Source organism: Pseudorca crassidens, chromosome 19, assembly GCF_039906515.1.
Source record: "Pseudorca crassidens isolate mPseCra1 chromosome 19, mPseCra1.hap1, whole genome shotgun sequence".
NCBI classification, from domain to species: domain Eukaryota; kingdom Metazoa; phylum Chordata; class Mammalia; order Artiodactyla; family Delphinidae; genus Pseudorca; species Pseudorca crassidens.
In genome coordinates, this window is record NC_090314.1 from 43088756 (window position 1) to 43227991 (window position 139236).

The 139236-nt window shown below is 52.4% G+C and overlaps 5 protein-coding genes, 1 long non-coding RNA gene and 2 other non-coding genes across 15 annotated transcripts; 2 read left to right on the forward strand and 6 right to left on the reverse strand.

The window, feature by feature from the left end:
* Positions 1–14026: 14026 nt before the first annotated feature.
* On the reverse strand, positions 14027–79374 carry PLXDC1 (plexin domain containing 1). Of its 2 annotated transcripts, XM_067714008.1 has the most exons (14): positions 79201–79374; positions 69996–70177; positions 48895–49038; positions 48534–48603; positions 47807–47929; positions 47072–47190; positions 46040–46139; positions 36849–36944; positions 32654–32735; positions 29320–29380; positions 28008–28143; positions 21786–21821; positions 19485–19645; positions 14027–17942 (listed from the first exon to the last, which is right to left on the reverse strand). In XM_067714008.1, the coding sequence occupies exons 1-14, from the start codon at positions 79274–79276 to the stop codon at positions 17823–17825; spliced, it is 1506 nt and encodes a 501-aa protein (XP_067570109.1). In that variant the 5' UTR covers positions 79277–79374; the 3' UTR covers positions 14027–17822. The 2 variants fall into 2 exon arrangements, with proteins under 2 accessions (XP_067570109.1, XP_067570110.1); XM_067714009.1 differs by lacking the exon at positions 48895–49038.
* A 1897-nt stretch (positions 79375–81271) lies between these two features.
* On the reverse strand, positions 81272–81343 carry TRNAC-GCA (transfer RNA cysteine (anticodon GCA)). The gene has a single exon. It is a non-coding gene; the product is annotated as a tRNA-Cys (tRNA).
* Positions 81344–82001: 658 nt separating this feature from the next.
* On the reverse strand, positions 82002–82073 carry TRNAC-GCA (transfer RNA cysteine (anticodon GCA)). The gene has a single exon. It is a non-coding gene; the product is annotated as a tRNA-Cys (tRNA).
* A 711-nt stretch (positions 82074–82784) lies between these two features.
* On the reverse strand, positions 82785–89107 carry ARL5C (ADP ribosylation factor like GTPase 5C). The gene is given in 7 exon segments (XM_067715256.1): positions 82785–83569; positions 85567–85595; positions 85597–85725; positions 86251–86334; positions 87044–87191; positions 88383–88443; positions 89062–89107. Coding segments are annotated over 7 exon segments (546 nt in total). The 3' UTR covers positions 82785–83520.
* Positions 89108–94158: 5051 nt separating this feature from the next.
* On the reverse strand, positions 94159–112951 carry CACNB1 (calcium voltage-gated channel auxiliary subunit beta 1). 4 transcript variants are annotated; one of them, XM_067716097.1, is made up of 14 exons: positions 112677–112951; positions 110158–110244; positions 107041–107160; positions 105792–105914; positions 105087–105223; positions 104784–104860; positions 103471–103490; positions 103134–103214; positions 102634–102692; positions 102338–102447; positions 102038–102189; positions 98363–98458; positions 97765–97950; positions 94159–96013 (listed from the first exon to the last, which is right to left on the reverse strand). In XM_067716097.1, exons 1-14 carry the CDS (start codon positions 112758–112760, stop codon positions 95552–95554), a joined length of 1794 nt encoding a protein of 597 aa, XP_067572198.1. In that variant the 5' UTR covers positions 112761–112951; the 3' UTR covers positions 94159–95551. The 4 variants fall into 4 exon arrangements, with proteins under 4 accessions (XP_067572198.1, XP_067572197.1, XP_067572199.1 ...); XM_067716096.1 differs by lacking the exon at positions 103471–103490 and adding an exon at positions 104221–104375 and having other exon boundaries at positions 112677–112950; XM_067716098.1 differs by lacking the exons at positions 103471–103490; positions 110158–110244; positions 112677–112951 and adding exons at positions 104221–104375; positions 108751–108882.
* Positions 112952–113025: 74 nt separating this feature from the next.
* Positions 113026–115550, forward strand: LOC137212601 (uncharacterized). The gene is made up of 3 exons (XR_010937556.1): positions 113026–113152; positions 114206–114271; positions 115451–115550. It is a non-coding gene; the product is annotated as an uncharacterized lncRNA (long non-coding RNA).
* A 145-nt stretch (positions 115551–115695) lies between these two features.
* Positions 115696–120006, forward strand: RPL19 (ribosomal protein L19). The gene is made up of 6 exons (XM_067716100.1): positions 115696–115839; positions 116717–116823; positions 118171–118293; positions 118932–119052; positions 119432–119542; positions 119802–120006. The coding sequence occupies exons 1-6, from the start codon at positions 115835–115837 to the stop codon at positions 119923–119925; spliced, it is 591 nt and encodes a 196-aa protein (XP_067572201.1). The 5' UTR covers positions 115696–115834; the 3' UTR covers positions 119926–120006.
* A 4594-nt stretch (positions 120007–124600) lies between these two features.
* Positions 124601–138832, reverse strand: STAC2 (SH3 and cysteine rich domain 2). 4 transcript variants are annotated; one of them, XM_067714300.1, is made up of 12 exons: positions 138773–138832; positions 138061–138200; positions 130922–131228; positions 130486–130583; positions 130213–130303; positions 128695–128810; positions 128527–128599; positions 128373–128434; positions 127808–127905; positions 127367–127418; positions 126883–127020; positions 124601–126182 (listed from the first exon to the last, which is right to left on the reverse strand). In XM_067714300.1, exons 2-12 carry the CDS (start codon positions 138148–138150, stop codon positions 126078–126080), a joined length of 1230 nt encoding a protein of 409 aa, XP_067570401.1. In that variant the 5' UTR covers positions 138151–138200; positions 138773–138832; the 3' UTR covers positions 124601–126077. The 4 variants fall into 4 exon arrangements, with proteins under 4 accessions (XP_067570401.1, XP_067570400.1, XP_067570402.1 ...); XM_067714299.1 differs by lacking the exon at positions 138773–138832 and adding an exon at positions 138360–138533; XM_067714301.1 differs by lacking the exon at positions 138773–138832 and having other exon boundaries at positions 128695–128807; positions 138061–138533.
* Between the last annotated feature and the right edge of the window lie 404 nt (positions 138833–139236).

Here is a 139236-nt window from a genome sequence, read left to right on the forward strand (position 1 = left end):
GGGAACCATTGTCTTGAATTGGTGTTTATAAATTCCCTTGCTTTTCATTACAGGTTTACCACATACATTTATTTTCCTCATATTTATATGTATATATGTGCTTCAAATTTTAAGAGAAATATGGCATGCATACAAAATCAGGTGTGAAAATATATATGTTTAGTTTAAACAACAACAATGAATACCTGTGAATCTATTAGCAGGCCAAGATAGAACACTGTCAAGACCCATGCCTACTTCTCTCCAACTGCATCTCCTCTCTTCCTCCCAGAGATGAATATTATCTGGAATTTTAGATTAACCATTTTTTGTTGTGGTAAAATACACACGATATGTACCATTTTAACTATCTTTATGTGTACGGTGCAGTGGCATCAAGTGCGTTAATGTTGTTGTGCAACATCACCACCATCCATCACCAGAACTTTTTTATCTTCCAACTGAAACTCTGTACTCATTAATACTAACTCTTCATTCCCTCCTCCCCCGCAGATCCTGGAAGCCATGATTCAACTTCCTCTGAGAATTTTACTACTCTAGTGCCTTATGTAAGTGGAATCATACATTATTTGTCCTTTTGTGTCTGGCTTATTTAATTGAACATAAAGTCTTTGAGCTTCATCCATGTTGTAACATATGTTACAATTTCCTTCCTCTTAAAAAAAGGTTTAAATTCATCTGTGGAATGGGATTGCATTGAATCTATAGATCTATTTGAGGACATCTGACATTTTTATTAATGCAAATCTTACAGTCTATGAACATAGCAAAGCCCTCTGTTTATTTTGGTATTCTTTAATATCTCTTAATAAAGCTTTATAATTTTTCCCGATAGAGATCTGGTGCACCTTTTGCTAGATTTATTCCTGGGTATTTCATATTTTTAATCTATTAGTAGCTGGTGTATAGAAATGCGCTTGATTTTCATTTATTGATTTTGTTTCTAATACACTTGCTTGCTAAATTCTCTCTTTTTAAAATATAAATTTATTGATTTTTGGCTGCGTTGGGTCTTCATTGCTGCACACAGGCTTTCTCTAGTTGCGGCAAGCTAGGGCTACTCTTCGTTGCGGTATCCGGGCTTTGCATTGTGGTAGCTTCTCTTGTTGCGGAGCATGGGCTCTAGGTGTGCGGGCTTCAGTAGTTGTGGCACGTGGGCTCAGTAGTTGTGGCTCGCAGCCTTAGTTGCTCCGTGGCATGTGGGATCTTCCTAAGGGCTTGAACACGTGTATCCTGAATTGGCAGGAGGATTTTTTTTTTTTTTTTTGCGGTATGCAGGCCTCTCACTGTTGTGGCCTCTCCCGTTGCGGAGCACAGGCTCTGGACGCGCAGGCTCAGCGGCCATGGCTCACGGGCCCAGCTGCTCCGTGGCATGTGGGATCTTCCCGGACCGGGGCACGAACCCGTGTCCCCTGCATCGGCAGGCAGACTCTCAACCACTGCGCCACCAGGGAAGCCCTGTCCTGCCCTTTTATATGTTTGTAGGCAGCCAGCATTTCACAGGCTGTCCTGGGACTTGGGGTTCTGTCTACCTGGGCACATTTTCAGGCTCTGACTGGCAAAGCAGCCCCATCAATTTTTGCAGAGGGACCTGCGCTGGAAGAAGAAAAGTGAGATCACAAGGAATTCATTAGCATCCCAAATTCTTCTTCTTCTTCTTCCCTCTCTGTGCCTACTCCCACCCCCAACAACCCCAGCAATTTCTTTTCTTCCCTTTAGAGTAGCTGAGGGAAGCTGCCAAAGCCAGGACAGGAGCTTGCCGTTTCTTGTGTCTTTTCTAAAGACCCAGCATTCAGCCCTCACCCGATGAGAAGCTGTCAGAGCAGCAGGCAGATGATTGTCCTTTCAGCGGATGGAGGCTCTACCGTGAATGGACATTCAGGTGTTCGCTGCATCTGTGGTCCCACATCAGGGAGGCGGTGCACACCAACAGGCAAGTTTTACCTGGGTCAGTCTGCAGGAAGTGCTGGGCCTCGGAGGTGCGAGGAGGGGTGTAGCCAGGTTTGGGCTCCCTTCCCTGTGAAGCAGTGGGTAACCTGCTGGACCCTTTCCTGAGGTCTCTCCTTAGAGACCAGTGCAAACCAGCCCATCCTTTCAGCCTAGCTCAAGGAGGCCACCTCCACTAAGAGGACCCCAAACTCAGGGACAGAACTTAGGATGAACAGATTCCTCCTCATTTAATGGAGGAAAATCTTAATAACCATGTAGCCAACAATGGGGCATGCTGCCTAGCAAGGTAATGAACTCCCCATTACTATAGGTATTCAAGCAGGCGCTACTTAGCTGCTTTCCAGGAATATTACAGAGAGAAGACCTGTCATGGGTGGGAGTTTAGCTACTCTGCCCTCCAAAGCCTTTTTACCTCTATGAGTTCTCATGGGGATAAGAGCATGAACTTGGAGTCATCCCAGGCCCAGGATTCAAGTCCTGGCCCTGCAATTAGGTGGCCATGGGCAAGTCACTTAATGTCTTATTTAAAATAAATGATATAAGCAAATTTTATTTTTCTGATCATGGTTGATCACTGTTTAAAAAAAAAACAAACACAATTTATTGTGGACACTTTCCATTGAAATACATTTAGTTTTTTTGTTTTGTTGTTTTTAATATTTATTTATTTAATTTATTTATTTGGCTGCACTGGGTCTTCGTTGCGGCATGTGGGATCTTTAGTTGCAGCAGTTGCAGCATGCGGGATCTAATTTCTTTTTTTTTTTTCGGGATCTAATTTCTTGACCAGGGATCGAAGTTGGGCCCCCTGCTTTGGGAGCACAGAGTCTTAGCCACTGGACCAGCAGGGAAGTCCCACATTTAGTTTTAACTTACCCTTTTTCATAGTTATATACTTAACTCCTTTAAGCCATGGCTTCCTCATCTGTAAAATATTCAATAGAATAACAATGAAATTGTGGAGATGATGAAAAGATTAAATAAGGAATGCACATAAAGTGCTTAGCATTTAGTTAGGCATCTAAAACATGAGGACTAATCATTATTTGAAACCAGCACTGTCCCATAGAATATAATGTGAAGCTCCACACAAAAACTAGTAGAACTGATAAACGAATTCAGTAAGGTAGCAGAATACAAGATTAGCATACAGAAATCTGTTGCATTTCTTTACACTAACAATGAAATATCAGAAACGGAAAGTATAAAAACAATCCTTTTTTAAATCGCATCAAAAAGAATACAATACTTAGGAATAAGCCTGACCAAGGAGGTGAAAGACTTATATGCTGAGAACTATAAAACATTGATAACGGAAATTGAAGATGATTTAAAGAAATGGAAAGATATACCATGCTCTTGGATTGGAAGAATTAATATCGTTAAAATGGCCATACTACCCAAAGCAATCTACAGATTTAATGTGATCCCTATCAAATTACCCATGACATTTTCAACAGAACTAGAACAAATAATCCTAAAGTGTATATGGAACCAAAAAAGACCTAGAATTGCCAAAGCAATCCTGAGGAAAAAAACCCAAAGCTGGAGGCATAACACTCCCAGACTTCAGACAATACTACAAAACTACAGTAATCAAATCAGTGTGGTATTGGCACAAAAACAGACATATGGATCAGAAGAGAGAGTTTGGAAGTAAACCCACACACCTACAGTCAATTAACTTTCAACAAAGGAGGCAAGAATATATTCAATACAATGGAGAAAAAACAGTCTCTTTGGCAAGCGGTGTTGGGAAATCTGGACAGCCTCATGTAAACCAATGAAGTTAAAACACTCCCTCACACCATACACAAAAATAAACTCAAAATGGCTTAAAGACTTAAATATAGACAGAACACCATAAAACTCCTGGAAGAGAACATAGGCAAAACACTCTCTGACATAAATTGCAGCAATGTTTTCTTAGGTCAGTCTCCCAAGGCAATAGAAATAAAAGCAAAAATAAACAAATGGGACCTGGGCATATATCCAGAGAAAACTCTAATTCAAAAAGATACAGGCAGGGGCTTCCCTGGTGGCGCAGTGGCTGAGAATCTGCCTGCCAATGCAGGGGACACGGGTTCGAGCCCTGGTCTGGGAAGGTCCCACATGCTACGGAGCAACTAGGCCCGTGAGCCACAACTACTGAGCCTGCACGTCAGGAGCTTGTGCTCCGCAACAAGAGAGGCCGCATCAGTGAGAGGCCCGCGCACCACAATGAAGAGTGGCTCCCGCTCGCCACAACTAGAGAAAGCCCTCGCACAGAAACGAAGACCCAACACAGCCAAAAATAAATAAATAAATTAATTAATTAAAAAAAAAAAGATACAGGCAGGACTTCCGTGGTGGCACAGTGGTTAAGGATCCACCTGCCAATGTAAGGGACGCGGGTTTGATCCCTAGTCCGGGAAGATCCCACATGCTGCGGAGCAACTAAGTCCATGCGCCACAACTACTGAGCCTGCACTAGAGCCTGTGAGCCACAACTACTGAGCCCACGTGCCACAACTACTGAAGCCCAAGTGCCTAGAACCCGTGCTCTGCAACAAGAGAAGCTACCTCAATGAGAAGCACACGCACCACAATGAAGAGTAGCCCCTGCTAGCTGCAACTAGAGAAAGCCCACACACAGCAACGAAGACCCAATGCAGCCAAAAATAAATAAATAAAAGATAAATAAATTAATTTTAAAAAAAGATACAGGCACCTCAATGTTTATAGCAGCACTGTTTACAATAGCCAAGACACGGAACCTAAGTGTCATTGACATTTAGATAAGTGGATAAAGAAGATGTGGTATATATATATATATATATATTCCATCGTGTGTGTGTGTGTGTGTGTGTGTGTATGTATATAGATATACACACACAATGGAATACTACTCAGCCATAAAAAGAATAAAATAATGCCGTTTGCAGCAACATGGATAGATCTAGAGATGATCATACTAAGTGAAGTAAGTCAGAGAGAAAGACAAATATCATATGATATCTCTTATATATGGAATCTAAAATATGACACAATGTTACAGAACAGAAACAGACTCACAGACTAGAAAACAAACTTATGGGAGGGATAAATTTGGAGTTTGGGATTAGCAGATACAAACTACTATATATAAAATAGATAAACAGGGCCTTACTATACAGCATTATATTCAATATCTTGTAATAACCTATAATGGAAAAGAATATGTATATATAATGTATAACTGAATCACTTTGCTGTACACCAGAAACTAACAGAATGTTGTAAATCAACTATACTTGAATTAAAAAAAGAGAATATAATGCATGTCCCATATGTAATTTAAAATTTTCTAGTACTCACATTTAAAAAGTGAAATTAATTTTACTAATTTATTTAACCCAACATACACAAAACATTATAATGTTAATGTGTAATCCTAAAAATTATTAATGTGCTATATTTACAATAATTTTTTTGGTACTAAATTTTTAAAATCCAGAGTGCAGATTGAATTTATAGTATCTAGCAGTTTGAATTTATAGTATCTCAATTATCTCAGTTTGGACCAGCTACATTTTAAGTGCTCAATAGTAGCATGTAGCTAGTGGCTACCAGACTGAATAGTGCAGCTCTAAATCTTCCATCTTAGTTCTCCTTTGAGCTACTGTAGCTTTGAGAGTTTAGTCAGCTTACCAATTTAGGCCATAAATATGGATTAGATTGTATTGTTTTCTGTCTGGAAGGAGCTTATCTTGTCTCACTGACTCTACCATGAGTACCATAAAGGCAACTATCTCCTATGTTCTGTTTTTTTTTGTGGCTGCACCACACAGCTTGTGGGATCTTAGCTCCCTGACTAGGTATTGAACCCCGGCCCCTGGCAGTGAGAGCACCGAGTCCTAACAACTGGACCTCCAGGGAATTCCCTATATTCTGTATTTCTAAAGCTCCTGCTTTGCTGGGCCCAGGTTGATGCCTAAAAAGTGCATTTTGATTGATGTCCTTGGGAATCCAGCAGTGAGTGAAGGTCACTGCCTTCCTTTCCACTCTCTGGCTGAAATGCCTATGAGATGCTTAGTACTGCTTGGACTACGAAAGATGCTCCATAAACTTTAGCTGTCACTGGTATATTATTAGTGGTGGGTGGAGTTGAAGTTCTGATGTGATCTCCTGGTCCGAGGCAGTGGGGCCTGGGAAGATCATTCAGGGCTCTGAGTTTCAGTTTCCTTTATCCTTAGTATGAGATGTAGGTTTCCACCCTGTTAATCTCAAAGGAGAACTACTATGCTCAGATGATATACCATATTGAGAAAATGTTTTGAACACTAAGAAGATCTATCAATATAAAGTATGGTTATTCTGGTACTGAACTCGGGGGGAGGAATGGCATCAGGAGGCATCAGGAGGTCCCGACGCCCCCCGTGGCATGACTTGAACAAGTGAAAGTGTTTTGAGAGCTGTAAAGCCCTAAAGGAGCGATCCTTTCATTACGAGTGAGAGTGGAGGCGGGAGAGGGAGCCCCTTGTATGTCAAACTGGTGAGGAACTTTGTTTTATTAGAGCATAGGGAAATACAAGTGCTGTGAGAGCTGTACTCATTTAGGTTCTTGTAATTACTGGTTGTCAAATCTACAGCCTGAAAAGAAGGAACTCATGGAACTAACAGAAATCACTGTGGTGGATATATCTTCAACCATCACTTCCAAGTAGAAGAACTAGGAGAAAACTTATAGAAGGCCCATGGGAGCTTTTCTGCTTCTCTGAGCTCTGAGAGGCAGAATGACTTCCTCAAAGGGACTTTTCAGTAAATCTTCATAAACACAGAAAAGGGGATATTCCTTTGTAGCCCTTTGGTACTTGATTCTGACCCGCCCGGGGCCATGAACCCTTCCATGCCTCCCACTCTGCTAGGGGGTTTCCACTGCAGAAAGCGATTTTCCCAGAAATTGAAAATCTGGATTAGGAAGACCTGGGCAGGAAGGAGTTTGTTCCAGAAACGTCTCTGACACTTTGCATTTCCTCATTTTGTGTCCTTTCTTTATGCAGCAGGCTGCCTATGAGTCATATATTTGGGTGCTGAGGTCTGAGAGTTAATGTGTGCCTTTTCCCCCCAAATAACCAGAAACTGGCAGACCCAGCCCTGGGGCCTGTGTGAGTGGGAAATGCTTCCATGTCCAATGACCCATTGTCCTGCTTCTGGGGTTGCCGGGAACTTCAACAGTCTCCCCTCGTGAAGGAGAGGAAGCAAGCAAGAGGAGAAATGAGAAATGTGGGTTTTCTGGTTGTTCCGTGGGCCTAGAGATTAAAGGCTCCCTCTTCAGCCAGGCATGGGGATTCATCCCGCCCTTCCTCAGGCCTGTTACCCATCCGCACGCACAAGCCTGCAGGAGAGCCACATCTGGGCTTGTCTTGGCCTCGTGTGACAAGGCTTTGAAATAATGTGAAAGTCTTTTCCCCTTTTTCCTTTCCATCAAAATATCCCTGAGAGGGATTTCTCAGGTGAGGAAAAGAAGAGTTTCCAGATAAGAGCCATGCGTCTTGTTCTACATGTATCTTTTCTACAAATATGCAAAGTACCTGTTAGTACTCATTGTAGGTGCTCTATTAATCTGTTTTTAAAAAGGAATTGCAACAATTAATCTAATTTAGGTTTAAAAGGAAATAGAAAAGTTAAAAAAAAAAAAGGAAATGGAAAAGTCAGCCCAGTGCCTCATCTGGTCTACTTAAAAAAACAGTCAGCCTTGAGTACTGAGAACTTCCTTCAAAATTAATCGCTGAGGGAAGTTTCCAGGGTTTGTTTGTTTTTTTTCAACTTAAAGATGTATGTCTTCTTTGTTTTCTTTTTTTAAATTTTTATTTATTTATTTTTGGCTGTGTTCGGTCTTCATTTCTGTACGAGGGTTTTCTCTAGTTGCGGCAAGCGGGGGCCACTCTTCATTGCGGTGCGTGGGCCTCTCACTGTCACGGCCTCTCGTAGCGGAGCACAGGCTCCAGACATGCAGGCTCAGTAGTTGTGGCTCACGGGCCTAGTTGCTCCGCAGCATGTGAGATCTTCCCAGACCAGGGCTCGAACCCGTGTCCCCTGCATTGGCAGGCAGATTCTCAATCACTGCGCCACCAGGGAAGCCTGAGCTAGTGTTTTGAAGATAATTATAGAAAGCTAAGAATGCAATGCAATCCCTATCAAACTGCCAATGGCATTTTTCACAGAACTAGAACAAAAACATTTCACAATTTGTATGGAAACACAAAAGACCCTGAATAGCCAAAGCAATCTTGAGAAAGAAAAATGGAGCTGGAGGAATCAGGCTCCCTGACTTCAGACTATACTATGAAGCTACAGTAATCAAGACAGTATGGTACTGGCACAAAAACAGAAATATAGCTCAATGGAATAGGATAGAAAGCCCAGAGATAAACCCACGCACGTATGGTCACCTTATCTTTGATAAAGGAGGCAAGAATATACAATGGAGAAAGACATCCTCTTCAATAAGTGGTGCTGGGAAAACTGGACAGCTACATGTAAAAGAATGAAATTAGAACACTTCCTAAAACCATACACAAAAATAAACTCAAAATGGATTAAAGACCTAAGTGTAGGGCAAGACACTATAAAACTCTTAGACGAAAACATAGGCAGAACACTTTATGACATAAATCACAGCAAGATCCTTTTTGACCCATCTCCTAGAGAAATGGAAATAAAAACAAAAATAAACAAATACGACCTAATGAAACTTAAAAGCTTTTGCACAGCAAAGGAAACCATAAACAAGATGAAAAGGCAGCCTTCAGAACAGGAGAAAATATTTGCAAATGAAGCAACTGACAAAGGATTAATCTCCAAAATATACAAGCAGCTCATGCAGCTCAATATCAAAAAAACAAACAACCCAATCCCAAAATGGGCAGAAGACCTAAATAGACATTTCTCCAAAGAAGATATACAGATTGCTAACAAACACATGAAAGGATGCTCAACATCACTAATCATTAGAGAAATGCAAGTCAAAACCACAATGAGGTATCACTTCACACTGGTCAGAATGTCCATCATCAAAAAATCTACAAACAATAATTGCTGGAGAGGGTGTGGAGAAAAGGGAACCCTCTTGCACTGTTGGTGGGAATGTAAATTGATACAGCCACTATGGAGAACAGTATGGAGGTTCCTTAAAAAACTAAAAATAGAACTACCATATGACCCAGCAATACTACTCCTGGGCATATACCCTGAGAAAACCATAATACCACATATATAACATATACCACAATGTTCATAGCAGTACTATTTACAATAGCCAGGACATGGAAGCAACCTAAGTGTCCATCGACAGATGAATGGATAGAGAAGATGTGGCACATATATACAATGGAATATTACTCAGCCATAAAAAGAAACAAAATTGAGTTATTTATAGTGAGGTGGATGGACCTAGAGTCTGTCAAACAGAATGAAGTAAGTCAGAAAGAGAAAAACAAATACCATATGCTAACACATATATATGGAATCTAAAAAAAAAGATGGTTCTGATGAACCTAGGGGCAGGACAGGAATAAAGACGCAGATGTAGAGAATGGACTTGAGGACATGGGGAGGGGGAAGCGTAAGCTGGGACGAAGTGAGAGAGCAGCATGGACATATATACACTACCAAATGTAAAACAGATAGCTAGTGGGAAGCAGCCGCATAGCACAGGGGGATCAGCTCAATGCTTTGTGTCCACCTAGAGGGGTGGGATAGGGAGGGTGGGAGGGAGATGCAAGAAGGAGGGGATATGGGGATATATGTGTACGTATAGCTGATTCACTTTGTTATACAACAGAAACTAACACATTGTAAAGCAATTATACTCCAATAAAGATGTTAAAAAAAAAAGAAAGCTAAGAATGAAGAATTTCAGTGCCTTTCTGTTTCCTTCAGAGTACCGAGAGCCACCCCGTTGCAGGGATGTCTGTCGGTGTCTGTCCCCATCCCGGGGAAAGTGGGAGGCATTCTGAGAGGGATGCTTTCTGAGCAGGTCACTCAGCAGAGTGTCTCCTTCTGGTAGATGTGATGCTCAAACATAAAGACAGCAGGAAGCACCAGAAGAGCCGTTCACTGCCCTGGGTAATAGGTGGTGTTGCATTCAGTAACTAACAAGTAAAGAAGAAGCCAAGACTTCCGGAGCACTTAGTGCTATGCTTGGCTAAACACTGGAATATTTCATCCTCATGAAGCTTGAGGAGGCAGGTGCTATTCCTTTCATCACTTCCATTTAACTGAAGTGGAAAGTACATAGGGACATTGAGTAATTTTGTAAGGTCACAGAGGTGGTGTGTGGCATCACCAGGAATCAACTCAGGCCTGGTGGCATCAGAGCCCATGCACTTACCCACTACACATGCTGGAGAAACAGCAGGGGCGGCTCTCTCACTTCCTGTGTGGTCTTGGGCGTGGTTCTTGGCTTTCCTGGGGCTTCCGTTTCCTATCTGTAAAACTAAGGGATTGGGGACTGGACAAGAGACCGCTTCTTTTTTCTTTAATTAATTAATTTATTTTGGCTGTGCCGGGTCTTAGTTGCGGCACACTGGATCTTCATTGCGGCATGCGGGATCTTTTTTTTTTCACTTGTGACATGCGGGCTTCTTAGTTGCAGCATGTGGACTCTTAGTTGCAGCATGTATGCGGGATCTAGCTTTCCGATCAGGGATCAAACTTGGGCTGTCTACATTGGGAGCGTGGAGTCTTACCCACTGACCACCAGGGAAGTCCCAAGAGAGCCATTCTGGTAAACTGGGCTCTTACAGATGAGAAAACATCCGGTAAGAGTCTCTTAAGATGTGTGGCCCAAAGGATGGGAGGAGCACCCCCAAGAAGGTTCATTCCTACAGGGCTAAAGCCTAGTGAACTGGAGGTCACCCCATCTGTGGGGCCTCAGAGATTTAAAACTTCTACTTGAAACTAGGTCAGTGATGCCTCTTCCCACCCAATTTCACTTCCTGGCTGGGAAGTGAGTCTTCCACGGAGGACAGGGTCCATAGTGCCTTTGACAGAAGACGGGTCGAGGTGTTGAGGGTAGGAGAGTGGGCACGCTTTGGCCTCAGGAACCAAAGCTGAGGGCCAAAGTCCATCTGACTTCTAGTTACCTTTGCCGAGTTCTAGTTACATTTCCTGAGTGACCTTGCTGGTGACCTTGAGCAAATTCCCTCTCGCTCTGAGCCTCAGCGGCCTCCTCTGTAAAGTAGAGATAGCAGTAGCATCTGCCCCATAGGTGATAATACAAATAACTCTCATAAAACAGTGCCTGGAACACAGTCAGCACTTAGCAAATGTGAGCTGCCACGCCCCCATCATCATCATGTCAGAGGACAAAAATAAGTAGATCGGGGCCTTTGTAAGTAAGCATTGCTAATGCCCAAAGTTGTGAGCACAGAGGCCTTGGGGGAGAAGGGCCCTGTATGGTTGGACCACTTAAGATGGCTGTTCTTTTGCTCTCTGTACATCCCCAGCCCGACCAGTGCCTATGCTTCGCCTATATCTTACACGCATGACTGACCTTCCTAGGTACTTGGCCCAGGCCCCAGCTAGTGATTGTTCTAGTTAAAGGGGTAGTGAGGGGCGTGCCCTTCTACTGGTTTCCCTGGTGACTAATGAGCCCACCTGATGTCAATTTCCTTGTAACTGGCAACTCCTTCCCCCTGGGAGCAAAGACTGCCACCATGGCCTGCCCGTCTGCTGCACATGGTGGGGTGTCGCTCCAGGACCCTGCTTCAGACGTGTAAGCTCCCCCATCCATTAAACCATCGATGTCTCTGTTGCTGACTCCGGGCTCTTTCTTTGGTCTTGAATCTGGGCAAGCACAGGCCTTGTAGGCCTGTGGGGTGCAACCCAAGCAAACCCAAGGAACAGAGAGGGGTGTCTGCAGCTCTGGCCACTGGAGACTGTGGGCCCTGGAGCAGGCTGCCCTTTTGACCTTGAGGGAGGCTCTTGGAATTACTTACTGCTCCTTGGGAGAGGGGAGTAAAGGCAAAACAATCACCATTAGGCACTGGACCCACTGCGTCCAAGTTTGTTGAGAGCAGCAAAACTGTGTATTCAAAATGGGGTCTAAACTGAGGGGAATGTAAGGCGGATCCGTGGAGGAGAGATGGGATCTGTTATTTTTATTTATTTATTTATTTATTTTGGGGGGATCTGTTATTTTTTGAGGCTTTTCAGACTTTCTCAGCTGGACACGATGAGACATACATTTTGGCTACTCCATCTGAACCCCCAGTGGTGATAGTCAGTTTCTGAATAGAAAAATTTGAAGAGGAAACACTGAAGCTGGAAGGAAAGGTTCTCACCCAAGCCTGGGAGTGTATGATGAGATTTTATTGGCTTATATTTAGATGTTTCTTTTTTCCATGCTTTTAGCTTTGTGGAAAACTGTGGGTATGATTTAGCTATCTCTGGGGACCAAATGTAAAAATGTTTTATGAACATCAGAAAAATCGTCCCCAGAAGAATTTCTCTTTGGTGTTAGCAGTTCAAGTAAGGATTCTCCCTCCCCTCCCCATCTCCCTTCTCTCCAGCCCCATGGGAAAAATGAAGTAATCAGTTGCCGTCCATTCAAGAAAATAAGCACCGAGGGCTGCCTTGGTGTTCTGTAAAGCCTTACGGAGAGTGCTTCCAAATCTTCACGTCGGAGGGTCATTGGAGTGGGGGATCCGGGTGAGAAGGAAGCAGTAAAAATGAGGATATTTTTAAGCTCTTGGGCTGTGTAAATAAATAGATGATAAGCTCATGGTTTCAGGACCCAAAAGTACATACTGTGCCGCATGGCACGCAGGATCTTAATTCCCCAACCAGGGATCGAACCTGTGTCCACTGCTTTGGAAGCGCCAAGTCTTAACCACTTGACCGCCAAGAAAGTCCCTAGAGTATGTATTTGACGTCGTTGTTCTACATCTTCTTGAGACTCTCTACAGGCCTGGAAGATCAGCTTCCCTGTTACACTGTGGCCACGTGGTTCTGGCGTCACCCCACAGTACCCGGGGAACAACCCCGGATGGGAATCCAAAGTCCTGGGTTTGGGGACTGTCTCAGCTACTCACTAGCCGTGTGACCTTGGGCAAGTCACTTAATGATGCCTGGCACACAGTGTGTGCTTAATGAGTATTGATCAAATGAATAAATAAATAAGTAAACCACCTGAGCCTCAGTTTCCTCATCTGAGAAATGGGGGAATAATTCTGCCTCCCCCCCCTCCACACCTGACAGGCTGTGATCATGTCAGTACAATTGTTGCCTAGAAATGCTTCTCAAATGTTCATGCGTTTCACTTCAGTCACCTGGGGAGTTGCTCAAATGCAGATTCTGACTCAGTAGGTCTGGGTTGGGTGGGCCTGAGTTCTGCATTTCCAGCTGACCCCCAGGGGATTCCTGTGTGGACCACACTTTGAATAGGTAAGTCCAAGACTCTGATGCTCTACAAGTACTTGAGCTTGTTAACATCTCTTCAGCCAATGGGGTCGGGATAGACTCCAAGGATAGACTAACCAATTGTCCCAGCGGGCTCTCGACTAAGGGGTTTCCTGGGACACAGGGCTCTCAGTGTTAGAGCCAGGGAAGTCCCGGGCAAACAAAGTTGATCACTTCACCAAGATAATGGAAGCGAAAGGGATGCTTCCATTTGAGCTGCTTGTGAACTAGAAAAAACCAAACAAAACAGAAACAGATGAGCGTATTTGCTAAGGAGAGGAAAACATCCCCTCCTTAGATCAATAAGTCCTCCACCCCCTGATTTCACAGAGGCTCAGAGAAGTGGGGTGACTTGGCCGACAACACACAGCTCCTCAGGGGCAGGGCTGGGGCTGCAGCTCCGCCTCCTGACGCACTGTGGAGCAGCTGGGGGGCTTTCTCACCAATCCACATGGCCTTCTCCAACACATTCCTCTTTCTTTGGCAAACACAGCATGTTTATTTATAAATTGGCTTGTTTTTGGAGCCTGAAATTTGGCATAGCTGATTTTGGCTGTAAGAAGTTCAAATTTTTCCTCTTTTTGTTTTGGTTTGCTTAACCATGTTTTGTGAGCAAAATATGCAAAGTAATAAAAACGACGAGGCTACTAAAGTGGTTCAAAGGCAAAGCCTCCAGAAATGTGGCAGTGTCAGCTTAGCACATTTATTCTGTATTTCTAGATAGTAGATTAGAAACCCATGAGGTTTACTTCCGGGGACTTACAAACCACGAATAAATAGCTGGAGTCTCTTTCCAGGCTGTTTCTCTTGAGGTGGGACAGGAGTTTGGGAAGAGCACCCCTGGTGGGCAGATTGCTGGAGGCTGTTCCTCTGCTCCTTAGCTCAGTCCTTAGAGAAGCTGGCAGTCATCAGGACTAAAGTCTGTGCGAGGATTTGTAGAATGTCACACAAAATCCTTTGCATTTAATTTTGCACACGGCAGAAGTCGTAAATGAACGTTGCCTTTTATTAACACTGAAATCCGTGCAAGGAATTTTCACGCTGAATATGGAAATACATTGCATTTAGAACAGCTAGTGTGCCCTCAGGTCCCAGATCCTTCGAATTGTGCTGTAAGTTCCGGTGACTTTTCGTTGGGGGTGGGGTAGGGTGGAGATGGTGAGAGAGAGAGGCTGGTTTTATTTGTGACTCCACCTGGTGTAGGGAGTCTGGGTGTGGCCCCTGATCAGGGCTTCATGCAAATCTCTTATCTGTTCCTGTACCCAGAGAACAGAGTCTTAGCTCTGCCCACAACGAAATAAGTGATCAGCTCTGGTGGTGAACACTCTTCTTTTCCCATAGTGTGGTTGGCTGGCAGCTTCTGCCACTGTCTTAATATAATACAACAAGCTACAGGCTGAGCGCAGCTACAAGCTTCATCCGATGTTCTTAGCAATAATCTATCTATCTATCTATAAATACAGATAGACACCGAAATATATACATACAAGAACACGTGACACAGGCAAGCCCTGGCAAAACACACACATTTTAAAGATTGTTTCCATAGGCCCACCGAGAACCTCTAACAGGGACAAAAGGACATTTTCAACCTCAGGCTCCAGGCTGAGACCTGAAGACCTGAAGAGGCAGTTTCCAGAGTCAGGGGCCAGCTGGGGTGAGTGGCTGGTGATACCTAATTATGGCGGAAGGGAGACGGCCAGTTAGTCAAGCTTGAAAAACCCCATCTGCTCTTCCCGGGGCATTTCTGGGTACTGGGGTTGGTGGCTGGGCTTATAGGCACCCATGTTCTAGAATCAGAAACCCCAGGGGCCTGACTGGACAGATCCACAAATCTAGGGGCAGCTGATTAAAGGGGAACTAAGTTGTGCTCACAGCCTGATCCAGGGGTCTCCTCTCACACTTGGCCTCTGCATTCTTCTTCTTCTTCTCATTTTCTTGTTGGCTCTCTTAAGAGTTCTGGTGTAAAACAGAGCCTCCCTGAGAGCTTCTGAGTTCTGGGTACAACACAGACAGCTGTTTCAAGGGGTTGAAGCTTCCTGTCACAGTCATTGTATCTGCCTGTGGGGTGGAGGGGACCGGAAGTTTGCAAGCTCTCTGTGGTTGTGCACAGCACAGCACAGAAGTACCACTTCGCTGGTTGACCATGAAACCCCTGTCTCCTTCTGGTCACTCACTGTGCAGGTGAGTCACTCTCTATAGTTACCCAAAGAACCCGCTCTAAACCTTGGAGTAAAACTCCTGGGTCTAAGAGATGCTTGATCTTGTGAGAGATCCTAAGGATATCTGGGAAACAGTGTTAACTCTGCGAGTTGCTGGCTGTTTCCTAGGAGCACTTTGTTGTGGCTTGAGGGACTCTTAGTGTCCAGGGGCCTCTCTTAGGGACACATCTTTAGTTCTTTGTTGCTGTTAACAAACCAGGCTACCTGCTACCAAACAGCTCCACTGCCCTCACCACTGTCATCCCAGGCGCCAGCTAGGCTTGCTGTGACTGGTCCGAGCTATCTCATGCTTTCTCTCTCTACCTGCAGTGTTACCGGCAGAGACCTCAGGACATCACCGCCCGTTTCTTCACTCTTGTGTTCTTCCCGTCCAGGAATCAGAACAATCGGAAGGGCTCCCATTGGGAAGAAGTGTGCTGGAGTTTGGGAGTGGGACCCGTGGAGCTGTGCACTGCGTTTGGCCACAGTGGGGACTGCCCCACTGGCCATTTTAGACACACAAAAGTCATAGATGCTCTGCTGGTCCGGCAAGGGCAAAAATCACCCTCCTGCCAGCCAGCAGTGCTGGGAGCCTGGAGTATTTCAGCGCCTGGCTGCAATTTTCCCGTTAAGAGAGCTCTGTTTCAGACCTTTCTGTCCTTCAGAAGCTTGAAAAGAATCCTATTCTCTTTGCTGCATTACCTTTTTACTTTCGCAAATTCTGCTACGATTTCTCAAAACCATAGCTATTCCTTTGCCTGGTTTATGAAGAATACATATAGATAGCCGAGGTCCAGCATGTTTCCCACTCTGATTGTTACCATCCTCACCAAGGATAAACCATGAAACATCTGGAAAACCTTCAGCCCAGTGTTTGGATGTGCCTGGTTATTGGCAGACTCCCTACCCCCGCCTCAGGAGGCCTTGTATTTAAACTAACTTCTTTCTTTGGCAGCATCCCGGTGACATGCATAAAAGGATGTGACTAAGTGGAGACTGTGATTTAATATTTATTTGCTGATGATGTTTTTTTACTTTGAATGAGGGTGAACTATAGGTTTTCACTTGAAATGCTCTTCAGAAGCAACCCCAACTCATCCCTGGGACAGAACTCCCTTAAAAGCAGGTTAAGTTTAGGAGCCTAAACTCTCTGCCCCAAGAACTTCCGGCAGAGCTGGGGAGATGCAAGCAACATTCCAGGTCAAGGTCTTACGTATAAAGTTCCTCTTTCCCACACCAGCTTCCTCTATCCCAATCCCTCTGGAGGCTTTGCTTTTCAACTGAAGTTCCCTGCTGGGTATGTTTCAAGAAGCCCTCTCTCCACCTTGTTTCTCTTTAATGGCTATAAAATTCCAGCTCAGAGGAGGAAAAATATTAATCAGGCAGGCCCTGCCTTTGGAGGTACTTACTGGCACTGACAGAAGACCAGGCCAGTGAATACAGTGGACACCAAACGTGCCATTGGAATGAAGAGCCCGCAGGGTAGACGCGGCCATGCACAGCACGGCTTGCCAGGCCCGGGCTGGGCTGCAGTTGGATAAAGCCCGCAACACAGGCAACACACATGTTTGTTGCAGAAGTACTGGTTCTCAGCAGAAACGTCAAGCTGGGGTAGTGAAGCCTAAAAATACAATCTTCCCACGAGTTCTTTCTTCTCTCCTTTGGCTTTCTTCTGATGCCAGCATGCCGGTCAGTGGCTTGCCAAAAGGGCTGGGAGCAGCCATACCTGTGATTTAACAGATGGAGAGAACTCCTTCTTCAGACTTCCAGAGCACAGAAGCTGGGGCAAATTATGCTGCATCCATAGCCTTGAGGACCAGCTCTTGAGTCTATGGACCCTGGAATACAGCGGCCCCAGTCTAGAGCTGGGTTCTCTCGTGTCATATGCGGGGGCGTTAGGTGACCGGAGCAGGGCATCTGGCCGTCTCCAGGTGGGAGGGGACCTCTGAGGCAGCTACAGAGTAGACCATTGAGAGACTCAGAAGGGGAGACCCCTGGCATCAAAGCAGGCTGAAATTAGGTTACTGTTCCTTCAAAGTTCAATGTGGTGGCTTTTCTGCCTCCTGCTTCAATAGTTGGGGTGTGATGGCCAAACTATAGCTCTGGCGCCACAGACCATGGGCTCATCTTCCCAGCCAGGGTGTGTTCAGAGGAGGCCAAGGAAGGTCACTTCTCTGCTTTGCTTTGACTCGTTTGCTGAGGTCCCCGGGTCTTCCTTCCTACCCTTCCAAGGGAGACCTGGCGCTCTCAGCACTGCTCGGCCTCCACGAAGCCCTCCTTCTCGTGGCCTGAGGGCTCAACTTCTGTGTAGGTGGAGTGGTTAAGGTGGCTGCGGAACTTCATGGCCGGCCAGCGGCGAGGTCTCCGCTGCGGGGACACAGGCGCAGAGTCAGTGGGCGCGATCCCTCCCCTGGGACCCTCCCCTCCCTCCCCCTTCCCCCGGGGGACGGCTCTGAGAACTTCTCAAAGGTGCTGGTGGAGGGTGAAGTTTAGGGCCCTCTCCCCCAGAAGGCTCCCGGCTGTGATCCTTCGCCCCCCTGGGAAACCTGCTGGGAGCCCCAGGAGTTGGGAAGGAAGAGGTCATTTTATTCCTCGCCGTGTGGACTGCAGGACGCAAGGTGAAAAGCGCAGTGGCACACTGAGTGGAGTCCTGAGACTGTGGAAAGTGAGGGAGTGGGTAAGAGATGGAATGATCTGGGAGGCTCTGGAAACACTAAGATAACCCTCCAGACAGTACAGGTCCTGCATCAGAGCTGGGGAGCTGAAGGGAATGCAGATTCCCAGGCCTCCATCAGACCTCTGGTCAGCATCCCTGTGGCTGGGGATCTGCAGGTTCCCCAGGAGAAACAAGGTTGGCCTTAGCCTCAGTAGGTCTTAATCTTAAGCTCAGAATGACTGGTTAGAATTCATAAGAAACAGGGGGCATCTAAACAGAGAGGAGGGGGCTTCCCTGGCGGCGCAGTGGTTGGGAGTCCGCCTGCCGATGCAGGGGACGCGGGTTCGTGCCCCGGTCCGGGAGGATCCTGCGTGCCGTGCAGCGGCTGGGCCCATGGGCCGTGGCCGCTGGGCCTGTGTGTCCGGAGCCTGTGCTCCGCAGCGGGAGAGGCCACAGCAATGAGACGCCCGCGTGCCGCAAAAAAAAAAAAAAAAAAAAAGAGAGGAGGGAACGACCTAGGCCTCTGGGTGATGAGGTTGGGGCTTGTGACCCATGTGGAGGATTGCAGTCCCAGAGGCCCCATCACTGTAGGAGTCAGAGAGCTGGCCAGATGCCGAGAGTGGGGGGCTGGGGCAGGGGCTGCTGAGCTCTGTGGCCCAGACTGAAGGGGCGCAGGCCTTACTTCCCATGCTGCACCTCAGGCTGACTCTTCTGAATCCTGAGATGTTGCAAACTGCAGCATCCTCAACAAAAGCTCCCAGACAGAGCAACTCTTATGATTACTATGGCCTGTCAAATCAAATCGAAAATCGCACACAGCAGGCCAAGAGGCAGAGACCTCAGTTCCATTACGGCTTTGAATAAGCACTAGGCCTGGAAGTTGGGTGTGAGAGACCATAAATCATTAGGGATGGTTGCACAACACTCAAGGGGCATGTGAGGCGTTTTTGGCCTCTTTCTTTCTTCTGGGGACTGTTCTGATTTCACAAATGGGAGCGCAAAAGCAGAGGCTGTTCAACAGGACAAGAGGGCCGGAGGAGTCCTGAGGGGTCAAGCCCTGGGGGGTTAGGGACTCAGAGGGTGCCCGCCAGTGCAAGATGTGCCTGGATGGAGTCAATGAAGTCCCTCAGGTGGAAACAGGAGGCTGGCACGTGGCGGGTGAGGGATGAGATGGGGAGAGGCAGGTACTGAAAGGCTGGGGAAACACTGATGCAGATGCAGACGCCAGAGCGGTGGCCCAATCCTGCACTGACCTCGATGAAGAAGAGCGCAGTGTTGGAGGTGGGGTGGCCATTGATATAGATCCCGGCCAGGATGATGGCCGCCAAAAGGAGGACGGCCAGCACGATGCCCACGATGGTGCCCAGGTGCAAGGGGGGGCCCTTTGTCTTGGGGGACAGGTTGTTCTGAAGGCCTGTGGAGAGACCATTAGGTCAGGGGAACAAGGAAGGTGGGGTCATGGGGTCCTGGGTTCTGACAAAGTCCCAGAGATGAAAGCCGACAGACCCTTCAGGTCTACTTATCAAATACATGAAAAGGTGGAGTCGGTGGAACCATTATGAGTATGACATGAACTTTGTTCTTAGCACGGTTCAGGTGGTTTTCCAAAATCGCTTAAAAGTTGCCCAAATGTCTACTAAGGATCATAACATTTCTCTCCAGTACCCATCCCATATAAGTTCTTTGAAGGAATTCACAAAGGGCATGTGATGGTTAAGACTTGGGATCTGGAGCCTGGCTGCCTGGATTCAAATCCAGGCTCTGCTACTTACGAGCTGTGTGACCTTGGGCAAATTATTTAACTTCTCTGTGTCTCGGTTATCGTTTCTGTAGCACAAGGATAATAATGTTAAGTACCCGGTAGGGTTATTGAGAGGGTGAAAATGAGATAATTCATGTCAACGGCTGAGGATCATGGCAGGTATCTTGGACAACTTTAAAAAGTGTTAGCTATCATGATAGCAAAATGACCACATCTTTACCTGTCACTGTCCACTACCAGATTGTGACCTCCTGTAGGGCAAGGACAGTGTCTTAGTCATCTCTGTGTTTTCAACTCTTAGAAAAACCGGCAGACCCATCAGAGGAACTCAATAAAAGAAATGAACTAGACACTCGGAGGGCTGAGAAGCCAGCAGACACTCTTTGTGAACATTCCAAGCATTTGAAATACATTCCCCAGGAGAAGACTGGGTATTTTCCATAGACTATCGAACTGGAAGCTCATCCAGTCCACCCCCTTTCTCGTACGGCTGAAGGAATGGAAATACAGAGAGATGAAGGGATTTGTCCAAGGACACAGTTAGTGCCAGCCTCCAAGAAACCTAGTTCCCTGATATTACCTAGGGTGGGCTTTTGCTCCTTCTCCCTGCCCTAAAAGGATGTGGAGATAACGACACAGAGAAGACAGATGAGCATGTAAGCAACACAAATGTTGAATCCACTTTACATCGCTGGTGGGTGGAATGGGAGTCAACAGTGGGTAGAGATTTTTAATAAGATGTTGTGTGCATCCAAAATCATTATGTTCCCCATCCCCGTTTCTCTGTCAGCAGAAAAAAAAACCAGGAGAGAAACTATCCTGGGGCACTCCTGTGCGTGGTTCATGCCTCCATCTGCCAAGAGCTGGGGGAGCTGTGATGACACGCCCCAAGCTGGCCTCTCCTGAGCTGGCCGTCAGACCTCAGCCTTCAGTGACCCTATGATCTGAGGGGCAGAGCTTGGGCTGATGAGCACATGGTGCAGAGTAAGGGGAACGTGGCCCAGGGCCCCCTGCTTCCCCACAGCCCAACAGACACACGTGTACACTCACACCCACAGCCCACAGAGCAGCAATGGCTCCGTCTCCCGTGGGAGACCCCATTAAGATGTGCTGCGTTAATAGCCCCTCCTCTCCTGCTGGAGCCCAGGTAACAGTCTCCCAGCCCCTGGGGCCGGAAGGCTCTTCCATCTCCCCTTTGTGGTAGTTGCAGCAAGGGCTTGAGCTGGCTCTGGGCAAAGGGCAGGGGAGGTGGGGTCACCCCATGTCCCCAGAGAGGAGGTTATCCCCCAGGCAGTCCTGGGGAAAGGGGACCCCACCTTCTGGCACCCTGTAAAAATTGTGGTGGGCAACGTTTATGTACTCTCTGGCAAGCCACTTGAGTGAGAGAAGCTGCTCTCCACCCCTCATTGGCTGGGAGGCCCCTGGGGACAGAAGCCAGGGCCACAGGCCACACAGCCATGCCTGCCCTAGCTTAGCCCTCACTTCCTCCTCTCACTCCTATCAGGGAAGCAGATACTCAAGGGCACAGAGGCCGGGAGAAGAACCACAGGAGGTTCCTGGCTGAGATGAGAAATGTCTAGATGTAGATTTGCTCCTTCAGTCTAGGGGGTCTGTTCCCAGAAGCCCCCTGCCTTCCCACCCAGCAGGAAGTCTGGGAAGCGCAGGCTGCTGTTGTTTCCCCCTCCCCCACTCAGAGTAAAAGCAAAGAGGCCAGGTGACGGCTGCACCCTCTTCCAGGGTGGGTCCAAGAGGCAGTGGTGTGTTGAAGAAGGGCAGGCAGTTCTGTACTCACCCTCTCCTTCTGCATAGGGATTCAACTTGGTGTCATCTTCAAAGGGAAAGGAGAGAAGGCACAAGATTAGTGGAATCATGATGGCCTCTGTCACTAGGTCTGGATGAGACTTTAGGGAGGTTCAAGTCCAACCCTTCATTCTGAAGGCTGGGAAACTGAAGCACAGAGAGGGGAGGTGACTTGCTCAAAGTCACACAGCAGTGTAAAGGTAGAAGGCCAAGACAGACAAGCCAACTTTTCGTAGTGTTCATACATTCAACAAATATTTACTGAGTGTTTACTAGGAGTTGACTCCGACTGGGGGCCTCGCCCAGACAAAGGGAGTCAAGAAGGAGGGATGAGCTATGGGGCTGGGAGAAAGGGTCCCAGACAGAGGAGAGAGCGGGGGCAAAGGCTGGAGTCAGCAAGAACTTGGCCATTTGAGACAAAAAAAGCAGTTCAGTGCAGCTGGAGGGTAGCGAGGATGTGAATGAAGGGTGGTGAGAGTGAAGCGGGGGCGTGGGGGGATCAGCTGTCTGGAAAGCTAAGTTGAGGGCCTAAGGGGCAGCGGGAAGCTGAGGAAGGATTTGAGGAGAGGTGTGTGTGTCACAAGATCGAATCTGCTTGGAGACTTCCCAGGGTACAACACACTCCCTCTACACCTCAAGGAGTGTATCTTGCAGCCTCCTAAACAAGTTCCAGTGGGTGACCCTTCCTGTGGCTCTTCCCCACAGATTCCTATGGGGAAAGGACAGTGAGAATTCCACGTCAGGAGAATGTTCTAGATGACTGGAGCTTACTGCTTCAAGCGTCAAAACGTTAAACCAGCGGAACCTTCCACGATGTAGGGCCTGCAACATGCGCTTCGTTCCTCCTTCCCCTCCAGCACCTCCACCGTCCTCCTCATTTTAAAGGCTTCCACTGGCTCCCCTTTGTTCCCAGATGTTCAAGGCCCTTCTCAGTCCCAATCTTCTCTTCTCCTACCACTGGCCACAACTCAACAGCATGTCAGCGTCTGTGACAAGCTACCCAAGGCTCTCCAGACCTTGGAGCCCTTCCAGATCTCTGAGCCGCTGTATGTACTGTTCCTCCTGCAGGGGATGCCCTTCCTCCACTTCTCTTTCAAAAGTCCCAATCCTGAAATGCCCCCTGCAGGGCTGGGGCTAGGCTGATACATGTGACACAGGGTCTGATCCTGTCTTTTTAGAATTTTTTGAAATTTTGTTTATTATGGAATTTTTGGCATTAATTTTGATTTTTACAAATATTGCAAGAAAAGATTATTATCTTATTTATTGTTTTTTTTTTTTTTTTGGTGCCTCCTTAAACTTGATACCTGCACTGAGTGCCTCACTTGCCTCACCCTAGTCCTGGTCCAGGCCCGTCACTTCCTGGAGGACAGATGGGTGTGTCCTCCCCTGTGTCCCATTGCATTTGGTATCTGTTTCTGTGGCATCTTGGGTCCCATTGATTCCATAGACTGTGAGCCTCTCAATACCCAGCTATTTACACTCCCAGTGCCTGGACGTGGCATACTGCCCTGCTCTACATTTCCAATAAATCTTCAAATATCAAAAAATCACATTAGATAATAAAAGAATAAACCATAAGAAAAATTTTAAATGGTCCCTTATAGAGGAAAGAGGGAATAGGGCGGAGGGGAGAAAACTAGAAACTAAACTTCTTTGAATATAGCTACTTTTGTAGATTTGACTTTGGAACCATGTTAATTATCATTTAACTGTTACATAATTTATAAAAAAGTTAAATTTAAAAAGCACCCCTCGGGACTTCCCTGGTGGCTCAGTGGTTAAGAATCCGCCTGCCAATTCAGGGGACATGGGTTCAAGCCCTGGTCTGGGAAGATCCCACATGCTGCGGAGCAACTAACCCCGTGAGCCACAACTACTGAGCCTGCGCTCTAGAGCCCACGAGCCCGCGTGCCACAACTACTGAAGACGGCGCGCCTAGGGCCCATGCTCTGCAACAAGAGAAGCCACCACAATGAGAAGCCCACGCACCGCAACGAAGAGTAGCCCCTGCTCACTGCAACTAGACAAAGCCTGCACACAGCAGTGAAGACCCAGCGCCGCCAAAAATAAATAAATAAATAAAAAATAATAATAAAATAAAATGATGAAAAGCACCCCTAAAAATTCAAAGTAAAACAAAACGAATAGAGAGTTGTAGGCATATAATAGAAAGATACGTTTTCTTCAGGAATTTCAATACACGAGGTATTTATGTATGCCTCTGAGTCTATTTTGTTACTACAAGTTGAAATGATGAATTGGTTACTCAACACTAACCAACGTAACCCTAAACATCATTGGACAAATTAACTTGATTGGAATCGACTTGTTTTGAATCTAGACCATTGGAAATCCATTGTAACCCAGTCCACATCTGCCCTTGGCAGACAAGAGGACACCTACAGCCAGTCCCTCCCACAAGGTGACTGAAGGTGACCACCCTGTGCTCACAGCAGCTTTTCTCCCACTCACTGAGGGCTGGTTGGGGTCCACAGAACGCAAACGGATTCCCTCATTAAGGGACTGTGGCCCAGGCCCATGAAAACTCACAGAGAGAAGAAATGTGTGTGATGTCTCGTGAGTGAGTGGTCATGTTCTGTAGTTAGTGGTCGCTTCTGGCTGCTACCAACATGTTCTGTTCAGCTGCTCATCAGATGAGCCCTTACGTTGCACACAGTTATTCCGGGTCAGTGCCTGTCTGTCCTTATAATAAAATGCATGGGCTTTGTGGCAGCTGCTCGCCACTCTGAGGTCATTCTGGTTCACTTAAGTGGGCAGCATTTAAGCAAGTGAACAACTCTTAAAATCCAGCCCTCATACCTCCTGCTCCCCTGGTCCTCTCCATTCCTCTGGATGGCTGGTGACAGAAGGGCTCCACACGCCCTCCAGCAGCTGCTCTCACTAACTTCTCTGCTCTCCAACTCTGCTCTGACCAGGTGGGTCCCCCTGGCTGAAGTGCTGTATCCCCTTCATTCACAATATCTTCCTGGACCCCGAGATATACTCTGCCTCTAGTAAGTCTCCCTGTGTGGGTTATAATTGCACAGGCAGGGGGTGACCCAAACCTGTCCCTCCAGACACCTTGAGAGTTTGGGGTGGGGGGAAGTCTTTATCAATTTTTCTTTTCTTTCTTTTTTTTTTTGGCTGCACCACACGGCTTGCAGGATCTTAGTTCCCTGATAGGGATCGAACCTGTGCCCCCTGCAGTGGAAGCGTGGAGTCCTAACCACTGGACCACCAGGGAAGTCCCCCCAGTCTTTTTCTTATAGAGGTAACCTAACAATCTCTACCACCCGCTCCAGGACTGGAAGGACATATGTTTTTCTTTTGGGGACTATTACACAGCAAACAGAAATGACACATTCCTGGGCTGATAGAAGACACACGCATGATAAAACTGATAAACAGAACACGCTGCCTCTATGTAGGGACAGCTCATCAGGGCAATAACCCGGGAGAAATGGAGAATACTTCCAAGTCAGAATTTGAATCCAGCCCCCAGATGCCGTGCGCTGGGCTCTCCACGCCCACACAGCCACCCTTCTGGCCTCAGGCACTGTGCCCCATGCAGACGTAAACCTCTGAGGGAAAGGCTGCGTTCGGATCTGGAGGATGGGGTGTGTAGCCCCCAGCCCAGCTCTGGGCTCAGACCGTGCCCTCAGTAGCACATAGGGTTAACTCAGGAGTGACTGGCCAGGGGTTCTTCTTTTTAAGTAGAGTGTCCTTTAACTGGAAGGTCACCCCTGGACTCAGTTATTAACTCCCTGAGGGCAAGATCTCCTCCTGTGTCATTTTTCATTTGGTTTGTTGAATCCCTCACAGCACTAGCACAGTCTCTGCTCTCAATACCTGAGCTTTAACCAGCTACTTGTTATTCCTGGGCAAGTTCAGAGTGTTGGGACCTGTCTGAATCTGCCCACTTGTTCACCCTTCCCTATTTTTCCACCCATTGAATCCATGAAGACCCTTTTCTATTTTTTTTTTCAGCACTGAGAAAGGCAGTGGGGTCGAGGGGCAAGATTGCTGCTTTTGGAGCTAGATGAGACCTGACTCCACCTCTTCCTGGCTGTGTGACCTTGGGCAAGCCATCAACCTCTCTGAGCCATACTGTCTCCTCTGTAAAATGGGGATCAAACAGCATCAACGTACAGGATTGTTAGGAAGACTAAGTGAATATTAATGGGTGCACAATGTTACCACCCTACGTGGCACATGGTCAGTCCCCTTAAATATTTGCTCTTTCTATCAACTGTTCACTTCCCTCCAGCCAGATCCATGGGTTCCTGCTCTCCAGTCCTCTAGGCTGCATTTAAAAAGTCAGGAGGGGGGCTTCCCTGGTGGCGCAGTGGTTGAGAGTCCGCCTGCCGATGCAGGGGACATGGGTTCGTGCCCTGGTCCGGGAAGATCCCACATGCCGCAGAGTGGCTGGGCCTGTGAGCTATGGCCACTGAGCCTGTGCATCCGGAGCCTGTGCTCCACAGTGGGAGAGACCACAACAGTGAGAGGCCCGTATACCACAAAAAAAAAAAAAGAAAGAAAGAAAGAAAAAGGATAAGGGAGGAATTTCTCAGAGATAGCCAAAGAATCTGAGGAGCCTGCACGGGGTTCCCCACAGGGTGGCTGGACCTCTAGCAGTTTCAATAAGACCTCAGTCCTGGGTGAAACGGAGCAGGACCCTATGGTCCTTGCCCCCCATGTCCTCAGCCTACCTTTTGTCTGTGGAAAAACTTTAGCCAAAGAGTAAGTTTAATCAGAGATGTGAGAAGATGCAGAAACAAGGGAAAATAGTCCAATAAGACTGAATAATAATAGTCTAGGCATTAAGCATAGTCAAGGACCTTAGTTCCTCTTCAAGGGCTATAGATAATATTCTGAGCCATATCATTTGAGCTGTCTTATAGATACTGAAACCCCCATCAGGTGGAAGAAGTTAACTACATGATGACCAGACTGTAGCCATGACATAAGCTGCCACAATTCTGAGAACTGGCCTCAAAGAAATGGGAAGAAACGGACCGTGGAACTAAAGACCATGTTAGGTAGCTAGTCAGACGTGAGTGGGTCCCGCCCCATCCTGGATGGGGTCATCTTTCCCTCCCCACCTGGACACTGGTGACCAGAACATGCCCAGAGATCCTCCCTTTTTGTGGTTAAGGACCGCTAAGTTTCCAGCCTATGAGGACCAAGCAAGATATTGAAAACCCAACAGGGTTTTCCGAACCATCAGCACCGGTTGGTGCAGGTGCACCCAGACCTAAGAGGTGACTCAGACTAACCTGGGGTTCATTATGCGGTATTTATAATAAGTTACCATTGTGGTTCCCCACCCCCACCCCCATTTCCGATTGGGTGCTTATGGGTAAGTGTCTGCATACAAGGAGAAAAGTTATATAACCTAAAGCTGTCAATCAACTTGTCAATCCAATGATGCAAGACACAGGGAGGGACTTGCCACGATTTTGAAAAACCCAGCCCTACCCTCACTGCGGGGCTGATTCTGGTACCTAGACAGCTCACTGTCCTCCCTTCTTGAGGGTGTACTTTTGCTTTGCTTAATAAAACTCCTGCTGCTTAAAACCACTCTACGTCTCTCAGTTGAATTCTTTCCCTCCAGAGGACCAGAACCCAGGAGTCACCGTTCCACCGGTAACAGGTGCGTGGCAGAGGAGGCCCAGGGACAACCAGGCCTGAAGAAGCAGAGATGGATCAGCAGCAACCCAAGGTGGTCAGAGCTGCCCACCTACCCTCCGCCCACTGGACACCACAGGACTGTGTAGCCAAGCCCCAGGACGGCAGGGGTGGAACTCCCCACCAGGCCAGCTCGGCGAGGGCTGGGAGCCAGAAGGGAAGTCAGAAAAATCAGGCAACCTTTCCCTGACGTCTGAGTGTGTGGACTGAGTTCATACCTGCTACCGGGATGCTAAGACCTCACAGGTTCTCTAAGGATCGCTATTAAGATGAACTGCGATATTATATAAAATACCTGGCAGTGTGCTGGGACAGTAGTTTTTCCCCTCGCCACAGTGAATTCCGTCCCACAGCCCTGATATGGGCGTGGAGTCTACTCGCTCTGAACCTGGCTTCTGCCTTTCACCAGCAAGTGTCCCCACTCTTGGAGCCTCAGGTGTGAAAGGATGGAGCAACCCTCCCCTGAGATAATTCCCATCAGGGACAGTGAGGCTCCAGGGCGGTGGCTCCGCCCCACTCTTACCTTCCGTGGTGAGGCTGTCGACGAAGACAGAAGAGGAGGTGGTGGTGAGGTCTCCGTCAAAGGGGCTGAAGGAGCTGTCGGGCGAGGACGAGAAGGAGTCCTCGTCCTGGAAGTCCTCACACGTCCTGCCGTCTGCCTGCAAGAGAGATCCAGTGCTGCCCTGGACAGAGGCCTCGCCGGCGGCCATGCTGCACACAGGAGGATGGTGGGGCGCTCGCATCCCTCAGCGGCCAGAAGATTTAAGATTCCAGTGCGTGGCCCAAGCACGGTGATTTAACCAAAGCTGGGCTCTGAGTACATTTAAGCTTTCTACTTTATCCTGAAAGCGTCTTATCTTACAGGGCAATTTATCTGTCAGCTGCCTCGAAGCCCTCCTGAAAGAAGGAGCTGAGATGCCAATCTTAAATAAAGCGAATCTGTACGTTCACCAACAGCCAGCGTGAGCAGTAGGCTTCTGGATGGACAAAGTTTGTTTTTTTTCTAAGGCCAGAAACGGCTCACTCAGCCTTACTGATAAAACAGATGGTGGTGAGCACAGAGCAGTAATCCTGGGGGTTCACATTTAAATGCTGGGCCTGGCACCTTCACCACCTCGCCGGCTGCGAGCTGCAGGCCAAATCACTAAACCTCTCTGAGCCTCAGTTTCCCGCTCCGGTAAGTGGGGGCACTGGCCCCCAGCTCCCAGGGACCGTGTTAGGATTAAATCAGGGCAAGTGCAGGGCAGCACGCGGTGAAGTGCTGGGCGCATGCGCTGTGCTTGCACTGCAATGGAGGGAGGAAGGGAGGGGGAAAGGATGCGTGGATGAAAGGGTCTGTGTCAGTATAAGGTGTGAGAAGTGGAGGCTCCCCACCCAAAGTGTTGAGCATTCATGGAAAATTCCAGCAGTGAGAAGGAACCTGCATGGGATTCTAAACGGGAGGTGCCAGGAACAACCCTCCTCGTTCCCAGAACCACTGCCTTCCTCAAATGCCGGAGGGCTGGAGCCGGGTAGTCGCTTTTTGAACATCACCAGGTGCACAGCCTCCCGGAGGATCCCGCTGTGGCCAAGGCCACGCCCAACGTACCCTCTGTAAGGACCAAAAGAGCCCCTGGAGAGCTGCCACTCCAGGCCAAGTCACCAGAAGTGCTTGTCTCAGGGGCCCATCAAGCCCTCGGAAACCTCCCATGTGGGTCTAATTGGCTCAGAGCAGACAGGGAGACAAGCCCCAGGTGGAGGGGAGAATTTCACCAAGAGCCAGAGATGCCTTGAGAAGAGCTACCCGAGCTAGTAGCCCTGTTCCTCCCCACACCTGGCTCACTTAAGCCTCTCACCTCCTGGGCACAGCCATAGGACAGCCACTCCTGGCGGTAGCGGTCAAAGCCACTGGAGCATCTGCAGGGGAAACCAAAAGGCCAGAGGTGTGATGGGATTGACAGAGAAGCCCTCCCCTTCACCTCCCCCTAGGCGGTAACAGCTCTCCAATGATAGCAAGGAGGGGGCGAACCTCCCCAAGACCACCGGGCAGGTGCCGTGGGAGCGAGAGTCAGACCCTCCTGTCCCTCTACTCCTTTCCCCAAAGGAGGGGAAGCTATTTGTGGCAGCTTCTCCCTCCTCCTGACCAAGCTCCCCAGGACCAAGGCCACATCTGCCCAGATGTGGTGTGTGTAGGGAGCTGATTGCATGACCTCTAATGACCTTTAAGGCCCTCCTGACTCTGGGCGGCCACGAAATTGCTGAGAATCCAGGGAACTCACACACATGTTCTCATCTGGGGAAAGTCTTACTCATTCCCCAAGCCCCACTTCTTCGTGGAGGAGCCTAAACTTGTCAAGGAGGGGCAGGGCTGAGGGTGGCCGTCAGCCAATCTGGCCAACACCCACTGTGTGATCACTGAAGGGCAGAAGTCAGGGTCCTGCCAGAGTCTGGGAGAGAGTAAACACCGGTTGACAAGGGTTCCTGGAGGACAATGAGAGCTCAGCTGGGCTGGAAGTTGTCAAGTGCTTCCCTAGGGAAGGGGTGTGGTGTGAGGATGAACCAGAGAATGTCCTCCATGGCATCAGTTCCGCTCTTCACTCTTCGGTGCCAGGAGACTCCACCAAGCCCTACTTAAGCTCAGGAACCGCCGCATGGGAAGATAATATCCCGAGCCACCAGCGCTGCGAAAGGATTCGTGGCTGGTTAACTGCACCGGCAACTGCCTGCCCATCGATCCGAGACCCGGTGAGGCTGAGGCTTCCAGGCGCTGTCAGCCTTTCCTTCTGAAGATGCCTCTGAGCTGCTCCTCCTGCAGCAGCGGCAGCTGAGCTGAGCCATTCACACCCCCTCTGTCAGGTCCTCCGTGCCCCCTCCCTTGAGGGATGGAAGATTAAGGGCATTGTTGGGGACTGGGGACTAAAGTTTCTTTTCAGCCGAACGAACTGGTTCTTTCAAGGACTGAGCCTTTGATAAATGTCTAAGAGCACCCCTTTCCAAGCTCGGGCCAACCAACCCAGATGCAGAGAAGGGCATGAGAAAGGGCCACTGTTCGAGTGCCTCCTGAATGCCAGGTGCTGCCCCAGTCCCATGCTCCTCCGGCACTACCTCGTGGGACCCTCGTGACAACGCTGTAAGACAAGGGTTATGTGTGACCCTCATTTTCAGAGCCAAATCCTGGAGTCAAAGTCACCCATAGACTTCAGAGTGGGTCACTGGGGGGCAAGAGGAATGAAAGGAAAATACCTGCATGATAAGTGAAATAATCTAAATCAGATCTGGCCCCAGCACGGGGAGGGGACGCTCTGGGAGGCTGCAGAGGGCAGAGTAGGCGGAGGGGAAGCCGAGAACCCATGTGGTGGTTTCAAGCAGCTGTTGGTGGGAGAGACCATGGTGGCCGGCCCCCTGCACCAGCTCTGACCTCTGGCTTTTTAGGAACCTGGAGTCAGCTCTCAGTTGAAGCTGAGGCTCCAGAGATCTGTCAAGAAGGGGCCCGTGCTCGGTGAGCCCAGGCTCACGGACATCCGGGGACAGGATCCCTGATGGAGCTCCTTTGTCCCGTAGTTGACATAACCCAGCAAAAGCAGTATCCACACCCAAGGCCCTGCCCTCCCCCTGACCAACCCTCATTAAACTGTCATAGTTTTCTGGGTTTGGGCGTATGCATTAAGTGGGGGTGTATCAAGCCAGGGTTTTGCTTTCATGTGAGCCATTTTGCAGTTCTCATGGCTCAGCTGCTGGTGGACACTGAGTCATGCGGTGGCAGCCAGCCCCGGCGTTCCAGCCTCCTCTGCAGTCATCTGGATGATCTCCCTGTGCTCAGACAGTGACTCTCAAACTTGAAAGTGCACAAGATGGACCACACTGCAAAGCTCCACGCCAGGAAGAACCAACCTGAGGTGTGCCCTGTGTACTCTCTCTGAGGCTCTGTGCCTTTCATGTGAAGGGCCCTGAACACTTTGCAAAAATACTATCTGGTATTTGAGGAGTTAAAATAACAGGCATGTTCCTCACCCACATCTCCCCGAATCACATAACCCCAGCCCATTTTACAGGGAAAACAAACTGAGGCCCCAAGAGAGTGAATAAGAGCACAGCTGTTGGGAAGAACACCTGGGAGGCCAGATGAGCACCCCTTTCTCCTCCCGGCCCAGAGCTGTGTCTTGTGTGCTAGGCCGGCGGCCTATAAAGGCAGTGGCTTCTATTTCTGCACCAGGATACTGGAAAGGAGCAAAGGAAACACTGACAGATTCAGGACAGCTGCAAAGAACTCAGAGCCTCTATAATTTGCACTTTTTCAAGATTGCCTTAAAGGCTCTTGTAGTTCATAGCTTTTCCCACTCTCATGGGAGCCCTAGTCCCCAAAGAAATTCTCCCCCCCCCCCACCCGCCATTTATTTCTCTTGGACGGGAGAACAGGGCTCAGATTCTGAGTCTAATCCGTGAGGGAATGATTTCAGAACAAGGAGAGGAAGATGACTTGGATTTAAGAACTTTATGCCTGAGCCTGGATCTCATCCAGAATTTTCCCTGCTTCCAAAACCAAGCAAACACAGCTTTGTCACTTGCTCCAGCTTTCCACAGACGCCTGCGATTTCCACACCCATGGTTTTTAGGCAACCCTTCTGCAGCCTGAGAAAGATCTTGAGGTGCCGATTTGGGGTCATGGGGCTCTCCTCCAATGGCGATGGGTCTTAAGCTCATCCCGTCCCTGAGCCGGCGGATCTCACGCTTGTCTGCAGATGAGGTACCGTGTTAAAATGCAGGTTCTTGGGCTTCTCTCCCAGAGACCTGATGCAGGGGGCCAGGGGTGGGCCCCGAGAATCTGCATGTTTAGCGCAAGCCCTAGGTGATTCTGGGATGCTCACAGCTGTGGACCACTCTTTGAGAAGGCCTGCCAGAGGATGAACCAACCCTCCCAGGTGCGAGGAGGGAGCTGCAGTAGCTGGAATCTCTGAATGGTCTTCCAGAAGTCTGGTGTCACCACAAGGTGACATGTCGTCACCTTGATGGGTCACAAGCCTCAGGGAGACACTCACTTTCATGATATTCTTGTCCTAAGTGTCACAGTAGCGCTGGCCAGAGATACCCTCATGTTGGTAATGAGGCCCGAGGCAGGGAGTGGGGCCGTGCCACCAGCTGCCCCCCTGCACAGTCTGCCTGTGGGAATAAGAGGGTGAGCCTGGTACGAACCTCTGGAGGACATGGCACCAGCTGCAGTTGAAGATCAGGTCTGAGGACATGCAGGTGTCGCAGCTCCGATGCTGCAGGCAGGCTGCAAGAGAGAAGGCAGCGGCCCCTCAGTACCAGCACCTCCACAGGCCTCCAAAAGGTGCAACTTTCCTGAATGCAACTTTCCTTACACAACTCTGGAGGTTCTGACTAGCAGGGACCCTAGAAGTTTTTAATGCCACCCTCACTTGAGTCCAGCCTTGATTCTCTAATTCTCCCTCTCTACCCTCCCTCCCTCCCACCCTTCTTTCCTCCCTCCCTCCCTCCCTCCCTCCGTCCCTCCCTCCCTCCCTTCCTTCCTTCCTTCCTTCCTTCCCTCCTTCCTTCCTTCCTTCCTTCCCTCCATCCTTCCTTCCTTTTGTCACCAGGGGGTCAGGCCCTGAGCTGGTGCTGGTGATTCAGCAGTAAGACCTGGTACTTTCTTGGGCCTTACAGTCATATGGAAAGACAGACCCTAAGCAGATCATCAAACAAAAATAACTACATAATTATCATTGTGATGAGGTTTACATAGGAAAATTACAGGGCGCCATAAGCACGTACAAAGGGATTGCACCCAGTCTGGAAAGTTATACTTCTGGCCTATTGCCTACAATTACAGGGTTGCAAAGGATTTTTTTAAATCGACATATATTGGACATATAACGTCATGTAAGTTTAAGGTGTACAACATATGGATTTGATCCATTTATATCGCTGTATGATCGCCACTGTAGCATTTGCTAACGCCACCATCACTTCACATCAGTATCATTTCTTCCAGTGCTGGGAACAATTAAGATCGAGTCTCTCGGCAAATTTAGTGTTTACAGTTGTGTTGCCTACAATCCCTGGAAAGGATTTAAGATGTCCTGGTTTGACCAGCTAGCACTCCCTGCTCCTAGGGACTGTTTGTGTGGCTGGACTGCCGTCAGAGGCCCGCTCCTGGCCTCTCCAGCTCCTCCCAGGGAAGTCTGGGGGCTGACTTATTGAGAGTAAACCAGGCCAGGCATATGGAATTCCATTCCTTTCCTCTCCCTCTCCTCTTGGAAGTGAGCTATTCCCAGGGGGTATGCTGACCTCTGCTCATCCAAGCTTAAATCTTCCCTGGAGAGTTACCTGACCTGTTGGTGCCTTGGTATCTCACTTGTAAAAGAGGGATCAGGATGCTGTCTGTGTGGGAGGCCAGCTGTGAGAGGGTTTATAACAGAGCTGGCCACACAGTGAGCCAGTGAATGCATTTGTTATCGACTCTGGTCCTTCATTCCCCTCAATATACCTATCAGGTGCTCATTCACTCATGTATTCTTTCAACAAATATTTATTGAGCGTCTACCCCAGGCCCGGCACTGTCCCAATGCTGGAGATGCAGCGTGAACAGGAAAAGACAGAAGCACTGCCCACATGGAACCTGCAGTCCAGTGGAGGAGACAGCCAACAAATACACAGACAAACAGACCCACCCTAGGGTTGCCAGTGGCGAGAAGGGCTGGGAGAAAAGCGGATCAGAACAGGGAGGTGGAATGACGGTGGGGGATGTGTTTTACTCAGGGAGGTTGGGGAAGGCCTCTGAGGAGACTGAGAGAGCGAGGAAGCCAGCCTGGCAGCTCTCCTGGGAGAGAAGTCCAAGCAGAGGGGCCTCTGTGTGCAGAGGCCCTGGAGGAACACATCCCAGGGATGCTCCCAACAGCTGTCAGCACGCTGGCCGGCTCAGCAGAGTGGAGAGCTGGAGGGTGGTAGGAATGGGGAGGAGGGGCAGCTGGGGCCTAGCCGGGCAGGGCAAGGGTGGAGAGCAGGCAAGTTAGTGGGAGCAGCTGCTGGAGGGTGCGTGGACCCCCAGCAGAGAGGGCCCGGGGAGCAGGAGGTATGGGGGCTGGATTTTAAGAGTTGTTCACTTGCTTAAATGCTGCCCACTTAAGTGAACCAGAATGACCTCAGAGTGGCGAGCAGCTGCCACAAAGCCCATGCATTTTATTATAAGGACAGACAGGCACTGACCCGGAATAGCTGTGTGCAACGTAAGGGCTCATCTGATGAGCAGCTGAACAGAACATGTTGGTAGCAGCCAGAAGTGACCACTAACTACAGAAAATGACCACTCACTCACGAGACATCACATACATTTCTTCTCTCTGTGTTTTCATGGGCCTGGGCCACAGTCCATTAATGAGGGAATCAGTTTGTGTTCTGTGGACCCCCAACCAGCCCTCAGTGAGTGGGAGAAAAGCTGCTGTGGGCACAGTGTGGTCACCTTCAGTCACCTTGCGGGAGGGACGAGCTGTAGGTGGCACTGTGTCCATTTGTCTACCAGGGCTCTGCAGGCTTTGGAAGGGTGGAGGAAAAGCCATTAGCAGAAAATAAGCAGGGACCGACTTGGCCCAAGAACAAGAGCGCTCTGGCGCGTCCAGAGGGTCTAGAACAGCGCCCAGCACGTGGTAGGCAGTTAACAAAAGTTTATGGACTCGATGAATAGTTGCTTTTGTTATCCCCATTTTACAGAGGAGGAAACTGAGGCTTGGAGAGTCACAGAGCTAAGAGTGGCAGGTCTGGGTTTGAACGAAGGTCTGTCTGAGCCGAGAGCCTGAGCTCCTAGTCTCGAGGTCCCGCTGTGGGAATCCCCCTCCCCAGCTCCCACCTTCACCCCAGGCCACCTTTTCATGAGTCTCTTCTAGAAGAGGGACCAGCCATGGAGTGCTATGGCTTGAAAACAGTCCAGCCACACCTCTGGAAGAATTTTGGCTAAAAGTCCTCCCCTACCCAAAGGTAAGGGAGAAAGCCTGGGGCTGTGGAGTGCAGAGTTTTCTGAGGACAAAGCAAACCTGCCTCCCAGGGGTTCAAATCACAGCCCTGGTAGCACTGTCCCTTCCCCTACATGGGAGCCCATGATCATTCCCAAGGACTCTGGAGACCCCTTAAATGGCTCCAGTCAAACTGAGAAAAAACCCTGGGAGCCTTGTGGGATATTCATAAAACCCACTGACCTTTATTTCTCATCTGCATTTCAGATGTCCTGTGTGCTATTAAATGCTCACAGAATTCACTGGAGGGGTGGGAAGTGGCTTCAATGTACAGACAGTGTCCCAGAAACGCGTTCCCAGGACGTTTCACGTCTTCCGCCCCAGCAGTTAGCCCTGCCCTTGGATGTCCTTGTTCCCAAATGCAGTGTATTCATTCCTGGGTTTGCTCTCACCAGTCCTCGAGGAAGCCCTGCCTAGGGGGAGGGCCACTAGGGTGGGGGCGGGGCTGGAACCGCAGGTGTCCTTGTCCTGTGACTAGGGGTCAGGGACCGGCCTCTTTTCCAGGGGAGGACACCTGCTGGGACGTGGCCTGGCATTCTAGAAGACCCTTCCTCCTCCTCTTCTTTCTTCAACCCCTGCTCCCAGAACCTCCAGGGAAAAGGAAGAGGGGGAAAGAGAGGTAAGAAATGCCCCAGAAGGCAGGGAGAAGGCCGCGGCTTCAGAGGGAAGCTGGGAGGTACCATGAAATGGGAGAAGAGATGAAAACTTTCTTTAAAACTAGAACGAGAGCGCTGTCCTTCCCTCACTCTCCCCAGACGCCCTGACCACATCCTGAAGAACATCCCACCCGATCCTGCGGGGTCCGCAGCAGCAGCTGGGGCCCCAGCCATGGTGTGCCTTCAACGGCAGGTGAGTGGGGTACAGAAGAGGGACAGGACCAGGCCCCCTGGATCTTGGAGGGCTACTGGCTAAATCCCTCTACTGCCTCCTGCCTGTGGATGCCAGCATCGTGCCTCCTCTAAGGAAAATACAATGATAAACTTATGGACCCATTCAGTTCCTGGATCATCTTTTCTGGGAGCTCAGTCTAAGTTCTCAGAGGTACCTCTTTCCTGGGTTTCAATTATGTGTTAATAACAATAGCTGTCATGTATCAAGCACAAGCCACGCCCTGGGCCTGGGATGTGCCAGTTAATGTCTGAGCTTTCACTTACACCCTCAGCTCTACCTACTGTAGTTCTAACCCTTACTGTAGCCCTGGGAGGGAGGTGGTGTCAGGCCCATGTTACAAATGAGAAATGGAGGCCCAGAGAAGTTAGGTGGTGGTACCCAGACAGGGGACAGTGGTGGGCCTGGGATGGAACTCAGTCTGACTCCAAAGCTCCTTCCAAGATGGTGGAATGCCTCCCCCCTCATCAGTGGGAACAACCCCTAATTACTTGGTAATGGGGTGAACTCCACAGCAGATGTGCTGGTGACCTTGCTGGGGTCCAGCTCCACACGGTGGTATTCGAAGATGGTCCTTCGCCGAGATTCTGAAACATAGGCAGAGCCTGTCATCAGGAGCAGCTCATGGCCAGAGGGCTTCAGGGCCTGGACCTGGAGCCTGACAGGTGGGTAAGAGATTGTAGTGAGTGGAACCGGGAGTTAGTATGCAGCCACTGAGGGCAGGAAGTAAACCCGTCATCCTGGGATAATGGTGTTGAAACTGTGGGGAGACAGGAGAACAGGAGTTGGCCTTGAGGGGAGAGCTTTGTGTTATAAGCAGATTAATAACGCAGAGGCCCGGCTGTTCCTGGGGTCAGGACACAGGGGGTCCACACTTTCCCATGCCTCTGTGACTTTACAGCTGCTGTTCCCTTGATCCATAATGCTCTTCCACCCTTTCTCTTCTTCTCCAGCTCACCCTTCCAGATCCAGCTCAGGACCACTTCCTCTGAGCACCCACTCTAGACCAGCTGCCTCTTATCACCCCCTCTGTCCTGTGCCCTCCTCTCACTGCACTTACATTGTGTGGTCATTAGGGTTGATTTGGAGGGTGGGGACCATTCGACTATGGTCACCTGGTCCCGAACTTGACCCACAGTGAGCACTCTGCAAATGTCTGCAGATGGACAGGCTGGCCTTGGAGAACCTCTCCCCTCCTTGATGCAGGGGAGAGCAAGTTTCAGGGCCTGGAGCCAGGCTTATGTCCTGCCTCGCTCCCTGCAGAAACTTCCTACAGGACCTCAGAGTCAAGAGCCCTGAGTTCTGAGTCAAGTTCTGCTCCTGACAAGCAGGATAACCTTAGGGCCTCGGTTTTTTGTCTGTGAAGTGCATCTTCTTTCATGACCCTGCCTCCCTGGCCACACAGTGATTGGTCCAGGGCTGGGCATCTGATGAAGTCAGACCAATCAGAGACCTTCCCTGGGACTTTTAAACTATAACCAGAAGGCCCTTTGCTCTCCAGTAATACTGCTAAGAAGATGCAAGCTCGGCGTCCATGAATGGCCATGGTTCCAGTCTCAAGGGGAAAGCTAGAGGATGAAGCCACCTCGTGGAGAGAAACTGGTGGCATTCCAGGCTCTGGAGTCCCCACACCTGCCCTGGTCCTATCTTCCCAGTTGTTGGCTCTTCCTTTGGTTCTTTGGGCTACTTCAGTATCCCCAGTGCACTCCTTTTCTCACTCAGCTGAAGGTGATTTGGAGAAAAGTTTCCCGAGGTGGTAGCAACACTCAGTGGGGGCATCCATGAAAAGGAGGGTGTCCTGTGCAACTGCTGGGTGGCCCATCCTGAATGAAGGATCGAGGGGAGAATCCACTGCTCAAAAGAACATCTCAGCTACGTTTCTGTAATTTATTTATCCTCAATTTTGGAAACGTTCCCTCCTACTTAACCCAGGATTGAACCCCAGGTGGTCTGACCCAAAGCGTGCTCTCTTCGCACCACACCCCACTGTCCTGCCGCAGAGCCTGGAGACACCTCAGCCCCTGAAGCATCCGCGACCACAAAATACCCTTGAAACATTCTGTGCGATGAAAAGGAAACTGCTCCGGCGCTGGTGGCCGCAGCACTACCCCGGAACTAAACAGGAATCTGCAGTCCACCTCAGAGGCCTGTGCTTGAAATGCAAGCACTACCCACTCACAGGTGTGCGCATGTGCGTGCGCGTGCGCGCGCGCGCGCACACACACACACACACACACACACACAGATTTTTTCTAATACAAGAAAGGTCCTTTGCCAAGCAGGGGTGGGTCTGAAGGAGACTGGGGTGAGGAAGGGCACTTTTCCGTAATTCAGCTGCCCAGAAGAGGCACCAATTTTCAATTCACCAAAGGCCCACATGTGCTGCAGGGCCCTCCCTGTGTGACACCAACTGCTCTGCGAAGGTGGACTGGGCTTTGGGTGAGCCTGCAGGATGTGAGACATTGGGTGGAGGATGGGGAAGTTCCAGGCAGCCTTTCCCAGCTCCATCCCACCCACTACCCCCAGAAGCCATCTCTCCTAAAGAATTACCCCTTTTAACACTGAAATGGAATAGGATACAAAATAAAGGTGAAATTTCAGGTCTTCCGAGGTGCCTGAGGCCATGGGGTCTGGACTCTGCGTAAACATTTCTTTCTTAATCTGCCTCGTCTTTCCAGGTTGAGTTCAAATGACAGGCCCCCCTTGAAGACATCCCCCACCCTTGGGTGCAGTTAGTGGCCCCTCCACAGCCTCCTGTGCACTGTCCAGTGTCACCTGTTTCACAAACATTTACTTTGCTGGCCACCTCCCCCAAGGCTATGAGCTCCCCAAGAGCAGAGCCTACAAGTTATATGTCTCTGTCCCCCAGCCCCTCGCACCAGGCCCTGCACAGAACAGGGTCTCAAGAGACGACTGTGAATGAATGAATGGCTTACAAATAGTCAGGAAAACCCCAGCAACTTATTATAACTTCAGCCCGCAGCACAAAGGAAGAATGCTCTTCTTCCTCAGCCCACCTCAGATTATGGCCTTTCTCAAAAGGGCAGCCGCCAATGGGCCACAAAAAGTCAGACCCTCCCGAAGTTAGAGTTCAAAGGAGGAGGAGAATTGGCTTTCAGGATTTCTCCACCTGCAAGGATACAGGAGAGAGCCTGCCCTTGGTCAGAAGGCAGGTGAAATAGGAGGACAAAGGGGGTCAGGGTTGGGGCATGATAGAGACACGGACTTGTCAAGGGAGTCGAATTCACGGATAGAGACACACGAACAGCAGCTGGGGAAGGCGGGGCTCCCAGCAAACCCCACACCAGAATCTCGGAATGAGTCTCCCCACCAGCCTACTGGGGAGCAGAGGTGGGGACGTGCCTCAAGTGAGGGTACGGCCAGAGATGATCAGATATCCTCCAAAAAGCAACACAGCCCTACCAGCAAGGGTGGAGGAGATGTGTGTGGTAGGAAGTGGGAGGAGGGTGGGCGGGCCGAAACATATCTCTGATTAAAAATAGCTGCTCACGGGCTCCCCTGGTGGTGCAGTGGTTAAGAATCTGCCTGCCAATGCAGGGGACATGGGTTCAAGCCCTGGGCCGGGAAGATTCCCACATGCCGTGGAGCAACTAAGCCCGTGTGCCACAACTACTGAGCCTGTGCTCTAGAGCCTGAGTGCCACAACTACTGAGCCCATGTGCCACAACTACTGAAGCCTGCTCGCCTAGAGCCCGTGCTCTGCAACAAGAGAAGCCACCACAATGAGAAGCCTGCGCGCTGCAACGAAGAGTAGCCCCGGCTCGCTACCACTAAAAAGAAAGCCCGCATACAGCAACAAAGACCCAAGGCAGCCAAAAAGAAATAAATAGATAAATAAATTTATTTTAAAAAAATAGTTGCTCATTTCAACTGCCAACTTGTACTTTTTTAAGTGTCTGGTTTGGCAATACTTTTATTTCTTGATAAACAGATCCCTTAATATCCCTGCCTGTGTTATTTGTTTTTGGATTATCTCGCCAACATCTGGGGCTTGCCCAAGGACGATGACGTCCATCTGCCTGACCAACAGATCCCTGCTGGAACCAAGACAGTGGCCACCCCAGCGCCACATTTCTGGCAGTTTCAGACGTTTCTGTTTTATCTCTGCTTCCATTCATCAAAGATTCAAAAAACACTAAGGTCCAGACATGGAAAGCCCTGTCATGCAAGCAAGAGATGTTCATGGCTCAAAAGCGAGGTTGGCATGTCCTGTTCTGTTTCCACACCAGACACCAGCAGGGAGAGGGTTGGTTTGGTCAGAAGAAATCAGACTGACAGGTCCAGCCACAAACTTCCCTCCAAAACAGTGGTTACGATATAAAAAAATCTAAGATGGTGGCTCAGGAAAAAGTTTTCGTCTGCTCATTCACATCTTCCTTTGTTCATTTGGTTATTCTTTTACTAATCATGAATTGAGCCCCATCAGGGGACCCCAGAGATAAACACAATGAGGGTCCTGTATCCCAAGGAGCTTTCAGCCCAGGAGGGGAGGGAGGAGAGACCTCCTCGGCACAGATGCAACGTAGAAAAGGTCAGAGGGAGGAGAGGAGGTGAGAAACGGCAAGGCTCAGGGAGCAGAGTAGAGGGAAAAACAGAAAAGAAAAAAAAAAAAAAAGTGAAAAACGGGGCGGGGGGGATGGGGAGGGGGGAGGGGAGGGGAGGGGGAGGGGAGGGGAGGGGAGGGGAGGGGAGGGGGAGGGGAGGGGGAGGGCCCCAGGATGGATAAAAAGCTACAGTGAAGAGCACTGTAAAGGATCCTTTATCAGGAGCAGGGAGAAGACAAACTGGGCCAGATCTGGTGATGACACCCACCACCACCACCGCTTGGCTTTTCCTTCTCACTCCTCTGCAGCCAGTTCTGGGGCCTCCCCGTTCCCCACCCAGCTGCCCAGCACCAAGGTACAGCACAGGCCTCTGCCACATTTCTCAAGCCTGCTTTTGAAAGGAAAGGAAAGTTCTGGTAAAGGAGAAGGCCCAAGTGTTCAGGCCGTCCAAGGCCATTCTGGGGTCAGCCAAGGGGCGGGCTACAATAAATTAATGAATTAATACAATTCCATTAATTCAGAATCTCTGTCAGTTTTGACGCTGGCTACCCTAAAGTTGCTTTTATACTGCCCATGAAAGAAAGGGTTTCTTAAACAAACGAATAGAGGAAATTGTATTGACTTCTGGGGGCCCCTCCAGTCAAATAGTGTATCAGCTACCCTCTATGTTTTGCATGCTTCTTCAAACAGACGCTGCTAATCTGAATCTTTTCTCTGCATCAAAGCGTGCTCTGCAGACTCTGCTCCAAAGTCTGTGGAGCAGTTTCTGCGAGGAAGTAATGGTAAGAGAAACTCTGGCTGTTTTCAGCATTTCTTCCCTCACCCGCAGGAATGAGACTGTGCAGAATTCCCTCCACCCTCAGACAGGGGTGGGAGGAAAGTGTTTGGAGACTGGGGGGAGGAGAGAGTCCCCCAGACAGGGTTCAGGGACTGGGGGATTCTTGAATAGTGGGGAGTAAATTCCACTCCTCACAGGGCCCCAGGCAGGGAGGAACCAAGCTTGGGTACAAGGGCGGTGACATCACTCATTCTGTAGGACAGGTGGGTTGGGACAACGGGAATATTCGAGGTGAATATCCCGGTGATAGGGTCTGTGGACCAGAGGCCTCTACCTGAACTTCTATCATGGTTTTTTGGGATTTACTGTTATTTGCAGCTCAACCAAATTCAAACGAATTCCCTGCTTGCTGGGTTGAATATCAGACCCAGAGGAATCTGATCTCTCAGCCACATAAAAGCCATCACTCCGAAAAGCAGAGGTTGTAGCCCTTTTTTTTTTTTTTTTTTTTTGCGGTACGCGGGCCTCTCACCGCTGCGGCCTCTCCTGCCACGGAGCACAGGCTCCGGGCGCGCAGGCCCAGCGGCCACGGCCCACAGGCCCAGCCGCTCCGCGGCACGCGAGACCCTCCCGGATCGCGGCACGAACCCGCGCCCTCTGCATCAGCAGGCGGACCCCCAACCACTGCGCCACCAGGGAAGCCCTGTAGCCCATTTTAAAACCCAATGAAGGCCATGGATACTGCCCCAGAAAATGCATGCACGTGATATGCTCCACCCGTACCTCCATGTTCCTTCTAAAGTCCCTGCCTGCACCCCCAAGCTAAAAAATATCTGACAAAAAGAGATGCGATTATCAAAGCACTCACCCCCCAAACTCAGATGTCAGGTCCTGTTCTCACTTAGTGTCACCACAGGGCAGGGGACAGGGTCTCTGCTCCACCCATTCCCGTCAGCGCTCACTCTCGAGCTGCTACTCGTGTTTTGAGCACCTGCCCTGCTGCAGGCACTGGGCTAAGTGCTGGGGCCACGGCCAGCCCCCAAGGAGCTCACAGCCAGTTGGGGAGAATATGGATGAGCCAGACAGTGTCATGAGTTCTATATTAAAGCTTTTAACAAAGTGCCGGGGGGATGGAGGAGGAAGCCGTGAATTCTGCTGCATGGAGGAGGCAACATCTGAGCTGGACCAGTGAATGAGTAGGATTTGCCAAGTGGTAAAAGGACTTCGGGCGGGGGGCATTTCATACGAGGAACTGCATCAGAAAGATGCAGATAGCCCTTGGCATGTTTGGGGAACCCAGGGCATGCAGACCAGTGCTGCGTGGACAGAGTAGTAGGTGACAGGAGGGTCTGGAGATGAGCCTATAAAGGTGCGCTGTGACCATAACATACATGAGAAATATAATGAACACTTGTCTGTTACATACGGAGGTCGTTAAGAGAGTAAATCCTAAGAGTTTTCATCACGAAGGAAAAAATCTATTTTTTTCTGTCTTTAATTTTGCATCTATATGAGGTGGTGGATGTTCCCTAAGCTTATTGTAATCATTTCGTGACGTATGTAAGTCAAATCATTATGCTGGACACCTGAAAGTTACACAGTGCTGTATGTCAATTACATCTCAATAAAACTGAAAGAAAAAAAAAAAAGTGGGCTGTGCCCAGAATCAAAGGACTTTGAACTGATGCTTTGGGCAACAAGGAGCCAGAGAATGACGTGACCAGATCTGTCTGGCAGTGACAAGAAGGAATGGGGGACAGAGGGCAGGGAGACTGGAGCCCGGGAGCCTCTGGGCAGAGTGTGGGAGTCAGGCGTGGGTTTCGCTTGGCGGGTGGACCCAGCACCTCCGAGAGTCACTGAATCCAGCAGCTCCCACAACAGAGCCCTTGCGTCTCCTTCTGGTCTCACAGGACAGGTGCAGCTGCCCTCCTGTTATTTCAGGTGGGCTCTGCTTCCTCCTCCGCCCCTCCTTACCCCACCTCCTCACATCTCCCTGGCTTGCTCTAAAACAGCCTTTCATTCCAGAATCACAGAGGAGCCTCAGATGCACACACTCCTGGGGGATCTGACTTCCTCTAATCCACCCTCATTTAACAGCTGGATCCAACACAGATTTCCTGAGACTCTCCCACTGGGCACAGAGAGAGCCCTGTGAGCTGTGAGGGAGGCACAGACCCCGCCCCGATGATGCATTAATGAATGGGGAGGAGGGTGGCATGGACACCAAGAATGGTCCTTCCTGCAAAGCAGCCTGGGTGTGTGCACAGCCTGGGTGTGTGTGGGCGTTTGGGGAACTGAGGAGGAAAGGAGTCACCCCTCTGGGTGGAATGGGAGTGGGTCAGATTTACAAAGTTTCAATAGTGGACCCCAGAGTTTAAAAAACAGAAGATTTGGGTTTCAGTTCTACCTTTCATAGCTGTGTGAAAGCAAGTCATGCCACCTCTCTTAGCCTCCGTGTCCTCATTTAGAAAGAAACAAACGCACAGACTTCATTTACAATGCTGCGAGGATGGTCCAATAAGATGCTGTAAAGCTCAGTGTCTAGGGATGGGATTGTAATCGTGTGGTAAGCAGCCTCTAAAATGGCCCCCAGGGCTTCCCTGGTGGCGCAGTGGTTAAGAAACCGCCTGCCAATGCAGGAGACACAGGTTCAAGCCCCAGTCCGGGAAGATCCCACATGCCGCAGAGCAACTAAGCCCGTGCGCCACAACCACTGAGCCTGCGCTCTAGAGCCCGTGAGCCACAACTACTGAAGCCCAGGCGCCTAGAGCCCGTGCTCCACAAGAAGAGAAGCCACCGCAATGAGAAGCCCACGCACCGCAGCAAAGAGTAGCCCCCGCTCGCCGCAACTAGAGAAAGCCCGTGTGCAGCAACGAAGACCCAACACAGCCAAAAATAAATAAATAAATAATTTTTAAAAAAATAATAATAAAATAAAATGGCCCCCAATGATCCCTGCCTCCTGGTGTTCACACCCTGTGTAATCCTATCCTGGGTGTGGGTTGGACGTAGTGACTTGCTTCCAACCAGCGGAATATGGCAAAAGCGATAGGACCGCACTTCTAAGATGAGGTTACAAAAAGACTCTGGCTTCCATCTTGCTCACACTCTACCGCTGTCTTCCTTGCCTGCTCTGATGGAAGCCAGTTGCCACGTTGTGAGCCATCCTATGCGGAGGTCCACGTGGCAGGAACTGAAGGGGGACACTGAATCTTGCCACAACCACATGAAAGCTCTTAAAAATGGATCTCCCCCCAGCAGTGGCTGAGGTAACCCTGGGAAACACCTTGAGAACAGCCTGTGAAAGACTCTGAACCAGAGGACCCAGTTAAGTCATGCTTTGCTTCCTGATCCACAGAAACCCTGAGATAATGTGTTTGCTGTTTTAAGCCTCTAAGTTTTGGCATAATTTGTTATGCAGCAGTAGCTAACTAATACAATCAGGGTGATACTGAAACTGTTTAGTAACCAGCTCAGTACAGGCATTAACCAATCAGAGCAGATGCTGACTGCAGCAACGGAGCAGGGTCTGAGCCACTCGCTAGAGCACTGGGAGTTCAGGGTGGGGACAGTGGAGGGGCAAGTGAAGTGGTGGGAATTAATCTTATGGAAATACACAAGGGCATAAAAGTAGCTATTTGCAAGAATATTCACTGCAGTTGTTGTAGTGAAAGATTGAAACAACTGAAGTCTATGCACAGGGGACTGGTTCAATTAAGGTACATCCACACAATGGGCTATCACACAGCCATGGTGATGCAGAACGATGGGCAAGATATACTTTGTTCAGGAGCAGAACAGAGGACATCATATGACATCTTTGGTGTTAAATATACGTACGTATACTTACCTGAAGGCTTGTAGCCCTAGAAACACCCTGGTAGCCCTGGTTGCCTCCAGGAAGGGGAATTGGAAGATGGGATCAGGGACAGGAGAGAAACCTAATTTTCCTGTCTCCTGAAACCCCCTGGGATGCCCCTTGTATCAACTGGGGGTGGGGAAGCAATTATGGTTATGTTCTGGGAGGACTCATAAACCCTAATTTGGTGTCTTTGGAGATTTTCTAAATAGAGGGTGTGCTGAGTGGAAGGGCCCTGGCTCTCCTCCCCCTCCGCCACCAGAGCAGTCCCTCCCCCTGGAGATTTTATTGGAAAAACCGGTTCCTCTGCTTGAACGAAGAAAAGTTGGAACTCATTCTGCCCCTTTTCTTCCCTCAGTTCCCACTCAACTCTCCACCACCCCTCCACTCCCTGTCACTGCCATTGCCCCTGACAACCTGGCTCAGTCTGAGCTGAGTCCAGCCCCATCCAGGGATCTCTGTGGATCCCTGGGGACTCACCTGGTACATCCGGGGATGGATTGAGAATCATGAAGGCATCTGACAGGCCTGCTTTGACGGGGTGCTGGGACGAGCTGATTTCCAGGACGGGCATAGGGATCTGCAGTGGGAAGAAGAGGCTCTGTCTACCCCCCAAACGCTCTTGGGCCAGCCTAGACTTCCCCTCCGAGCTCCAGACCCATCTGCCTGCTGGGCCTTGCCTCTTGGAGGACTCAGACATCTCAAACCCAATGGGGCCCCATCCAAATTCCAAGTCTTCCCCACACTATCTCCAAACACATTTCCTTTATCTTTTCTCCCTCTCTGTGAATGGTGCCTCCATGCAGGCCAGAGACCTGGGAGTCACCCTCAGTTCGCACCCCCCTTCATTTCCCTCCTCCTCCGTCTAATACATCTCTAATACATTAGCTTGCTAACTGGCTCTCAAATCTATCCAGTTCTCTCCATCGCCCCCTCCCTACCCCAGGCTGGCATCACCTGTCTCCCATATCATCTCCCAGCATCCCCTCTGAGCCCCAGCCCTCTGCTCTCCACTCTGAAACCAGAGCGTCCTTTTCAAAGGCAAATCCGGTTGTCCCCCTGCGCCCCCCTTCTTGCCCTCACTCTCTCCCCTCCGGCCAGGCTGCCTTCCTGCAGAGGTTTCTAACGGCCATGCTCTGTCCTGCCACAGAGCATGTGTTTTCTCGCTCCTGGAGCACACTTCATTTCTTTGCTTCCTTAGCTCCTACACATTCTGCAGATTTCAATTCTTTTCCTCGGGAGAGCCTTCCCTGACCCCTGTTCAGGTAAAGAGCCCCGTGAAAGGCTTTCCTGGCATCTCCATTTAGGAGCACTTGTCACAGTGGCAATTCTATACTTGTCCCCACAATCTATCCCTCCAGCCAGACTCTCAGCTCCACAAAGGTAGGGCCGTCAGCCATCTTATTAACTGCCGCATCCCCGGCACCACGCCCTATGTCTGGCACATTGGAGGATCTCGACAGATAACTGCTGAATGAAAGAAAGGCCGTCTCTGCAGCTGGGCCCACTCACCTCTTTGTAGCCGAATACAATGCGGCCATCTTGGTGCAGAGCTGCCTGGAAGGTGAAGCTGCCCCTGTCCTCCCGGTCCTGGAGGTAGACGTGGTCCCACTGAACAACAAAGACTGTCCCTGGTGAGGAGAGCAGAGACCTGGCTGGACAGGGAGACAGTGAGGGGAGCAGGGCCCTGCGGAAACGGTGGCCAATGTGGATGGGCCACAGCTTGGCTTCCTTAGGGATGATGGGGCAGGAGGCAGGAGCTGGGCAGCCCACAGACAGCCTGACTTCCAAGCTGAAGAGGAACCAGAAAACCCTTCTTCAGCTTCCCCACCCCCAACCAGGTACTGTGATTGACCATCTCCAACCCCAAGCACGCCCTTTCCTTCTTGCCTATCCTGACCCCTTGGGATGAAAAGGAGGAGAAATAGGAGAAACAACTGTTCTCCCGGGGTGGAAGGTAGGTGTTCAAGGGACAACCTGGTGAGAATAAGAAACAGTAAAGGTCTCTGATATTTATTTCACCTCTACTAAGAGCCAAGCGCTTTCATTTCATTATCTCATCAGGTAGCAGGCATTTTTGTCCCCATCTTACAGGTGAGGAAAATGAACACAGAAAGTTAGGGTGGCTGTCCTGCTGTGTGACTGTGGGCAAGTCCCTTGCCCTCTCTGGGACTTGGGCTCCTCTAAACGGGCTGGACCAAGGGATCCCTGGAGCTGGGTGACTTAAACTCTGAGCTCTGATCTCACCATTGTCAAAGTAAGCAACTGTGGAGTTGTCGGAGCGGCCAGGGTTGAAGTTGGCCATCAGAGGAGCCACGTACTGAGTAGCCGTGAGCATCCGATGGACCACATCACCCATGAAGATGAAGCCTGGGGTGGGAAGAAGTGTAGACAAATCATCAGAGATGGCCCAGAGGGGTTGCTTCCTCGTGCAGGAAAGAGCAGTGTAGACGGGGCTGGAAGTGAGTCTTGGACCTCCGTCCACCAGCCTCACATAGTGGGCACGGGTCTGGCATGTATGGAGCTAAAGGGCCCCAGACCAGAAGGTTCTCTCTGCCCCTCCCACCTCTCTCTGTCCCTTGGAAAGCGCACAGGAATCAAAGACAGGCTCCTCATATCAACTGGAAGCCTGGTCCCAGGAAGCAGGCTCTCAGTGCAGTCTCCTCTCTCTCATTTACAGACTCAGAAGCACAGGGGCCAAGGGACTGCCCACAGTGGCCTGCACAGACCCAGAGGGAGAGAAAAACACACACACACAGACATACACACACACACAAGCAAGTCAGTTGATGTGAGGAAGCTGGGCTGAAACACTGATGACCTCTCTCCTGAGAGTGGGGTCCCAAGAGAGCCACATGTGGGACCCTCCCCAGTCCATCTGTAAAACCCGGTCTCCAGGGAACCTTCCCAGATAGGTCCCAAGTTCTGGCTGAAATCTCCACACCCTCTCCCAGTCCCACAGACAAGGCCTTACCTCCGGTTGCTATGGTGATCTGCCGCAGAGGATGCCCGTAGAAAGGGAAATCAAAGGACAAGACCACTCTCTGCAGGGGATGGGAGAGAATCAGCATGGGCTAACCTGCAGGCCAGAGGGCTGGGCATCCACACTGCCCCATGCTTATCTGGATGGGACTGGTTGGGGGGTGGGCACAGGCATGTCCAGGGCAGTACCACAGGAGGGCGCTCCAACTCTGGCAAAGCCCCCCAGGGTCCCCTGGAAAGCACTTCCCAGACCACAGACCTCAGGCCACAAGCCATGCCCACTGACCAGGTGTGGCGGGCTGGCCCCCAGCCTCCCAGCCCAGGGCAGCGTTGCCAGGGACTGGGGCACTCACCGAAGCCTGCCGGTGGGTGTTGGAGAGGATTCGGTGAACTTTCACTTGGCTCTGGTTGGCCTTGGCCACGTCCACCCACAACTCCCGGCTGCGGGGCTCGCTGGGACCATAGAGACGGGACACATAGTAGCTGTGGTTGTCCTCCTGTCGTTATCCAAGACAGAGCCCACAGGAGGCATGAGGAATCAGGATGCCAAGAACCACAGAGTCTGGATACAAGAATCCATGGCCCTCCCAGGGGGGCAGACCGTGGCCCAGAGCTGGTTCAGGCCTGGGAGCCCTTTGGCCCCGGAGAGCTCAGTACCTGCTCCCTAGCCACGCCCCCAACAGCTCTGGCCCCAGCTAAATCCATACCTGCTGTAGCCATGCTCCACCCTGCCATCCCCAAGACAGGCCAGGAGGCTTCTCCTACAGCCCCTGAGTCCCCCGCAGAACACACCCAAGGCACAGCTCAACTTGGGAGGTGAGGGAGCAACAGGCAAGGCAGCCCCAAACAGAGCCCTTGTCTTCAGGGAGCTCCCAGACTGAGGGGGAGACATAGCCCCCTTCCCTGGGAGCACCCAGTTTAGGGGAGAAGAAAAAACTGGATTCAGAAGCCACCGGTCTAAAGATGTTGACCTTGGGGCGTTGCTTGGGGCATTGCTAGTCTGATGGAGCAGGTGGGACTTATACAAACAGAATACACAGACACAGACCCTCCAGCAGAGAGATAAGACAGGGCCCATGTCAGTCACTAAAGGCTTGAGAGACGGGAGAGAAGTGGCAATGATGCCTTCGGGACGTATTTTTAAGCTTTACTATGTGCCTGATGGGGACAAAATAAAAGAACAAGCCAGAACCCAGAGGGCTGGGGGTTAACTCTGTAAAGCCTCCCCTGTACAGGAGCATTTAGGGGCAGGATTTAAAGGAGGCTGGACATGGTCAGCAGAAGGTATGGAAGAACCCAGGGAGGAGGCAATGTCAAAGCATTTCAGCCCATCCGGGAGTACCAGCCACCAGCCGTAGGAGGAGAAGAGGCAGAGTGGGCAGGTCCACTCGGCCGCTGCCACAGAAGTGGAGCTGCTGACTCGTGCGGAGCCCTGGCGGGTCATTAATCAGGCTGTCAGGCTGCAGTGGCCGCAGACACAGCAGAGCCGACCATGTTCTCCCTGCCAAGCTGCCAGCTGCCCAGCCAGCCCTTGCCCTGGGCCCAGCACGAGCAGGGCCGAGGGATGCCTGCTCTCTCCACCCGCCCGGAGACAGACTCTGCTCTTCTGACGAGTGACACACTCTGAGGACCTGGGGTCGGGGCAGGGCTGGGGGAAGACGAGCAGGAGAAACATGGGGCTGGGGGTAGATTTCCCACTGCCACTGCCTGGTGCCTCCCCTCCAGCCTCTAGACTGCCGGCCCCTCCACCCATCCTTAGCACGGACATCAAACAAATCTAAACAAACCTAAAACACATACGAGGCCACAGCCCGCTGCTCACAAGCCATCGGGGGCTCCCACTGCCCTCGAGACAAAATCCAAACCGCAGCCTCACATACGAGGTCTCACCGTGAGCCAGCCCCACCTTCTCTCTAGCTTCACTTCTCTCTCCCTCTCCTTCGCCTGTGCCTCCTTGTACACCCACTCACCAGACTGACCCCCCGACAGTCTGAGGCCACCAGTGGTCACTCATGCCTTTGCACACGCTGGTCCTCCTGCCTAGAATGACCTTGCTTTCTCCCCATGGCAGATTCCTACTTCTTCAATGCACAGCTTAAACATCACCTTCTTATTGATCTCCTCCCCCAACTTGCCCAGTGAGGACCTCCACCGTCCACAGGAGTCCTCCAGGGCTGACTCATGGGTACAGTTTGTGAGAGTCACATGGGCCCATGCTTGCTGGCTTTCTGATTTGACTCATGAAGCCACCTGAGGGGGTCACCCTGATGCCACCACCTCTGGGGTGCCCATGCCAAGGATGCTGCCTCCCATTGCTGTCACAGTCACTTACCCTGGGGTCCCAGAAGATGCCCAGAGGAGGAACCGCTGCCCCCCAGTTTGCCCGTGGGCACCGGGGCAACTGTGCTTATGCCCTGAGCTCACAGCTTCCCTCAGGAAAGCGGCCCCTTCACCTTCTGCTTCTCCCCTGCCCCACAAGAGACCAGATGCCACGTCTTTTCTCCCTGGGTCTCCATCTCTCCTATCTCCATCCATCTCTGCTGGGGTCCCCACCTTGACCAAAAAAAAAAAACAACCAAAAAAATTACCTGCCACCACTATTGAAAACAGTATGGAGGTCCCTCAGAAAACTAAAAACAGAATTACCATATGATCCAGCAATCCCATTCCTGGGCATATATCCAGACGAAACTATACTTCAAAAAGATACACGCACCCCTATGTTCATAGCAGCACTATTTACAACAGCCAAGACATGGAAACAACCTAAATGTCCATCTACCGATGAATGGATAAAGATGTGGTACATATATACAATGGAATACTACTCAGCCATAAAAAAGCATGAAATAATGCCATTTGTAGCAACATGGATGCAACTAGAGATTATCATGCCAAGTGAAGTAGGTCAGAAAGAGAAAGACAGGGCTTCCCGGGTGGCGCAGTGGTTAAAAATCTGCCTGCCAATGCAGGGGACACGGGTTCGAGCCCTGGTCCGGGAAGATCCCACATGACGCAGAGCAACAAAGCCCGCGCACCACAACTACTGAAGCCCACGCGCCTAGAGTCCGTGCTCTGCAACAAGGGAAGCCACTGCAATGAGAAGCCCGCGCACCGCGACGAAGAGTAGCCCCCGCTCGTCACAACTAGAGAAAGCCAGTGCACAGCAGGGAAGACCCAACACAGCCAAAAATAAGTAAATATATTTTTAAAAAAGAGAAAGACAAATACCACATGATATCACTAATATATGGAATCTAAAATATGACACAAATGAACCTGTCTACAAAACAGAAACAGACTCACAGACATAGAGAACAGACTTGTGGTTGCCAAGGGTGAGGGGAGGTGTGGGAGGGATGTGGGAGTTTGGGATTAGCAGATACAAACTATTATATATAGAATGGATACACAACAAGGTCCTACTGTATAGCACAGGAAACTCTATTCAATATCCTGAGATAAACCGTAATGGAAAAGAATATAAAAAAAGAATGTACATGTATGTATAACTGAATCACTTTGCTGCACAGCAGAAATTAACACAACATTGTAAATCAACTTTACTTCAATTAAAAAAAAAAAAAAATCACTGGCCAAGGAAAAAAGCCCCTTGCACACAAACTCATGCAAAGACATGTGAACAAAGGTGCCCAAGAGAAGAGTCTGAGGGCCCACAGCCTGCTTCCTGGGAGTCACATGGTGAGCAGTTTTTAATCCACCTCAAAGCAAAAACAACAGGGGGCCCTGACCAACACTGTGCATCTGACAGTCTGCAGGACTCCAGCGCCGAAGCCAGTTTAGGTTCAGCTGCATGGCTACAGCTCAACTCTTCTCTCCACTAGCTCCAACCAAGGAGTGGTTTATTAAAGGGCATCCATCAGCCTAAACTTTTGCCTGAAGAAAGGAAACCAAGTTTAGATGCTATTCAGCCCATCCTTTAAATGTCTACTCCCACCGCCACCGCCACCCCCAACCCCCAACTCTGAGCCCCTGACACATAGGGACAGGCAAGATCACCTCTGCACCCATGCCTGAGTAGTGTTTGCCAAGGTGAGGCGAGGCCTGTTCTGGGAGTCCAGAACCTTCCTTTTGCCCTTTTATAGGAGAAGAAAGAGGGACCGGTGCCTGGCACAGTCAAAATTTTGGAAGTAAACCTGCCTCTCTAATTCCTAGGCTGTCTTATTATGACCTGTCGGGGAGGGGGACGTGAGTGACCAACAGAGCAAAGTAGCGTCTAGGTGGCACTCTAGTCCTTTTGAACTCACAGAAGGTTTAACTGTGTCCTGCAAAAAGCTTTGTTCAAGTCCTAACCCCCGTACCTTGAATGTGACCTTATATGGAAAGAGAGTCTTTGCAAATGTAATTAAGATGAGGTCATACTGGATGAGGGTGGGCCCGACTACAGGTGTTCCAGTAAAAGAAAGGAGAGGGAGATTTAGGGACACAGAGGGGACACAGGGAAGAAGGCCATGTGACAACAGAGGCAGCGATTGGAGTGATGCAGTTTACAAACCATGAAATGCCAAGGATGACCAGGGACCACCAGAAACTAGGGATAGTCAAGGAAGGATTCTTCCCTAGCCTTCAGAGTGAGCGTGGCCTTGCTGACACCTCGATTCAGACTTCTGGCCTCCAAAACTGTGAGACAATAAATTTCTATTGTCTTAAGCCGCCAAGTTTGTGATATTTTGTCATGGCAGCCCTAGGAGGCTAATACACAGGTGTGTGTTGCTCTGCCTCAAGTGGGGCAACACTGAATGTTTCCCCTTTCACGTCACCACCATGTTTAGAACATTCTGCGGCTTCCCAGCTGTACTCAGAGTGAAGGCCATGCTCCTCACCATGACCTACAAGGCTCTGTGGGGCCAACTCTAGACACTGCTTACCCAATATTCATTACCCCTCTTTTTTATTAATAGCACATTGATTTTGTAGCAAGCAAATTTGACTGCTTGTCCCTCTTGCCCTTGCCCTTCTCCTTATTCCTGCCTGGAATGCAGATGTGATGACTGCAGCTTCAACAGCCATCTTGTGAGCATAAGGACAAGAGCCACCTCCTAACGCTAGTGGAGTGGAGAGTTAGACAGAACCTAGGTCCCTGGAGGGATGCTCGTTAAGTCCTCGGATTCAGCACTCTGTTATACGCAAACCTGAGTTCTTCCTGATGCATAGCAGTCTGGCCCCAACCCCCCACCTCTACCTTCCCCCTTGCTCTCCATGCTCCAGCCCTGTTGGGCTTCTCTCAATTCCTGAAATCACCAAGTGCTTGTCTGTCTCAGGACCTTGGTACTTCCTGTATCTCCAAACCTCTTTCTCATGCAGTTCAGAAGCTGACTCTTCTCTGTCCTTCAGACCTCAGCTCAGTGGTCCTTCCTGATGCTCCCGTTACACTCTCGTTGCACCTCAGCCTTCTCCCTCTCAATGTGTTGTACACTTGTGGTGACTGACTTGACTTTTTTTTTTTTGGCTGTGCTGTGCAGCGTGTAGGACCTTAGTTCCCCCACCAGGAATTGAACCCAGGCCCTCGGCAGTGAAAGCGCAGAGTCCTAACCACTGGACCGCCGGGGAATTCCCTTGACTTGACTTTTAGATTTGTTTTCTCCACACTTGCCTTTCCTGTAAGACCATAACTTCCCCACGGGTAAGGTCAGCTTTTTCCTATGGTGTTTAAATGATAATAAATGAATGACCATTCATAGTTTCAGAGCAGGACCATTCAAAGCACAGTTCGTTGAAAGCCTTCTCATCCTTTGTTTTATTGCTACCACCATGCATTCTAGCGACCAGGATGGGATGGTATTACCAAACAAAGCAGGACAGCAGCTCATGGGGAACAGGTACTGTCAGGTACAGTGGGAGTCAATACAGCTCCCACCTAGGAACCTGAGAGGAGGCCAATGTTTAAAACTGCTGCTTGGAGGCTTGGAAAGGGGTCCTGTTTCCATCACCTGATGCCTGGGACTCGCCTGGTCAGAGCGTCCACCAAACCTCCAAGCACCGGAAATGAGGGTCCCTGCACAGAAGCCGCGCTCTGCAGCTGTGAAACCCAAACAGACGTTAACACGTCTCTTGCTGCCTCATCTAAGAGGCAAAGGGTGGGGTGGCTGGGGACGTTTAGCCCATTGCTCTGAGTCCTTGGTCCATGAAGGACAAACGGTCCACAGCCCCAGCCGGTGCCGCTCCGCTGCGGAGCCAGGCTGTGTGCTGTTGGGGGATCCTGGGACAGACCTGTCTCATTCTTTGAGTTCCCAAGGAGCCCTCCAACGGCACCTCTTAACTGACAAAAAGTCTTCAACCGTGCTGACTCTAGGAGAGTCAGAAGCTAAACGAGTTGCTGCCTCTAACTCCCAGGCACACACTCTCTCCAATGTGTCAGCAGATCCCCGGGTGAGCACGGGCCTCCGTACCTATGGGTCCCCTGCTCAGGCCAGGTGGGTGAGGCTGAGGCTCTGCTTCTGGCCTCAGAAGTGCCAGGTGCAGCTGGCCTGCCAGGGGAAGGACTGCCTCAGGGGGCAGCGCCAGGCAGGTCCCCAACAGGCCCCAACAGACCACCTCTCCTGGCACGGGGTGACTGATTAATCCTAGGACAGTGAAGCCGGGAGCGGTATCTATTCCAAGCCCCGGCCTAGGGAGGCTCCATGGTGATGGGTGAGGCCAAACTGCAGCTTAGAGAGGAGGGGACAACTTGGACCTGGGGTCACTCCTGGGCAGGGCGAAGAACGAAGCCCTCAGGGGTTGGGGGGGGGCGGTGAGGTGCTTGGGAAAATGGGAGGAAAGAGAAGGGAAGTTGGCCTTTGCAGATCTGCGACAGTTGTGCGTGACAACCCTGGGAGATGAGTGCTACAATGAGTCCCGTTTTATAAGTGGGGAAACCGAGGCCCACGTAACTCTCTGAAACCAGGTCAGTCTCACTCAAAGGCAGTGACTTTTCCTCTGTCCACTGTTTCTCGGGTCTTTAAGTGACCGCCCCACTGGAAGGCACTTGGGCTGCTTATTAGTGATTGGTTAAAACGTCTCACATCAGAAGAACCAGAGTGGATCCTTTCTGGAGCACAGAGTTCAGGGACCGTGTCCCAATCCCTCCTCACCCCTAGCACCTTCCCAGCACAGGGCTGGCACCTGGCACATGGTAGGTATTAGGGACCTGCTTGTTGAATGAGTGCAATCACCAGGACCCCACAGCTGATGGTGCCGGAGACTGTGCTGAGAATGTGCTGTGTGACGCCAATAAGGACAGCATCCTCCCCCAGCACTGATAGCAGGTGACACAAAAGCCACGTGTGAAGGAAGCAGCTGCCTCCTCTGGGAATCCAAGTCCGTGGAAATCATTCCCATAGCTGGGACATCCTGTCCAAAGGAATGCACCTCCAACTCCCCGACTTCTTTTCCTGAAATGCCCGTATCATCACCTTAGGAGGTCCTTCCAGTCAGAAGACCTGAATTGCTGCACTTGAGGCTTGAAGCATGTCAGTTGGGCTGTATTCCTGTCCCAAGTGGGGCAGAGTAGGAGGAGTTTGGGATGCAGGGAAGGGGAAAGAAAAACAGTTCTCTGTCAAAGGAGGAAGGAAGGGAGGAGGGAGGGAGGGAAGGAGGAGGAAGTGTTAGCTTCATTTCTCCGAGGAAGCGAAGTTAACGCGGGAGATGCTCTCAGGCCATGGAAGGAAACCCTGGCTCCACCTCCTCAAACTCGGAGGAAGAGTACTCGATCATGTGACTGAGAGTCCAGCAGGGCAGCAAGTGTGGAACATGGGGCCTCTGGTGTCATCAGGACCTTGTCCTGAGTGTGACTGCTGGGCCACAGAAACGAGAAGGAAGCCAGCCCTCACATCCGCCTTCAATAAATATATGCTGGGGTCTTCCCTGGTGGCACAGTGGTTAAAAATCTGCCTGCCAAAAAAAAAAAAAAAATCTGCCTGCAAATACAGGGGACACGGGTTCGAGCCCTGGTCCGGGAAGATCCCACATACCACGGAGCAACTAAGCCCATGCGCTACATCTAATGAGCCTGCACTCTAGAGCCCACAAGCCACAACTACTGAAGCCTGCATGCCTAGAGCCTGTGCTCCACAACAAGAGAAGCCCCCACAACGAGAAGCCCATGCATCCCATCGAAGAGCAGCCCCACCCCCGCTTGCTGCAACTAGAGAAAGCCCACGCGCAGCAACGAAGACCCAATGCAGCTAAAAATAAATAAGTTAATAAATCATTTTTAAAAAGACCCAACGCAGCCAAAAATAAATAAATAAATTTATAATAAATAAATAAATAAATGCTGGGTGAGTAATAAAGAGACAGAATTGAGGAGGGTGTCGAAAGACAGAGAAAGCAGCCCTGGTTCCTGACAGCTTTCCAGGTCCCTGAGGTCAGGCTGTCCTTCATCTCCAGCCCTTCGATCCCGTGACAGGTCTCTGCACCGTCTCTATAAACCTGTCCCCTGAGACAGCTGGAATGGCTCCTTGGACCCAAAAGAGCCCTAATGAGTCTTTCTCACGGGGTGATCAGGGGAAGTACCTCCAGGGATACCACAGATAGTCCTTCACCAGCACAGACAGTGAGAATCTGCATGGGAAGAGAGAAATGAGAAACCAAATTTCTGGGAGAATTTTTTTCCTGGCAACACACTAACCACCATGTTTTTTCTTCTACAAAGTCAATCACCACTGGCTTCTTGACTTGGCGGTGGCTTGGAAGTCAACAACCTTGGGGGTGCTTCCCGTCTGCCACTGCAGGTCCCTGATCATGCTGCCACCGGCACCCGCAGTTTTGAAGGCGAAGTCCACACACAGCAGAGACTGATAACTGTCTCCCAATAACCACTCTCCTCTTCTTCCTTTAGTAGCAGAATCTTCCAGCTTTAGTTAGGCACGTGGGCACCGAGCTAGACTACGTTTCCCAGCCCTCCTTACAGCTAGGAGACATGACTATGCCTGGCCAGTGGAAGATGAGCAGAATGACTGTCCTCAGTAGGAACTGGGGGACTCTCACCTTGCCCAGTTCTCATTGTTTGGGACGCAGATGTGATGGTGGGAGCAGAAGCAGCCATTTTGGACCACAACATGCGAGGCACATGTTGTAGAGGGGAGCTGGCTCCCTAACACCATAGAGACACTACATCAACTCCTGCTTACTTATGCTCACACTATTACATGTGAGAGAGGAATAAACCTCCTTCACGACTAAGTACCTTGTCAGTTGGCCATTTTTTACAACAGCTGAAACTGTCTCCTAAGCCCAGTCAATCCGAAGCCTTCTTCACATATTCCATATAGATACGTCTCTTGAAAAGAATTTCGAGGCCGCACCCGGCAGTGAACTTGCCTGAGGAATTCACCCAATTCACAGATGTCACCGCATCTGACCTGCTGTCTGTGGGGCAGTCCTGATAACCCAGAGGGCAGCCCTCCAGGCACTGTGGACTGGAGGCTAGAAGCTGAGATGGGGTGACCTGACATTACAGAGGGTCAGGGAGCTTAGCACGAGCCAGACCATTTTGCAAGTCCGCCAAAGGGAACTATGTTTCCTTGAAATGCCTGCAAGAAACCCCAGTGGATAAACCACATTCATTTTGGTAGGCAGCATGATGTGGCTTTCAAACGTTTTTGACCGTGAAATCCTTTCTTCCAATTAAACTTCCATGGAGGCGCGATACATAAATCACATCAAAGTAAGGCCACTCGGGGGGAAGGAAAGAGAAGGGCCTGGAGCCCAGCCTGCTGTGCTCCTTCCTTCCCCACCACCCTCCATCCTACAGCAGCCCGTGAAGCACCTCTGGGAACCCTTAGGGTTCCGTGGAGTGCAACTTGAAAACCACTGCTTTAGGATCAAGGGCAGGGGCTGTGGAGTTAGCAGACCCAAGTTCAAAAACTAGCTCCACTACATAATAGTTGGTGCAAAACATCCCTCTCCTCTCTGAGCATCAGTTCCCTCATCAGTAACCTTTCTTGCAGAGCTCTTGAAAGGATTAGACAAAACATAGCAACGTAAAGCTCTTAGCCCAGTGCCTGGTCCGCAGTAGGTGTTTGAAACGTGGGAGCTATTAGCATGATTCTGTTGGACCTTTCCAGGAAAGGTCTTGATTGTGGAGGCTGCCTCCTCAAAACCATCCCCAGCCCCCTCTTCAGCACCTGCTGTTACAACGTCTCTTCTGCCTCAATTATTCATGCCCAGAGCCTGCCAGGCACTCCATTTCTGACAGCAGGGCAGCATTTACCTTGGCTGGGCTCAAGACGTTTCTGGACAGGAACTCTGGCTAAGCTGTCACCGTCAGCCCATCACCTGCCAGCCAACTGGCAAGTGGAAATGCCGGGGCGAGCAACCAAGGGCATCCTGCAGGGCCTATTGGAGAGGTCTGGCCAGCCGTGCTGGTTAGAATGGCACGCCGGGAAGCTGAATCCTACCCAGGACATGCTGAGGGGAATGCTGGGGGAACGGGCATCCTACTCCCCGCCTCCACTGTTCTAGGAGGCGTTACAAGGCCAGTAGGAATGTTTCCTAGATCCCTGCTACTCAGAGTCTGGCCCAGAGACCAGCAGCATCAGCATCACCTGGGAGCTCAGCAGAAATGCAGAGTCCAGGGCCCAACCCGAAACCTGCTGGATCAAAATTCGCATCTGAACAAGCTTCGTAGGGGATTATTTTGCACAGTAAAGCTTGAAGAGCGCTGGTTAAGAAGCACCCTCTGTCTGGACCAACGCATCACTCATTTATGTTTCTGAAGACTCCAAGGACAGAAAGACCTGGGTTCTTGTCCTGGCTCTGCCACTCACTAGCTGTGCAACCTTGGGCAAGCACTTCACCTCTCTGTTCCCAGATAGTATTAGAAACACCTGCCTCCTGGGGTAGTTGGGTGGATGAAATATAAGGCCACAGAGTGAGGCCAGCGCTCAGGGAGGGCTCCTTTAGTTCCCTTACCTCATTCATCCACATGATGACCTCCATCTACCCTCTGGAGGTATTTACGCCTCAGGCTGAAATAAACCACCTGGAACACTTGTCATCACAGAAGTGCGGAAAACAGGTCCCCTGGACTAACCCGGGAAGGGAGGGACCCAGCCTAGACAAAGGGGTATTTGCATGGTGCTGAGGGCCTGGGGTAAAGAGGTGCCAGGGTGGGTGAGGCTGACCTGAGGAGGTCCTGGAAGTGGGGATTTGCACCAGGCTTGGAAAGAGCGTGTGAGCTGGCTCTCTAGACAAAGCATTTTTTAATACCCCTCACGCTTCATGGAAAGGAAAGAAGCATCTTATCCTGACACTGATTCTACATGTGGGCTTTTGGAGGATATCAGTCAACCAGAGATTTTGATAGCATCAATATATATCATATAACCACAAAGAATTAGGAAATAAGGAAAGACAAAAACAGGCCACCCCATCTCTCACCTCGTCCTGTTCTGCCATATTTCCTTCTAGTCTTTTTCCTATGAATGTAATTTCACGCGGTTATAATCCTGCCGACTATCCAGTTGTGTGGACGGCTTCTGTCATGTTTCATGATATCTGAAGCAGTTTTTGATGTTGAACACGGTCCTTTAACCATCATCTGTAAAGGCGTCATGGCCATCTACTCAGAAGAAAACCCACAATTTTATTAACTTTTTCCTTACTGTTGGGCACTTAGGTAGTTTCCAGCTTTTATGCTCTATTTTTCTATTTTTAAATACTACTGTGATAAATTTGTTGATACACTTTCCATGTCCCGGATTATTGCCCCTGCTTCAAAGCCTTGGCTATAAAGCAGAACTTCTCAATCTTTAATGTGCATACAAATCACCTGGGAATTAGATCCTGATACTGCAGGTCTGAGGGGCCTGACCTGCATTTCTAACAAGCTCCCACCATACGTTGAGGAGTCGTGAGGATATGAAGGGTAGCCCCTGAAGTTTCAAGGCCAGGAAATCCTCTTTTGTTGCTGGGATCCCATTTTTGTACTTCCAGCTAAGATCTGGGGGAAAAAGCACTACCCTTTTTTTCCGAGACCTTTCTGGTTAACTTTTCAACCAATTAGTTCAACCGATTTTTATAACAACTCTATGAGGCATTCTCAGTCCCACCTTACAGATGAGGAAACTGAGGTTTAGAGTGATGACATGGCAAAGATACACACTATCTTCCATATTGGGACCAGAGTAAGATGACCAACTGTCCCGATGTACCTGAGACTGAGGGGTTCAATGCCAAAATCAGGACCATCCTGGGAAAACCGAGATGGTTGGTCACCTTGACCACAGCCTAATTCAGAGTCAGCTAATGTTTATCATTTCCAACCCTGGGCGCCTTTATGTAGATTACTGTATGACACCTTTGCAAGTACACTTAGGCAATATAGCATCGCCATTTGACAATGAAGAAATGAGCTCAGAGGGGTTAAGAAATTTTCCCAAGACAAGGGAATTCCCTGGCGGTCTAGTAGTTAGGACTCCATGCTTCCACTGCAAGGAGGCACGTGTTTGACACCCGGTCGGGGAACTAAGATCCTGCAAGCAGCGTGGTGTGGGCAAAAAATTTAAAAAAAAAAAAAGAAAGAAAAGAAAATTTCCCGGGACGGGAACTAAGATCCCACATGCTGCGGGGCAACTAACCCATGCACCACAACTAGGGAGAAGCCCGAGCGCCGCAACGAAGATCCCGCATGCCTCAACGAAGGAAGATCCCGTGTGCTGCAACTAAGACCCGACGCAGGCAAAAAAATAAGGGAAAAAAATTATAAAAAAAAAGAAAGAAAGAAATTTTCCCAAGACAAACAGCCCAATTTTTTAAATGGGCAAAGGACTTAAGTAGACATTTCTCCAAAGAAGATATACAAATGGCCGACAAGCACATGAAAAGATGCTCAACATCATTAGTGATTAGGGAAACTACAAAGCAAAACCACAATGAGATACCAGCTCACATCCACCAGGATGCTATAATTAAAAAAAAAAAAAAAAAAAAAAGGAAAATAACAAGTGTTGGCAAAGATGCAGCAAAATGGGAACCCTCATACATTGCTGGTGGGAATGTAATATGTTTCAGTCACTGTGGAAAACAGTTTGAAAGTTCCTCCGAGTTAAACATAGACTTACCCTATGACTCAGCAATTCCACTCCTAGGTATACCCCCAAAGAGCTGAAAATAGGTACTCAAACACATACACATACACATGTTCACAGTAGCACTATTCACAAGAACCAAAAGGAAGAAACTCAGATGTCTATCAACAAATGAATAGATGAACATAGCTGTGGATATCCGTATAATGGAAAATATTATTCAGCCATAAAATGGATGAGTCTTGAAAACATTATGCCAGGTGAAAGAAACCAGACACAAAAGGTCATATATGATATTTCATTCATATATGAACTATCCAGAACAGGTAAATTCATAGAAATAGAACACAGATTGGTGATAACCGGGGACTGAAGGGGGTGAGGGATGGGGTGCAACAGCCTGAAAGGTCCAAGACTTCCTTTTGAGGTGGTGAAAATGTTTTGGAACTCGATAGAGGTGATGGTTGCACAACATTGTGGGTATATTAAATACACTTCACTTTAAAATGGTTAATTTTTTGTTACGTGACTCTCACCTCAACAAGAAAGAAAATCAACCAACCAACCAACCAAACAACCAGCCTGCAGAAGGAAAAGGAAAAGGTCAACCAAAGGGACCTGCGTGGGAGACAGACCGCCTGGGCCTGAGCAGCCAGCAGAGGGCGCTGTGGCACGCTCACCGAGCCGGGCAAGGGAGACCACCGGGACTGAGAACCCATCACATGCCTCGCATTTTGCTCTCGAGTCTCAACCCAGGAAGATCAGTACCTACCCTCCCCTATTTGGGAAATCTGAAGCTAGTAGGGGCTTGAAACGCCAGGTTCATTAACTGAGGGTTTAAGTGTCCAGCCCAAGGTCAGCAGCTGGTACGTGCCGGATGGAAGGCCAAGACTGCGGGACCCTTTCCACAGTGCTGAAGCCTGGACGTCTGGACTCCACCTCCCACCTCCCTGGACACCCATTCTTCTCACAAAATCTCTTATTGTCTGTCGCTTCAAAATTCAGCTCACGACTTTCCCTCCACCCATTCTCACCCTCAACCCCCAGAAGTCTTCCCCTAACAGCCTTGTCACCTCATCCTTTCCCCTCAGCGCCCGCACTGCCATGGCCGGGTTCTTCCATGAGCAGCGCTTGGGGCTCTTCATGTGTCGATGCTACAAGTCTGTCTGTCCCGTCTCCCTAGGCCCTTCTGAAGGTCTCCTTTTGGGAACTGCCTCCTCTGGGAGGGTGTAGAAACCAGGAGGGCATTGCACTCACTTGTTCCTCTCGCTGCCCAACTGTCTTGGATGATGTGGTTCCTATCCCACTGTGTGGTCCCTCAGCATTCCTGGGCCTGCCATGGCGGTTGCATGAGCTGGGAAGTTTTGCTTGGGCCAGAGAGGAGAGGAATTCAGGGAAGCTGGGCCAGGAGGAAGACTGGGGTAAGAGGAGGGGAGTCAGAATTTTCTATTAGGGTGTGAACCTGTTCTATTAGGGTGTGAACCTCCAAATCTGACTGCTCTTAAACTTGGTTCTTCCCAAACTGTGACCCAGACATGAACCACAGAACCAAGAAAACCTTTAATTTGGATTTGGAAATCCCCAGGCTTGAAGACATCCCCCTTCAGCCTCCTGGAGAATAAACTGTGGTTCTTCCCGGATTTCTAACTTACCACTATGGCTCTCCCCAATCCCTCCCTCGCCCACAAAATTTCCAGTGTTCCCAGGGCCTCAGGATTGGTCTTGGTGGAAAAATCTCTGGAAAGCTTAAGTCCGGACAAGAATCCTATTTCCACAGGGATGTGGTGGTAGAGTGAGTGTGGGAATAAAATCCAAGGAGATGGCTCTGACCAGGGGCCTGCCAGCTCATCCTGGGAGCACAGCCTGGATGGCTCAAGGCCTCCAAAGCAAGAGGGTCTCAGTTGGAAGGAGCATTGTGGCGAGGTCGCCAGGCAGGAAGTGCTGGGCAGAAGGGACTAGGAAGATGGGGTTGGGCCAGAGGGGTGAGAAGGGAAGATGGTCAGAGGGGCCTGGGCCAGAGAAGGCCTGGGATGGGGGCTGGGCAGAGGGGCTGAGGTGAGGGAGCTGGGCCAGAAGGGAAGCTGGGGCCAGGAGGGTGGACTGAGGAACAAAGAAGGGAGATGATGGGGCTCCGGGGTGGGCGGGGGGGAGGCAAAGGGGATGGCAGCCTACCTGCCAGGCCCGAAGCCCCTCGATAACGGCCCCAGAGCAGAGGGAACTAAAGCCTGGTTCCTGTTGGCAGAGATTAGACTGTGATATGGATAAACCGTTGAAAGCCAAGAAAACTTTATGAAACAGAGCAAATCAAACTTGCTGAAATGTCCCCTTCCTTCCACTTCCCTCTTGCTCAGCCCTCTGCTGCCAAGATCGGGTTTCCTTCGGCCAGAGAGACCCCAGCTCTCAGAGACGCTGACCAGAGACACGGGAGAAGCAGCAGTCTCTGGGCCCCTTCCCGGGGCACCTGCAGGGACCAAGGGGGCCCACCATCCAGGGGAGGGTGAGCGCACAGCCCAGGTGGTGTGGAGGTCTGGCTGTGCTGAAGGGGGCGGTCGTCACCATGCCCCATTGACTGCTGCTCAGTGCAAGGCCTAATGGGTTCAAGGCGGCGTAGGAATGGAGCCCAGGCCCCTCTGAGGATTCCGGCACGAGACCCCCCCGGGTCACAGTGTGTGCACACATGTTCCGGCATCTGTGGCATGTATAAGCACTGACATTCTCTTATGTGTGTGAGAACCCGGGAGTCAGTAGAGTTTGGTCCTTTGAGGCCACTAAGTCCAACAACTCACCACAGGCGCAACCTCTTCTCTTCAACAACCCTGTCTTTCAAGGCCTCTGGAGATGGAGAAATCCCTACTTCCTTTGTTCCTTCAAAACAGGAACACCCATCATGCACCAGGCACTGGCTACAGAGTGCTAAGACAGTCTTGGGTCTCATGGTGCCTCGGTTTCAGGGAAAGACAGGCAATAAAAACAAATAAATAGATAATTCAGGGCAGGAAGGGATATGAGCTGTGGAGGAAAATAGTCTATTCCCTCTGCCCCAGTCACAGCCCTGCAGCTATTAGGAAACAGCCACATCTAGAAGCTTCTCTATACCAGGTTAAATACCCCAAACTCCTTCAACCATGTTGGACTACTCTGGTTTCTAGAAAGCCATTTGAAAGGGGGTTCAAACCCCTCAGCTGTGGTCAGGACAAGAAAAACCCCACAGGATCCCCAGAGCCCCAACCGTGGTCCCCGGGTTTCTGTGGGTTTTCGTGGGTTTCCATGAACACAGCTGGCTTTCCCACCTCCGTCTGTGGCAGCCACTCCACACTCCTGACTCATCCCAGCCCACAGGCAGTGAGGAGCCCCAAGTCTTTTCCTCATGAACTGCTGCTAAGTCACATCTCTCCCACCTTATTCTAAACGGAAGTGCCAGGATTTCTAATTATCCCAATAGTTTCCTCTGGCCTGAGGCCAGCTATCCACCAGCCTGCCAAGGAAGCCTTCCGGTTCCTAATCTGACATTCTGAGCTCTCTTCCAGCTAAGGGAGAAGCCTGGTCTAGAAGTCTGATCCTCCAATCTTCTGGGCAGGGCTGGGGACACCCCTAGCGCAGTCAGAGGGGCCTCCTGCCAGGGTGGCCTTGCTTCTTCACGTCCACTCTTAATGTGTGGCTCCTGAGGGGGCCACAAAGCCCCCAGGATGCTGGAAGTCTTGTGGTCAAGTCCAGCCACATGGTGCCTGAGAAAGCCTCAGCTTCCAGTGTTCAGTTTGGCAACCGATTTTAAAATTGGTTTGAAATGTTACAGCTCCCAAGTTCCCACACCTAGAGAGCCATCAGGATCACATGGGGGGACTTTTAAAGAAACAGATTCCCAGGCTCCAGTGTTTCTCAGCCAATCAGTCCAGGGTGGAGCCCGAGAATTTGAGCTGTTTTTTTTTTTTTTGTGGTATGCGGTCCTCTCACTGTTGTGGCCTCTCCCGTTGCGGAGCAACAGGCTCCGGACGCACAGGCTCAGTGGCCAGGCTCACGGGCCCAGCCGCTGCGCGGCATGTGGGATCTTCCCGGACCGGGGCACAAACCCACGTCCCCTGCATCGGCAGGCGGACTCTCAACCACTGCGCCACCAGGGAAGCCCTGAGCTGTTTTTTAAGCTCTGGGGTTATTGAATCCATACTGGCTCTTAACGATCCCCACTGCCCTTTCTGAACACCCACAGATAATTGCTTCCAGAAGGCCACGCCTCTGTGGCTCTCTTCTGCAGTGGCCTCTCTGCACAGACTGGACCGTGGCCCTCTGACCATGGTGTCTGGCCCAGAGCAAATACCAGTTCTTTAACCAGTAGCCCAGCAAAGCTGGGGGTTGGGGACAGGGTGAGTTTCCAAGTGTTCCCTTACTTGGGGTACCTCTCCTGCCCTGGCCCTCCGTTCCACCATCCCACCATGGCTCCTTGGTTCTGCAGGATGGAGAAGACAGGGCAGCGTGGCGGGATTAGGGTGAGGCGAGGGCGGCACTGACCTCGGGTGTAACAGTTAAAGTGGCACCAGCAAAAAGAACTTATTTATAAAACAGAAACGGACTCACAGATTTCGAAAACAAGTTTATGGTGACCAAAGGCGAAACGTGGAGGGGAGGGATAAATTAGGAGGTTGGGGTTAACATATACACACTACTACATATAAAATAGATAACCAACAAGGACCTACTGTATAGTACTCAATATTCTGTAATAACCTATATAGGAAACGAATCTGAAAAAGAATGAATATAGGTATATGTATAACTGGATCCTTATGTTGTACACCTAAAACTAACACAACATTGTAAATCAACTATACTCCAATAAAATTTTTTTTAATAAAAACATTTAAAAAGCGGCACCTACAGACTCAGTCATCAAGAGAATATTTTAATGCCATATATTTTTAAATCAAATGAGTTAAACTGATGCAGAAAAATCCATGATGAACAAAAGATCAACATTTTAAATAAAGACAGGATCAGTAATGGGGCCAAGCCATGTCTGAGGACGAGGTAAAAGGAAAGGTAAGTCACAGAAATGATGCAGAAAGAGAGAGAGTTCAGAGAATGTATTACCCTGCTCCCTCCGCACCAGGCTGCAGGCTGGCCCTGGTCCGTCTCCCACCCGCACTGGTACAGCCCCTGTCCGGCACCCCTCCTGCAGAGGCATCACAGCCCTTGCTGCTTTGGGGACCCACCCTCCCTGCCAGCTCAGGCTCACGTGTAGAGGTCTTAGCTGCTCCCTGCTGCACTTTTTCCTAACGTCTTCTCTTCCTTCACCCTGCCCACACCTGGCCCTCCTGTGTATACTGTCCCTACATTAAATGGAAAGAAAGAAAGAGAGAGAGAGAGAGAGAGAGAGAGAGAAAGGAAGGGAGGGAGGGAGGGAGGGAGGAAGAAAGGAAGGAAGGAAGGAAGGAAGGAAGGAAAGAAGGAAGAAGGAAGGAAGGAAGGAAGGAAGGAAGGGAGGAAGGGAGGGAGGAAGAAAAGAAATGATGCAGGAAAAAATATTAAAATTCTAAAAATATCCTTAGAGAGAGAAGCTATTACATCCGTGACACAAGAACAATGGGAGACTATGTTTTTAAGAAATGATCAGAAAAGAATAAACAGCTCTTGGAAATGAAAAATATGAAAGTAGAAAAAAAATCGGTAACATTAAGAAAATAAGGTTGAGAATATCGCCCAGAAAGTGGATCAACAACAACAATTACAAGCAAACTAACAAATAGACAACAAAAAATGCAAAGGGATAGAAACAGAAGAGAGAAGAAAGTTTGGGGATCAATCCCCGAGATGGACATCTAATTGAGGGGTGTGGTAGAAACAGGAGAGTACATAGAGAAAAGATGATCAAAGCAATAAAACAAGAAGACCTTCCAGAACTGGCGAATGTAAGTCTCTGGGTTGAAACAGTCCATCAAGTGTCCAGCGCAGTGAGAGAGAAAGAGCCCAAACAGGCACTTTCAGAATGCTGGGGTTAAGGGAACACCCCTGAAAGCTTCCAGAGGCGGAGAAAGCAGGCATCTACAGAGATCAGGCGTAAGCGCATCAGACCTCTCAACAGTGACATCAGAAGCCAGAAGACCATGTGAGATGCCTGCAAACTTGGGAAGGAAAATTATTTTTAATATAGAATTCTATATTCAGCCAAACCATCAATCAAGGGTGAGGATACAATAAAGGCGTTTTCAGATGTGCAAGTTCTCCTCTTCTGTACCCTTTCTCAGAAAGCTAAACAAACAAGGGAATGAAGTGGGAAAGAAAACACACAGGGTCAAGAGAACAGGGTGCCCAGCAAGGAGAGAGATAAGGGAGTTCCAGGATGAAGGAGAGGGAGGTCCCGGGATGGCTGTGGGCAGGCAGGCGAGCATCCGGCCAGGTTGGAGAAGGATGACGACGGCTGAGAGGTTTCCAAAAAAAAACCCCAAAAAACAAAAACTGACAGGTTTGGCCACACCAAAAATTATATTTAAGGCCAATGGATGTTTAAGATTATATAGCAGTGGACTTCCCTGGTGGCTCAGTGGTTAAGAATCCGCCTGCCAACGCAGGGGACACAGGTTCGAGCCCTGGTCCAGGAAGATCCCACATGCCGCAGAGCATCTAAGCCTGTGCGCCACAACTACTGAGCCTGCGCTCTAGAGCCCACGAGCCACAGCTACTAAACCTGCGTGCCACAACTACTGAAGCTCGCATGCCTCGAGACTGTGCTTCGCAACAAGAGAAGCCACTGCAATGAGAAGCCCGCACACCACAACGAAGGGTAGCCCCCGCTCGCCGCAACTAGATAAAGCCCGCACGCAGCAACGGAGACCCAGTGCAGCCAAGAAGTAATTAATTAAGAAGAAAAAAGAATATATAGCCATGGTAAGTACAAAAAACTAAGAAAGTAGGTGGGGATTGGGGGCAAGAAAGGCAAAAATGATGCAAGAAAGTAAACAGTGACATTACCCTGATTGGATTAGTGGTGAACAATATTTACCTGATTACAATAAAAAGCAGAGCATATGGATTTAACAGTTGTATTGAGAGCGTTAAACCACGCTTGGGGGAGTAGATAAAAGGCATATAAAAGGCACTCTTCATCTACACAACAGGCAACCAACAGATAATGTCTAAATGGATTTATTGACAGGTAGCAGTGTAAGCAAATTACTTAGAAATATGGAGATGACCTCCAGGAGAAGGTGCCCAAAGTGACACCTTCTGAGAGAGGGGTGGGCAGGTCCGGAGGAGAGGGGTGGACTGATGTGTTTTGTTTTCTGATTTTAGCACTATTTGGCCTTTTTTTTTTTTTTTTGCTGTACGCGGGCCTCTCACTGTTGTGGCCTCTCCCATTGCGGAGCACAGGCTCCAGACGCGCGGGCCCAGCCACTCCGCAGCACGTGGGATCTTCCTGGACCGGGGCACGAACCTGTGTCCCCTGCATCGGCAGGTGGACTCTCAACCACTGTGCCACCAGGGAAGCCCTATTTGGCCTTTTTGACTGCATGTGCTTCTTGGATTTAAAAAATTAGTTCCTAACATAAAATAAAGAAATGCCAAGAAGCCCATCCTCTTGTTGTTTCTCTTTTCATAGTTTTTCTGCATCCTGAGAACCCATCCTCTTCACCGGCAGCCGTGCGCGCCTCCACACACAGCCATGGGCACATTCACACTCACACGGTCTCACACACACACACACACACACACACACACTCATCTCAGACACAGCAGCTCGTGGTGACAGACACACAGGCAAATGTACATAATACACAATAACCCTCAGACGTACACATGATTACAGATTCTCCCACAGACACAGAGGCCCCCATGAGCCTCCCAGGTAGCCAGCTGGGGAGCAGGGCCGGCTCTACAAGGGGCCAATTCCTCCCTGCATTGCCACCCCCAGAACTGCCCCAGGCAGAGGAGGTTTTCTCCTGCAGCATCACCCTAACTGCTTCCTCCACTCGGAGCGCCCTCCCCGGAGGCTGAGCAACCAGAGCCTCTGTACCATGAACCCTCTGGAGCCACATGGTCTGTAGATGGTGCAGAAATGAGGTCGGGGTGGCGCCAGAGCTGGCAGCCGGCTGTGACTAATAATGCCACCTTCATTCAGCTTCTAGTGGAGGCCCTAAGAAGCGGAAGAGTCCAGTGTCAGGAACCCTGCGGACATGCTGTGCATCCTTGAGCAAGTCACTTCACCTCTCTGGGTCCACAAGGAGGTAGGCAAGCCTATGAAGCTCTGAGAGGCCAAGATCTTATGACCCAGGCTTGACCCCGCTTCCATCCCCTCTCCCGGGAGCCCTGTCTCCACACCGACGTCCAGGCCCAACCTCAAAGGATACACTTGTGTGTCTGACAAGTGTACATGGGGCACCTGGGGGCCCCCCCACTGCCAATTCCCTCCCGCTCCATGTCCCACCAGCACTTACCACCACCCTGGTCCCGTTATCCGGCAGTGTGTCAATGGCCAGGGTGCCCCCACCCAGGTCCTGGCTCAGCTGAGTCCTGTCCGGCTCCGACACTTGGCCAGGGATCTCTCGGGCTCTCCGATTCCAGCCCTGCACGGTGGTCCCCTGGACGGCCGCTCCAGAGCCTCGGCCTGCATCCTGACCTGGGAGAACGGGACAGAAAGTTGAGTCCTGACAGTCAGCGTGAAGGCCCTGGAGGGGGACCAGCCTGCTTACTCTGCAGAAGCCCTGATTCCCATGCCGTCATTGACTCTGGGGACACTGACATTCAGGGCAGGAGATACCCAGCATGCACTGAGCTCCACCCACACACTTTGCACAGGAAACACTTTAGCCCTCACTCCAGCCCTCCACCGTAGGTATGATGCTCTCCATTTTGCAGACAAGAATCAGCAGCTCACAGAGGTTAAAGAAGATCATACAGCAGGTAGGGATGGAGATAAGTTTCCCTTATCTGCCCCCAAAGGGATGATTATTCTCAACTTCACTGGAATCATCTGGGGAGTTTTAAAAATTCCTGCTGTCTGAGTTCCACCCCAGAGATTCTGATATAATTGGTCTGCGGTGTGGCCTGTGCGTGTGGATCCTTAAATGACCCCCCGGAGAGCTTTTGAGAAGACCTGGACCTTACACGGCAGACAAGGGTGAGAACAATTGCTCTGGAACATTCCAAACCAGTTCCCTATTTCTCTACCACAAGTGGCACACAATCTCACCTTCCAGGGACTAGAAGCCAGAGAGCAGAGTTCTTTTAGTTCAAGGCTTCTCATCCTTGGTACTACTGACATTTTGGACTGGATAATTCTTTGTTGTGGAGGACTGTCCTATGCATTGCAGGACTTTTTAGCAGCATCCCTGGCCTCTACCCTCTAGATGCCAGTAGCACCTCCTCCCAGGTTGTGACAGTTGAAGATGTCTCCATAGCGGGGACCACTGTTTAGTCTCATCACTACCTTCAAACACCTTGGGCAAGTCACTTTCCCCATGAAACAAGGAGCTTAGACACCATCAATGATGGCAAATAGATTTCATCTCAAAAGCCATCTCCAATCGATTAGTGACAGCCAGGAGCACTCTAATTGTGAAGAATTCTGAGGTTCCATTTGTGTTTAGCAGGAAAGGTTGTCATGATCAATTAGCAATGTCTGCTGAGGGCACAGGATTGGAAAGTGGCTGCACACAGGCCATCTAGCAGCCGTTCCTCGACTTGATGCTCTCTCCAGTTCCCTCTAGGTCATTTCTGTGTCATTCCAAATGACACAGAAACCATGCTTTTCCATTTCAGAAAGATTTGTGCCCCCGAAGATGTGTCTTATACGGTCTCTCCAATTGCCACACCTACTATGGACGTGTATATGGGACACAGACCACCAGACGGGTGGAGGCGGCATTCCCTGTGATCTCCATCAGTTTCAGGCCTGCACTGTGTCAGAGGCCCTTCTCCACCTCGACCTGCCCCACCCCCTCCCCAGAGCTCCTGGATGTAGCCCTCTCTCCTAGAGCACCTGCTGGTGGTCTAACTGTGCCTGTCCCCCTGGCAGCCTTGAGCTCCCACAGGACCCTCCCACCTTCCGTAAATGTGTGCCCTCGGTGCCTCGCGAACAGTAGGTGCTCAGTCACTGCGTAATTGAGGACACTCTACTGGGGGTAACTTGGGAGCCATCAGAACAGAGGCTGAGAAAAGGCTTGCCCAGGACCAGGCCTGGGACCGGGGCCAGGAGCCTGCTGTGGGGCTCTGGTTTGTCATTAGACATTTTATCCAATTAAGTCATTCTTGGCTGCTGGTGCCTGCTGGATCCTTGCCGGCCCCCTCTCACTCCCCTGCCCCTAATCGCAACCAGATGCTCTGGAAAAGATGGAGAGAGGGTGGTCTCCAGACCCCTTCCCCAAGATGTCCACTGGCTGAGATGGACCTGAGCCCAGTGCTGGGAAGGCAGCCTGCCTGTGGCCCAGACCCCAAGCCAGGGCTGTCTTGCCGCTCTCGGGTGGGGCCCACAGCTGCCCCTGGTGGCAGAACTACTTGTGCTGGGCTGGTCTGCCCAGCTCCCTGGGTCCTCCTGCAAGCAGCCCTCAGGCCTGGGCAGGACCCAGAACAGGAAAGGAGCATGTGCAGAGCAAGGAGAGGAGCTCAGCTGGCCCAGAAAGGGTTGCTGGGGATCTGCAGGCATCACCGTCCTGCAACCGAGAGAGGAGGGAGCCTGGATGGTGGGGGCCTGAGGCCTGGGGAGAGGGCAGGGAGAGGCGCCTAGCCAGAGCTGGGGCCAGGGAGGGCACACCTGCCACCACAACCTGTGTGACCTTGGACCCATCAGTTTACCTCTCTAAGCCTCAGTTTCCTCATCACGAACATGGGGATGACAATCATGCCTGTGGCACAGGCCACCGTGAGCATCAAGGAAGAAAAATAAATGAGAAGGTTTTTTAAACAAGGAGGGGCTTCCCTGGTGGCGCAGTGGTTAAGAATCCGCCTGCCAATGCAGCGGACACAGGTTCGAGCCCTGGTCCGGGAAGATCCCACTTGCCGCAGAGCGTGCACCACAACTACTTGAGCCTGCGCTCTAGAGCCCGCGTGCCACAACTACGGAAGCCCACGTGCCTAGAGCTTGTGCTCCGCAATAAGAGAAGCCACCGCACATGGACCACAGGGAAGAATAGCCCCTGCTCACCTCAACCAGAGAAAGCCCGCATGCAGCAAAGAAGACCCAACGCAGTCAATAATTAATTAATTAATTAATTAATTTTTTAAAAAAGTTAATGATATAAACAGGGATGCTCAGGGTCAGAGGCAAAGTGTCCAGGAGGGAGACAGGGGCGCGGGACAGAGAGGGAGGTTGCCGAGGAACCTTGCCCTACTCTGTCCTAACCCTGAATCTTGCCCTCCCAACCCCCGACACCCTGCCCCCTCCCAGTTGGCTAGGATGGGACACCACCCTTTCCGCCTGCAGAAGGAGCCCACATGGCTGGTTGCTCACGTGTGTGTGTTGGGGCCCACATGCACACACACACTTGCCTGAAGGCCTGGGCCCTCCTCCTGCAGGCTCACACACATGTTACACACCTATCCAACCCTCAGCCACCCCCGGCCCTGCCTTCTGCCTTGCCCTGGAGAGCTCCCTCTTCCCAGCAAGAAGCTTCCAGAGCATACGCTAGTCATGGATTCATCCATTCCACCACCCATGGCCCTAAGTGGCATACAGTCTAGTGGGATGTCACAATAGTGACAGTAATGATAAAAATAACAGCTGACTTTTTTTTTTTTTTGCGGTACACTGGCCTCTCACTGCTGTGGCCTCTCCTGTTGCGGAGCACAGGCTCTGGACGCGCAGGCCCAGTGGCCATGGCTCACGGGCCCAACCGCTCCGCGACATGTGGGATCCTCCCGGACCGGGGCACGAACCCGTGTCCCCCGCATTGGCAGGCAGACTCTCAACCACTGCGCCACCAGGGAAGCCCAACAGCTGACTTTTAGAGAATGGGTACTCTGTGCTGGTACTATTCCAAGGGCTTTAAACCCACTAACTCATTGAACCCTCACAGTCACCCTCTGAGAGAGGTGCTAGTTTTAGATCTATTTTACAAATTGGGACACCTAGGCACGAGGACATTAAGGAATCTCCCCAGGTCACACAACTAGTCCAGGACAGGAATTGCACTCAGGCACAGAAAAAGTGCAGGCTCTGCTCAGACCACAGAAGGTACAAGAGGTGACCGGCAATGCCAGGCTGCGTCCTAAGGTGCAGGGGCAGCCCCAGGGCAGAATGCACTGGGTGCCATTGGGTCCGAACCTGGCAGCTTCTCTGGCAGACTGTAGCCCCTGGAATGCAGGGGGACGGCCCAGTGGTAGTGCCCCAACCCTCTTCTGGTGCCCCTGCCCTGCTCCAGGGCAAAAAGCAACAGGCTGACTTCACAAGGTCTGGTCACGCAATCCCAGCGCCTGGGCCAAGCCACCTTCATCCCATGCATCACACAAGCTTGCCATTCCAGCCTCATGGCCACCACTCAGTCCTGGCCACCGTCACCTCTTTCCTGGTGGCAACTTCAGCCCCCACCCTTAATGCCCTCGGGCCAGTCTCCCACACGCCTGCCAGGGCATCCTGTCCAGAGGACAGACTTCGTTCCATCTCCCCCATGCTCCCCGCTCGCCATGACCCTTCGGCTGAAAGCCCAGCTCCTCCCCTCAGCACTTGAGCCCCTTCATGACGGGATCCCTGCTGGCTCTCCAGCCTCCCATCTTCCTAAAGCCCTTTGCAGGACGCAGCCCTACTCTCCCTGGCCACGAGGCTTCACACATGCAATTTTCTCATCCTAGATCACTCTGCTCCATAAATAAATCTTTCTCCTGATGAGCTCTTGCTCATCCTTCAAGTCTCATGAGATGTCACTTCTTCCCAGTGCCTCCTCTGACATTTCTGCCCCTCACCCCAAATGCTACATGCACCGTCCCAGCCCTGATCCTGACATATTGCTGCTACCTGTGCCACCACAGGCTCTAGGTGCCTGACATAGAGCAGATGCTCATCAAACACACATGGACGATGGAAGGAAGGAAGGAGGGAGGAAGGGAGGGAGGGAGGGAGGGAGGAAGGGAGGGAGGAAGGAAGGGAGGGAGGGAGGAAGGAAGGGAGGGAGGGAGGAAGGAAGGAAGGAAGGAAGGAAAGGAGGGAGGGAGGGAGGAAGGAAGGAAGGAAAGGAGGGAGGGAGGGAGGAAGGAAGGAAGGAAGGAAGGAAAGGAGGGAGGGAGGGAGGAAGGAAGGAGGGAAAGGAGGGAGGGAGGGAGGAAGGGAGGGAGGGAGGGAGGGAGGAAGGGAGGGAGGAAGGGAGGAAGGAAAGGAGGGAGGGAGGGAGGAAGGGAGGAAGGAAGGGAGGGAGGGAGGGAGGGAGGAAGGGAGGGAGGAAGGGAGGAAGGAAAGGAGGGAGGGAGGGAGGAAGGGAGGAAGGAAGGGAGGGAGGGAGGGAGGGAGGAAGGGAGGGAGGGAGGGAGGAAGGGAGGGAGGGAGGGAGGGAGGAAGGGAGGAAGAGAGGAAGGGAGGAAGGAAGGGAGGGAGGAAGGGAGGGAGGAAGGGAGGGAGGGGGAAGGGAGGGAGGGAGGGAGGGAGGGAGGAAAGGAGGGAGGGAGGGAGGAAGGGAGGGAGGAAGGGAGGAAGGGAGGGAGGAAGGGAGGAAGGGAGGGAGGAAGGAAGGAAGGAAGGGAGGGAGGAAGGGAGGGAGGAAGGGAGGAAGGGAGGGAGGGAGGAAGGAAGGAAGGAAGGAAAGGAGGGAGGGAGGGAGGAAGGGAGGAAGGAAGGGAGGGAGGAAGGGAGGGAGGAAGGGAGGGAGGGGGAAGGGAGGGAGGGAGGGAGGGAGGAAGAGAGGAAGGGAGGGAGGGAGGGAGGGAGAGAGGGAGGAAGGGAGGCATCCTTAAATGTCCTAAGTACCTGCAACCCACAGGGTTGAAAAGACTCTTCCCTCATGGCACAGCCTCACCAGAAACCCTCCCTGTAGTATCACAGCAATAAAAGCACAGGTTTGGGGGCTTCCCTGGTGGCACAGTGGTTGGGAGTCCGCCTGCCGATGCAGGGGACACAGGTTCGTGCCCTGGTCCGGGAGGATCCCACATGCCGCGGAGCAGCTGGGCCTGTGAGCCATGGCTGCTGGGCCCGCGCGTCTGGAGCCTGTGCTCCGCAGCGGGAAGTTATAAAAAAAAAGCACAGGTTTGGAATCAGACAAGCTTGAGACTGAACTTTGAATCTATCGCTTATTGACTATGACTCTGGACGAACTGCATAATCTCTCTAAGCCTCAGTTTCCTCCTCTGGAAAATGGAAATGATAAAACCTACATCGGGCGAGTCATTCTGAGTCTTAAATAAAATAACGTGCACTAAGCACCCAGCAGAGTCCTCCTGCCTTTCCTGGGATTCACGTGACGAGCAACTTTCTGAGGGGCCCGGGGAAGGCTCCAGACCCTGAGCTGAAATCCTGCCCCTCAGTTACAAAGTCCCCAACTGCAGCCTCTCCCCTCCTGCTGGCAGGCAGAAACCCACTGAGGACCCTGATCTGGGGAGAGAGAGGGAGGCATGAGGAAGGGGCAGGGAGAGATGGCCAGTAGCTCAGAAGAAAAGAGGGGAGGAGAGGAGAAGAGAAGAGTTTGCCTCTCTGAGTTTCTCTCAAAGGGACAGACTGGGGTCTGTGACCCCCTCTGATTCATTCACTCACTCAGTACATGTTTATTGAGACCCTACTGTGTGCCAGGCACCGTGCTGGGTGCTGGGGCAATAACAGGGAACAGGCAGACACAACCCCCGTGCCCATGAAGATTCTAGTCGGGAAAGACACACACAAGATGAGTAATTCAGCAAACGAGACAACGTGAGGCAGTGCGAAGGGCTGTGAGGGAAACAGAAGGACGAGAGGGCTCGGGATTGTTGCTACTCTGGACAGAGCCCTCAGGGTGAGCCTCTCTGAGAGGTGGCCCTTGAGCTGATGGAGACCTGGACAAAGAGAAGCCAGGGGACAGATCCCAGGGGACAGCAGCCTGAGGGTTTTGGGGGATGGCCGCAGGCAGAATGAGAGCAGGGGTGGAGGTGGGGAGGGGCTATTCGATGGCCACTGTGAGAAATCTGGATTTCAGTCTCGCTCTGCTTGGAGGTCCCTGGTGAGCAAGGAGGAGGCCGGAAGCAGAGTCAGAGCTTCAAGGGGCCCTAGAGGCAATCTGGTCCAAACCTCATTTTATGGATGGGGAAACCAAGGGTCAGAGAAAGGAGGAAGTTGCCAGGGTCACCAGGGGTCGGTGCTGGCCCTGGTCTCCTGACAGCCAGGAAGTCACGTCCAGCCTTTTCCTTCTCTGTCTGCTGTAGGCACTTCCGGTTTCCCCTGGACCAGACCCTGAGTGCCACCACCCCAACGCTCCCCCTGTGCACCCCAGTATCTTCCTGTCCATCTGTCTGTCTATCAGCCTCTGCTGGTCTCGCCACCTGACTATATCTTTGGGTCACTCATCTTTCTCTTGCTCCCGTTTTAATGATAGACGAAGTTTCAAGGCTCCACTAAACAAGCCAATTCATCAAGTGGGAGGGGAGATCTCAGCTTCCTCCTGAGCCCATCCCCACCGCAGCGCGGAAGACTTGGAGCCTTGGGGCTGGATGGCAGCGCCCCTCAGGTCCAGCTCCCAGCTGCCCTTTCATCATCACCAGGGCTCCACCACCATTCGGAGCAACCCTCCCCCAGAATGTCCCACCCCACATCTCTTCTCCCCAGAAGACATCCCTCTGCCTCCACACAGGGCCCCCCTCAAATTCAGCCTTCCCTTGTGAAAAAAGCACAGCACTGGGAGTAACAGCTGCCCCCGCTGGCTTCTTAGAGCTTCCTTAGGTCTAACCAATCTCTCCTGCTGCAGAGAAAGTCCATTTCTCCTGGCTGAATGTCTGTCAAAGCCGAGGAGACAGGGTGTCCTCTACTGAGAGATGTGATTCAAATCTCTGTCTGCCCCCTCTTTCTGACCTCCCAGGGTATCTACTCTTCCAACCCAACTCTGAAGAGGCAGCCCTCAGCCAGGCCTGGGTCTGGAAACAGCACATCCTTGTTTCCTCCCAATGCCCCCTTCCCCAACCCTCTCCATGGTTCTCCCAACTCAGTCAGGTTCAGAGCCGTCTCTCATCCACCCAGTCACATCCTAAGTTCAGAAGATCCCACCAGGTTGGGTTTGCAAAGGACCTCAAAAATTGACCTGTCCAACCCATTCCTTTTTATACTGAGATCTAAAAAATTGTTTTCAATTACCCCATACACATCCTAACAAATCTGAAAAGGAAAGACAAACATTAAAAAAGAAAAAAGATCTCTCATAATCCCACCACCAAGAGTTAAAAATTTTGCCCACAGCCTCACTTTATAAGGGAGGAAATAGGCCCAGAGAAGGAAAGTAACTTGCTCGAGGTCACACAGCAAGTGAGATGCTGGGACTAGAAACCAAGTCTCTGGCCACTCTCTGCGTGGTGTCTCTGAAAACTGGTGGCTCTTCACCAGCAGCCTCTTGCCATATCAGCCTCCACTGTCCTCTGCCCACACCCTCCTTCTCAACAGGGACTCAGGCCTGTCTCAGCTACATTCAGGGATCATTAAAGTCAAGCACACTGTCACTGATGCTTTGCCTGATGACAGCACACCCCTGAGACACAGCAGCCCAACTACAGCATCACCCTCGCCAAACCCTCCACCTGCTCCATCCATCTGGGGGACATGCATGCCAATGAGGCATGGAGTACTATCTTCCCAATTCTCTCTGTCAAGAGGCTTGACTGCAATTACCCACCTCCCCAACCCCAGAGAAGTTCTATGTACATGAGGAGGAAAGAGGAGAATGTAAAATTACTTGTTGAAAAATGGTTCTCCTTTTATAACAGGAGGGACTCAAGGTAGATCTCAGAAAGGACTTCCACGTGACAGCGATGATTGTAGAGAACTGCTGTGTGGAAGAGGAGTGTGCAAGATAGGACACCCCCACCCCCCAATCTAGAGCCAGAGAAGCTAAAGGCCAAGGACCACCAGGGCAGAGCAGAGCAGGAGTGACAGGAGGACCCTGGAGGCTGGGGGTGGGGGAGCGGCAAGTTGCTTCTTTCTGGGCCCTGCTCTCCGAGTACCAAACGGAGAGAGGAAGGCGTCAGGCCCGTAGTGCCCTTGTTGGAGGAAAGATGCTGGGTCTCCTCCATCCTCCTGGCTGCTCCCACCCAGCCCCCAGCCTGGGTCAGCTTGGGAGTGGGGGCAGGGAAAAGAAAAAGGAGGCAAAACTGGGACAGGAGGCACCCCAGACTCCGCATCTCATCAGAATTCAGCCTCATCCGGTGTGACCAGGGGTCCCTATGTCTCGCCCACTGCCCCCTTTGGGGCCAGAGCCCACTGCCTTATAGATCCCCCTCTACTAGGGTCCCTCCAGTGTCCTTCCAGGAGGGAAGGAGAGCTCGGGGCATCAGTGTCTGACGCTTCCTCCCTCACTCATACACCCTGTGTGTTTAGAAAAGTGGGGTCCCTGTCCACCTGCCACAGTCCACAGGGCGCCCGGCCTCCCGCAGACACGACCCCCCGGCGCCCCAAACATCGCCAGCATGCCGGTACCTGCCCATGCCCACGCCCGCCTACCTGACCCCCGACCCCCGCCCCGATCCACCTCAGCCAACTCCGGCCAGTCCTACCTGCTCCGGGCTGGGGGCTCAGCCCCCGGGCAGTCTCCCTGAGCACCAGCACGAGAAGCCAGAGCTCGGCCCGCATGGTGGGGGCCAGGCCCGCCCCCGGCCCGCAGCTGCCCCGGCCGGGCTCTGGCGGCGCGGTCCCCCGGGCTGGCAGGCGGAGGGGTGGGCGGTGGAGCGGCGGCGGAGCGCGAGGCCGGCGAGAGCGGCGAGAGCGGCGAGAGCGGCGCGAGCGGCGGAGCGCCAGCGGGCGGCGAGCGAGCAGCGCGGCCTCCCGGAGCCGGGACCGGGGAGGGGGCGGGGCGGGGGGGCGCGGCGCCTCCAGACCTCGCCCTGAGGCTTCCCCAGCCCTCCCAGCCCTGCCCGAGCGCTCCCCGAGAGCTCCCGCGGCCGCTCCCTAGGCGGGGGGAGGGGGGGCAGCGGACGCAGGAGGGGGACAGGGCGGGGGACCCTCGGGCTGGAAGAACCCCCGAAGAGCACCAGCTACCCCCACACCGCACCTTAGCTCCTGCCTCCCTTCCCCTCCTGACTCCCTGGGGGAAAGCGGTGGAGAAAAGGCTCGAGAGGCCAGACCTCTTCCTCGGACCATGAGCTCCTACCACCCACCCCCCGACCCAGCTCCACCAGGCTTCCCGACTTTCTGGGCTGTTCCACGGAGTTGTGTGGGTTTCTGATGCCCACCCCCACCCCAGAATCTCCCCTTGCAGCAGAGGCCTGAATTCCACGCCCTCCCGTGGCTCCTCTCCACTTTATCCCACCCACATCCCCCATTGCCAGCAGACAATTGCCTTGTCCCTATTATCTTGCCCCCCAGCCCAGCAGACATGGAGGTGGAGGGGGCCTGGCTCACCCCTACTTTGAAATAACCTGGACCCTTTCCCACCCCCAGGAGGTAACCGAGGCCACCCTCCTCTCCGGGGACCCCAGGCCTCCTCAGGGCCCGACCCAGTCAATCTTCAAAGCCAGTCCCAGAGCAAGGAAATGTCTCACCCCAACTGCCACCACGTTATAGCAGCCTCTGGGAATAGATTTCCGCCTCCCCCCTTTTTTTTCCTACCACAACAGAATAAAATACCTGCAATTTAGGCTATTTAATAGACGGCAGGGAATCAGGTCAGGACACGGAGGTGCCTCTTCCCTCCCCGACCTACTTCGTACGACAGCAAGAAACTCGAGCGCTGGATGGAGGGAGATAGAGGGGCGAGGGGGGCGCCCTGACATATACGGGGCTGGGGTCCTAAAGACGCTCTAATCTTTCAGAATCCCAGTTCCTCCTTCCTCGGGACCCAGGGTCCCAGAAGCGACCTCCTCCAGTCCTAAGGCCTCTATTCAATTACAATGGGACAAGACAAGGCCTATCTGTAAGTTCTTCTTGTTGTCTCATTTAAATTGCTATTTTGCCGACGCTCAGGATCAAAAAGACTGCTGCTTCCAGCTGTAGCTTCTTGCTGCCCTCTAGTGGGCACATGACGAGCCGCAACGCGCCTGTTCTGCGGTTTTCCTCACTTTTCTGGTCCTGGCCTGGAGCTGCCCGCGACCTCCTACTCCAGCCGGGCAGGTTCACAAGTCTTTGCCCCTACCTTCCGAGAGGTCAAAGTGAGAGGTCCCAGGACGAAATTCCAGCTCCGGCACTGATTTCTTTGTACATTCCCCCGTCCGGGATGCCCCGCGGTCTGTTTTAAAAGGTCTCTTAATAAGAACTCAGGCTGAAACAGCAACTTGGAAATAATTAGAAGCAAACGACCTGTAATTTTTTTTAATGTAAGCTTCTAGAACTTGAAGAATCACCTGGAGGGCTTATTAAAACATAGATTTCTGGGGCCACCCCCAAGCTCAATAGAGATAGGGACGAGAATCCGCATTTCTAACACGTTCCCAGGTGGTGGTGCTGTTCTCGGTACCACATTTTGAGAGCCACTGCTCTAGAATTCCTGTATTTCGTACTCTCGCCGCTCCTCATCTGCCCAAAATAGAGGCGGCGAAGGAAATGTCAACACAAAATTGTGGAAGGAAAAAAAAAGCTGTAAAGAAAATTGTTGCTAGAGAATCGGAGTCCGGTGCCTTTAAAAAGGCGCTGAGGGGGCACCCGGATTTGAACCGGGGACCTCTTGATCTGCAGTCAAATGCTCTACCACTGAGCTATACCCCCTCTTGTGGCAACGCTAGGCAGATGACTTGTTAGTGCTTCTCTCGCGCAGGCGCTGTGCTGGACGCAAGAACAGAGGTGAGGTCCAATGTTTACAAGAGATGGAGAGAAAATGAATCTCAAGAGATTACTCATCTGGGTGCAGGGTTTGTTTCCTGAAGCTCTGAACTAAAGAATTCTAATGATGTAAGAAACTTGCAGTTTGAGAATGTGGGAGGGGAAGTCCCTAGAGATTCCACACTTCAGGGGCCTTCCTTTGGGCCTGGGTGCCCCTTTCCTGCCCTGCTAGAGTTCCCTTAGCGTTTCTCTTGGCGCCCACTTCTCCATCCTACACGCTCTCGTAGACTCCTCTCGGCCTTCCTTCCCTAGCCCGAGCCCGGCCCTTAGAGACTCAGCTTCTCTTGTTCCCAACAGCAATTGGGGTCCCCGGGCAGAGCACCTGTGGGTGCTCCCGCTTCCACCCTACCATTACGAGAGTGGGCCTTTGTACAGTCCACCAGCAGACTGAGGACACGATCTGGCAGGGCCGGGGACTCCACTCCACCCACGCCCGACTGCAAAACGGGTCAGCAGTGCTGGAGGATCCTTCCCCTCGCGTTTGTAAGTAAACTTCAACGTGTGCATTGCAAGACCAAGAAAACGCGAAAAGTCTTGCACAGAGAGGGGGCACCCGGATTTGAACCGGGGACCTCTTGATCTGCAGTCAAATGCTCTGCCACTGAGCTATACCCCCATCCTCCTACTACCCTCCAGTGAGAATGAATTTCCGTGGAATACGGGGATGATATTACCTTTGAACTATTGTGTTTCTCTTTGAAAATAATCTAGTGAAAGGAAAATAGAATCTGAACGGCGATGTTTAGAATTCCTGAGTTCTTTCTCCACAATCACGCCTTATGTAAACCACAAGGTTAAAAAAATCCTGAGCCCTCTACATCTGTGTCCAGCCTCTCACAGAGATGTCACTACCTGACTTGGGAAGGGAAGAGACCCCACTGATCTCAGGACCATCCCAGGTCTTCTGGGGTAATAGCACTGCTCCCTGTACACAGATGGGTAGCCTGGGTTTCCATCCTGTTTCCAGCTCTGCTTTGATAGGACCCCTAGGCTTTTCCAACCCCGAAGGGCCCCTCCTCCCCTCCTCCATGAGTTAGCATCAAACCACTCTTTCCCCTAGGCCCAGGCAGAGCCCAGAGCTCTAAGTCCTGGCAAGTGCGGTATCAGTCACCTGGCAGAGGGCTGCACAGCCCAGGACCAAAGAGCCAGTCCCCTAGCCAGACAGACCCTTGAGGCAGCCCCCCTCCACTTCCAAGGTGGATTTCCCCTGCCTGAGAGCTTTGTATGAAAACCAAAAGCCAGTCTGAGGCACAAGCAGAAGAAGAAATAAGAGGTGAGCAGTTTTCAATGACATTTATTACACCTTCATAAAATTCCTACTACAGTGTGAAAAAAATCACTACAAAAAGACAAGAAAAGCAAATGCTCTAGGAATCTGAGATATTTGGGAGGAGTAGGATTCACACTGGAAGGACACTGGGAGTGAAGGTGTGGCTTAAAGCTCAAAAGCTGTGGTCGGAGGGAAGGGGAGGGTGAGGGAGGAGTAGAAGTCCCTGCAGTGTGAGGGACTGTCCCTGGCCAGAAGGTCCTGTCCTCTGCCCTCTCCCCTCCCAGCCTTTGGTTCTGCCCTCTTTCCCCTGAGCCGACCCCTTCACCTTTCTGGAATCTCCTCTGATCAAAGGGTAGGGGACAAAGATGGCTAAGGGGCCAGAAACCTGGAGTAGGGGGTGAGGGGCTTAGGGTTAGGGTTCTAGGAAATAAAGAAAAATTCCAGGGTTTCTTACTCTGTCCTCCATTTTTCCTACAGAGAGGTTGAGGGCTGAGGGTAGGGGGCTCCACTTCCTAATCCCCCAGCACATCCAGCAGCTTCCCTGGTGTCTCCAAGAAGGATACCTGCTCCCATGGAGTGAAGGGCAGCTTTTACTGTTGTCCTGTCTGCAGCGATTCAGGGTGCTCAGTCTAGCTCCTCAGTGCGGGTTGGGTGGATAGTGGCAATCTCACTGCCCATAGCTGTCCCTGGTCCCATCAGAGAATCGCAGAAAAATAACAAATAGTCACTTGGGTTTTCCACCCACATCGTCCATGCAAAACCCTCAAAGATTCTGGTTGGCCTCAGGCTGACATCAGTTGACAGTGGCCCAAGACTGCATGCACTGAAGCCCGGCAGGCAGCCTGCAGGGACAGAGGAACAGGGCAAGGGTCAACATATCCCATGAGGATGATGGCCTTCCCAGCCCCCAGCCCCTGCTGACTGATGGAACGACCAAATTTATATCCAATTTTGTGTGCAGTTAACAAATATAAACGGACTGTGTACCTACCACGCATCAGGTACTGTGCTAGGGGCTACTGGTGAAAAAACAGACGTGCCCTCTAGGGCTTAGAGTCTAGCAGAGGAGATAGATATTAAACAAATGATCAAACAATTCTGTAACTACGTGCTGTGATAAAGGTTAGAAAGGAGATGTACAGAGGCCTCCGGATGTCTGGGAGTCAGGGAGGGCTTCTTTGAGGAAGAGGCCTGGAGACCCACCTTAGCAATGTCTTTGCGCAAGGCTCCAGTGCCCCCTTCCCACCCGCTCCATCACTGGGTCAGTACCAGGGTGGCCTCAAAGGCCTGGGAAGAGGCTCCATAAGCAAGTTCTTCCATTATACTGTGAGCAACCCCAGAGAAGGAGTAGAGTCTTGGTCATGTCTGTATCACTTGGCACTGTGCCTGGCACATGGGGGTTACTTAGGAAATGCCGACTGAATTGAACCAACTGTGGTTTGGGGGACGGGGTCCTCCTGACCCAGGAGTTGGCAAGGACACTGCCAGAAATGTGTGGTTCCTTGGGCTGGCCTGCCTAAAGTCTCCCCTTCTTCAACTGGGCATCCATGTCCCCAGCCTGCTGTGACTCCACTTGAGAGGGAAGAGGAAGGGGAATTCTCCAGGCCTGATTCGAGGTCCTTTCTGTAGGACCATGACTTAGCTCTCACACATCCTTCAGGTGTTTAAGCAGCTACCTTCTCAGCAGCCCCTCCCTGGACACCTTATCTAAAACTGCAACATTCCCCACAACAGACATCCAGCTTCCCTTTCCTATGGGTTTTTCCCCTTTACACTTATCACTTTTTAACTTACTGTGTATTTTTCTTATTTTTATTGTTTATTGTCTGTTTCCCAACCCCCCACCCCACCCCCACTGGAAAATAAGCTCCACAAGGGCAGGGATTTTTGTCTGTTTTGTTCACTGCTGTTTCTCAGGTGCCTAGAACAGTGCTTGGCACAAAGTACAGTCATTTCTCCATATCCATGGGGGATTGGTTCCAGGATCCTCGCAGACACCCAAATTCTCGGATACTCAAGTCCCTTATATAAAGTGGCATATATTTGCATATAACCTAGGCATATCCTCCTATATACTATAAATCAACTCTAGATTACTTATAATACCTAATATAATGTAAATGCTATGTAAATAGTCGTAAATACAATATAAATGCTACGTAAATCATTGCTGGAACACGGCAAATTCAAATTTTGCTTTTTGGAATTTTCTGGCATTTTCTTTTTCGAATATTTTCAATCTGCAGTTGGTTGAATCTGAGGATGTGGAACCCATGGATATGGAGGATGGACTGTAGGTACCCAATGAATGTTAAATGAATGATATCATTTATTCTCTATAGGAACTCTGGGAGGGAACAGGTATAATCACCCTCCTCTTTACAGACAAGGAAACTCAAGGCCAAAAGGACTCAGAGATTCCTGCCTGGAAGGCTTGTCCCCCAGGGCTTCCCATGGCTGTCTCTTCATTCAGGTCTCAGCTCAGAAGTCACCTCCTAGTAGAGATGGTCCCTGACGACCAGAGCTAAAGCAAACCCATCCCTGTTATTCAATTTCACTTTCTTCAAGCACTTCTCAGTACCTAACATGTTTGTGTTCAGGTGGAGTGTCACCTCTCCCCCCACTAGAACAAACCCCTAGAGAGCAGGGACCCTGTCCTGTCTTGCTCACTGCTTACCCACAGCATCTTAACCATGGGTAGATGCTCAGCTGTCTTGACCCAGGAGCTAACTGTGAGCCAGATTCTGACAAGAGAGAGACAGGAGAAGGTTCTGATGGTCAGTCGTCAGCACCACTGGTTAGGCCAAGCCCTGGAGGTCCAGGTGGGACAGCCATTAACCTTTCCCCGGTGAGGGCAGAGCAGCCCTGTGTGTGCCATGTGCCACGGGTGGTCTTTCATGGCACTAAGGGTGAGGAATTGGGAGATCTCCATGGTGGTCATGGAGTCCTTCACGTCCTGCTTATTGGCAAAGATCAGGATGGAAGCATCTCACAGAGCCTGTGGACAGAGCTCTGTGGACCCAGCCCCAGTCAGCCTGCCAGGATCCAGCCCCCCTTCCCATGGCCCCATGAGTCCTCCCTACCTCCCCTGCTTTCCCAGGTGGGGTGGGGATGGAGGTCCTGCCCAACACTAACAACCACATCCAGTGACACCGACAGCTCCTGGAATGCCTTTCAGCCAGCTCATAGTATCCTTACAATGATCTCGGGAGGTAGGAATTTGATGATCCTCTCCGTTTATACTTGGGGAAATTGAGGATTAGAGAGGTGAAGTAACTTGTCTGGGGTCCCACAATGCGTGAGAAGTGGGGTCAGAACCTGAACTTGCAACTCTGGCTTCTGTGATCAGTTGTGCTGAGGGTGTTATTGCCCTTCATCTGGGATAATCTCGCCCCGCCCAAGCTGCTGGGATGGAGGTTCTCAGAGACTGGGGCATTAGGAATAACGCTCAGAGAGGCTAAGTGAGTAGACTGAGGTCACAGAGCTAGTACACCGGGTCCTCTCCCAACTGCAGGGGTCTTACCTCATGGGCCAGCATCTTACACAGCTCCTACAGCGTGGTCAGCAGTCGATCCCGGGCCGTGCTGTCAATCACAAGGATGATGAACTGACCAGCAAAGGCGAGTTGTGAGTGATGGGCTTTCCCTTCAATGAACGTGTCTCCTTGCTCACTGCACTCTGCCCTGATGTGAGTCCCACAGAAAACAAACTGTGCATTCTCAAGACCTCACTGCCCTAGTCCCATTTGAATTCCCTCTTCTATCCAGACCCAGGGTGGACTGAGCACAGCTTCCGATTGTGTGCCAGAGGTTATGCCAAGCACTGGGCCTTCATGACTCCATTTAGGCCTCATCACAGCCCCGTGGAACTGGAACTGTTACTATGCCCATTTACAAACTACGAGACTGAGGGTCAGGGAGGTGTGTATCTTGCCCTTGGCCACACAGCCTATGAGTAGCAGTACTGGAGCTTGAAATCAGCTCTCACTCCAGGAATGAAACCACTGGATTCTGCTGCTGCCGGAATGAGAAAGTAAGGCCCCCAGGGACAAAGGGCCTGCCCCATCCAAGGCATCAAACAGAAAACTGCCAGCAAGCAGACAAAGCTGCCAGGAAGTATTCAAGAATTTTAATGGGCTTTGCGCTGCGTTAAGTATTTGACACATCTGAATTAGCTCTTGTTTTATTATTTAATTTTCACAACCCAGGGAGGTCATTATTATGGTCTCCATCTCACAATGGGACAACCAAGGCTCAGAGAGGTTGAGTGACTGGCTAATATCACACAGCTCCTCCAAGCCCAGGCACCCTCCTCACCTCAGCATTGGAGGAGTATGTGTTCCAAGCGGAGCGCAGAGCCTCCTCTCCTCCTATGTCCCCCATGAAGAAGTGGGTCTTTTGCAAAACAATCTTCTCCACGTTGCTACGGATGGTGGGACATGTAGGGACCACCTCATTCTTCAGGCTGGGGAGGCAGGAGAGGGTACCAAGTGCTCAGCCCAGTCCTCTCCCAGCTCTGGTCCCCCACCTGAAGTCAGGCTGAATCTAACTTAGAACAATTCAGCCCAGGTTGACGGAGCCTCTGCTGGGCATGAGGGAATGCAGACAGGAGTGAGACCAAGTCCTGCCTGGCTTGGACCCCAGAGAGGGGAGATTTATGAGAGCAGTCTCCCCAAACTTTAATATGCAGCTGAATCACCTGGGAGTTTTGCTAAAGTGCGCATTGTGATCCAGTGGGTCTGGGCTACGGCCCAGCATTTTGCATCTCTAACAAGCTTCCAGATGATGCCAACACTGCCGGTCTGTGGACCACACTTTGAGCAGCCAGGGATCGGAAAAAGGAGACAGACATAAGTGAGGGCCATCAGAAAGGGGCTTTGTTTAAAGTGACTTAGAAAACACACACGTTTTGATACGTAGGGAATGCCTCTGGAAAATCTGGGAAGTGAAACTGGGAGTTAGGGATGAGAGGGAAACTTACTTTTCACTATATATGCTTGTATTGTTTGAATTTCTCTTTTCTTCTAATTAAAAAAAAAAAATATATATATATATATATATATATATATATATATATATATATATATATATATATATATTACTTTTTCAGGGGAAAATTTTCCTAAGTAAATAGGTTCCAAACAGGAGAGATGCCATCCAGAGTAAATATCGGGAAAAGCTCCGATGGATAATTACTCAGCACGTGTGCCAGACTCTGCTAGACCAGGAGCTACAGAGACCAGGCAGACCCAAAGCTGGCCCCACCTTCTGGGTTTGAAGAAGGGGGAGAAAATGAAGACACAAGACTGGGGTGCAGGAGTTAGAAGGAGAGACCTGACGCTAGGGGGAGCGAAGAGCATGGAGACCATCGGGCAGGTTCGGACAGCTTCAAGCCCGCAACCGGGTTTGGCAGGGGTAGGGGGTAGACGGAGGGAAGCAGTGGGGTTGCTCATACCGAGCAGGATTCAAAGGCCTGGCCGAGAAGTCATTGAACTGAGCGGCCACTTAACCAGGAAGGTCACACCAGGTTCCGCCAGTCAATCCTCCTGGCTACAGGGGAACCCGAGGACGCTGGGAAGGGCTCCGGTGATTGGTCCAAATGCTTGTCAGTCTGGTGGGAAGGCCCAGCCCCGCCCCCCATCCGAGAGTCGCTTACAACTGGTAGGGAATGGAGGTCTTTCCTGCATTGTCCAGTCCCACGATGATAACCCTGTGTTCTGGACGCATCCGGGGGAAGGGCAGGGTCAGGGCCAAACCCGATGACCAAGGGATTGTGTGCTCCACCAGGTCTCCCAGGAAGGAGACAAGTGTTCCCAGCAGGCTGGGGGGCCTGTCCCCACCTTACTACTTCTGCTCCCCCGCCCCCTTCCCCCACAAAAAACAACAGGGCGGGTTTCTTTCCCACCGGGCCGAGACACCTGCGCCACTCCTGAACAGTGGAAATGGGAGCTGAGCCCCACATTCCCTGCTCCACATTTCCAGAAAAGCGATTGTGCCAAAGGTCGGGGGCGCTCAGGGCTTGCCAGGAGAAGGGGTCTGAGGAAAGAGCCGAGCGAGCGTGAAGTCACAATCGCAGGAAACCGGCGACAGCGTTGAGCCGGAGGAAGGAGGCTCGCCCAACCCTGCGCCCCTGGGCGCACCGAAGCGCGCGACCACCGAGGAGTGGGCGGGGAGGGGGCAGGGGAGACTGCGGAGCGGGCGGGGAGGCCCCACTCAGGACCCTCCGAGCCCGAGGTCCCCCATCACATCCGCCCAGACGACCCCAGATCGGGGGGATGGGGGACAGGTGGGAGCCGGATCAAAGCGGTCGCTCGGATGCCCTGTGCTCCCCTTACCCTGTTTCCCGCAGATGCTCATCAACTTGCCGATCAGTTGTCCCATGGCACGTCCCGGGTCAGACAGGGATAGGACTCGGGGGCCTTCGGGGGCCCGGGTGGGGGTCCCGGCGCTTGGAGCCCCGCCCCCTCCCACATACCTCCGGAGGGCCGGGCAAGCTTTACCTACGGGGTTGCGGACGCCCCGGGAGTCCGTCCCCTAAGGGGCTTGGGAATCCCCTGGGACGGTGGCCCCTCGAGGGCGCTATGAACCTCACAGTGACAATGAGCTACGTGTCCAGAGCCCTGGAGGTGTAAGGAAAATGGGGTCCAGACTTCACATCCTCCCCCTCGCCCTGAGAAAAGCCCAGAGTTCTCTGGGTGGACTACTCCCCACTGCAAATCAAAGAGACCTAGCGCAGGGGCCCACATCGGATGCCAGCTCTCCCTTCTCCGAGTGCCATGTCTGAGGCACTAGACAAACAAAACCCTAGGCCACCCGCCTTCTGTACTTACTAGCTGTGTGAAGCAGACAGAGCCCACCCATCCTCTCTGAGCTGGGAGAACATTCCAACCCTCTACAGGCCTCTAGTTGTTTCACCGGTGTGGGTCCTGTAGGCCTACTCAGAGTGAGTTCCCTTGGGGAAGGGCAAGGTGGCCCCTCCTTTTGCAGGCCCCTTGGTGATGAGCATCTTCTAGGAGTAGAGCAGTGCTACTTCCATGCTTCACTGACAAAACTACTGCTCCAGCACAGCTTTCTGATTCCCAAGGTTGGGCATCTGAAGACAGTGACGGAGCACAAAGAGAGATCTCTCAGCCGGAGACCCTGCAAAGGGGGCCAGGATACTAAGACCCAGCCAGGCAGAGCCTGGGCCAAGAGAGAGCCAGGCTGGAAGAGGGAGAGGAAGGGGGAGCTGCTTGTGGCTGTTTGTGAATTTCCTTCTTCGCTTAAACTGGGAAAAACCAGAAGACAAAAGGAGACATGGGGAAAAGGCAAACCGAACTCAGGCTGAGGGGGTGGTTAAGAGAGACCAGTCACCACACAGGAGACTCGACTCCTAGCCCACTGCCACTGCCCTCTTACATCCCATGAGTGCGCCCCTTCCCCAAGGGAACAACACTTTAACTGGTCTCCCTGCCTCCCCTTTACTCAGCATCCTCCGCACATCCCTATTAACCTTCCTAAAGCACAGCTCAGAGTCTGCTACGCCACAGCTCATAAACCTTCAATGGCTCCCACTGGAGTCAGATCATCTCCTCACCTGACATTGAAGAGCCACCATGAGCAACCCCCACCTGCGTCTGCAGGTTATTCCCCCCCCCCCCCATGCTCTGCATCCATGGTCCTTGCCCACACAGGCCCAGCTATGATTTTGCTTCTCTATTTCCTCCACCTGAATGTCCTTCACCACCTCAGAAAGGTGGGTTCCTCTGTCCCTTTAGGTGCCTGCCATAAAAGCCACCTACTTCCCAAGCCCTGGCCTGGTTCTCCAACTAAATGGGACTTCTTTCTACCCTGAGATGATAACTGGCATGTCTGCTTTCTCCAGTCAACTGTGAGTCCTAGGGAATTCCCTGGCAGTCCGGCGGTTAGGGATCCTCACTCTCACTGCCAAGGGCCTGGGTTCGATCCCTGGTCGGGGAACTAAAATCCCATGAGGTGTGGCCAAAAAACCCAAAAAAAACAAAAACTGTGAGTCTTAGAGGGCGGGGTCATGTCATGCTCATCTGTGTACCCCACCCCCACTCCCTGCCCGAGCCAGCGCCTGGCATACAGTGAGGATGTGTTGTTATTGGATTGAAGGGCCGTAAGTTAAGTTACAGCCTGAGAAATGGTCTTTGGAGTATTAAAAAAAGGAGTATGAGCATAAGTTGAAGAAGATTGAGGAAGGCTGGGAAGTTTGTGGAGAGAAGAGGGAACAGCTCACTAAATACAGAAATTTCATCCCACCCATGGTGGTGCACAGAGTTACAAGGAAGGAGAACTGACTACCAGAGCCCATCTGGGCTGATTCCGTTTCAGCCCTCGTTAAAAAGGAGCTGGGGCTGCATCTGGGTGGAGTAGGATAGGGGCGCAGAGGGTGCTAGGGGAAGCAGCAACATTTAAAGCATTTTTACCATCTGTTTCCTGGAGGGGAGGCGGGAAGGAACCTCTTAGTGCACCCTGACCCCACCATCAATAGCAGAATTGAAAGTGACGTTCTGCTCGCTGGAGCACATTCAGTAAACAGACAAGAGCTGCCTCTGCTGTGAGGCCCAGAGCCTGGATCCTAGGGGGTACTCATTCATTTACTCATTCATTTGACAAACGTGAGTCAGGAATTAGGAACATGCCAAGCAGACAAAACAGACCGTGTCCGGGAGCTTGCCATCTAGTTCGGGAGACAAATACACGCACCAAAACCCAAAAAACAACCCTGAGAGACAGTAGGCTAGAAGGCCTGATTTAGAAGGGAGCTGAGGCACACGTCTCTGAGGATGTGATTACCGGGGCTAAGACAAGATTTTTGTCAAGGGTACTGGGCTGGAAACCACACTCCTTTCCACCCTACTCCCAGGCCCTGGTGGCCTCACCTCAGCTCACTTTTACAATGGTGGAAACCTTCAGTCTCTCCGACCTCAGCTCACTCTAGTGTAGAACCTACTCAAAAGACAGAAGCAGATGGTCAGGGAGGGAGATAGGAGGGGTCCCCAGCATCTCCGTTCCTGAGTCCCTGAGGTGGCTGCGGTCATAGCACCAGCCTCTCTGGGCCTAGTCCCAGCCGACTTCACGGTTGTGGAAATCCTCACCAGTTGACAACCACCAACGTGCTTATTGTGTGCTGGTTGAGGGCTTCTGGTTACCAGGAGACAAGAGTCTCTCTCTTCAGGGACTTCCCTGGTGGTCCAGCGGCAAGACTCGGCACTCCCAATGCAGGGGGCCCGGGTTCGATCCCTGGTCAGGGAACTAGATCCCACATGCCACCACTGAAGATCCCACATGCCACAGCTAAGACCCAGCGCAGCCAAATAAATAAGTAAATAAATAAATATTAAAAAATAAGTCTCTCCTCATCTCTCAATATCTCTAAGCCACCTAGAAATGCCTCTGCTGGCAAGTTCTGGGCAAATGTAATTTCAGGCAGAAGGCACGTGGAGAGAAGACAGAAACATACTCAGACACCTGCCTCCTCTTCCCCTGCACCCCTTCCCTTGCAGAAGCTAGGGCATCCTGGGTCAGGAGAATTAGCACGAGACTTGGGGGTCACGGACACCACAGAACTTGAAATCCGATCTCAGTTCCTGTCCTTGCTTGATGGCTGTGTTACTATGGACAGACTGCTTAACCTCGCTGAGCTTTATCTGTAAACTGAAGCTAATGAGCTCTGCCTTTGATTTTAAAGTACCAGGGTCCACTGCAGATGGAGTTCCTCTGTGCAGCCCCAGACCAAGCCTGTTTTCTGCTCTTCTCCTCTTGGACGTTCTCCCACATGCACCTTAAACCCACCTTGTCCAAAGCTAAGTATCATTTCTGCCTCTGACCTGTTTTTTCACCTGCTTCCTCTATGTCTGGGAAGACCCTCACCCACAGTCACCCCAGATGCCTCCTTTTTTCTCACTAGCTGCCTCCAATCACTCTCCAAGAGCTCTCAATCGTAACTGCTAGATGTCTCTGGCAGCCACCGCCTCCTTCCCCATTCCACTGAAAACCCTCCTCATTTTTCACCTGGAGCATTGCAGCTGTTTCCAAGCTAGGCCCCCCCCCCCGCTCCGATCTATGCTCCAAACTGCAACCGAGACAATCTGACCATCACTGCTTACAGTCCTTCAGTTTCTGCACACCAGCTTGAGGACAAAGCCCAAACTCTCTAATGTGACTCAAGGCCCCTGTGACTTACTCCCGATGACCCCTCTCTTACCACCACCTTGAGAGCACACTTTGCTAGCAAAGTGCCAAGAATGTGTCATGCGTGTCACCTATTTCCTCTGCCTTGAACCCTTCCCCTCCTTCTCTGCCCAGGTTAATTCCTAACCAGCCTTCTAGACTCCACTCAAGCCTCACCTCCTCCACGAAGCACCCCCTGATCTCCCCAGGTTAAGGCAGGGACCCCTCTTCCAGGTTCCCTCAGGACCCACTGCTTCCCACATCAGAGAGCTCGTTGTGCTGTCCTGAATTGTCTGTAGCTCCCACTTAGACTTGTGCCTGGTACATAGTAGATGCTCGATAAATGTTTGCTCAATGACTAAACACAGGAAAGAAAGATCGATTCCATTGAAAGGCAGTGGGAGGAGCACTATGATGGCAGGCAGACTGGGCTCCAGTCCCAGCAGTGCTGGCTTTGCCATCACCTCCCTGTTGGCCATGGGCCAGTCACTCGACCTGTGGGCCTTCCCAGTTCCTCTTTCCTTGGGTTTGCTAACCCCTCATCTGGAGGGTCCTGACGTCTGTTGCCCTCTACACACACACTTTGCACAGGAGCATTCAGGTCCACCACCCCAAAAACAAGAACCATGAGAGTGGAGAAATGGTTTGTGCGTGCTGGGTGAGGCAGGATACAGGTGACAGCAGGAAGGATCAACCATCACAAGTCCACATCCGGCCAGCTGATGGTGGCAGGAACGGGCACTGTCACGTGCTGACTTTCCTCCTGGCTTTTGATCTTTCTCTCAGTCTGGGACTGGGATGGGGGTTCCTGATTCTCTGCCCTTCCCCACAAACAGACCTCTTCCCCTCCCACCAGGCTGGTTAGCAGGGCCTGGGGTGGGTAGTTGTGGAGGCATCAGTGGAGGGAGCCGGAAGCTCAGCCCATCCCTCCCTGGGAAGCTGGGGAGCAGCTGAGGCCACAGGAGCAGAGAAGCAAGCACGGGCCTCTAAGACAGTGTGCCAGTGGCTCTGGATCTGACCCCCTGAACAAAACCCAGGGCACCCCACTTCCCGTCTCAGCTTGCAGTTTTGCCTGGCTCTACTTATGGGGAGACGGACCGGACAAGCATGGGGCTTGGGGCTGAGCAGAGCCAAGACTGGCCACGGCTTTATTCCTGCACCCACCCCTTCACTCTCCCTCCCTGCACATCGGCAGCTCCCACACACCTAGGCTGGCAACCATGCGGCGGGAACAAAGAAGCAGGCTCAGGAGGTGGCCGCAAAGGACAGGATGGCGGTTTTATATGTGGCAAAATACTTCTCCTAGGGGAGTACAGACGAACAGACAGACAGATGGGGGCACAGGACACCAGACAGGAAGGGGAAAGGTTGGGCAGTGGTCTCTTCTAACCAGTAAGTGGAAGCTGCACCCCACCCCCGGGTGGGGGTGGGGGGTGGGACAACATTGGCACAGGAGGTGGCGAGACAGGCATGAGGCACCCATCCCTGAGGCGGGCAGCCGGGCAGGGCCCAGTCCTCGTTGGCACAATCGGCTCTCTCTGGCCCAGCTGGGTGCTGGTGGGGGTGGGGGACGGGGCTGCTGGGCTACGAGATGCTAGGCAGAGGGACGATCCAGGGCAGAGGGGGTACCAAGGCCTCTCCTGGGGGGCGTGGACATGGGTAAAGGACGGGATCACAAGAGGCAGATACAGAGCAGCAACAGCAGCAGCTAAGCCCCCCGGGGGGATCCGAGGTCCTGAGGCCCCAGGGGTGACAATTACCCTCTCCCCTGGGGCCTCAGGGTGAAAGTGAAGCAGTTTTTTGGTTTTAAAATGAGCTGGACCAGAGTGTTCCATGGGCTCCACACCCAGGTGACAAGGGGATGGGGGGGCTCAGATGGAGAGGGGCCCCCTCTTCTGATGGCTGCAGGCAAGGGATGTTGTAGGCAAAGCTCATTCCTGGGGTAGGCAAAGCCTTGAGGCATGGAGGTGGTGGTGGGGGTAGCAGCATCTCGGGTTGCCCCCTCCTCAGGGTTCTAGGTCCTGGGCGGGCACAGGGCACTACATCTGATGCCTGCCAGCTTCTACCCAGACCACTCCCCAAGACGAGATCCCGGTGGGGTTTCCAATGCTGTAACTTTCACCTCCCAGACAATGCTGCCAGGAAGCTAGGGGGAGGGGTGGGCATGGTGAAGGACCCTGGATCTGGGGCTTGGGGAAGACAGCCCTCATGGGAAAGAGTCTGTGGTCTCCCTCTCCAGGAAAAGCCCCCCTACCCTTCCCAAATACTCCAGGTTGGAAAAAGAAAGGGCCACCCCATTTTAGGACACTCATTTAAAGCCTGGAGTAGAAGGAGTTAAGGAACTGCACCTTTTCTCTGGGCGAGGGGAGAGAGCCCCCTGAGGTGGGGAAGGGGATACTGCAGGAAGGTTGTCATCCCCCCATGCACCCACAACATGTAGGTAAAAACCTACCGCTGAGGCTTAAGGGAGTCTCAGGAGCTGGTTGGAATGCTACCACCAAAGAAACCCCAAACATTGAGCAAAGGCATCTGAAAGGAGGGAGACAGCGCCCCCTGGAGGCAAGATACATCCGCAGTGGTGAGCCCCTCTGTCCCGCCCCTCCCCTGGGCTCAGAGCCCTTCCTCCCACTGTGTGGCCCCCGCCTCTCAGCGGATGTAGACGCCCCGCCCCCAACCCTGCAGCTCATTCTTGTTGCGTCCCAGGACTGGACCCCCGCCCTCCGCGCAATAGCGCGCCTTATTCCGGCCGCGGTTCCGGTTGTTGGTCAGCTCCTCTTCATAGTCTTCCTCATCCTCCCAGGATCCCTGTCGGGCTGGTGGGGTGCTGCCCCCTGCAGGGTCTCCAAGCCCTGGCCCCTCGGAGGGGTCAGTCTCCATGTCCACACACGAGTCTCCCAGCTCCGTGTAGGCAGAGTTTCGGTTGCCAGGGGTGTCGGCATCAAACGTGTCTTGGTGGGACAGTGCGCGCAGGGTGCCCGCCCGGCCTGGCGGCTGGCTGCTGGGGTAAAGGCCTGGGGGCTGGCCCAGCTCTCCCGGGTACTCGTGCACGCTGGCGTGCTCCCCGGTGGCCCGTTCCAGTGACTGGTCCCCGGAAGCAAGGTATGGTCCCTGGTTAGCAGGCAGACGGCACACACCATGCAGATCAGGCAGGAGTGAGAGAAACACAACAAAGCAAGGCAGGTTAGTGAGGGCACCAAGACACCCAGCCTGGCTGAAGGAGAGGAGGGTGCTGACCCTAGGGGATGGGCAGCCGGCAAACGGCTCTGGAGCCCAGCCAGAGAGCCAGAGGACAGAATTCAAGGCATTTGCTCCTCCACTAGGAGAGGGGGCACCGGACCTTCCTAAGGTGGGTGAAGGCATGAACTCTCCCGGTAACCATGGTAGAGAGCCCACGAACAATTAGTCATCAATTCCTCAAGGCACACATTAATGCTGTCTTGGGCTAAATCATCATTAACAGCTCATTAGTATTGCTACTCGTTAGTGGTTGATTCGGTTAGTCATTGCCCCCGTTTCCCAAATATACTAAGGGGGGGATTTCAGCCAGCTCCTTCAGCCCAACCAGACCCTAATCACAGGCTTCCGGAACCCCACACTTCCCCCCACCCCATTGCCTAGTCAGATGACAGAGTCTCCAAGGTTGATAGGATTCCTCCCCTGCCCCCAACAAAGACTCAAAGCTGCAGGCTGGGGAAGGCTGATGGGTCTTTATCCCCCACTGGCAACAATGAGATGGCCCAATGTCCTCAGCACCAGATGCCACATGAAGATGGCCGTAGAGGCTGCTGGGTAGCGTGCAAAGAGACCTGGGTTCTAGCCCCATTCCCTGCTACTTCAAGCTGTGTGACCCTGAGCAAGTGACTCCCGTCTCAGTGGCCCAGTGTCTCTGTGGTGGTGTGATGGGGATTAGACTAGAGCAGCAATTTCCAAACTATTCCCTGGAGATCTGGGGTGGGTGGACAGGGCACAGAGTGCTTCAGGGGTCCCCGTGGAAGTGAAATGGAGGCCAAGCCACTAGCTCCCTCTGAGCAGAGCAAGGATGCCTTGTCTACATACTGAGCTTCCACATAAGATTCAGTGAACAAGTGGGCTCTGGTGCTGAAAACAAATTTGAAAAGCAATGGTCTAGAATGACTTCATGGGTTTCTTCTGGTTCTAATTGGAACCCAATACTTAATGGTTTGACCTCAGAGACAGGCCTTGGCTCCCATGGGGGGAGATCAAGGCAGGGTGGAGAACCCACAGGAGGGTCTTTCCTGGAATCTGTTTAACCGGGAGAAGGATGGAAGGTTCAACTCATGGAAGACGCTTCACTTTGGGTCCCTACTGAGAAGTCTCCCGAGATTAGGGCTCTGGAGGAGGGGGCAGTTTCTCTGGTTTGAACGGCCCTGCTCTGTGGGATTCCCTGCGTCTCAGGGCCCTTGGTCTGCTGCGTCTAAAATGCTGTGACCTCTGTTGGGTCTAAAATGGGTGTAGAGTCCAGCAAACATATATTGATTTTCCTGTTTCTTCCCAGTCACTTATCCTACAAGGCCCCCAAGGCAAAAGCCCCCAGGGCCGCAGATATGGTCCTTTGAGACCAGGCCCAGGGAGGCCCCACCAGCCAGCCCCAGTCCCATCAAAAACCACAGACACCAGAAGCTGCCACTCACCACATTTTTTACAAAATAAAACTCTTCCCTTCCTTGCCCGCGTTCACTGTGCTCAGTTCCTCAGTTCCGAGCCCTGGGCGGGAGGGGACATGGGCGGGGCACCTACACGGTGTGCTCCTGCTGCTGGGGCACCGCCCTGGCCCTCTGCGAGGCCTCCAGCCCTCCCCAGAAGCTGAGATTTCTCCTGAGTGAGGTGAGCACCTGTACCTGGAGGTTGGAGACAGGGGCAGGGCTGGCAGCAAGGGCTGCAGTAGCCATGGTGCGGTTCAGCAGCGGATTGGGCGGAGTGCTGCTGGGCGGGTGTGTGGCCTTCCAGTAGGCTTCCAAGTACTCGGCCAAATGCTCGCAGGCATCCTCCAGTTGATTCTCATCCAGGATGATGTCAAACATTTCCTGTGGAGGCGGGGTTAAGGGCAGGGCTGGGATGAGCTGGGCATGACCAAGGGGTGAGGGTGTGGCCTGGGGCAGTGGGTGGAGTCAAGGGGTTGAAGGACAAAGTTAAAAAGAAACCTCTGGATGTCCAGGAAGAGGAGGGCTCTTAGACATACAAATCGACAGAACTACAAGAGGTCTTCGTACCCCGATACTCCAACTCCCTCATTCTAAATACAAGGCAACCAAGGCGTGGAGAGAGGCTTAACTCCCCACAGAGAAGTGGTGCTGCTGGGACTTGAACATCCAGCACTCTTTTCCCTGCATCTCTGGACCCCGCCCAGGCATTCCCGGTCACTCTCTCAAGCAGGCCAGAGGACACGTGGAGAACCCAAACGTTGCCCCTTCCCTTCCCCTGGGTCTGAGCACTCACGGGAGGACACTGCGCGAGCTTCTCCGAGGCTGCTATTTGCACATTGAGGTGTTTGGACTGAGACTTCCCTCGAGACTTGATGAGCCTCTGAAGAACCTGGTTTGTGGGGGGAGAAGAGGAGCTAGAGGGACCCTGCAATGCACCAAGCCGGAGAGGCAGGTCCTGGCTGGAGCCAGTGTGGAGAGACAGTATCGGGGCCAGGGGATGTTCCATGACTCTCAGCCCTGGCCGCCTCTTCAGAAATGACCTCACCAGTCCTGTGTCCATCCTACACAGTGCTCAGGCTCTCTCCTGGGTCTCATGCCAGCCTGTCCTGGGAAGTTCCAGCAGTGGCTGTAATGAAGGGCAGTGATTCTCCTTCCCAACCCCTGTAACCTTTATAGGCTTCATTCTCTGGGCCAACTTCCCCTCCACGTTAGCAGCAGTAGCCATCCTTTACAGGGACATGTGCTATGTCCTGGCACTATTCTGTGCTTTTTACACAATCAATTCATTTAGTCCTGACAATAATGCCATTATGCAGCCACTATTATTATTCTCATCTCAATGATAACAGTAATAATGACGATAATAGCTAAACATAAAGCTACAACCTTAACTAAGTGATCAAAGTTAACAGCACCAATGATACAACAGACCGACATCCTGTGCTTCCTGATGCAACGCACTCAGAAGGACACATCGCTTTGGTGATGTTCCTACCTGAAACGTAAAACCTAAATCTAGTCATGGGGAAACATCAGACAAACCCACACCGAGGAACAATCTACAAAATAAGTGATCTGTACTCTTAAAAAATGTCAGTGTATGGGGCTTCCCTGGTGGCGCAGTGGTTGAGACTCCGCCTGCCGATGCAGGGGACACGGGTTCGTGCCCCAGTCCTGGAAGATCCCACATGCCGCGGAGCGGCTGGGCCCGTGAGCCGTGGCCGCTGAGCCTGCGCGTCCGGAGCCTGTGCTCCGCAACGGGAGAGGCCACAACAGTGAGAGGCCCACGTACCGCAGAAAAAAAAAAAAAAAAAGTCAGTGTCATGAAAATCCAAGAAAGGCTGAGGAAAATTTTCAGCTTAAAGACTATAAAGAGATATGACAACTAAATGCAACACATGATCCTGGATTGAAGGGGAAATTGCTATAAGGGGCATTATTGGGACAACTGGTGAAAACTGAAGATGGACAGTATTTTAGATAAGATTTCTTAAATTTGACAATTGTACTGTGGTTATGTAAGTTAATATCCTTGTTCTTAAGAAATACATGTTGAAATATTTAGGGATAAAGGCATACAATATCGACAACTTACTCTCTAATAGTTCAGGAAAAAAGATACACATATATAAGCGCACATATACATAATACATACATACATAAAGTAGTGGCAAAATGTTCAAAATTAGTGAGTCTGAAAAAATTAAATTGTGTACTTTAAATGGCTGAATTGAATGGCATGTGAATTTTATTTCAATAAAGCTGTTAAAAAAGTAGTGAATGTGAGTGAAGTGAGTTCAAAGATAGTCCTACTATTCTTACAACTCTTCCGTAAATTTGCAATTATTTCAAGATAAAAATCTAAAAAAAAAAATAGAATAGATACAGTGCTTAGTAGGTACCAGGCACTTTGCGTGGTTAATTTGTTTATTTAATCTTCACAAGCACCATTTGAGGATTCCTATTTTGCAGGTGAGGAAACAGAAACATAGAGAAGTTAGGTGACTTGCCTAAAGAGCACAGAGCCGGTAACTGGTGGCACTGGTACCTAAACTCAGGCAGTCTGATTCCAGAGTCCCCACCCTTAACCTCAGTCAGTGCTCAGTGGGGGCAATGGAAGTGTCTGTTAACTTTCTAGTTCACAAAGTGTTTTTGCAGCCATTGTCTCATTTGATCCTTTCAACCACCCCAGGAAGTACTTAAATCCCATCACCCCTTTTATGCTTATTAGAAACTTAGGACTCAGAAAGCTTAAGAAACTGGGTGCTCAGGGACTTCCCTGGTGGTCCAGTGGTTAAGACTCTCAACACAGGGGACCAGGGTTCGATCCCTGGTTGGGGAACTAGATCCCGCATGCCGCAACTAAAAGATCCCGTGTGCTGCTACGAAGATCCCACAGGTGGCAATGACGATTCCGTGTGCCGCAACTAAGATCCAGAGCAGCCAAATAAATAAATATTAAAAAAAAAGAAAACAAGAAACTGGGTGCTAGCATGAGATGTTAACAGTTACCAGCTCTGGTTGCCTTCATCAGTCAGACAGAACTCTGGGCTCTTTACATCATTACCTCCAACCCTCTCAATAATAACATATGAGAATGATTATAATTCCCATTTTGTAGGTAAAGAAATTGAGGTGCAGGAGCTTCCCTGGTGGTGCAGTGGTTGAGAGTCCGCCTGCCGATGCAGGGGACATGGGTTCGTGCCCCGGTCCGGGAAGATCCCACATGCCGCGGAGCGGCTGGGCCCGTGAGCCATGGCCGCTGAACCTGCGCGTCCGGAGCCTGTGCTCCGCAATGGGAGAGGCCACAGCGGTGAGAAGCCCGCGTACCGCAAAAAAAAAAAAAGAAATTGAGGTGCAAAGGCTAAATAATCCCCCCAAGATCACAAGCTCAATAAAATACAACCCAAAAAACCAAAACCAAGATTTAATTAATTAAATAAAAATAAGCCAATCAGAGCTAGGATTTGAACCCCATACTGTCTTCTCATTTCAAATCCTTCACCTAAGCTCACCTTCCATGTTTCTCAAACCCCTACTAATGTCTAGGAGGGAAAACTAACGGAGCCACTATATGACCAGAAAGTAAATCAGCCTTCCTACCAATTTCATCTCTATCGAGGCCTACATGAAGGCAGTGCAGCAAAAAGGGCTGAAATCGAAAGACAGGAAAGGTCTTTTCCCAGCCACCAAGCAGCTGCGTGACACTGGGACAGAAAGCACAGAATTCTTTCTGTTTTCTGGACTCAGGAGAAGTCAACAAAGTAGAGACAGGGGACTGGCCTGCATGACCCTAATAATATTTAAAATAGTTAATACATGAAAAGGGGGACTTCCCTGGTGGCGTGGTGGTTAAGAGTCCGCCTGCCAATGCAGGGGACATGGGTTCTATCCCTGGTCTGGGAAGCTCCCACATGCCGCGGAGCAACTAAGCCCGTGCACCACAACTACTGAGCCTGTGCTCTAGAGCCCACGAGCCACAACTACTGAGCCTGCGAGCCACAACTACTGAGCCTGCGCTCTAGAGCCCGTGAGCCACAACTACTGAGCCCACATGCCACAACTACTGAAGCCCGTGCGCCTAGAGCCCGTGCTCCGCAACAAGAGAAGCCACTGCGATGAGAAGCCCGTGCAACGCAACGAAGAGTAGCCCCCATCACCACAACTAGAGAAAGCCCACGCGCAGCAACAAAGACCCAACGCAGCCACAAATAAATAAATAAATAAATGCTTTAAAAAACAAAACAAAAAACATGACCAGGTATATTATACCAGACCCTTTGCTAAGTGCTAAGTATTCGCATTAGGTTGAATCTTCACAATATCCAGACAATGGAGTTCGACAGAGCAGGGAATCTGGGCTCGAGGAGATTAAGCCACACGATTAGTAAGCAGCACCTGGGGTTTAAACACAGGCAGCCCAACCAGAGCACTCCTGTCTCCAATCGGGTCAGACTCCTGCACCCACCTTGGGAGAGGTGATCTTGATGTAAACAATGATGGGGGCCAGTGAGGTCTTGGAGAGCTGGGCTGGGTGGTTGATGGTATCGGCATCCAGGGCAACCAACTGAAGGGTCCGGGCCAGCTCGAAGATTCGCTCGATCTCGCTCTGAACCTCAGCTGGGGGAATGGAGTCATGGGGCAGGCGGAAATGTAAGGGGGCCTCCCAGGAGGCCGTGGGCAAACAGAGCATTTCCGGAGATGCCCCCTCCCCCCCGACATCTGGCCCCAGAGCAGGGGTGCGGGTGGGGTTACGGGGTGGGCTCACCCAGGCTGGAGCGTGTGTTTGAACGCTCGATGATGATGTGTTTGCTGGGGTTGTTGAGGACTGAGCGCTTAGCCAGGGAGATGTCCGCTGTCACACGAGTGATGGAGATCCTGGGGGATGGGACAAGAGGAGTCAGGGGTCAGGGTGGCCTAGAATGCCCTGCCTGCTCCCCAGGCTCCAGGACAGCCTCTTATCCCTCAGTCCAAGAGTTCCAGGATTGTCCTTCCAGCCATCCTGCCCATCCCCAGCAGCAGAGAACCACAGTGGGAGCGGAGAGCCAGCTCCCAGGGTCTTACCTGCCATCAAACCGATGCTTCAAGAAGTCAAATAAAGCTTTCTGCATCATGTCTGTAACCTGAGGTTGGGGGGTGGGGTGGGGGGAGGAGAAGTCAGGTGTTTAAAGCCCCTCAGGGAAGGTGGACCGCTAGGTATTTGCCCCCTGACATTCCATTTTCTTCTTAAATCCCTGAGATGAGGAAGTCCCTGTTGTGGGGAGGGGGCAGTCCTTTTGAGTCTGAGGGGCCTCCACTGGGGTCTCTGATTGCAAAGATCCTTTTAGGTGGGATCTCTGGGAGGACTTCTCTGGGGCTCTTTTGAGAGGACTAGACCCTTCTGGGGTCTCCCTGGGGGTTGGGCCCCCCATGGAGGGGGGTGTCTCTGAAGGTATGTAGCCCTCTGGGGAAGAAACCCTGGGAGGGCCCTGCTGGGGGATCTCTCTGGGGTCTGAAGACCTGTCTATGGAGTCTTTCCGGAGGTCTGGGCCCCTCTGGGTCCACTCGCCTCTAGGGGCTCCTACCTCATAGCCCTTGAGCGACGGTCCCACCAGGATGATGGGCCTCATGGAAGGTACCACGTCATAGGGGGGCACATGCTCTGTCTGGGGGGGGAAGCAGGGAGGGGAAACCCCAGAGTGGAGATGGCATTAGCCCCTCTTCCCCCACCTCCAGGCTCCCCCATGCATCCTTTCCTCCCCCTGGTCCCAAAGTCCAGATGTGGGGATCGGGGCGGGGGTGGGGAGGCATGGCGAGGAAGGGTTGGGGAAAAGGGGGGCAGATATGGGAATGGGTGTTAGAAGGTCCCCCTAGCTCATCCCAGGGGGTGGGGAGGGGGACACAGAAAGCTGTGATACTCACCAACTTCTGCTTCTGTTTGGCTGGGTCCAGAGATTGCCAAGAGGAGGGCGGGGGAGGAGAAAGGGGAAGGTACCCAGGCAGGGGCAGAGGGCAAGGGAGGAGCCAGGACAAGAGAGGGAGGGAGAGCGGGCAGACGAGGAGAGATAACAAGGCATGCGTGTTAGTGACAGACAGAGCCAGAGAGAGGGGACGGGACCCCGTGCCAAGGGGGAGCCAGAGGTGGCCCTGGATCAGGGCTGGGCGCAGGACTGACAGCCAGTCCAGTGAACTTGGGAATGTTCAGACATCCTGTACCCCCTTTCTGGGTCCTGCTCTGCAGCCAGGAGATCCCCGTGTGCCCACCCGAGCCCCGTGGAGTCCGGAAAGGGCCAAGAAGGTCACCATTCCACCTTCCCCTTCACATGTGGCAGTGGGGGCAAACACGGCCTAACCCACTGGCAGTGAGGGGGAAAAGTCAGGTCTCGTGACCCAGACCCTGCTTTCAGTTGAGGGGCGGGGGCAGCCTTCCAAGAGAAAGGGTGCTTCCACTGCAAGAACCATCCGTTCCAGGGAAGTGGGCCAGGGTGGAGTTGTGTGTGGAGACAGACGTGCCTATCCTCGGTGTCATTCTACCCTTCCCTCCTCCTTGGCAGGAAGGACTGATTCCCACAGAATCAGGCTGAGACCACGTCGGAATCCATTCCAGCCCCCTCCCCCCCCCAAAGCACTGGGCTCTGACCTCCCCTATCACAAGAACCCAGCAAGAATTACCTTCTTGAAGAAGGGGATGCGCTTGCCGTGGGGTGGCGGGGTGGTGACACTGCTAACGCTAGTCTTGGCAGAGCCACTATGCTCACCGAGCTCTGCCTCCTCATCCTCTAACTCCAGGGGGTCTAGTTCAAAGGCTAAGTTAGTCATTTCATTACCTGGACCGCAGAGTCAGGATGAGGGAGGAAGGAGGCGAGGTGGGGAGGAGTGAGATGGACATGAAGACACAAGTACAAAACGCAGGGATGGGATGGGGAAAAAAGAAAGAAGAAGAGGTGAATGGAACAGGGCTGGGAGAAATGAATGGGGGGTAGGGGGCAGGGCAGTCAGGCAGAGAGATGGAGCTACCAAAGAAATGGGAGAGTAGAGACATGAAAGAATGGGCGCTGAGGGACAGGCCCAGCTTGTGGGGTGTCCTGCTCTTCATGGAGGGGGTACCACCGGAGGTGTCTGGAGGACTCAGGATTGGGGTACCCCCAACTGCAGGGAAAGGAGGGGACAGGCAGTGGGGAGACCACCCCGCCCAGGAGCTCCACCCGACCCCGTGGGGTGACGGTAGCTCTTACCACTGGCAGGGGGCGTGGGGCGGCGGGTGCCAGTCACCACGTCTCCCAGACTGGAGCTGGAGTTGTCACCTGATTTGCTGTGTGGGCAGAGAGGCAAATGGAGCCGTGAGCAAAGGAGGTGGGCGTGAGGGTGGGGGATCTGTTCTCTCACAGGCTGCCCCCTGCGCCCCGCCCTCATTTGCCAGCCCCACTGGTGATGCCACAGACAGTTTTGTGTCCTCAGGGCAACGCGTCAACCCTCAGGGTCTACTCCCGGCTGGCTGGCTGGCCTCTCCCGGAGGTGCCCTGGCCCCAGCCAAACACCTGGAGCTGAGGCGGTTCTGGCGCAGCTTCTGTTCCTGCAGCAGGCGCAGGCTGTCCAGTTTGACAGGGCTGGGGATGAAGCCAACCTCACAGCCCTCCTTCACCAGTCGCCCAATCCACCAGTCATTATTGTATTTCTGCAAACGACAACGGCAGGTGGGGTGGGGGAGACCAAGAGGGAGATTAGAGGCACAAGCCAGCAGCCAGCTCCAGGGGACACCACCCCCAGCCTTGCCTACCCCGCCCAGGGGGCGGCACCCTCAAACAGCCCTGGCACCAGCCTCTGATTACAGCCCCCAATTCTCAGGACTCTCCGGAACCAGCATCCTCTTGTGCCATGGACCACCCACACCCCCAAGCACATCCTTGTTCTGAGAGTCCTTCCTCCCCCATGTGCCAGCTCTACCCTGGAAAGGCAGGGAGAGAAGTTAATGCTGACACCTCCATGTGCCTGGCACACTGCCACCCCACTGACAGGCCTCATCACAAACCCTCCCAACAGCCTTGTGACCTAGGCATTACCATCCCATTTTACCAATGAAAAATGCAAAGCTCAGAGAGGTGGAAAGATTTGCCTCAGGTCACACAGCAGATTTAGCCCAGCTCTGCTTGGCTCAGAAGTCTTTTTCCACTAGAGGTCTGACAGCCCCTCTCCTGGCACCCACTACCCTGCCCTCCCTCCAGATGCCAACACATCCTCCCCACCTCTTTGATGTGCAGGAAGTCCTTGGGCTCGAAGGTGATGGCCACTCCCTGAACAGGCACCTCATCCCCTAGAGATGGGTTATAGCCGACATTTGTCCTCACAGCAAATGCCACTGGCTTGGTCTAGAGGAAGATGACAACCAGAGGGTTAAATCACAATGGGATGTACAACTTCCTGACTGTGGTGGTGATTACGGAGAGGTTTGTTTTGTAAATTGTTTATTAAAACATATACTGTACACCCTACTATACATAAGATAGATAAACAACAAGGACCTACTGTATAGCACAGGGAACTATATTCAAAATCTTGTAATAACCTATAATGAAAAAGAATCTGAAAAAGAATATACACATATATGTATAACTGAATCACTTTGCTGTACACCTGAAACTACACAACATTGTAAATAAACTAGACTTCAAAAAAATTTTTTTTAATAAAAACATATACTGAATGGCTTATGCAGTTTTTTACTGCATATATTAAATTTCACAATAAAAAAAAAGCAAACCATAGAACTCAGTCCTCTCAGGGTGGAGGGGGGCATCAGGGAATGCTAAGTATAGGTGGTGGGAGAGCCTAGAATAACACCAAGAAGGAATAATAATAATAGTAACAATAACAATAAGAACAAATAATAGTAATAATAATGATAGCAGCTACTGTGTAGTGTAACAGGTACTGTGTTATATGTTTCACACCCATTATCTCATTTTTTTATTACAAAAACCCTATGAAGTTAAGTACTATTACCATATTCATTTTATGGGTTTTTTTCTTTTCTTTTTCTTTTTTTTTTGCTGCGCCACGTGGCTTGTGGAATCATAGTTCCCCGACGACCAGGGATCGAACCCGGGGCCACGGCAGTGAAAGTGCTGAGTCCTGACCACTGGACTGCCGGGGAACTCACACCATATTCATTTTAATGAATGAGAAGACTAAAGTTCAGAAAGGTTAACTGACTTGCCTAATATCACACGGCTAATAAGAGCCCAGAAAATTTGACTCTAGAAATGAGTGGAAATGTTTAGCTCCTATTATGTGTAGAAATTAGGCACTTATTGTACTTCATAAGGAGGCAGGTATTACAGCTTACACTTTACAGGTGAAAGGCAGAGGCACATCAGAGGGGTACATGAGCTAGGAAGTGGCTAGGCCAAGACTTGACCCTGGGTCTGTCCAGGCTGTCTCTGAGGCCTGGGGTAAGGGAAATAATGCCAGCACAGCCCTTCCCATCTTTCTCACCTTGGCTTTCTCGAGCTGGGCTAATGCCTGGCGCTCTGCCTCCTTCCTTAAGGCTTCTCGGTCCTCCTCCAGAGACACATCGGAGTCTGACGGACGGCTGGTATAGGACTCTGCTGATCCCTGAAAACAGACAGGGCCAGCTCAGGGCCAACGCTGCCTCCCCAGCTCCTGGGCCTCGGAAGGCACCCGTCGTGGTTGCCTCAAGCCCCAGCCAGCCCAGCATGATACCACAAGGGCTAGGAGGAGGTGGTATTAGATGGGAAGAGCCGGAGAATGAGGTCTGCAGGCCCCTGGAAAGAGTGTGGCCCTAGGAAGGGTGACAGCAGCAAACAGGGGATTACGGCAGGTCCAAGGACAGCTGCTTGGGGCCCAGGGAGGGGTAGGAACCTGATAGGGGCACAGCGCAGGGGTGGAGTGCCAAGGGACAGTCTCCACTCCCTGCTCCTCCTTCCCTCCCCTGCCCCCAGCACCGGCTGAGACAGACTCAGCACAGGCCCAGTGAGTCCTTCCAGGGGCTGTAGCCACCAGCTTAGGCCTGAGCTCTCGGCACTGGCGGCAATGGGCAGCCTGCTCCACGGGCTAGGACCACACAAAAATTTGCCATTTTCTGCTCAAGGGTGAGGGAAGATAGAATCCTACCTCCTCTTCCAGAAGCTGGGGAGCCCCAGCCCTCAGGCTCTCATAAGATACAAAAAAGAACCCAGGATTCCTGGGGTGGCGCAAGAAGAGGCAAGTTAAGAGAAGGACATGAGCAGGCCTTTCCTCAGTACTAGGGCTGCCGGCTGCCAGGGTTAAGGCAGCCTCAGGAGTCTGGGTGTGCCAGGAAGCAGGCCTTGATCACACCGACCATCCCAGAGCACAAGGAACTCCCTCAGTGATGCAGGCACAAGTGTAAGACACGCATAGCCTGTCCAGACCCAGGGCGTGAATGAACATGCTAATTCACGGATGTGCTTGGATGTGCAACTTCAAGGGCATGTTCTATGGTATGTCCTGGTGTGTATGACTGAATGCATACAGGTACACGTGCGTGCATACGGGGCGGAACGGGTGGACGCCCTCAGTGTCTGTGTCCCTGAGGGCATGTGAGGGCAAGAGCCAGGAGGTGTGGATTTGTGTGACCGTGCAGCGGCGGTGTTGCTACAAAGGGCAGGAGGGGACCTGAAGAAAGAACAAGACTGCAGAGGTGAGGGGGTTCTTTCCTGAAGACAGAAAAGGGTCACCTGGCCAGGAATGCCCATTAGCTTCGTATGGAGGGAACCTGGGAGAGACAGAAGACCAATTCCCACCTCCCCAGAGCGCCCTGGTGCATCAGTGAGAGCAGCTGCCCATCAAATCATGAAAATGGGGGAGTGGAGAGGGGAAAGGTGGGGGGTGGGTGGGGTACTAAAAGAAGCTGGAAAAGAGATGCAAAGGAAAGAGAGTGAAAACCAGTTAATCTACCGCTCTCCACCCCTCCCGACGGGAGCACTCAGTCAGAAAGACAGATGCCAGGAGAGCCAGGGGAACAGACCCAGAGATGGAGTGGCAGAGAGACACTTACTAACCCCAACACACACGCAAACACGCATACACACACACACCCCCCCAAGAATGGCGGGAGACAAGGAAACAGTGAGGCAAGGAGACAGGCTGGAGTGAAGGCCTCCCACCAGCTTTCCTGAGGGGCTGTTCCCACCTCCCCCCACCTTCACTCCATCCCCAGCTCACCACTACGAGGGTCCGGTTGGACGCCTCCATCCCGGCGCCCTCAGTGCCTGCCCCTGCTGGCCTAGGGGGTGGCCCAAACTGCCCGTTCCCCCAAGGGGCTCAGGTTACAAGCAGAGTTGCTACATGTGCAAACTGCTAGGGTATATTTAGCTCAGAGATGTGGCAAGGACTGCCCCCCCACTCCCTGCCACCTACGGGGGGTCAGAGCTGGGGAGCTAAGAGGAGGAAGGATTGGAGACTGGGGTCTGATCCCCTGGGTCAGCAAACACTGAAGGAATGAGGCCCTTTTCTGTCAAGAGGGGCTCCACTGAGCACAGTGTCATTCTTCCTAGCCTCGGCCCTGGCCCAGTCCTGCAACACAGGGGATGAGGGAAAGATCAAAGAAAGGACTTCGTGTTTGTATGGAGATGCTGGGATGAAGAGCCCCTTTCCTGACGCTCTCAAGTCAGGCCCGGGCTCATATGTGCCAAGTGTCGTGGAGACAGAAGAAGTGAAAAGAAGGGCCCCTCTCCAATCTGTAGTGGATCTGCCTGGCATCACCCTCTCTCTCCTGGCCCGGGGTGGGGGGGGCGCGGCTGACTTCCCTACTGTCCTCTGCCCTCATATGCTGCCCATGTTTTCTTCAACGTACTCCTTTCCTTGTCTGATCCTAAGCCCCTCTTGCCTTTTTTGGGTACCAGGCTTTGTTGAGATGCTCTGTAGTCATAGCAACTGCATGGCTCTCTCACTGCTTCTCCCTGAGCCTGAGATGGCCTGGGGTTGACAGAACAGAGATGAGAACAGCATCTTCCTGATGGGAGAATAGAAAACCCCAGAAAGCCATTCAGCTACACTACCCCCCTTCACTCAGGGATGCTGGGCTAAAGTCCTCTCTAATATCAACTTCCTCCTGCCTCTCCTCCACCTCTGTCAACACACGTTCTCTCTCTGCGTATTAAAGAAGTCACATCTGGATGTGAGGAGGGTGTTTCCCTGACCCACACCTAATCAGGGCTCCAGGGACCCAAATGTCCTGGCTCCTCATTTCTTAGGACCTGCCTCTACCCCATGCTGTCACAGATTCTGGGGGAGGACATGGAAGGAGACAGCCGGCAGGGGGAGTGGGTGACAGCCTGAAGCCAGCTAGAAGGAGGCAGGCCAGGCTGTCCCTGAATGAGATGACGCAGGCAGGCAGGCAGCAGGGGCTGGTGTCTGGTGCTGGGAGAGGGATTGGGTGGGGGCTGAAGGAGTGGGTACAGCTGACAGTATATGCAGAGGAGGTCATGGGGTGTAAGGGTATGGGGTGGTTGTGGGCAGGTGACAAATGACACGGGGGAGGGTGCCTGGAGAAAGCCTCAGACCCAGCTCACCAATCCTGGTTTCCACCAACCAGCCATCTCCCTCCTCTCAGCCCAGCCTACCCATTACCTGGCGGACAAAGCTGTTGGATGTTGTATCCGAGGATGTGCTCCCATCCGACCTTTTGAACCGCCCTTTCCTCTTGCTGTATTTGCCCTGGAGAAGCCAGGAAGGGACAAGAGTAGAATCAAAAAGGCCCTTTCCCAACCCTCATCCCATCAGGCCCAGAACCACAGCAAAGCCTTGGAAATATCATTCCCTGATCTCAACAGCCCGCCCCTCTAGCTTCTTCCTGAGATGGTACAGCCCAAGCGGGAGGGAGAACCCAGACCACAGCCATGGGGTGGGGGACAGTGAAAGAGAGCCCTAGGAAGCACACACAGAAACCCCCAAACCAAGACAGAGAGGTTGGGAAGGGGGAGGCAGTGAGAAGCTGGAGACTCATTAGGCAGCAAAGCTAATTGAGACGCTGGGCAGGCGGCAGAGGCCTCAGGGGGAAGGGAGAGGCTGCCTGCAGTGCTGGGGGCGCGGAGAGAGCTCCTGGGAAAGTTCCCCTCCCTCTCTACCTCAGCTGGAGCAGAGCGGGGCTGAGTGTGCCTGTGGCCCCCAGAGAGAAGAGGATTCACCAACCCAGGCCCAGCTTGGCTTTCCCCATGCCCAACTCCTGCCTTGTTTCTCGCAGAGTGGGGAGGGGAGTTGCAGCTCTCAGCTCTTGGAGACCTAAAACTAGATTCCCAGGGAAGGGTAGGGGGCGTGGAACTGTATTTGGAAAGTAAACATCTAACCCCAACCCCGACCCATGGGGGCAGATTTAGCACCCTGCCTCCAACCTGGTAGGACTTCTTCTCAGCCCGTCCTCACAGTCACAGTGATCATACTTCTCCCCAAGGGGGCAAGAGGGATCAAGACCTCTAACCCTCAGCTGCCAATGCCCACGTCCTGTCGCCATGATATCCACCAGGCTGCAGCAATCTAAATGTCCCCTGGCCCTGCCCCAAGATGAGTCTAGGTCACAGCCCCCGCAGGGCCTTGGTGAAGAGTTGCTCAGTCCCACAGGCTGGGCTCCTGGCTTCGGTGGCGTGGACACTGCCCGACCTCTCACGCAGCCACCCATTCAGGTATTTCCAGGCCTCCTGTAAAGGGGGCTACTTCTTTGCTCTCCCCAACTCAAATATACACATTGGCCCCCAGCCTGTCTAGAGTGGGGTGGGGGGGAATCATTGATGGTTCAGGCCCTCCAAGCCCCTGCCCCCAGCCTCCATCCTAGAGTTTCTTTGCCAAAGAAGCTAGGTAAGCCATGACCAGGCTAGAGGCTCTGGTTCCTTGGGCCTGAGTACAAGGAGGAGGGTGGATAGATGGGAGAGAAGGGCACCTGGGAACCCTTTGAGAATCCTCCCTCCCATCACCTTCTCTCCAGCAAGACGTATCTCCAACCTCGAGGACTGAGGATCCCTATGAACTTAAGAGGATTCCCCCAGTGAGCCCCAGACTCTTTCAGACCACGACCACTATCCCAGGCAAGGAAAAGGGAGTGGCACCCAGAGGGACAAGGGACAGCTGAAAGGAAGGCCCCAGTCAGCTGCCTCCCAGGCTCCAAGGGGCCTGGGGTGGAGAAGGGAGGTATTTTTAGGTCTGACCTGACCCCCGCACCCCACGTGCCCACATTATCATGGTGGTTACAGTTGCTCCAGGCTCACCACAGCAAGAAAAGAGTTAATGCTATCCTAGCCTTGGGGTGTTGCCAGGTTGGATAAGGACACGTCCCAGAGAAATCCCCTGGCACGACCACCCCAGACCTTGCTGGTCACTCCATGGGCACCCTCCCTACCCAAGAATACCCCTTTCTGGGGGTAACCTGGGGGCACAGGAGAAGTGTGAGTGAGGGGGGCGGCAGACCACCCCCATCCCCGCGCCCCCCAGGTAACACAGTTTCTTCCTCTCCAGTACAGTGAGTTGGCATCCATTCAACTTTCCAAACTTTGGAGGCATTTTCTGGGGCTGGGGGGATGGGGTGGAGGAGGGACAACGTGGGTGTTTGTTGGGGGAGGGGAGGTGGTCCAATATAGGGGTGGAGCTGAAGTGGCTGGGACGGGGGCCTGGCCCGGAGCTGGCCCCTTCCCCGCCCTCGAAGGCCAGTGTCCGCAGCTCTGAAGGCCTGCTGGCACTGCCCGGTGACCACCGCCTCGGCCACCCCCGCCCCACCCACACCCGCCCGGCGCCCCTGAGCGTGCTCTGCGTCCCCCCTTTGCCTGAGCTCTCTCTCTAGCTTCCTTCAACCCCCGGGTCCCCCCGCCAGCACCCACACTCTCAACCCACTGGAGCCGGTACCCGAGCAGCAGAGACCCTGACGCGTGGGAGAGGAGGCGAGGGTGACAGGCGGCCCGACCGCCTCCTCCCCGCTCTGCCAAACCGCAGCACAACTCCCGGCCAAGCGCCCATCAATCATTCACCGGCAGAGCTGGGGGGCGCACAGCCCTCTCCCCTGGGCGCCGGGCATGTAACCCCTTTTTCCCCGGCCCCCCTCGATCCGACCCCACAGGGTCCGCGGGACAGGCCCCCTTCCCTCGATCCCGGCCACCACGCCTCACCTGTGGGCTGGGGTCGAAGACCTCCATGGGGATCTCCTGGGAGGATGGGTAAGGGCCCCGGGACATGCTGGTCTTCTGGACCATGGAGAGGAGCCTCCCCTCCGGCCGCCGGTCCGGCCCAGCCGGGCGCCCTCAACGCATGAGAGAGGCCGTCGGAACCGAGAGCAGCGCAGCCAGCACCCGGTCGAGCCACCTGGCCCAGCCTTCGGTTGCCCTCTTCCTGCCTTCCCTCCCTCCTCCCGCTCTCTCCTCTGCTGCCGCCGCCTCCTCGGCCCCTGAAGGCTCAACATCTCCCCCCGCCCCCTCCGCTCCCACCCGCCCCTCCCTCCCTCCCTCTCTCCCTCTCTCCCTCCCTCCCTTCTCCGGCCCCGGCCCCGCCCCTCGCAGCCCCTCCGCTGGCTCCGCACAGACAATGGGAGGACGGCGGAAGGGACGCATGTCTCTCCCGGCGGGCGCTAGCCTCCGACTGGCCTAGGGTGAGGGTGGCCCATTATGGGGGAGATTAGAAACCCGCCAAGGGGCTGAGAGCGGGGTGGGGTGGGGGTTGCCGTATACCAGTGGATGCCAGGCGCGGATGGAACTGAAGCGCGGATTAGCATGGCTGGCACCGCCCCCCTCTTCCGTCCCAAACCGCTCTTCCTAGCTGGTCTCCCCATTCCACTCCAGCTTGGGCCACCGGAACTTCACGGCCCTGGTGATCCTGGGACCCGGCTTTAACTCTTTTCGCCCCACTGTGGTCCCAGGCAGACTGGAACCAAACGGAAAGTCCCCTCCCTCGCCAGTATGGTGGTGCTGGCCGGCTGGGGGCTGAAGCTGTGGTGGGGAGGGTGTCCAAAAGGAGTCTCAGCAGAGACAGCAACAAGAAATCCTAGGGACTCAGGAGTCCTATTGCCCTAGTGCTAATATCCCCCAAGCCCTTCCAAAAGGCCAGGGGTGGGCCTGGGTGAGGTCTGTGTTCCTCGAAAGAAAGGAAAAAGGAAGAAATGTGGAGTTGAGACAGGAGAGACTGGCAAAAATCAGATCTGTGACCTCCTGTTTTTTTTTTCTTTTCCCTGTATTTTGGCCGCGCTGTTCGGCATGCAGGACGGTTCCCTGACCAGGGATCAAACCCGGGCCTCCGCAGTGAAAGCTCTGAATCCTAGCCACTAGGCCACCAGGAAACTCCCAGATCTAATGACTTTTGACCTAGAATTGCTCCCGCTTCATCCTTGAATTGGGGACAGATACCCAAGGCCTGAACCCCACCCACCATGATCTATGGAGAGAAAAAGAGTAGGGGATTCTGGCAAGAGACCTTAGTGCCAACTTGGTTCAGGCTCTTTGTGGTGGTGGCCCTGGACGGATCAGCACACCTCTCCTGTAAAATGGGTTTGCCGGTACTGTGGTGTCTTTGTCACCTGGGATTACTGGGAAGAAGAGGGAAATGAAATTAAACGATGGATTGCTGGGGTGTTTGGAGATGCTGTAAGGTGCTGTGCAGGGGTCAATCATGACAGGAAAAACTTACCTCCTTGTTTGACCCCTTCCAGGGCTCCACAAAGAGGAGAGATGAGAAGTAGAATGAAGAAGATTTGTGCAGATTCAAAGACCCTAAAGTAAGCCAACCTGGGAATTCCCTGGCAGTCCAGTGGTTAGGACTCCGCCCTTTCACTGCCTAGGGCCTGGGTTCAATCCCCGGTCTGGGGAACTAAAATCCCGTTAAGCCAGTGCGGCCAAAAGTAAAAAAAAAAATAAGGCAACCTGCTATGTTCTGCTGGAGGGGAGACTGTGAACACACTGACTCCTTTTTACCCTGGGTTTTGCAACAAGTGATGGCCAGCCCCAAGAGCCAATACTGAGCAGGGCTCCCATCTTCCCCTTGGGCACAGGAGAGCCTGGCATGACAGAGAAGGCATGGGTTTTGTAGTCAGAAAGACCTAGATTTTCAATTTTTGCTACCTCAGCTGTAAAATGGCAATGACACTACTTGTGAGGAAGTGGCATAAATTTTGCATCCCTTCCTCTTTTTAATTTTATTTTGGGGGGTGGGGGCGCACCGCACGACTTGTGGGATCTTAGTTCCCCCGAGCAGAGATCGAACCCGGGCCCTTGACAGTGAAAGCACGGAGTCCTAATCACTAGACCGCCAAGGAATTCCCTTCCCTTCCTCTTTTTGACCTTCTCAGCTCTATTTAGCAGCCAGGAAAAGTTCAGATGATAGATACAGGATTATCAGCTGGAGCGAAGCAAGGAGTTGGAGCCAGAACTCAGATCAACGTTTCTTGGACCCTGGAATGTTCTCCTTGGTTTTTTGCCTTGGATGCTCCAGAGCAAGAGGAAATAACTATGAGAGGGCCTGTCATTCGATTTTTCTTTTTTAGACTTTCGCAACTATTCATTCACTCACTCGCCATTTCTCAAGTGCTTACTACCTGCAGAGCTCCATGGCCACTGGAATACAGTGTGAGCCAAACCAAAGACTGGTTCCCGCCATCAAGGAGCTTGTCTTAATGCCTTCTTTTGCAAGTTGCAAACGTCAACTCATGTGATTTTCACAACTAGACGACGGATATATTAGAACTAGGTACACTATACATAAGAGAAAACTGAGGCACTGAGAGATTTAGAGGCGCAGTGGCTCAAAAACATACACTTATGTCTCTGGTGATCTATTCTGCACTCCAGAGGCTGCCAATTACCGGAAGAGTGAATAAAAGGTTGCTTTTGTCTGATATCTGCCCTTATTACTCTCTCTTGCTTCATTTTTTTCCCGCTGATAAATCATCCTTCCATAGAATCCAGTATGCCTGGGAGGAGTGGGCCGCTCTAGTCAAACTACTTTATCCCGCCTGCGCAATCCAGCTGACTTCCGGCTTCCACTGCCCACGTGATCAGGTACCATTGCTGCGCATGCTTAATAGGAAGTCGGACTATACCACTTTGCCATGCCGAAGGGAGATATTTTCTATGTTTTAAAGTTTAAAACCGATTCCTGATATTAGACTTCTGTTATCCCGGGTATTAACAGAATATATAAGTAAGTTTAGGGTGGCGGAAGATTAAAGGACCGGAGGGGAATACGGGCGAAAGCGGAGCGGGGGGTGGGCTCTCCCCTTCACAGATAATGGGAGGAGCCTGGGGAGAGCAAGCTCTTTCCTTTGGCCCCTGCGGTCGCAGCCATGAGGTAAGGGCTCTCGGGTCTCTGATATTGATTGATTCTGGCTGCGGCCGCACTGCGGGGCTGTGTACCGCAGCCCGTGCTGGAAGAGACGGGGTGGAGGCGGCCCTGAAGCGGCGCGTCCCGGAGCTTGGGATAGGCCGGAGCACACTAGCTCCCAGCCTCGAGAGGAGGGGGTGGGGGAGCGTTCCCGGAACTCTAGGACGGGGGAAAGGTGGGCTTCGCGCCCCACGTGTGTCTGAGGAGACCCACGCGGGCAGAGGAAAGGCGGCGGCGGGGACTGGGTTGTGGCCCCCTTACTCACTGGGCCGATCTATGGCTCCGAGCAGATCTCTGCTTCCATGTGACGTAAGACAGGTCGCGAGTAGGCCCCAAGCCTCCGACTTTATTACTGGGATAAGAAAGGGAAAAAGAGCCCAAGAAGCAAAGGACTAGATTAACTAGCACATCAGGCCCACTGGCCTCGGATTCTTCACGTTAAACACTTGTTTTTAGTGTTGGGTACCAGAAAGGGCATAAGCCCCATCTTCATTCCAATTGTATCCGTTAGTCTCATTTTCCAGAGGAGAAAACTGAGACACAGAATAAGACATAACCTAGAGGTTGTCGACATCCCAGGGTGGGCTGTTCGCCTACAGGAACGCACAGGCAAAGCTTTACAAAGGTCTTGGTATAGGGAAGATTATTAACCTGGGGCTGCGTCGTGGGTGGCCGAAGTCTGGGGGGACGTGTTTGTCTTTAGTACTAAGTGCATATACACATGCACCTCCCCCCGCCATGTTTCACGACATTAGAAGACTTGGAAGGGCAGGTCTTGTTGGGGATGCTCATTCTTGCCCAGGAATGGTTTCCAGGGCCTGATAGTGTTTTCTGTTTGTCGCAGTATGCTCAGGCTTCAGAAGAGGCTTGCCTCCAGTGTCCTCCGCTGTGGCAAAAAGAAGGTCTGGTTGGACCCCAATGAGACTAATGAAATCGCCAATGCCAACTCCCGTGAGTTCTTGGGGTCTAAGTTCCTTCTTCATCCTACCCCTTTCTCATCCTTTGTGCAATGAAAGTTGACACGATTGTGTTGACTGTTAACAGACCTAGGAGAGCTCATAGTTTGGGGGGTGGTTTATAAAATGGAGGAGTCACAGAAATATGGAGTGCCAGATGTTCTCTTCCTGCCACTTGCCAGAATGACAGGATGGAAGTTAATGGAACCACCCGATGTTATATTAATAAATATCGCTAGAGTGGATATTCTGTTTTATGGCTGTGAGAAGGATTTGTGAAGAGACAGTACAAGGACTGGGGCGGGGTAGAGATGGCCGATGAAATGATGAATTGGAAAGACCTGGGGCCTCAGACTTTATTAGAGGCCTGTTTGCATATAATTCAAAGTAGTAAGACAGTGTCAGTCCTGCAGATAACATCAACATGCCCACATTACTTCAACATAATATTGTTACAGGGAAAAAGTATTCAATGAAATTGTTTAAAATTGTAAGGCAGACTTTATTCAGAACAATTGCAGTAGTTACAGGGACCAATGGGATTTTACTTTGGGGGAGAGAGATTGAACTCAAGTCAGAATATAGCGTGGGCAAGTAGGAATTTATAGCCAAGGAGCATGGTTTCGGGGATCCGTGGATGGAAAATTAATAAGAGGGCGATAAACTATAATGGAAAAGAATATATAAATATATAAAGAATGTATATATGTGTATAACTGAATCACTCAGCAGGAATTAACACAACATTGTCTTAATTGTTTCTTTTTTAAAAAAGAAAATTACTAAGGAAACAGGGGTAAGGGGGATTCTGGCCTGGGTGGTCAGTTATCAAGGGTAGGGGCTTCTGCTTAACTAACTTAAGCAGAGTTTTTTACTAAAACTAGAATTTACAAGGAAGCGTACAGATGGGCCTAAGAGAAGCTTCAGGAACCTGATGAAAGTTTGGTCAAGCAGGAATCTGTGAATATCAGGGAAATCCTTTACCTGTTTGGGTTTGTGGTATTGTAATGTGTGCTCAAAAAGTCCTTATTTTAGACTGGTAGCTAATAGGTGAAACAGGATCTGAAGGACTAGGCCGTATTTGTATGCTATTTTGATCACATATCCCCAAATATGTATATTTGGAGTGTGCTGTAAAACATCTAAAAGGGTAGAGGTTTTCTGTTGTTGCTGCTGTGTTTTGTTTTTTAAGAAATAAATAGAAGTTCCCCACTTCCCACCGTTTTTGAAAACCAGGGATGTGGGCAGCGTTTCTGGCATGTCCTGTTTGGACTCTGCGTTGTGACTGGTGTACTTGGGGCTAGGCCCCACCTGACTGACCAGGTGCATTGTGGTTTCCCAGGTCAGCAGATCCGGAAACTGATCAAAGATGGGCTGATTATCCGGAAGCCTGTGACAGTCCATTCCCGGGCTCGATGCCGAAAAAACACCTTGGCTCGCCGGAAGGGCAGGCATATGGGCATAGGTAAGTACATTCTTCCCTTTTCTCCAAGACTTAGGGAATGATAAATGATTAAGTCTAGACTAGGATATATTCAGAAACCTTTTCCATTCTGACTCATTTTGAGCCCTTTTCCTACTCCATGATACTTGGTGTGTTTTTCTCTCTGCAAATCAGAAAGTTGGCACTGGTGTTGGAGTTGAAGGTCTTGGTAGAAAGAGGTCACATTTATTGAGCACCTGTACCCCCGTACCCTACCCATCCATTCTACTGGATGCTTGGGAAATGTCCAATAAATCCTAAAACCGCTTTCTAGGCTCAGGATGACCTAGGGAGATGACGGTCACATCACCTTTTTAAAGCCCTTCCAGCTTACCGTGCTGCCTTGGTGCATGCCCTGTCATATCCACATTCTGTGGAGTGAATGGGGAATAATTGCCTTGTTTGTGCTTCCTTAAAAATTGAGTAAATGAAAGAAATTAAATACTTGGGATCATCATCTGTAAAGTGGAAATAAAGCTACTTAAAGTGAGGTACAACTCTTGGCACATGACCCAAAGAGTTATAAAGTGTTTCAGAAATTGGTAGCTATCGTTGTGACCAGTCAGCTGGCTCTAGTAACCCAGATGCACTACAGGGAGCCTGAGTCATCTTCCTCGTAGGTAAGCGAAAGGGTACTGCCAATGCTCGAATGCCCGAGAAGGTAACCTGGATGAGGAGGATGAGAATTCTGCGTCGGCTGCTCAGAAGATACCGTGAATCTAAGAAGATTGACCGCCATATGTAAGTACCTTCTCTCGGGCCCACCAAGACCCATTGCTGTTTCGATGGCTTGTTCTTTGCACAGATACAAGCTCTGTCTCATTGGTCTTGGGGAGAGAGCCATGTGTCTTGGTATTTTCTAAGAAAGTTCTTCCGTTCTGTCCTGTTCTGCTCACATACACCATCAGGACAGCCCAAGAATTAAGTTTATCTGCCAGGTGAGCTCTTCTGTCTAGAAATTGCACAAAAAGTCCTAGTTTGGGGGAAAGAAGTCCCTGCAGCAAGAAGAGAGGAAAGGAACCCTACATGCTTAGGGGCCTTGTGTAGAGGAGCAGATCACAGGCCAACCTCGGTGTTGGTCCCATTGCTGACCAGAACCTCTAATCCTTGTACGCTACAGGTATCACAGCCTGTACCTGAAAGTGAAGGGTAATGTGTTCAAAAACAAGAGGATTCTCATGGAACATATCCACAAGCTGAAGGCAGACAAGGCTCGCAAGAAGCTTCTGGCGTAAGTTTCTTTAGGAATTGGTGTCTGTCACAGGGGCAAGTTCTGAGACATTTAAAATGTGCTGATGTCTAATCTCGACTTACATGCAGTCTGTCCAGAATACAGTTGTTGTGTTAGAGGTATATGCTGCTCTGTCCTGTACATACCCACATACCACCTACCATCAATGTCAGGGTAGTGTGGGGACTTATTGGCTAGTTGAAGCAGGAGCTCTTGGTGTCCCCAGCAGCTCACCCATCTTCTCTCTTCCATTACCCAGGGACCAGGCTGAGGCCCGCAGGTCTAAGACCAAGGAAGCCCGCAAGCGCCGTGAGGAGCGGCTCCAGGCCAAGAAGGAGGAAATCATCAAGACTCTGTCCAAGGAGGAAGAGACCAAGAAATGAAGTTCTCCTTTTCTTCTCTGTACATAGTGGCCTCAGCAGTTGCGTAGATCACTCATTCAATAAAAAACAAGGCTTTATCTGCCTGCCTCTCTGCTTCCAGTTTCTGGCTGCTTGGTGGGTCTTCACTGTTTACAGGGCCAGCACTGAGGAATGAGATACAGGCCCTTCCCTGGGTTCCTGCTTCATTTCTCCCTTGGCTCCTGGCCTCTGGTCAGGCTCATGCCCCCTCCGTCCATGGGGTGTGGGGCCTACTTTGAAGGGAGGAGAGGAATGGCTTCTACCCAAGCCTCAAAGACTGTGCCTCAAAACTGCTCTTTTCAGCAGAGCATGAGTGGCACCTCAGACATGGTCTCAAATGTTGGTTGGGAACCAGTATTCAGTTGTGACATGAGTTGTCACATTATTTTAAAACAACAGAAAATATATGCTTGCACTGCTCAACTGCACTGAGGTTCAAGGTTGTGGTCTACTGCCTTGGAACTCCAGGACGGTGGGAATTTGAACCACCACCAGTCCAGAAGGTATGGTCTGGACTTGAACTGCTGGCGACTGCCTAAGCTGTCTTCAGACAGCCTTATTGAGATAGAACTGAAGCTGTCATCTTGAGCATCCCAATTTCTATTTCTAAACTTTTTTTCTTTCCTGTCCTTAAAAGAAGGATTGTTTCCTGTTTTGGTTTTTGGTTTATAACCATCAAAAATGTCCCAGAGAAAAAAGGCTTTCTCAGCAGAAATTGGAATAAAGGCACATAACATACAAACTTGTCACAGCAGTTTTGAGTTACTTAATTCATATCCCTTTTTACAAATGAGAAGTAGGTTTTATTTTGCCTATTAACTGGTAGTAGTAACCACCAAGGAATTTTTCAGTAAAGTATCTGCTCTGTGAGCCAAGTACTGAGGCACTTTACACTGACTTGTATTGATTCTATAATTTTCACAACATTGTAAAGTAGGGTATTAGCTTCTCCATTTTGCAGATGAGAAAAGAGGTGAAGCCAGGTGTTGGATTCACCTGTTAAGACGACCTGAATGGGAAAAATGGGTTCAAGATGAAGTAAGATAGGACTTTGTAGACTTACTACGGAGGCCTCAGGAAGGCTAGCTTGGTCCCCAGGCCTCGAGCTTTGGAGGACTGGGCAGAAGATGCCTTTGGTGATCAGGAGAAGAAACTAGTTGTGGTGGGGAGGATGCCTGGAAGAGCCAAGTTGAACATTTTGAGTGGGTGGCAGTTTGAGTGACAGATGTCCAGGTGGAAGGGGTCAGTCAGCCAGTTAAATACAGGAGTGTCAGCTCAGGTGAGAAGTCGGGGGAGGAAAGTTGGGCACAGCTATGGCTGGTGTGCCCTTCCTGGTTACCTCTGCGGTCTACCGGTCTCTGAGGAACTCTTGTGGGCAGTAATGCGAAGGCCAATGAGGGGTCTTCAGGATGTGTACTGGGCACATGTTTCCATCTGCACTTGGTGTGGGAAAGGCAGGGCTAAAGCGATCCTGGGGGCAGCAGACCTATCCCCAGCTCTGCCTGCAGTGTCCTTGTCCAGTCTGGACAGGTGGGGATGTGGGTAGCCCAAGCCAGGGAGGCCCGGACGGAATAGTCCAGACAACCTCCATCACCACCCATGTGCATCAGAGCCCCAGCTAGGACACTGCTTTTTGGTTTCCCTGTTGCCGCCATAGCAGCCTGTGCATAATGTATCCTTAGGCTTGCTCTAAGCCTGTTATTCCACATGGGGAAGCTGTGGCCTGGAAGAAGGGCCTCGGCTAAGCTACTTGGAGCGTGAGATGCCTTCTTCTCAGAGGAGGAAGGGCATTGAAGGCCGCCCACCTCCACTTCCTCCAGGCAGTAGAGGGATGACAGGAAGGAGATAAGGACCTTTACTGAGGCTCGTGAGCCTGCAGCACAGAAAAGGTTTCCACCGTGGACCAGGAGATGGTGCTGTTCTCTCACAGGTCACTGAAGGTGTAGGAAACTGCCTCACTTTTGGCGGAGTGGGGGGGGGGGAGGAAGAATCAGGTTGTAGGAACCTATCTCTTGGGAAGACTTGCATGTAGAAGACACTTCTTTCTGAAGCTCACCCCAGGCCTAAGCTTACCTCTTTCCACCACAGGCCTCTAAGCCCTTCCTGGGGCAGGGCCTCGGAGGGCCTCCTTAGCAGGCAGACCCCTTAAAGTAACCGCTGGGTCTCTTCCAGGTCCTGGAGCCTTGTGAAATTCTGATGAAAAGACATGTCCATTCTCTCAAGAGTTTGCAACTGGTCCCATCATATAATTTTACCCTTTAAAGGGGCTCATGGCCCTGAGGTAAAGACTCCATGAGCAAGTCCAACTCCATTTCTGGAGGAGGAAACTGAGTCCTGGAGGGGCCAATGACTCCCCAGAATACCAGTGTGGCTTGAACACTAGCACCCACCTTTGAGTCCTCCAGACCAGACGTGGGAGGGGGTGACTCGGAGTGGGCTGCAGCCAAGAGGTACGGAGCACAGCTGCTGCTGCAGGGCCACAAGCTGGAGGAGGGGTACAGGGTACAGTGGGCGCTCTCTCTGAGGCTGAGACGGACCACCTAGGCTGGCTCCCCAAAGCACAGGGAGGGCCGAGGCCGGAGGTACACTGGCTGGTCGCACTCTCCAGCAGATGCCTCCAATGTCCTAAGCACTGGGGCGGGGGTGTTAAGAATGGGGGGGTAAAAAAAAGGCTGAAGGGGCCAAAGAGAGTGGTGCTAGCAAAATGGGTGGGGTTGCACAGAGGGGACCTGTGTCCCCACCCACTGCCTCGTATCCATCTCTCTGCCCTTTGAGGCCTCTTGTCTCTTGCCCCCAGACTCCCCCTCTTTTTGTGTCTCCCCTAAACCTTCATCCCCACAGGATACATGCCAGCTTAAGCTCAGGCTGGGGGGGGGGGGATGGAGGGCACGTGTGGGTCAGACAATAGAGCCAAACGGTGGGTTGGCACCACCACAGGTTGCTTGACATCCTCTGCCCCAGGCCAATGGTGTTGCTGGTCCTGCCACCCCCAGAGTGGGCACGGAGGTGGGCAGAGGCTACAGTGGGGGCACCAGCTGTTCCCAGCCCCAGGCTGTGAGCATGCTGTTAGTGGTCCAGCTACCACGGGAAGAAGCTGCTGTGCTCAGCAGTGCGTCAGATGAGCTGGGGAGGAGGCAGGGGTCCAGGCCAGCTGCTGGCCGGTGCAGACACAAGTTGGTGTGCAGAAGGTTTGGCTGAAAGGCTCTGACCCTCTCCAGTGGAGTAGGGTCTTGATCCCTGGAGCCCCCGGCCCAGCATTTCAAGGTGTCTCTGCTTCCATCGTGCTGGTTTAAGCCACTGAGGAACCCAGGGTCAGGTGGGGGAAGAGATGAACTGAGAGGCAAGAGATAGAATTTCTGAGACCAGTTTGACCGTTAATTTGCTGGGTGACCTTGGGCAAGTTTCTAGTCTGCTCTGGGCCTCAGTTGCTCCAAGTATAAAAGGGGAAAGCTTGGGCTGGCTAATTTGTATGACCATGGACAAGCCACCTAATATCTCTGGGTCTCAGTTTCATCATCTGTGAAAAGGGGACACCACCACTTTCCTCACTGGGTCCTCAGAGGATAAAATAAAATTAAGTTCCTGGCATAGTTTCCCAGGCACAGTAGGTGCCTGTTTGTGTGAGTTCCCCTCTTTTTAAGACTCTGGACTGGGTTTGTGACCCCTTTATCCAGTCCCATCATCAGGGGTCCTAGGAAGGGGGTCACCCTCCTTCTGCTCCCCCTACCACCTCCAAGCTCTAGAGTCATCCCTGAAGCAGCCCAAGGAAAGCGGTTGGGGACCCAGGGTCTGGCCCCACGGGGCCTACCTTGATTTCGGGGGGCTGGAAGGCAGAGCCGGATGCATTCTGGCAGCACGGCGTTGCCCTGGCACCGCCACAGCCTCTCCCTCTCCCTCTCCCTCTCCCTCTCCCTCTCCCTCTCCCTCTCCCTCTCCCTCCCTCTCTCTCTCTCTCTCTCCCTCTCTCTTTCTCTCTCTCTCTCTCTCTCCCTCTCTCCTCTCGGCGCTCCCCATAAATAGCACAGGACGTGCTCGCCTGGGCGATGACGCGGCCGGCCGTGCGGACGGGAAAGAAGCGGCTCAGCCGGAGCAGGTGGGCGGCGGGCACCGCTGGGGGCGGGGCGCCACCGCGGCCCCCTGGCGCCAGGCTCCCGATGAGTCATCTCGGGGCCCCACCGTCCGCGGCTGTCCTCGCCGCCAACGTATCTGCCTCGGGTTTAGGGGGCTGCGGGGGCGAGGCTGATCTCGGGTGGGTATTGAGCCCCCCCGCCCCCGACCCTGGGTACGGAGACTGCTGGTCTCCGAGGGCATCTCTGCCTGGGCAGGAACGGTCCAGACGCAGAGGTGTGTGCCCGCCCCCTGCGCGAGGCAGGAGCGCCTCGAACCCGAAAGTGGCCGCAGCCCCACCCTCTCTCTTTCCGGCGTCCCCCAAACCTCCTGCCCCACTTCCTCAGATCCCGCCTGGCTCAGGCTGCTTGGGTGGAAGGGAATGAGAAGGCTTGGGGACCCTCACTGTCAGGGCCAGCTGTCCCCATACCCCTCCTCTCGGAGATGAGCGCATTCTCCGATCTTCAGGCTGTCCACTTTCCGTACCTCCACCACCCCCCGACCCCTTCCCCCTTCCCTTCCTCTAGCCCAAGCAGATAGAGCAGACAGGTTGGGACAAGAAACATTTAATTAGGAGTCTGGGGGCTCAGCAATGCCCCAGCAGACGCCTCATGCAGCCTCATGTACAGTGGGCATTGGGCCCGCCCCTGGGACATTGCCGGAGGGGGGGGGCCCTCATGGCAGCAAACAGGGCAGTGTGGCTTGAGTACCCCTCTCTGCGAGGGAGAGGTGGGGCAGGGGCCAGTGGGTAGGAGGATGTGTCCCTCCCACTGCATGGGAGGGTGTGACTGTGCCTAGGATGGGGAGTGGCATTGGCTGGCACGATCAAGGGCACAAGAGGAGGCTCTGAGCTTGGGGGGAGAGGGAAGTTGGTACCAGAGAGAAGCAACCTGCAAGGGAGGGGTCCTCTTTGCGTGTCTCCCCCCCCCCCCCCCCCCCGCCCAGGATGCCTACCCTCTTCCCCTCCTGGTGCTCCAACAGAATTCTTTGTCTGTCTCCCACTCCCTCTTCCTCCCAGGGCTCTGTGTCCTGGGCAAGGGAGCAGATGCAACCAGAAAAGGAACCCCTGCAAAGGCAGCCCTGTCCCCTGCAGAGCCTGGAGAGAGGGGGTGAGGGAGGGTCACTGCGGGGTCAGCCCTGAAGGTTGGGTTCCTGGGGTGGGCCTGGAGAGGACTGGGACAGGAACTGAGCTTTTAGAGTCCTGACAGTGAACTGGGGGTTATTTTGAGCAGGCGTGGGCCAGTCTTTTGTTCTTAATCGGGTTTCTGTGTTCAGGCCGCTCTTGGGTGTCCTTTCCCAGTGCACAAGGGGAAGATGAGGCTGCTCTGTGGTGACTGCGCTACTTGAGGGACAGTCTCTGATTTACCACAGCTTCCCCAGACCTCAGCCCTCCCCTCCTCTGTCCACCCAGGTTTCAAGTAATGGGAGAGATAACCGCAGAACTTTCCTGAGAATTGATGGAGTGACAGAGGTGGTGAGACCAGGATCCTCCTGCAGCCCTGAATTCCCTCCCTACCCAGAGCTGGGGCTAAGGGACCCGGGAAGGCACCTTCCCAAGGCCCCACTTCCAAAGGGGCAGCTGCAGGGTCACACACACAAAGACCCAAGCAGAGGCTCTGTGAGGAGAGGGGAGCTGTCAGGCAGGCAAAGATGCTGTGGGCAGGGGAAGGTCTCTGGAAGAGGCAGCAGGGAAGTTCCCCAGGAACTGCCTCTCAGGGCTGGACTCAGCATGGCAACGGGCTTTGGGAGTGCATGGGCACCAGGGGGTCCCACCTGGAGCTTTCCCCTCCCCTCCCACTTTCTCCTCCTCCCCACCTCCAAGTCTCAGAGCAGCAGCCTCCTCAGGGCACCCCAGGACCCATGAAATAAAACCCTCCTCAGTGCAGAAGCCTCCCAAGCCATGGTGACTGGCCCCAAGGAGAAGGGCAGAGGGAGAGAGAGTGTGGGCAGAGGCCTGCTCCCCTCCTGGGGCCAGAAGCAAGGGCCGGGCACAGGCAGGGGTGGCTTCCGGGTTCTCTTGGCTCTTCTCAGATCTCGGTCAGGACGTTGGCTGGCACCAGACCCCGCTTCTTGCCGCTGCTGACGCGGATGAAGCCATCAGCATCCTTGCTCCTGCCCACGCCCACACAGATCTGAGCAGAAGAGACATGAAGCTGAGGCTTGGCACTGCCTGCGTCCCTGGCCCCAAGTCCTGCTGGTGGCTCCCAGGCGGTCCATCCCAGGGGATGAAGGGACCAGCGTCAGATGTGGTTGGAGCCCGGGTGATGGGAGCAGATCCCAGGAGAGTACAGGGTGCAAGACCAGGCAGTCAGCAGACACAGAGCATCACTTCGGGTCTGACCTTTGAGATCAGCTGGTCTAATGCCCCTGACAGACCACCATTTCACAGAGGAGGTAACAGGGGGAAAAGGACTTGCCCGTGGTTAACAAGAACCCAAAGGCAGAGCCAGCATTCAAACCCGAGCCTCTAGACTCCTAATCCAGTGTTCCTGCCCCGACTCTCTAACATAACTCAGCCCTCTGACTGTGTTAGCTGCCAGCCCCAGTTCCCAGAGGGGAGGACAGGAGAGCCCTGCAGTCCCACTGCTGCTTTTTTTTTTTTTTTTTAACGGGAATTTCAGTTCCCGGACTAGGCATTGAACCCGGCCACGGTAGTGAAAGCCCAGACTCCTAACCACTAGGCCACCAGGGAACTTCCCAGTCCCACTGCTTCTAGCCTGCCTTCCCTCCTGCTGCCAGGCTGCAAGCATCCTCCTCCAGGGCCCTCGCCCACACCCTTGCCGCCTCTCTCCCACGCCCACCTCTCCAGCCATGCAGGGCCCAGGCCCTCACCTGGCTCTCCTTGAGGCTCATGTAGCCCTGTTCCTTGTTCCCGGAGAAGGGTTGGCAGCAGCGCCAAACGTTCTCGCCTGGCCTCACCCGCTGCACAAAATTGGCTGGGAAGAAGCCAACCCGGTCGCCGACCTTGCCCTGGGGATGAGGCTGGCAATGAACACTCGTGCCACCCCCTGACCCCCACTGCTTTCTCTAGACCTAATGCCCACTCAGAGCCAATGCTGTCATCCTCCAGATTTGGCTTCTCTGTATTTGAGCCCCTAGTCGGGTGGCTTCTGGGCTGGAAAGGGCACAAGGTGGACGGAGGAACAAGGCTGGGGCGGGGAGGGGCACAGCGAGAGTAAGACCTGAGGGTGGGCCTAGGCCTGGCTAGGGCCGGTGGAGGAAGGAGAGGAGGTCTTTGGGGCTGTGTTCTCTGAGGGTGCGGGCTAGTGATGTACCTACCATGCCCCACCCTCCGCTCCCCACCCTGCCAAGTCACCTTCCACCAGTCCTCGTTAGAGTCATCCACCAGCATGATCCGGTCTCCAGGCCTGGGATGAGAGAGCGGAGGTAGCACATGGGGCAGGAGGGACCCTCCCACTCTGCATCCCAAGAGTCCTAGGCCCCCAGATCCCCTGCATGCCCCCCTCAGCTGGGAGAGAGTTCTCGATGCCCTTGGAGGACCCTGAGTGACTACAGGTATGGCAGACGCTCTCCAGGACAGAGGCCGGGCAGGGGGCAGGAAACGTGACATTAGCACCAATCCCTCTTGGACTCTGGCACCTCTGTCTCCTCTTTGGGCTCAGTAGCCTCAAGTGTGCCAGGAGGAGGTTCCTGAAGGTCTCCCTCACACTCGTGTTCCAAGGTCTGGGAGCACAGAGCCCTGAGGTTGGAGCCAGGCAGCTGCCCGGGGCGGGGACTGGGCCGCTGGAGGACTTACTGCAAAGCCAGGTCGTTGTTTTCCTGGGGCAGAAACTTGTAGAGCGCGACGTAGGAGTACATGGGCCCCACATCCTTCCGTAGAAGGGGCCTGGGGGCCTGTGGAAAAGCTCTGGGTCATTGTGGGGGGGACACCTTTCTTATTCCACCTACTCTCCCCTTGCCCTGACCTTGCCTACCCTGGGGGCTAGGAGATGGGGCACAGCGCTCCTGGGTCAATGACAGGGGAGGTGAAGACTGTCCTATCTGCCGTGCTTACACACCCCTGAAGGGACTGGGCCAGGGATGGAGAAGAGGGATCCTCCTCTGCCTGCTGCACCCTAGAACTGCCCACCCTTGGGGCAGTAGGAGTGGGCACAGTAGGCACTGGGTCAGTGGAGTGGTAACACCCCTGCCTCCCGGGCCTACTCACCCCGGCATTGCCCATCCCTGTAGACTAAGGATAAATGATGGAACAGGGATACTCCCACTCAGCACGCTGTCACCCACCTAGGGATCAGTGACAAGGAGAAGAACAGTCCCTTCCCACCTGGCCTGCCGGGGGCTCACTGCCAGCCCAGCCTCACCTGCTGTCCGGGGCTCTTCTCCTCTGGTCCTGACCCTTCGCTCTCAGCCGCGGCTGTGAATACTGGAGATGCCAGGGTGGGGCGAGGGTGTGAGGCAGCAGGCAGCGGCCCGTACTGCGCTCCATTCCTGCCCCTGGTCCCCAGTCCCACTCACCGCTGTCGCCAGGGCCCTCCTCTGAGCTGCGGATGCTGCCTTCCCCGTCCTCAATCAGCTCATCCCGCTCGCTCTAGGGACACAGCGAGGGGAGGGCTCAACCCCTGGACCCCCCACCCTCTGAGACCTCTGCCCCCGAGGCTCCCCTTTGGTGCTCCCCATACCTACCAAGCTCCGCGTGGGGGACTCAGAGGTGCTGCTGAAGCTGGAGCGGTTCATCAGGGCCAAGGAGGTTCCGTAGCGCAGGGTCTCATAGACGGGGTCCACCTTCCCGCTGGCCCCTACTGAGGAGTCACCATCAGGGCCGGGCACCCTGCTGCCAGCCTCGCTCTGCCCTGAAGTCCTGCATCTCAGCCCTGGCTGCCCTGCTGGCTGTCCCGCTCAGCCAGCCCTAAACTGAAATCTGCACTCCTCTCACCTGCCCCTCCCAGGTCTCCCTCACGGTATGAGAGCTCCGTGTCCTCCCACGGTGCCCAGGCACAAACCTGGAGCATCCTGGACCCCTTGCCCGCCTCACTGCCTGTGTTCACTCCATCACCTCATCCTACCTCCCAAACACTTCTAGAATCTGCTCACTTCTCTCCATCTCCACTGCTACCAGCCTGGTCCAAGCTACCAAACTTTCCTGGCAACCATCATGGCCTCCCAACTGGTCTCCCTGCTTCCAGTCCAGCCTCTCCAACCCACACAGTAGCCAGAATGCTCTTGTAAAAACACAAAAATTGACCTTATAATAAAGTCCAAAGACCTGTGGTTACCAAGGGGGAGGCGGGGTGCGGGAGGGATGGATTGGGAGTTTGGGATTAGCAGATGCAAACTGTTTATACGCAGAATGGATAAACACCAAGGTCCTACTGTAGAGCACAGGGAACTATATTCAATATCCTGTGATAAACCATAATGGAAAAGAATATGAAAAATAATATATATATGTATAACTGAATCACTTTGCTGTACAGCAGAAATTAACACAACATTGTAAATCAACTATACTTCAATTAAAAAAAAAAAGAATAAAGTCCAAAGAACACTCTTAAAATGGACCCCGAGGCCCTGCACCCAGGGTCCCATCTCACCCTTTTACTCTGACTCCCTCAGTCCCATCCTCATTATCCTTTCTTTAACTCTCTGCCTCTCCCTACCTCTGGCCTGCCTCCTGTCCACACTGGTCTTCCCCAGATCCTCAGACTAATTCCCTATCTGTCAAGTCTCCCGGATGCCTTCTTTGCCTCTGTGGATGAGGTCGGTGCCGACTTTATCCTCTCTTTATTCCCTATCCTTCCGTTTCAGGCATTCACCAAATGATGGTTAATTGATGATTTATGTGATTATTTATTTCATGTCTAGCTCCCTTACTAGACCATGAGCTCCACCTTCTTCAGGGCTGTGTTCCCATGTCTAGCACAGTGCCTGGCACTTAGTAGGTGTTCAATAAAGTGTTTGTTGAAGGATGGATGAATGAATGAATGAAGTCTACATTCAGGACAGCAGCATTCAAAGAAGGGAATTGGGGAAGAAAACCAAAACAAACAAACAAAAAGAAGAAGAAGAAGTCTAAAAAAAAAAGAAGGGAGTGGTAGTCGTGCCAAGAACGGGCAGTGCCAGTGTGACTCAGGTGCTCCTCTGAGGAGTGCATGGGTCTCTCATCCCACCACAGTGGGATCAGGGGCAACAGTGGACACTCACCAGTGGGTGGGGACTCCTTGCTCATGGCACAGGCTGGTGGCGGCTCATGCACCAGGAGCGGGGAGCTGAAGTTGCGGCGGAAGGAGGAGGACTGTGGCGGGGGGTGGGGTGGGGCAGAGAGAGGGCACAGGGAGGTCACAGCCCCTTGAGAGTTTGGCCTTCCCCAAGCCCAAGCACCACCCCACATGAGGAACCAGCCCTGCAGGGCACTCATTCCCCCACATGCCAGGCCTGGGAGCATCAGCCAGCCATCTCTGTGTGGTCCCCACTCACCGTCTTGCCTGGGCATTGCTGGTGGGAGATCTCCTCGGAGCACCAGAGGTGGACGCTGACTTTGCATGTCTTACACCGCAAACCCTGCTTGGAGTTTCCTGGGAAGAATGTGGGTTTGGCAAGAGGGGGTGGTCAAGAGAGGCTACATCCAAGGACAAGGAGCAAAGGAGGCAGGTTAGGGCATGAGGGAGCAAGGGACTGGGCATCCTCATGCCAGCCTGGGGCCTAGCTCCGACCTCCACACAGTCAGGGTGGAACCTGAGCTGTTAGTAAACACAGCAACACGGGGTCCCCACCCACCCCCAAGGGTGCTCATGTGTCCTCCCAGAGGGAGGGGCACAGTTAGGTTTAGCAGCAGCCCAACATCAGGCAGTCAGGTCCATGGGCCCACACCCACACTCACCCCGACCCCTTCTGTTGCCACCCAGGCACCTACCCACAATGAACTGTTGGCACAGCTCACAGGGGCTGGCTCGCTTGAAGACGTGTTCCTGGAAGCTGTGCAGCCTCACTGGTTTGAGTGGTGCCAGGGGGCGTGAGATCGGGCAGGGGGACAGGGCTGGGGTGTGTAGGCCCCAGTCTGCAGACGCTGGTGGTGGGGAGGGAGGTGGCAGCGGGGTCGGGGGCGTCAGCAGCACCTCGGTGGGGCATTTGGGCTCAGACCCCGAGCGAAAGAAGAAGTTCTCCATGCTCTTACTTCGGAGGATGTTCTTGAGGGAAAGTGAGCGCTTGAACCTCTGGAGCTGAAAGAGGAAAAGGGGCTGTGAGCCTGGAGGGGGCTGGCTCCCCGGGATCTCTCCTTGGCCAGCGGCAGCCTGAAGGCTGAGAGCCAGAGGTGAGATGAAGTACTGAGAAAGAGGCTGCCAAGTCCCAGAAGGCAGGTCACCATCCCAGGTGCCCACAAGAGCCAGGCAGGGAACCTCCTTGAGCAAAGGAGCTCTGGCTGGACAGGCACCTAATTAGGAGTGGTGGGGACTGGACAGTCAGCGAGTAGCTGCTGGTCTCCTTCAGCCAGCTGAGCTAGTCTCTAGGGGCAGCCCAGCGTTGCCAGGTTTCTCAATTTTCAAAAAGAAATCTAGACTTTGTTTTTTAAAAATATTTATGGGGCTTCCCTGGTGGCACAGTGGTTGAGAGTCCACCTGCCGATGCAGGGGACACGGGTTCGTGCCCCGGTCCGGGAGGATCCAACATGCCGTGGAGCAGCTGGGCCCGTGAGCCATGGCCGCTGAGCCTGCGCGTCCGGAGCCTGTGCTCCACAACGGGAGAGGCCACAACAGTGAGAGGCCCGTGTACCACAAAAAAAAAAAAAAAAAAAAATGTATTTATTTGGTTGCATTGGGTCTTAGTTGTGGCAGGCAGTTTCCTTAGTTGCAGCTCACCAGCTTCTTAGTTGCGGCGCATGGGCTCCTTAGTTGCAGCATGTGAACTCTTAGTTGCAGCATGCATGTGGGATCTAGTTCCCTGACCAGGGATCGAACCCGGGCCCCCTGCATTGGGAGTGCGGAATCTCAACCACTGAGCCACGTGGGAAGTCCCTAGACTTTTTTATTTATTTTTTTTAACCTCTTTATTGGAGTATAATTGCTTTACAATGGTGTGTTAGTTTCTGCTGTATAACAAAGTGAATCGGCTATACATATACATATATCCCCATATCTCCTCCCTCTTGCATCTCCCTCCCACCCTCCCTACCCCACCCCTAGACTTTTTGTTTATATAAGTAATTTTTTAATAAAAAATATTCATCCATTTCATGAACTTATGAAATTTAAAGTCAGTTAAGAGGGACTTCCTGGTGGTTCAGTGGTTAAGACTCTGTGCTTCCATTGCAGGGGGCACAGGAAGGTCCGCACGCTGCGTGCAGCCAAAAAAAAAAAAAGTCAGTTAAGAAACCTAGAACTTTATGTGACGTTGGATAGAAACAAATTCAAGAGGCTTTATTTCCTTTTTAATCTGCAGAAATGGTAGTATACTATTTCTCCCGTGCCTTGCGTTTTTCTTGGAAATCCTTCCATACAAATACACAAAGAGTTTCACCATTCTTTTTGTACGGCTGCACAGGAATTTCACTGAATGGAGGTACCATTTACTCGACTTGACAAAATAATACTTTGGGGGCCAAAACACACCAGGTCCTCGGTCCTTGAACAGGGAGTGGGGGAGTGGTCACCCTGGACCCTCATCCTCAGGGCTGATTCTCCCTCCAAAACACCTCTCCGGTTCATCCCCTGTAACACCTCAGCACCCCAGAGCCCGGCCCTGGTTCAGGTTCCAGCACCCTGTCGGGTTCAGGGCCATAGCTCTTTGCCTCCACCTTGCCCATCCCCACCTGTTCTCCATGCACCTGCCAGGGAGGTGATCCCTGACCCCGCAAAAAACCTTTCATGGCTCCTCAGGACCCAGGCAGGGCCCCTGTCCCAGCCATGAAACTGCAACTTGGCCAAACCTGCCCTTCCAGCCCAGGCCCTCCACCTGAGCCCACATGTGAGGACTTGAACTCATCCGTGTTTCATGCCTCTGCGCTTTTTACATGTTTGTCCTCTTTGCCTTATCCAGTTATTTCCCGCTTTCTTCTTCAGGGTTTCCTGTGATGCTTCCTTCTCTGGGAAGCTGTCTCTTCTTCTGCAGGAATTCCCTTCGGTGGGACCACTCCCTCCTCTGGCTGGCTGCATCTGGACGGGCTTCCATGATAGCTCCGATCAGGTTTATGTTGTCATTTACTTCTCCCTCCTCCGGGAGGCTGTGAGCCCCTGGAGGGCGGGAAAGTTTGCTTCAAATCCCCATAACGGGCCTCAGCACATAGTGGGTGCTCAGTCAATGTTTGTGGAATAAATGATGAGCAAGTGGCTGGAATCCTAAACAGAGCACGTGTTCTGGAGTGCACGGTGGATTCTGCGGTGAGGCCAGAGTTATTCCCATTGCTCACCCAAACACACCCTTATTCTACCCGGAGTGAGATCTGGACCTCTCTAGCCAGACCCCTGCTCTACTCCCCTCCTGTTGAAAGCCCTTGCCCCTCCCATTCCTTTCTACCAGTTAAAAAAAGAAACGGGTGGAGGTGGGGGGCAGAGGCCTGGCTCTAGGCAGGGACACTTGGCCAGGGTTCCCAGCTGGGACACCAGGCAGCCTGTGTGCCAAGGGAATGGAAGTGGTGGCCCCTCTAACCCTAGGGAAGCCAGCAGGCCACATGACAGAGGGGAAAGCAGAGGGGGAAATGTTTGGGCAACAGGCAGGCCCCGGTAGGCCAGCTGAAAGGCCAGAGCCCTAGGGGGACTGGCATGCTGAGTTGCTCAGCTCCTTCCAAATCCAGCTTCCTGGCCAGCACTGGGGCTTCTTTGTGTGTCTCTGAGAAGCAGGGCCCCGGGCCCCAGCTGCCTGGGCATTGGGGCAGAGGTCGAGGCCCAGAGGGACAATTAATTAGAACACGAATATGTTCTATGTGGCTCTCGGGGCTCTGACAGACCCAGAGGAGTGGGTGAACCACCCACTGCTCTGCACAGGGGCCGTGGGCACAGAGCACAGGAGGTCTCTGGGAGGATGTGCTGGGGGGGTGGGGGCAGAATGCAATCTGCTGCCTGAAGGCAAGTTACTTCACTTCCTCTCTCTCTAAGCTTCAGTTTCCCCACCTCCAAGTCAGGGTTAGATGCTCTCTAAGCAATACAGGCTCAAGTCCCCAAAGCAAAACCTAAACTTATGAACATAATGAGGGACTGTCGTTGTCAGAGTCCTGGAATTGATATGCAGAATCTCATTAACCCTGGCACTACCCACTGAGGTGGTGACAATTATTGGTCCCCTTTGCAGATGAGGAGCTGAGGGGGTTAAATCACTCACTCATCATGAGTCCGCAGCTGCTAAGTAGCAGAGCCGGGACTTGAACCAGTGGCTTTGGCTATTGAGCCCAAGTGACCAGGAGCACCCTGCCTTGGCCCTCAGCTCTGGCCCTCAGTTGTGCCATGGGCTTGTCATGAAATGTAGGGTTAGAAGGGACTTGAAAGACTGGGCACATAGAGCAGTCCCCACCCCGCACTGCTCTGGCCATGTGCCCTCTGAATTATTGTTTGACTCTGTTGGTCACCTCTTGTGACGGCAAGCCCATCCTCTCTTGGGACAGTCATTCCATCTTTGGGCAGCTGCAATCGCTGGAAAGTGCTTCCCTATTTAGAGCTGAAAAACCTGCCTCCCTGCCTATCGGCCCTTGTCCCTCCCTTGGCTCCAGGAAGGGATACTCTCGCTTACACACATCAGTTCTTCAAATATTTGAAGACATCAATAATGTTGCCCCCTCCTGAGGCCATTATTTCCAAAGTAATCCTCATAGGATGAGATTTCAAGCCTCCCTACTCTCCAGCCTGTGCCCTTTCCTGGTCCCCGCCTGGCCTCAGTGCCAAGAGCCACCTCTGCAGGGTACCAAAAACCTCTGGAACAGAATGTTCCCTGCCACCAGGGCAGCCCCAACTCTGCCCCAGATCCCAGGAGGGTGGAGAAGTGGGAAGGAATGCCACCTGGGGTGGCTGGCAGATGTCAAGGGCTGTGGCTGGAGGGCAGATGACGGCATCTCTGCCAAATGGCTTAATGCCCGCCCACACCAGAGACATCTGGCTTGGCCACCCAAACCTCATTTGGGCTCAGCCTGGCCAGGTATTTCCATTCCTGGGACTCCTAGTTCCCAGAGAAGACCTTTCTCTACCTCCCCACCCTCTATCTTTTTGGTGCCCCCACTGTCCCAGGACCCATTCCCTGGTGTGAGAAGAAGTCACCATACACCCTGGCAAGCTGGCCCACCTGGACCCCATTCCCTCCCAAAGCACCAGGAGCTTGTCTGGCTTGGAGTCTGGACCATCAGACCTGTTATTCTGAATCCCCTCCTGGAGGCAGGACCCGGCCTGCCTGCCTCCTCCCCACCTCTCCACACCCTGGACAGTCCTTTCCTTCCTCAGCTCCTGCCAGCTCCTGAAATGGCACTAGGCAGCTGGCAGAGGGTGGTGGCAGATGTGACACAAGCTGACTCAGATGGCAGAGCTGGCATGGCAGGGTCTTTCCAAAGATGGCAGCAAAGTGGGTGCTGGCAGGCCCCATGTAGTAGGATGGGATGGGGACCCAGAGAGGGCGATGCTGACACTAGGAGGGTGGCTGAGTAGCTTGGGTGCCGGAGTGAAACCCGACTTTAGGGTGAGCAGGAGGCTGGACTTGGGCTGGCAAGAAATCCCCAGGGAGCCCCAAACACTGATGAATAGGTCTGGAATGTTGACTTCACTGCCTAATGAAGACAAGTACACCAGCCACCTCTGTTGTACCTGCCTCAAACTGAGCTGGGTGGGCAGCACCGACCCTCTCCCTTCCTCTTCTCCACCTCTACAGTCTGAAGACAGAAGCTACTTTGGGACAAGTTGAGGTGGGGGAATGGAAAGAGGCTGGCAAGTGTTCTGAATCCTCTCTCTGCCCACCTCTGCCCTCCTGAGTACCTTCCCCCAGACCTGCAATCCAGCCTGTGTTGTTATTACTGAGTCCTTCGTAAATGAGGTACAGGGGAGCGCGGCAAAGGGGCAGGGCTCCAACTGGCCTGGCACAGAGGGACCAGGTCAGGTGTACACTCCCATTCCTTCCCTGCTCCTCAGATCTCCATGGCTCAGACCCAGAGGTGATGGCATGGGACAGTCCTTGGGCTGGGAGGAAGGAGGTACAGACCTGCCAGGCCCTGACCACCCCTCCCCACACAGCTGAGCTTGCAGCCTGCTGACTGCTGAGGCAGCACTGCCCAGCCCTCCTGCCTGCTCTGGAGAACTCTTAAGGAGGGGGCTGAGTGGCCAGGCCGTGGTGTGGGAATCAGGGCAGGACCTGGGAGGCCCTCAATTCCCTGGGAAGCAAGTAAGGAGTTTGTATGTGTCTGTCCAGGGTGACTAGAAGGCAGCTGTGAAGCTCAGGGGCGCTGGAACTCAGGATGCGGCTCAGTTCCCTCAGGAGGGGGATCTTCTGCTTGAAAGAAGCTGTCACAAATATTCCAAGCAATATTCTGCCCCCCAACACCTCATTCCTTTCCCAGGAGGCTTGGCTTTCTGAGGGGGAGGTAACTCTGTGGTCTGAGAGCCCAAGGTCTAGTTCTCAGAAGGGAGCAGGAGAAGGTCAAGTGTGAATCTGAAGACTTGGCTGTGGAGACCCACTGGGTCGCTTTGGTTTAGGCATGGGGAGCCTACCTGGGGTGCCTCAGCCTACCTGGGGTGCCTCTGGTCCTACTCATCTTCCCTTGGTCACTCCCTTGAAGACCTTGACCTTGAATTAACCTCATATCCTGGGGGCGGTCAAGACAGAATTAGGAGGAAGACGGGCATTGGAAAGAGCTATAGATGAGCCAGTGATACCAGGGGGAGCCAAAGACCCCACCCATTTCTGGTCCTGACTGCCCCCCTCCTCATCTGGGTAACAGAAGCCTGGTGGGAACAATTTACCAGGGTGGAAAGGGAGAGAGTAGTCTGGGCCTGAAATCTGGGGGGGTGGGGGTGGGCAGAGAGAGCACTGCCCCTTCTTCTCTCCCCATCCCCAGGTCCCCCGCTCAGGTCGCTTCCTGCAGAACTTCTTGCGGGTCAGCACCTAGAACTCGGGGAGGGAGCAGGCAGAATAGAGGCGTGGGGGGGGTTGAATGTGAGCAGGGTTCTCCCCCACCCCACCGCCTTCAGCGCCAGGAGTCTGCGCTCCGCCTGACTTCCTTGGGGAATAATTTATTCATTGTGACTCCCGCAGGAGTAGCAATCATACATAATTAGGGTTAATTATGACATTCATTAATTATGATGACTTCCCTTTTTGTTTCTAGCAGCTCCCCGCCCCCCTCCCCGGCACACGGCCCGCTGGCATGGGCTGCCTGTCTTTCTCATCCGGAGCCGCAACAACAGTCCCCGGGTCCCCGCCAGTGATGGTCCGCCCTGCAGCAGCCCCCAGCGCGAACTCAGAAGCTGCGCAGCCCCCGGCCGCGGCCTCACGTCCCCGAGCCTAACCCGGTTGGGAGGGGGCGAATGCAGGACTGCGGCGGGTCAGAGAGAGACATCTAGAGAGACTCAGAAATAAACACACAGAGACGCCGAGAGGACCCGAGACGCACACAGAGAGATACCAAGACAGAGACAAACAGGTTGTAGAGACATTTTCAGAGAGACACAGGCAAAGAGAGAGGGACAGACAGAGACCTGGCGGACACGGGAGGGGTGCGCCTCGCACGCACACGCGGGCGAGTATACCAGCCCACACCCGCTACACACCGCTACACACTGCCTCCGCCTTCGCTGCGCCGACTCCCTCCAACAAACGCGAGTTACATACAATCTCCCTGGAGGGTCGCGGTGGAGCGTCCGCTCATCACGCGCTCAAGGGCGTGTCGTGCTTGTGTGATGGGGCCTCCTTGTGGCCCCTCGTCACGAGCCCACTGCCCCCGGGTCGCCGCGCGGAGCGTTGGGGACCACACGGGCCCCGCTACTGTGACCCCAGGGCACTCGAGGCCACAGTGGCAACCGCATCGGGAAGAGGGCGCCCGGGCTGGGGGCGCGCTGGGCAGGGGTCCAGGCCTCGCGCCTCCCGAGTTACCTTGGTTTCCTGGAGGGCAGAGACTGTCCCCGGGGGGGTGTGGGTGGCCGCGTCATCCGGTTCGTTCTCCTTCTCGCTCATTTCGGTCATGGTTAGGTGAGAGGGTGCCGAGACCCGACGGCAGCCCGGCTGGAGGCAGGCTGAGGGTGGCAGGTGTCTCTGTGGGACCCTGAAGCCCTTCTCTAGAGACTGCCCCCCAACGAACCCCAGGAGAAACCCGCCCAGGCAAAGCACCCCCCCCCACTCCCGGGTGCTGGCGGAGAAAGTTCCCGGGTTCGTGGGTGAGAGGAGGTAATTACACGGAGCCGCGGGAGCAGGACGACCCCAGAAGTGAGGACCAAGGATGCTGCTCCGAGCGAGGGGAGGAGGGAAGTGGGGACTCGGGGATGAGCCGAGGGAGGGAGCGATGGAGCTGTCAGTGTCCGGCAGGCTTCGCTGTCCTCTACGTCCGTCCCGCCACCCCCTCCCCCTCCCCCCGCCGGCCCCAGCCGGGCACCCCCTCCGCCCAGTCCTCACCTCCCAACTTTGATTTAGGAGGTCGCCTGGTCCCTCCCCTTTCCCTCCGCAGCTCCCCAGCGCCTCTATGCAAATAAGGTTCTCAGCTATTGGCAGCCGCGGTGGCCAGGAGGGCGAGCTGGGCGGAGCCTGGGGGGGGGGCTTGACAAGATGGGGAGGGGCTTGGAGGGTAAAGAAGTGGAGGGAGCAGTTTTACCTGAAAAACCCGGAACTGGGGGCGTGACAAGGTTGAAGGAAGCCTCAGGAGATCATATTGAGTCTGGAAGGGTTGGGGGGGGAATAGAAATAGGTTGGATCTGCAGAAGGATAGCTGAAAGTGAGATAAAGGTAGGACCTCCTGATAGCGACGTGAAGAATGGGGACACTTCCGCCCAATTAACTGGATGTCTCTCTGCCCTGGAGACACTCTCCCCAAATGTGTCTCTCCTCGGACTATGTAGGGGTTTCCTCAGCAGAGAATGGACAAATGAACATCATGTGTCAAAGGCCAGCCCTGTCCTGGAAAGCAGGACAACTATATTGTTTTCCAGTCTTGTTGCCTGGACTTCAGCAGAGAAGAGGCCTCGGTCGCCACACTTGAGGTCCCCAAACCTCTCCAAGACATGCCCCCTCCTAAAGATCCTACCACAAATGGAGTTAGATGGGGGTAGGGAGAGGTGA

Coding starts and splice junctions, on each gene's coding strand:
- STAC2 (XM_067714300.1), bottom strand. CDS start 138,150: ATGACCGAAATGAGCGAGAAGGAGAACGAACCGGATGACGCGGCCACC. Junction 128,435..128,526: donor GGAGGGCCCTGGCGACAGCG/GTGAGTGGGACT, acceptor TGGCATCTCCAG/TATTCACAGCCGCGGCTGAG. Junction 126,183..126,882: donor TGAGCCTCAAGGAGAGCCAG/GTGAGGGCCTGG, acceptor TCTTCTGCTCAG/ATCTGTGTGGGCGTGGGCAG.
- CACNB1 (XM_067716096.1), bottom strand. CDS start 112,760: ATGGTCCAGAAGACCAGCATGTCCCGGGGCCCTTACCCATCCTCCCAG. Junction 104,376..104,783: donor CCCCACGCCCCCTGCCAGTG/GTAAGAGCTACC, acceptor TCTGCGGTCCAG/GTAATGAAATGACTAACTTA. Junction 97,951..98,362: donor AGCTCGCGCAGTGTCCTCCC/GTGAGTGCTCAG, acceptor CCGCCTCCACAG/GAAATGTTTGACATCATCCT.
- PLXDC1 (XM_067714008.1), bottom strand. CDS start 79,276: ATGCGGGCCGAGCTCTGGCTTCTCGTGCTGGTGCTCAGGGAGACTGCC. Junction 47,930..48,533: donor GATCACCATAGCAACCGGAG/GTAAGGCCTTGT, acceptor TTCCCACCCCAG/GCTTCATCTTCATGGGTGAT. Junction 36,945..46,039: donor TCCATCCCCGGATGTACCAG/GTGAGTCCCCAG, acceptor CCTATGTTTCAG/AATCTCGGCGAAGGACCATC.
- RPL19 (XM_067716100.1), top strand. Junction 116,824..118,170: donor AATCGCCAATGCCAACTCCC/GTGAGTTCTTGG, acceptor GTGGTTTCCCAG/GTCAGCAGATCCGGAAACTG. Junction 118,294..118,931: donor GGGCAGGCATATGGGCATAG/GTAAGTACATTC, acceptor TCTTCCTCGTAG/GTAAGCGAAAGGGTACTGCC.